General features: G+C 55.8%; 2 protein-coding genes and 1 long non-coding RNA gene across 5 annotated transcripts; 2 read left to right on the plus strand and 1 right to left on the minus strand.

Annotated features, from left to right (window-relative positions):
* Positions 1-47,329: 47,329 nt before the first annotated feature.
* Positions 47,330-76,858, minus strand: CYTH4 (cytohesin 4). 2 transcript variants are annotated; one of them, XM_045083903.1, is made up of 13 exons: positions 76,665-76,857; positions 68,372-68,454; positions 66,882-66,946; positions 65,278-65,344; positions 63,603-63,721; positions 62,258-62,338; positions 60,378-60,490; positions 58,560-58,708; positions 53,032-53,143; positions 51,580-51,656; positions 51,165-51,236; positions 50,494-50,648; positions 47,330-49,289 (listed from the first exon to the last, which is right to left on the minus strand). In XM_045083903.1, exons 1-13 carry the CDS (start codon positions 76,681-76,683, stop codon positions 49,217-49,219), a joined length of 1,185 nt encoding a protein of 394 aa, XP_044939838.1. In that variant the 5' UTR covers positions 76,684-76,857; the 3' UTR covers positions 47,330-49,216. The 2 variants fall into 2 exon arrangements, with proteins under 2 accessions (XP_044939838.1, XP_044939839.1); XM_045083904.1 differs by lacking the exon at positions 62,258-62,338 and having other exon boundaries at positions 76,665-76,858.
* A 7,071-nt stretch (positions 76,859-83,929) lies between these two features.
* On the plus strand, positions 83,930-89,835 carry LOC123393102. The gene is made up of 2 exons (XR_006607837.1): positions 83,930-84,218; positions 89,623-89,835. It is a non-coding gene; the product is annotated as an uncharacterized LOC123393102 (long non-coding RNA).
* A 10,459-nt stretch (positions 89,836-100,294) lies between these two features.
* Positions 100,295-115,937, plus strand: RAC2 (Rac family small GTPase 2). 2 transcript variants are annotated; one of them, XM_004743172.3, is made up of 7 exons: positions 100,297-100,479; positions 102,683-102,754; positions 110,348-110,465; positions 111,088-111,150; positions 111,591-111,750; positions 114,601-114,732; positions 115,207-115,937. In XM_004743172.3, exons 1-6 carry the CDS (start codon positions 100,445-100,447, stop codon positions 114,729-114,731), a joined length of 579 nt encoding a protein of 192 aa, XP_004743229.1. In that variant the 5' UTR covers positions 100,297-100,444; the 3' UTR covers position 114,732; positions 115,207-115,937. The 2 variants fall into 2 exon arrangements, with proteins under 2 accessions (XP_044939840.1, XP_004743229.1); XM_045083905.1 differs by lacking the exon at positions 115,207-115,937 and having other exon boundaries at positions 100,295-100,479; positions 111,591-111,757.
* Positions 115,938-119,285: the final 3,348 nt, after the last annotated feature.

Raw genomic sequence — 119,285 nt, forward strand, 5'->3', positions numbered from 1 at the left:
CAGCGGGAGCAGAAGCCCCCCACCCTTGCCATCCCCCCATCATTCCTGGTTGACGATGGCCTGTTAAAAACTACAGACCATCTTTCTTTGGGGGTCTCTGTCTTAACAGTGAGTGTCTTGCCACTCCAGGAGGTAAACTGACCTTCCTGGGCTAGATCACACCAATCTTGGAGGCAGAATAGAACTGAATAGAATAGAATTGGAGGCCTCTGGCCTCCTGGCCGGGCTGGACCTTCTTCAGCTGCCAGTTGCCCTGATCTGGGAAAGGGGCCAGTGCACTGCAGCCCACCTTGGAGGCTTTCCTGCATCTGTGTCCTGGGTCCTCTTCAGGATCATTCTTCTCCAAGAGAGAGCAAAATACGAAAGACAAATGAGCACCTATGTCACAGAGTCTGGCCAGCTGAGGCCCCGTGTTTGTAACAGCGATGAGCACGGCGGTCGATGAGCACGGCGGTCCCGGGGCAGACGGGGGGTGGGGGTGGGGGGCTGGCAGCCAGGAGAGAAGGGATGTAGGGGGTGATGGAGGAATCGGGGACAAGCTGGCCCGAGGAGATGTGGGCCTACCGGGGGAGGCCTTCTTGCCTTGGGTCCTGCCTGGGCTTTGCTGTCCCTGTCCGAGAATCTCCAGAGGAAAATTCCTGGGTTCCTGTTCGAGTGGCACGGGGCGAGGGGTCCTCCCCTCACCTGGAGGGCCAGCACTGCTAACTGTCGGTTGGAGCTAATGGTTTTCCTTCCTGGAGTGAGATGCAGAGGTCTGGAGGGGAAAAAAGCAAAAACAAAAACAAAAAAACGAACCAAAACAAAACCTTAGTCTGCTGTGGATACCTCCTCAGGAGTCCCAGGGCCCGCCCCTGCCTGCTGGAGTCCGCTCTCCTCCGCACACCTGCTAGGGGACAGTGCTGGAGGCCCGTGGAGGTTGCCCGAGTCCAGGTTGGGGGGAGGTGGGGGTGGGGCTATCTGCGGGGCAGTGGGAGTGGAGAGACCCACTTGGGAAGAAGAGTAAGCCTGTGTAGCCCCAGAGACCGGGGACGTAGGGGAGAGTCTGGGCCTGGCCGAGGGTCTGTTTGAGGTTTTCGATGGGACGTCGCTCACCGCCCGTCCCCACTCCTGAAAATTTGACAGTGCGGAAACAGAAGCTCAGAAAAGGGAAGGAAGGAAGTGTTGTAGGGTCTCGAAACCAGTTAGGGACGTGAGTCCAAGATGGCAGCCAGGCATGGGGGACAAGAGTCACAGGCCCCAGCTTGTAAGGGGCGTCCGTGCAGGGAAGAGTTCCCCAGTGAGGGACACTGTGCAGAGAATGAAAACAAGGTGACAGAGCAGGGAGGTGCTCAGGGCCCCCTGGCAGGGAGAAGGGGGGCGGGGGGGGCGGGGGGGGGCGCGAGCCCGGAGGACTGACCAGGAAGACCAGACCAGAGGGAGAGGGTGACAGGTGGCTGGATGTCCCGAAGAACCTCCTCAGGTGTCCCCACTCTGCGTGCCCACCCCACCCTGCCCCGCCCAGCCCCGCCCCGCCCCGGCCGAGGGAGCCTGCCCTCCGCAGCATCCCACCCCTTTTGTGGCAGAGCAGGGCTCTTTCTGGGTAGAAGCCCTGGGGGGGGGGGGGTGGATCTGGCTCCCGAGGGGCTTACAGGGGCAGGGCTGACGTGTGCCCACCTGAAGGACTGCTCTCTCCTCCCCGGCGAGACTTGTGCACAGCGCCCTCCGCCCTCCGGCCCAGGCGCTGCCGTGCTCCCTGTCCTCCCTGACCCCGTGTCCTCACACCTTTAAGACAGAACCAGTATTTACACGGCTTGCCTCACAGGCCTCATTAAAGGTCCCTCACTGCGGCTGAGCAGAGGGAGAGGAACGGGGTGTTGAATGGGGTGGGCGGGAGGCTCTGGGCCTCCTCTTGCTTCTTTTGCCCTCGCCAAACAAGCACAGGGCTGGACAGGGGCAGGGGTCTCTCCTCGCTGCCTCCCTCCCCTCCTTCCTCCCCCCTTCCCTCCCCAAGGAGCCGCCAGTCCCCGTGGGCCCTGCGGCTTGGCACCTGGTTTGGGGGCTGCAGAGGGGACTCTCGGCCCTGGGCTATGAACCTGTGAACCCTAGCTGTGTGTGGACCTTTCCTTCCTCGGGGGGGGGGGGCCCAGAACCTCTCCTTTTCTTCTTTTAGGGGGGTAACTTCATTTATTTTCTCTTCCCTATATCTGCCTCTCCCTCCTCCCAACATCCTGTTTTAAACCGAATGGCACGAAATTGTTTTCCTCAACTCGGAGATTCCTGTATGGAGAGAATCAATTTCTATATTTGCAATAAATTTCTTATTTAAAACAATGGGGCCAAGGTCTGTGTTGAATGTCAACCCCCTTCCCCCCGCCCCCGCCAAGCGGGAGTCCTAGGACCCCTCTGTTTCCCTTTCTCACCAGAACCCCACACACAGGGCTGAGGAATGAAGCCCCCTCGATGGGCAGTCACCCCCCCCACCCCATCCCGCCCCGGGGTCAAGGAAAAAAGCAGTGTGTCTGTCGGAGGTCAGGGACCAGCAGGAGATGAGAGGGTTCCAGTCCCCCCACACCCCTCAAGCCTGGCGGGCTGGGGCCTTATGGCACCTCTTCCTTAAAAGCCGGGGGGCCCTCGGCCAGCTGCTGTGTTCCCCAGCCAGGGTGCCCTGGCCTCCATCGTCCCTGCTCGCAATCAGACCTGAGGAGACGGACAGGGTGTGGACATTACGAATCTCAGCCGATGTCCAGGGATTATGTCCCTTAGCCAGTGGCCAAGGACCCTGATTTGCCATGGGCCGGCTTTTAATTGCTCTGTGCCCTTCGAGAGGGGTGATGGGGGCCCAGCGGGTGTCCTCCTGGCTACTGTCAGGCTAACTTCCGGACAGCCTGCCGAGTCCCACCAGGTCTCCAGAGAGGTCTGCGGCCTCTTTCTCCACAGCTTCGAACCACCCCTGCTCCTTCTCCAGAATCAAGAGATTGGCAACTTGTCTCTCTGCTCAGGCATGGGGTTCGGGTCTTCTGTCCAGGGAAACCCTTGCTCAGGGGGGCCTGGGGGTCACCTACAGACCCCAGCCTCCTTGTCTGCTCAGGCCGCCCTTGGCTCGGATCCTTGTTCTCCCAACTGCGGCAAAGCCCTTCTCCAGGAAGCCCTTGGCTTCAGCCTGGATGGCCGTGGGGTCCTCCGAGTGGCCTCCCTGGCACCAAGCTGTTCTCCCATGAGTGATGTCACACGGTGCCACTTGGCAGCTCTGACCCCGGGGCCGTCCCTGGGGCCCTGGTGGCTCTTGGCCCATGGGTGTGTTGTGATCCCTTTCACCTCCCTGAGAGCCGGTGCGGACCGGTGGTGGGGTGGGGGACGGCGTCCTTCTGCGAAAGCCCCCGTCTGGGCCCCAGCTGGCATCCCGTCTCCGCTCAGCTGGTCTCAGGCGCCCTCTTTGATGCTGTCTCAAGATGGCCTCAGCCCGGCCCGCGGTCTCCCGGGACCTCTGCTGACTGGCCCTTGCCAGGCAGCCCCTAGCTCACGTCCTGTTTTCTGAGGGGAGGTTCAGGATGAACTTGCACTGTGGGATGGGAAGAGAGAGGGGCATGTCTGTGGGTGGGGTTGGGGGGAGCAGAGCCTGCAGCTGGGGCTGCCCTGGGGTCCCCCAGCCTGGCTGAGGCTCAGGCCACCCTTCCCCACCCCCGCCCTGCCACCTTCCTCTGATACTTTGCTCCGGGGCCTCCATCACCGTGGGCCTTTCCTGTTGAATGGTCCCATGATTTCCAAGGGTAGGAAGCCATGACCAAAGGTGGGCTTGAGCCTTTGGTGGGGGTGGGGAGGGGCGATGGGGGGCATCCAGGCCAGTCCAGCTCCTTCCATTCCTGCTGTCCTGAACTCCCCAGCCCCTCAAGCTCCTTCCCCCAGGGGTTCGAGGGTCATCTGCAGTTCCTGGGAATTTGGAAGTGTCTTCAAGGACAGCTTTGCTTTTGTGTACAGAAAGACTCATTCTGTTATTACTCAGGTACAAATGCAAAAAGACCTTTAGCTTTTCATTTCGGCACAGAGGTTATTCTATTTATAGATCTAGTAAATTTTCACGTTCACACGGAAGGGGATTTGGGTTTAGGCCCTGTTTACAAAATGCAGTTAATCAAATGTCTTTAATGGCCCAAAACTTCATCCAGACATTCATCCTATCTGATTTCCTTTCAAAATACTTCATTTATTTGAAGAACCAGCGACGCCTTACATCCTGACAGATTTCTACTCGCTCCCGGGGTGACTTTGGGTTCTTGTCGTGTACTGATCTTCTTATCACATGAGTGATATTTTCAAGGAAAATCACAATTTGGAATTAATTCCTTTTATAAACAAATCGATCTGAATTTCAGGGACGTGGATGCCTTATAAAGAGCGAACAACACAAAGAAACTGAAACACGAGATACACCCAGATATCTTCATCAGACATTAATTATACAAATGTGACATGTGGGTTTTACACCTAATTCTAATCCTTCCTGGGGTAAGGAGGTGTTCTTCCTGAGACAAGACACATGTCACCCAGGGGGTCTGCCTTGTGGGCACTTTAGGGTAAACTCTTGCTAGCTCTGATATATTGGCGATTTCAGTGGGGGTGGTGATCTGGACCCTACAGACAGAGGCAACCCCACTTTTACGGTTTCCGGGTTATGCCCTCTAATCGGGCTCACTCAGACCAGTATCTGCAGGTGACCCGGTTCTTCTGTCTTCTCCAGGATGTCTACAACCCCATCATGTCGCCCGCTCCTTGAGCTGTCAGCTCAGGATGGTCACTGCCTCTGGATTCCCGAAACTTCCTCCCACATACGCGGGCTCCCACTTTGCAAGGTGCTCCCAGGATAGCTCCCCAGGCTCCTCCAGGGCTTGGTTTGAAGGTGTTCATGGTTTCAAGGTTATTCTATGACCTTCTCAGAGCTGTAGGCCAACGAACTTATTCTTCTATTGAGTTGGGTGGCTCACTTCCCCTCCCCTGGGGCTCCCCCCTTCCCTGACTTAGCAGCAGTAAAATCTCTTCCTCTGGAGATGTCCTCAAGATCAGCCCTTATGCCTGAAGGCCCTGGCCTGGACTGGGTCCTCCTTCCCCTTCCCGGACATCATCCGGTCTCGGCTGGTTCTGAGGCAAATCTCAGAAGGCAAGGCCCTGGGCACCCCGGCCCCTGGTTCATGACCCCCAGGCCTGCCTGCCTCGTGTTTCTGCCTTGGGTAGTTGAGGTGTCTGTGGGACCCAGAGGCGGCCTCCTGCAGGCCACAAACCGGGCAGTGTCACGCCGGGCAGAGCCCTGTCCTGGGCTTCTGCTGGCCTCAAGCCACAGCTGCCCCTTTCTCCACAACTACAAACCACCCCTGCTCCTTCTCTGGAATCAAGAGATTGGCAACTTGTCTCTCTGGTCAGGCATGGAGTTCGGGTCTTCCGCCCAGGGAAACCCTCGCTCAGGTGGGGCCTGGGGGCCACCTACAAGCCTCAGCCTCCTTGTCTGCCCAGGCCACCCTCGGTTTGGATCCTTGGTCTCCAACTTCGGCAAAGGCCTCCTCAGGGAAGGCCCGGGGGAGGCAGCCACTAGCTCACGTCCTGTTTTCTGAGGGAAGGTTCAGGATGAACTTGCACTGCGGAATGGGAAGAGAGAGGGGGATGTCTGTGGGAGGGGTTGGGGAGGGTCAGGGTCTGCAGCTGGGGCTGCCCAACCTGGCCGAGGCTCAGGGACCCCTGCCCAGCTGCCTTCCCCTGCTCCCGGGCAGTAGGGGACTTAAGGTGATTTCATAGTAGCTGGAGGTGTTTTTCTCAAATTTTTAGACACTGGGGTTGGAGAATCCAGTTCTGGGTCTGGACTTTCTCTTGGCCCCAGCTCCCCCCATTTCGTGGATTACAGGTGCCGGTCTCTAGCTTGTCAGCCCCTACATTTGCCATCTTCCACATGGGTGAAAGCTCAGGCCCCGGGAGCCCCCTCCCCAGGGCCTTTTACCTGCAAGAAAGGAGACCTAGTGCCAGATGCAAGGCCGAGGGGAAGGTTCTGGGCTCCCACCTTCACCGTGTCTCCCTTCTCCTCCTGCAGGCCACCCCTGAGGCCTGTTCCTGGCCCTGCGCCAGCCTGGCCTCCAGGAACTCAGCCACGGTGTTGTTCGGTGTGGTTCCTCGGGCCCCCGAGCTCCAGGAACATCCTCTCCTCCTTCATGCTCATCTTGGGTCCCAGGACATCCCAATGTGAGTCCCAGACTCCAGGCTCTATGGCGCTGGAGCCCTGGTCATGGTTGACTCAGGACTTTCTGCCTCCCCTCTCCTCCTCCCTGGAGAGTTCTGCAGCTTGATCTGCAGGGTCCAGACTCCAGGAGAGGTTGGGGCTGCCTCTCTGGCCTGGACTGGGTCCTCCTTCCCCTTCCCTAGGCCTGGGGGGGGGGCCCAGCCTACTATCTGTGGCCCTCTGTCCTCAGCACCAAGTCTGCCCTATCCACTCCTGCCCAGTGCCCCTCCGGGCTGGAAGTCCTGCTCCAAACCTTTCTTGGGCTTGAAGAGTTCTTCCTTGCATCTCTGACAGCCCATTGCCAGTCTTCCTGGTTCTTGCCCAACTAAGCAAGATCATGCCTGCATTTCGTGTGTGTGTGTGTGTGTGTGTGTGTGTGTGTGTGTTGGGGGATGCGGCGGGTTACTCAGTGACAGGTGGGAACAGGGGAAGTTGTAGCCTCTCAAAGTCCCTGACCTCAACACTCTTGCCTACCCCTTCCCTGACCTGCTCTGGCCACCTCCTGGGCCATGCCCTCGTGTAGAGAGCTCCGGGAATCTGGACAGGCCCGAGACCTCCACCCTGCTCTCCGCCCCTTCCTCTTCTTGCTTTGGCCAACGAGGCATCCCGTGTCCGAGGCAAGGGCAGGGAATGTATTGACTCTGGCGTGGGCTCTGCCGCAGGGAGCAGAATTCTCTAGAGTTCATTGAAGCGGGGAAGGAGTCACCAGAGGCCACCTGTCAGGCGTACAAAGAACCCAGACTGGAGCTTGTGCTTTCTGGATGGGCTCTCCCCCAGGCCACCCGCGAGGCGGCTGCTGCCTTTTGGGCCCTTAGGAAGCCCGGGACTGCAGGTACCGGGACCCCAGCAGCTGGATGGGCGTCCGTGGAAGCCAGTGGTGGGCCGAGGGCCCCGGCTCCTCGCTGAAGCGGTGGGGAAGGCACAGAAACAGAAGACTGCCTTCTGCCTCCTGACCTCCTTCCACACCTCTCTGAAGCCCATGTGACCTGTGGGGCCAAACCACCTGTGACCCTCAGCTTCAGCGTGACCTTGGCAGGTGGCCCTTAGCATCAGCCCCGCAGCGCCAGCAGGGGGCTGAGCTGGTCCCTCCCATCTCTCCCGTGGACCACGTTGCCTATAATTCCCATGGCAACCGTGTGAAGTAGGTGCTTCAGCTCTGTTGTACGTTTTGGGGGACAAGATCCAAAAATAGGAATTTCCTTGAGCTGGTACAGCGCATTGAGGTCAGGCTGGGATGGACCCCCCCCCCCAAGCTTGGCTTGTTCCTCTAGGTAGCTTCTTCCAGATGTCTGCTCAGGGCGAGGGTCACAAGCCCAAGGCCAAGGTAGGGGGCACTGCAGGACCTCCCAACCTGTAGGCCAGCAGAGAGTGGAAGGAAGGTCAGCTTTTTTTTTTTTTTTAAAGATTTTATTTATTTATTTGACAGAGAGAGATCACAAGTAGGCAGAGAGGCAGGCAGAGAGAGAGAGAGAGAGAGGAGGAAGCAGGCTCCCCGCTGAGCAGAGAGCCCAATGCGGGACTCGATCCCAGGACCCCGAGATCATGACCTGAGCCGAAGGCAGCGGCTTAACCCACTGAGCCACCCAGGCACCCAGAAGGCCAGCTTTGAAAGAGGCCAGGGCCTGTGACAGTCCCGCATCTTGAATGTCCATGAAGACGTCCCAAGGCCCGCCAGAGCCTGCATTCTGATTCTTGCTGTTAAAATCCTGGTGACTGCTGAGTTCTCTGTTAGGGATCCTTCATTTAAAGATGAGAAAAATGAAGTCCAGAAAAGAGACTTCTCAGGCCCCAGGGAGCATGGCATGACCTTGCTCATGCCATGAGGATGGGGGAAGATGGAGGTCGGATCTTAGAATATTTCGACCCGGCCCCCGAGACGGGAAAGGGAGGAGGCAGTTGGGTCTAGGTTCAAGAGGGGCCCTAGCTCGGGCTATGCACATCAGAGGTCCTGCTCTGGCCCTGTAGCCCCTAGATGAACAAGTCTGCAGGGCCTCTCCACTTCTAGACCCTTCTCCAAATACCTGGGATCCCACCATTGTCTGCCAACTTTGGCCCTAGACCTGCTTCCAGGCTCCATCCTCCCAAGTGCAGACTGTGCCGCCTGCCGCAGGAGAGATGGCCAAGGGTAGCTGTGTGTGTGTGTGTGTGTGTTGTGGTGGGGTGTAGACAGAGTTTGGAGGTGTGGGTTGGGGGATTATAGGCATCCGTATGAGATCACTCAAATTATGGACTAGTGCTGAGGGAGAGAAGGGAAGGGGGTGTGCTCAGGGCCAGGGAAAGGGGGCTCCCTCTCCTGGGCCATCACATTCACAAGTCCAAAAATTTGAAGTTCACATCTGTCATAGGTCATGGGGAAGTCACCTTTGTGTCAAGGCAGGAGGATATCCTCGCAGTTTGTTAGCTTGATTTCTAACTGCCAAATACTTAGACTATGGGATCTGAGCTCCCCTGTGCGCTGTGGCCCAGGCCTTGCCAGCACCAGGGGCGCGCCCAGGCTCCGGGCTCCCAGGGCCCACTGAGGGCAGCCGATGGTGCAGGACGAGCCCGCTGTTTGGAGAAGGCTCTGCAAATGGTGGCAAAGGAGGAAATGGTTTTGCTTTTTGTGTCTGGGTGGGTGCAAGTCGGTCACAGAGGAGGGAGTGCCCCATGCAAGGAGGGGCAGGGTTGGAAGCAAAGATAGCGCAGGCCTGGGAGGGTCTGGATTTCGTCTCCCAGGGAAGAGGGATGATGGGGCTGGCTCCTGAGGGAGGGAGGGGCGGGGAGAAGGGGAGGTCAGAAAGGCAGGTCACATTCACGGTGTTGTCCTAGTGGTGCCTTTTTCAGTGAAGTAAAAAATGGATAATTTATCTTCCCTCTTCCGCCGCTCAGCAGAATCCCCCCAACCCGAGGTCTGCCTAGTTTCTTACTCCGAGGGTGAACCCACCAGCCTCGCTCTGGGTGCCATCGGGGACAGGGGTCCTGGCTGGCATCTGCAGTGTAGACGCATAGAGGAGACACAGCCTTGTCCCTTGGGAGCCAAGAGATGCCAGGGGGAGGACAGTGGCCTTGGGGCAGCACACTGGCAAGGGCCAGGGAGGGGAGGGCTGCCTGGACGGGGCCATCCCTTAACTGCCACTGAAGTTCCCTCCACAGTCTTTAGGTAAGGATTTATGGCAAAAAGTAACCGTAGTACCTGATGGGGCCTCATGTGGCTTGGTCTCCACAGTGACTACCATTCCCCAAAGCCCAGTTCAGCCATCAGATAGCAAGGAAAGAGGATGTCGCTCTTTCCTCGCTCTCTAGAAGGACATCAGGATTGCATTTAGGATTTGTGGCAATCCTTTCTGGAGTCCCCTCTTTAATCTGCTCGTTTGTCTTCTGCCCAGAAACCGCTCCCGCACCGCCTCCCTCCACTTCTCTGGTGTCTCTGCCTACTAGCTCTGGTCCCTGGGTGCCCCCCTTCCCAACCTTTTCTGGCCTAGGGACCATCCTCCTGGCTTTGGACCTGAAGTCACCCCAACAATGTCCCTTTAATAGTTACCAACCCCCACATTAGTGCCTGAGCTGTCACTGTGCCTGGCCTGCCACTGGCAGCTCTGGTGGGGGCGGGTGTGAGAGGTCCATGGCTCCTGTCCCGGAGGACTTCATCTTTGGAACAAAACACCTACTACGTGTTTGCCCACGATGCTCACCATTTAAACCTCCCAACGGTGCCGCGAGACGGACATCACCCAATCATTAGATCTTTGCAGCATGCGAGTGAGGTACAGAGTTGTTCTTTGGCCAGGTGTATTGACCAGGGGATCGAGGCTCAGCAAACACTGATTAGTATAGACCAGGCCAGACTCCCTCAGCTTATGTCACTGCCTCAGGCCTGGCTGCTTCCGATACCCATCAATAGATGATGACTTGTTCCAGGCCAGGCTCTGAGCCAAGGGTGGAAATGACCACCAGGGGCGACCCTGAAAAGAGGAGGAGTATGGTGGCCCGGGCGCTGAGACTCAGGAGGGCTCATGGGAACTCCAGGGCCTCAGTTTCCTCTTCTGCGAAATGGGGCCAGCCACACCGATCTCACTGAGTAAGGGGAGTGCTGGGAAACACTCCCACCGGGCCTGGCCCAGCCAGGCTGTCCAGAAATTTCAGCCAAATACAGAAGGGTGTGATGCAGCGAGGAAAACAATATGCTTTGTCCAAAAGAAACAGGTCTCAGAGGAGGTCTCAGGAGCTGGCGAGGCAGAGAAGCTGGGGGTGGGAGAAAAGAGAAAGGGGAAGCTCTGGGGGCGCGGAGAGGTGGGTGCTGGCGGCTGCCCTGTATGTGCGGGGGCTCCCACCACCCAGCTCCTTCCTCCTTCCCTGCCTGCCTCTGGCTGGATCGTGAGTTCCTACGGATTGTATCTTCGATGTTGCTGGACCCCTTTAATATCTGGAGAAAGGCATGCGTGCGCGGGAAGTGTCCGCACATTGATTCTCCAGGGCACGCGCTCTCCAGGGCCCCAGGGCTTTAGAAGCCGCTGCCGTCCATCTGTTGATGACTCTCAGCTACAGATCCGGCCCAGATCATTCCGTCTCCCCCCCCCCCCCCCGCCAGACCTCCTGCCTTGCCTTAAGTGGCACCACTTAAGCTGTCCCAGTCAACATCACAGGTGGTCTTTTCTGAGCTGTCCCCTCACTGCCACCGGCGGCGGTGCCGCAGACTTTACCTGGAAAGCCCTTCTCCAAGCTAACTATCCCTTCCGTGGACACCACTCCCCCTGGGGGCTTTCCTCTGGAATGATCCCTGCAGTGAGCTGCGGTCCCTCTCCTTGCAGCTGCGGGACGGAGGGACTGTGGGCAGCGTGCATCTGGTTGTGCCTGTGTCTGGGGAAAGAAACCCACTGCCTCCCCCAGGCAGGCTGAGTGGGCTCTTTACTCGGGCACGCTGTTCTCTCTGCTGGGGTTTCCCCGCTGGACCTCCCTTTCTCCCCTCTACCTTCCTGTAAAGAACCCTCTCCTTTCACTCAGGAGATCCCTCCCCACCAACACACAGCACTGGACAGGGTCCCGTCCCCAGCCCAGGGCCAGGCTGGACTGGGCTGAGGCCACCGTGGTGGTGGTCCTACCCCCCTTGCCAGTGATTGGTTTAGGAATGGTCATGTTACCCGGTTCCCACCAGGGAGGGGGGCTTTCGGGGTGGGGTGGGGGTGGGGTCTCCATCCTCCTCTGAAGACCCTGTTGGATCTAACTGGACACAGATACCTGGAACCCTTCCAACCTTGTGGCCACGAGGACCCTCCCTGGGAGCTAAGCCGACACCCAGGGAAGGCCAAGGGGAAGGAGCATGAAGCTTGTGTTTGAAGAAATGGCAGAGCTGAGGGTCCCATGGCACCTGGACCTGCCTGCCCGGCACCCACCCCCACCCCCACCCCCACCTACTTGCAAGACAGCGTCTCTTTGGAGCTTGCTAGTGTCCGGGGTCTGTGTTCCTCGCAGCCACACGCAGAGAGAGGCTGTGAATGTGTTGCTCCTCTTCCTAGATGCGGCAGAGTATGCTCTGTGTCCGCTCACAGGCTGACAGAGACGCTTCTAGGCCTAGGGGCAACCATGGGCCATGTGCACAGAAGCACAGGGTCCAGGCTGGGGGAGGCGAAGCTTCTGTGCTCTTCTGTCCTGCCCGGACCCTACGTGGGGAGACCTACTGCGGTCTGTCTGCAGAAAATGAGCCCATTTGGAAGGGTTTGGGAATCTTCCCCAGGCAAGGGACAGGGGAGAGGACGAGGTTTTGTAGCCTGGCAAAGCGAAGACTCAAGGGAGACCTCATTTGTCTCTGGGAGATGCAAAGATGCATGGGGGCAGGGGACTCCGAATGGGGCGGGGGGAGCCAGCCACAGCCACACATGCGCTGCTCCCAGCGACGAGGAAGTGAATGACGGTATGGAGAATTCGGCTAACAACTTCGGGCAACCTCAAACTTCAGTGGGCGTCCTTCCCGCTGGGGGAACTTGGCAAAAGCACAAAGTTGCAGGCCCTCCTTGCCTTTCGATGAGCCCAGCCTCTGAGTTCTTAGCACTCCAGGAGATTGTGAGACCGTCCAGCATCAAGGAACCCCTGACTTCAAGGAAAGGAAGCCAGCATTTGGTCTGGTGCTAAGTTGCATCCATCTGATTTTGACCTCAATCTTCAGGGCCAAGCATGGTTGTTACAGATTGTTTGGTAAGTAGTGAGTCCCCCATACGAAGGATAACTAAAACTAAGACAAGGGTAACCCATACAATAGGAAAAGGAGAGTACTGGAAAGATAAGTCTTAGGTGGTAAAATGAAAATGGCCAAGAAACTTTCCAATGTGGCAGAGATCACTAGCTGTCCTCCAATATCCACCCTCCTTGCTTCCATAAGAGCAAACTTCTTGATTTTTGGCTGGCCACAGGGTCATCTAGAATAAAAATACTCCCTAGCCTCACATCAAGGTGAGGCCATGTGCCCAAGTTCTGGCCAGAGAGAAGTAGCAGATTCCCGGAACCTTCCTGAAAAGATAGCTGGTAGACGCTCTTGGTCTCCTTTTTCCTTTATCCTTCCTTTCTTTTGCTGGCTGGAAGACAGGACATGATGGTCGGGGCTCTGGCAGCCATACTATACTGTGATATCCTGGGAACAAGAGATCATACAGAGCAAGTAACAAGAAAAGAGGCTGCGTGATGATGCCACTGTGGAGTACAGCTGCCTTGTCAGCCTTAGACGGCCAAGCTCGAGATTTTACTTGAGCAATACATTTCTGGCTTAGGTCTCTGGTCTTTGTCCCCATGCCTAATTCTAACTGATAAAGTGACCAAAGAGAAATGCAAGGTGTGGGCCCCTGGGTGGCTCAGTTGGTTAGGCGACTGCCTTCGGCTCAGGTGATGATCCCAGAGTCCCGGGATTGAGTCCTGCATCGGGTTCCTGGCTCCACGGGGAGTCTGCTTCTCGCTCTGACCTTCTCCCCTCCTCATGCTCTCTCTCTCTCATTCTCTCTCTCAAATAAATAAATAAAATCTTTAAAAAAATGTGAAGTCAGATCATGAACTGTCCTTTTTTGTTCAGGAGATTGGCGAGAAGGAAAAGACTGTTGTAGCACTAGAGACCGTGTGGCACCATGGTTAATAAGCTAGCTACCTGGGCTGGACTCCTGCCGTGGACTTAACCAGCATGCGTGGATCAGATCTGTCCCTTCAGCGCCTTGTGCCTTTTTTGGGTGTTAACTCACCTGAAAAAAAAAAATGATTGAGAAAAACAAAAACCAGCATTCATCTGTAGTCTCGGTGAGCAATAATTCTGAGAACAGTACCCGGTACAGGGCACACACGCAAGTGTCTGCCTTTCCTGTCACCACTGAACTACCATCCCACTCTCATCTGTGGGGGTAGATGGGCTATATGCACACTCGGTCAGAGGGAGCTTGTGGTGTAGACAGCTGGTTCAGAGGGGTCTTGGCCAAATCAAAATATCCAAAAGTCCATATGGGACTCTCTTCAACGTGGCTCCTGGAACCTGGCCATCTGTCCTAGGAACCTGAAACCTTTGGGGCCAGATATGTTCCAGATTTTAGCGATTTGCTGCATTTGCCCCACTCTGGGGTGTTCCCTTGCAGGGTGTGGGGGTGCTTCATGCTGGGGACTCCTTGAGGTCTTCAGCCCTCTCTGATTTCAACCTCTTACAGACAATGGCCCCCCTCAAGGGCAGTTGGGAAGTTCTGGGGAGTGAGTGTCTTCCTTACCTGATAGGGCCCAAGGGCAGCTGGGTGAGTGCTCAGATGTTTCTAGTCCTTTCTACGAGGTCCCAGAGGACCCCTCATAGAGGGGTCAACCGTGCCCCATGGTCTTCTGCAGTGACCCCAACAACGACCCTTGTTTGGGCTTTTCCCAGTTCCCCGAACTCTTCCCAGTCACTGCCTCCTGCTTCCTGGCATCCCCTTCCACATAAACCACCTGTATCCAAGTCCTATCTCTGGCTCTGCTTTTGGGGAGCCCAGGCCAAGATCACCCCCTAACAAAACATGATTTCTTCAGCAAACTGCATCCATATTCACAGTAAGATAAACAAAGACTTTAAATAGTCCAACAATTTGGGTCAGGTTTACTGCCAAATAGGTAAAAGAAAGGGTTTTGGTTTTCTGAGTGTTTGGATTTCATAGCTGTGGGTAGGGGACCAGCCTCTACTCACGTGGTACACAGAGGCACGTCCTCTCCTGCTTGGTTTAGTCGGGGGAGTGGAGAACTTCCCGTTTCCATGGGCTGCTCCCAGCAGGCCCCAAGGACACAGCAGCCCTTTGCCCCAAGGACAAAGAACTTGAGCTCTGGCCCTCAAGGAGCTGACCTTCCAAGCGGGAAGACTGTTGATAAGCCTAGGTCCAGAAGGTGATTTGGCCTCTGGCAACAATGGGAAAGGAGATCCTGAGATGGGGAGATGAGGCTGCATTTGATGGGGTGTTGAGGGGAGGCCGATCACTCTGAGCAGGGACCTGATTGTTGAGAAGGTGCCCTAGACACTGATCTAGGGACAGAGAGCAGCAGAGGCAAGGGCCCTGAGGCCGAGTGGGGTATGGCTTATTTGAGGAAGCGCAAGGAAGCCACAGGGGGGGACACAAGAGCTGGCAGGGTGACGGCAGCAGGCCTGGGTTAGAGCATCTCTAGTGTCTAAGAGCAGAGGCGTGTACTGAAGGGTTGGGGAAGGGGGAGACTGGGGCAGGGGGAGGGGCAGTGGCCCAGGATCTGCTTGATACTCTTGGTGTAGATGGGAGTATTAGCAACAGGGCCAATTCGGAGTGAGCTGAGTGGTGGTCGCTGCCCACATGCTCCCCGCACTGTCCCCTCCAATAGTATCCACGCCTTCCCGGCGACAGGAGTGAGAACCGCCGCCACCACGGGTGCTCCTGATTGGTCTAAGGGGGACCGCAGCCCCTGCCAGTGATAGGCCGGGAGAGTGCACGTGACCAGCCCCAGCCAATGAAACAGCAGCAAGAACCGGCGGGCGTTCCAGGGAGGCCTTGGGACACAGCTGGCTGGGGAAGGGGGGACACCTGTGAGACGATGGCGGAGCCGCAGAAAGACGGAAGAGGCTGCTGCTGCCCCAGGAACCCCAGGCACTCCTGCGCCCTGCCGTGCCGACCCGGGGCTGCGTTGGCGGTGCACGCAAGACGGAGCCCGGTGTCAGCTCCCCGCTGCGGAAACCTCCGGGCCGGCAGCAAGCACAACGTCCATCAGAACGGAGGGTCCCACCAGCCAGGGCCCGTTCTGTGCCACGGAACCAACAGAGCCGTCGCAGAGAATGAGGGGTGACCTCGTGTCCTGAGAGGGACCCAGCCACACGGCAGGTGCCGCGGGTTCTCAACCGGAACGATTCCGTCCCCGCAGTAAGTTGCCAGATGAAGCAAATGAGAACACAGGGCAAGCAGTTAAATTTGAATTTCAGGTAAACCATGCATTATTTTTAAAGTCAGAAAAATCTCAGATGGTGCCTGGTAACTGGATGGCCTGTGTTTTATCTGGCAGCTGTACTCTCCGGGGACTTTGGGCCATGGAGCCACTTCTGATGGTCGGTGCTGGGAGCAACAACCCTGGCAGCTAGAGGCCAGGGCTATAACCCTACAGAACGCCCCCACCCCCCTCAGTGCAGAAGACAGCCCACAACACGGAGTGGTCCTGTCCCAGATGTCGGTAGTGCCAAGGTTGACAGCCTCTATTATAGGAAAAACAACAACCCAATAGGATATGGCAGAACCCCGGTTGTGTGTGCATGCGTGTGTTTTAAATCCAACCGAGCCATACAATGGCGTATAAAAAGGTATGGAAAGTCACACACCAATGTCCTGTGGGGCTAGGGAATGCCTATTACCTCTCCATCGAAATTCTGCTGCAGGGTTTTTTTTTTTTAAGTTAACACATTTGAAGTTACTATATATGTACACACACACACACACACATACAGAGAGAAAGTACACAGATCCAAATGTGAGATATCTCACAAAGTGAGCATGCTCAGGACACAGCCCTCTGGGGAAAGACCTGGTCTGTGACCAGCCTTCCACAAGGCCCCTTATGTCTCCTTCGGGTCTCTGGCTGCCCTGCCAGGATTGCGGCTCTCCTGACTCCTCTAACTCGTGCGAATGTTCGATGAACAGAATCGTGTGGTATGTGGTCGTCTGGGTCTGGCTGCCTTCCCTCAGCAGTGTGTCTGCGAGAGTTGCCGCGTCGAGTGCGCTGTACGTGGCCTGTTGTCCCGGCTGTGAAATATACCACCGTTAATTCAGCCCTTCCCCTCCTGACCCTTATGTGGGTTGTTTCAGAATGGGACCACGAGGAATCAGGTTGCTATGAACGAACTTCCGCAGGTCTTGGGGGTCTATGTGCTCGCTCCTGATGGTTCTTCACCGCGGCAGGAATCATTCAGCCAGAGGGGGCGTGGACGTTCAGCTTTATGATCAGAGAGCTTCCCTGGTCCTTGCCCCAATTTCCACGACCATCCGCCAACCCTTCGCAGAAGTTCTTATTGTGCTGCCTCCTTGCCAGCTCTCCATCCGGTCTGTTTCATTTCATTTCCTCCGGGGGAGGGGCATGCACTGGTAATCCATGCGATCCTGATAATGAAGCTAAGCCCTTGCTCCCATCTCTGGGAACCCTGTGGGCACCCCTTTCGCGCAGCTCATTCAACTTACTGGTGCACTTTGCTCTCAGGTTATCTCCTTCTCTCGCCTTGATTGGTAACTGACTCCTGTTTGCAAATATCTCTTCCCATTGTGTGGCTTGCCTTTTTCCTCGCTTCCAGGGCTCTGTCCTTTTCTGGACCCTGACATGACCCAGACTCGGGTAATAGAACGCAGACTTTTGTGAAGTGACTCAAAGCCAAGGAGGTCACTCTTCAGTCACTCTTAGCATAATAAGGTCCCGGAGACAGAACGGCTGGAGGTCAACCTTTGCGGTGTGAAAAGTCTGGTTGTTTTTTATAAGTGCTGCTGTTGGACTAGACAGCCTCCCGGGGTGGGGGGGGGGTCTCTGCTCCTTGTACCTCCTTCCCTCCAGGACTTGAACACCCCTCTACCTCCCCTCCATTCCCCAGCAGGGCAGTTGCAGAATTGGACAAAGCTGAGAAGCACCTGACTTTCCCTGCTGGAGGCTGGATGTAAGAGGAGGCAGAACTTTAGTAGGAGGAAGAAATTTAAAAGAACCAAGATATAGAGCCGGAGGGAAGCAGGCAGAGGGTTCTGGAAAGTGCTTCCCACTCTCGTGGATAGAACCTCACCCCACGACACTCTATGGCCAGAACCCCTTTGGCTTCCAGTGTCTCTTGCCCGCATCACTGCACATCCCTTATACTGGCCTTCTCTTGTGCTTAAAATCTCCAAGTGCTGCTTTTTTTGCTTAGAATGCATTGTCCATAATTTCTAGGGTCAACCAGGCAAGACGTGGTCTAGCTTGGACTGTGTCTTTTACCACCCTCGGTCCCAGCAGCACTGGCTGCCCATGACTCAGACAACCACGTGTTCAGCCTCAGGGCCTTTGCACATGCTGTTCCCACCATCTAGAATGACAAGCCCCAAACCTTTGCATATTGGCTGCTCATCATTTGGGGTCCTTTTTCAGTGTCCCCTTCCCCTGGGTTTCTGGGTGTCCCCAGAGCTCTCAAATCTGACCCTGCCCAAGTCACTATCTCCTCACTCTTAGGTTTCCTTCCATTATACTCTGAAATGATCTCTTTTCTAATTAGAGGACTTGTCTGTCGGGTTCCTCACTATGTCCCCAGGGTCCCAGCATGTACCTGGCACACAGCTGGTACTTGATAAGGATTCTTCCCTGAAGGCTGCTGGAGTCTGGACTGATGGGAGGTCCCCTGGGGTCCTGCATAGGCCCTACCGGCTGAGGGACCGTGCGTTCTAAGGAGGACACTAAGAGGCGACTCGCTGGGGTTACTTATTACCTGGGTAATTAAACAATCATTATGAAAAGCAACATTAATTACTAAAGAAACCCACTGAGCTGGATGAACCATCGGTGTCCTCCCCCCTTGCCAGGGTCTGACATATCCGGGTCTGAGGAGCCCACACAGGGTTGGGCCTTTGAGACAGGGTTGGGGGTGGTGGTGTTGGCCTCAGATGGGAGCAGGTAGGGGGAGGGGAGTCCGCATCTTCCAGTTCCAGCCAGAGGTACCCTCCTGGGCTGCCTGGGAGGGCGGAAGGAGGGCTGGGGTCACCTGTGTGCCCCTACCCCACCCTGGAGGACTGCCCGCTAAGAGTCAGGGAGCCTAGGGGGCCCAGGAGGTGCCAAACACTGTCTGCTTGGGGGCCAGGTAGGAGGCGGTCCCCAGGACAGAGGGAAGTTCTGTGGAAACCCATTCTTAGTAAAAACAAAACACAATAAATGATGAGGCCAGCCACCAGAGAAGGATCAGAGTGAACTCTCAGCAGCCTCTTGCTTTGGCCAAAAAACTGAAAGGTGTGGAGGCCATGCAGTGGGGCTTTGAGGAGGAATCTCATTTTACAGATGGGCAAAGTGAGGCCCAGAGTGGGATGGGCAGGGAGGGACTACCAGCCCAGTGCTCTCTCCTCCAAGCTTTGGATTCTGCCCATAGCCAGATAGCCAGAACTCAAGGGAGGGGACAGAGGAGCTTGGTGGGGTGCAGGGGAGTGGAGTGGGGCATTGGCCCCCATTCAGGGAAGTGAAAGGTGCCCACAGGTCTTGGGGGAGGCGGAGCAGCAGGGGAGCGGGATCATCCCCAGCCAGCAGCTCAGGGAGAGGGGAGAGGGGAGGAGAGCAGGGCCGGGGGCATTAGGATTCCAGGCAGCCGCCGACACCCAATTTTCCAGCTGGGTGCCCTAGCCTGTTCTCTGAGCACCCTGCCAGAGCCGGTCTAATTGACAGGGAGAGAGGAGACTGCTGGCAGGTGGGAGCAGGGCTGGGAAGGGAAAGGGGAAGGGTGGGCAGGGGAGGGGGACTGGGGGGGGAGGGAGGGGACTGGCGGAGGGGGGGCAGTAAAGGGAGAAGGGAAAGAAGCAATAGGACCCTTAGGGCTGCAGGTGGACACAAGCCCTGTGGGAAGAGGGTTTGCAGGATGAAGCAGCTGGAAGGCGATCAAATCCAGCCCCTGGTTTAAGGGAGGAGGAAACACCCAGAAAGAGGAAGGAACTTCCCTGGCGTCACACAGCCAACAGGAGGCAGAAGCAGTACAGCGAGGGGCAGAGGCAGGTTGAGAACCCTGAGATGAGAGGGAGAGGCTTCTGGGGCAGGTGGGCGGGATGAATTCCCAGGACACGGGGTGAGGGGGTGGCCCTGGGGAAGTGCTTGGGCAGCAGCTGCCTGCCTCCCGCCCCACCTCCCATGGGCCTTGTGCCCGGTGATGGCAGGAGGGCCTCACAGGGATCCCTGGCATTCTGACACAGTGGGCAGATGGGTAGATGCCCGGGGTGGGTGCCAAGGCCGTCCCCTCCGGCTCCCCTGGTGCCGATTGGAGTAATTATCACTAATGACAGGATTAGGGGCTCCTTGGGGCACGCCATCCCCAGAGGGGCTGGCCGGTGGTGAGAAGGGAGAGGAGAGCGGGGGAGGGGAGGGACCGCCCAGCCCCTGCAGCCCCTCGCGTGACCTGGGCTGGCCTCAGGATGATCCCCAGCCCACGCTGGGTGGGGTGTGGGCATTCACTCACTCAGCTGCTGGGCCCAGGGTGTCCACGCTCCCCTCAGCCCCCGCTGAGGTCACCTTCCTGGAAGCAAACTTCTTCAGTCCACGACTTCACATGACGTTTACAGGAACTAAATGTCTTCTTATTTCCTGCCTCCACTCCGTTCCCGCTTTTTCTATGCTTCTGCTGCTTGGTCCCTTCTAGACAAGGGATTGTGCTGGTTTCGCCTGCTCTCCTGGGGTGTGTCTGGGCTGCGGGGCTCTGGCGGGGACAATGGGACAGCAGCCCCTGGCAGGGATGGGGCGGGTGTGCGCTGCCATGCCCTCTGGGTGCTGTGTCCTTCCCCCAGGGGTGTTTTTGACTGCTGGCTGCTGCCCCTGGGGGGCAGAGCTAGGGGAACCCCCAGAGTCCCAGAACCCACAGGGGTGTCCCTCAGGGGCAGGAGCCCATGGCTACTTAACTCTCAACTGCCTGTCCTCCCCCACCCGATCTGGTGTCTCAGGAAGCGCGGGCTTCCTCTGTGCCCACCGACTGGGCGAGCATCTCCTTCCTCTCTGGGCTGCGCGCAGACACACGCTTCAGACTTTTATTTAGAAACTCAAAAGCTGAGCCTTAACTTCTGTGGGCATAATCACACCCTGAAGGTGGTGAGTCTGGAATGTTCTGGGCTGGAGAAAGCCGCTAGCAGAAGTCGGTAGTGGTGAGAGGGGGATGTAAGCCCAGCATGAGTTCACACGTGTTCCCATGCAGAGCCTCACAAGCGTTGGTGACAACCCTTCACCCCCACTCCCGGGCACAAATGCCAGGTAATTCTCTGGTGGATGAGGGAGAGGGGGAGGGGACCAGGGGATCCGATTACCTGGGAGGGAGGAAGGTCCGTGAAGGGGTCTCCCCTGACCGGGCTTACCCTGTGCAAAGCGGGGAGTCAGGCGTGTGGGTCTTGGACCGGGTTGAGGCCGGAGGTGGAGATGGGCAGGGTCCCTAGGGAGCTTCTCCAGAACCTCCCGGTATCCTTGAGCAGAAGTAGGCCGGTCTGCCAAACTGGGGCAGGAGCTGGGAATCTGGGCCGAGGGCCTGGTTGGTCCCCAGGGCTGTGCCTCGTGCATGGGCACCTCTCTGCTGCTCTCCCCTGCTGGGCAGTCCGTGGCAGGGCCGTCCATCCTCCCGCTGGCTGGTCCCCTGCCCGCACGAGGGCGTAGCCCTTCGCTGGCCTTGGTTCTACCCTAAGGATCCAAGTCCCCAGGAAGTATATTAGCCCATGGCCAACTCCAGGACAGCTACGTGGCGGGGCTGGGATCTGGACCCTGGCCTCTGCGATGGTAGGGCTTAGCCTTTTCTAGGCCATCACACTGCTGTGACCTTCAGAGGAGATGGGAGATGGCAGGTAAGCTCTCTAGGCCCAATAACCCCAGGCAAGAATGTCATAAAGGGGCTTCGAATAGTAGAGACGTTGGTTTAGAGCTTTTTCTGGCCCCAGATTCAAGGAATTTGGAGGTTCTCTGCCTTAGAGTATCAGACATCATGCCTTTTCCGAGGAAATCTGTTATCTTCAAAAAGGAATCTTCCAGATGCAAAAGAATGGATGTTGGTAGGTCGGAGGCCTGGTGACTAGCGTGTGTACCTGCATATGTGCATGTGTACGTGCCTGTCTATGGCCACCTACCAGCTGTGCAGCACTGGGTGAGCCCCTCAGCCTCTCTGGACTCTGTGTGTTCCCTGATGACATGGTGGGTGCCGGCCCAGGCTCAGGCCCAGGAGCTGCCTGGTTTGTCGGGGGCCATGGGGGCAGATGGATACCGAGCACAGCTGGGCTCCAGCGGCCGGAGGTGAGGTTGTTGTGTCCATGGTTTGGGTTGTGGTCTTCGTCCAGCCAGGCGATCGGAAGCCCATGAAGGCTGCGGAATGATGCCGAGATCTCTGACGGTGAACGTCTGTACCTTTGCAATAAGTGTGGAAGTCAGCCCCTTCCAGAAACAATGAAGGTGAGATTGGTCCCAGAGCAGCATGCCGGAGGGTTTGGGGTGGGTAGAGGCAGAGAGACCCGGGGGTATAGAGGGAGTGTGACTGTACCCACTGCTGGCCTGCACAGCTGAGGGGGCTGCAGAGAGGTGGCCAAGGCCCCCTGAGGGGTGGGTGCGGGCTGTTCACCGAGTGGGGGCTGTGTGTATGTGGGCAGTGTGCACACACGTGTGCACATGCCTAGCGTGTGCGCATGCCGTGTGCACATGTGGGGCCGTGCCCATGCCTTCCTGGACACACATGTTTTCCACTGTCGCAGGGAGAGCTATCCATGGGCCCTGTGGTCTCGGGCCAAGCGCAGCGGAATTCTTTATTTCCATGGCCTTCCACGGTGATTAAGTCTCCAAACTTTTCCTTAACCATCATTTCTTCCAGATGAAAAATCAAATTGCATCTCCAAGCAGCTTGGAAATCGATTTCTTTCCAAATGAACTTTTGGAGAAGCGATTCCAGAGAGAAATAAGAGGAGGAAGGTGGTAGGTGGAGAGGGGCGGGGACAGAGCAGCTGCCGGGGGCTCTGAGGGCCTGAGGGCACGCCCTGGCCAGGCTGGTGCCCCCCGGCCCCTGCCCCCAATGCAGCCTGGACAGTCTCCCCACTCCCACCCCTGCCAGCCCTCGGTCCTGACCCTGCATGGGGGGCCCAGCGGCCTGGCATGGGAGCCCTGGCAAGTGCCCACCTCACGCACAGGCCTGAGACCTTTCCTGAATAGAAACAGGGTCCCACAGTAACCCCAGGAAGGATGGGCTGTCGTGTTGGCCTGTAGAGGGTTCTAGATGTGAAATGCTCAGCGCTGCACCAGGGGCAGTGCAGGCTCAAGGGGGCAGGTGGGCAGCTCCATGCCACAGGCGAGCCACAGCCAAGTCCAGGAGTCAAGGAGGGACTGGGGGGCCCTTCATGGGGGAAGAGGTGTGTGCCTCAGGGTTTGTCTACGTACCTGCTGTGTGCCGGGGACTTTGGCATTTATTGATCCATTTTCCACATGAGGAACTGAGCTCAGGGAGGTGGAGCAACTTGTCCAAGTTCACACAGTCAGGGAGCAAACCCAGATCATCCTGGGTCCCCAGCCTGCGCACCACCCAGGGCCACCACAAAGAGCATCTCGGGAGGGCTTCCCGGAGGAGGTGGCTAGTGATGGTGATGGAGAGGGAAGAGCAGAGCAGGTTTCCTGGCAACTGCACAGTGACAGGCAAAGAGGGTGCAAAGAGCGGGGATGGCTAGGCTGCGCTTCACAGTCTGGTGGAGCTGGGAGGTGGTGTGGACGGGTAACAGGCCAGTTCAACCCCCGTAAGGGGGCAGGGAGAGGCGCTCCTGGTAGAGGGTACAGTGGGGGAGGGGGCTAGGGGAGGTGATGGTGGCCCTCACCGAGTGCTTACTAGGTGCTAGATGCCGAAGGGTCTAAGGGTCTCACATGAACAAATCCCACAGCCCAGGGAGGCAGGTACCATGATGGTCTCACCTTATAGATGGGAACACAGAGATCCGAGAGGTTGAGTCAGAGCTCAGGAGTGGTAGCGCTGGGACTCCCACTCAGGCTCGCCCCTAAACCCCTGCTGCTCCGCTGGGGAGAAGAAGGGAGCAGGAGGGAGGTGTGGGGGGCCTGCTCTTAGAGCGGCTGGGCTGGGTGAGGCCCCAGGAGCTGGGCAGCAGGGTTCGGCTCAGGAGGCCCCTCGAAGGCCATGCTAAGGAGTTGGGGCCTCCCCTGAATGCGAGGCACCAGCTTGAGGAGCAGGAGAGAAAGGCAGCTGGCTGGGGAAAGGCGGAGGCAGAGTTTACTGGGCTGTGACAGAAGGCACCCTGAGCCAGTCTGTCTGTCTGTCTTCTCCTGACACTGTCCCTCCTGGGTCCTGGAGAGCCAACAGTGCCAGGAGATTCTGTGGCGGCTGTAGCACTCCAGGGGGAGTGATGGACGTGTGCGTGCGAGGGTGTGTAGATTGGCACAAGTGTGCGAAGTGTCTGCTGGGTTTGTGCGGTGTGTCTTGTGGTGGTGGTGGTGGTGGCGGCTGCAGCCAGCCCAGTGCAGGAAGGTGTCTGTCACTCAGTCTAGGAGACAGCCATGGGGCCTGGTGGCTGGGCGGCCATGCAGTGGGGGTGGGAGCTCCGTGTGGTTCTCAGAGCCTGGCCCGTCCCCATGGCAGGTGCTCCCCGTGCTTGCCCCTTCCCCTGCACAGCTCTGCCCACCCTCTGGTTGACTGGCTTGAGGGAGGAGGCGAAGGCCCGAAAGAGCTGGGGGAGGGGGATTGAGGAGATCTGGGGGGGCAGCAGAGGGTGGGGCTTGGAGGTTTGGGGGAGCGGCACAGATTGGGGTTCCCTGGAAGAGAAGCTCCCTCCCTCCCTGGCTGGCAGCTGGAGTTAGCAGGAGCACTGGGGAGAGGGCAGGGTGGCTTAGCAGCAGGGGGACATTGGCCAACGTTGGGGAAGAAGAGGAGGAAAAATCATGGGCCCAGAGCCATGGGGGCTGAGAGATGGACAGAAACCGCAGGCTGGAGGCAGCCTGGCGGGGCTTGGAGGCTCACGTCCTCTGTGCCAGGCCCTGGACAGCGAGTTGTCACAGCAGACCAAAAGGTGGGCAGGTGGGAATCCCGTTCCCCTGAGGAAAACTGAGGCTCAAGTGGTCCCACAAGTATCCAGGGGGTGGGATCCCAGAGCCCCGGGTTTTGTGGGGAGAAAAGGGGAGGGGGAGGTAGGGAGGGGAATGTGTGTTCTAGACCTTTGGGCTGGGCCTCCCTCACGCCCGCCGGAGGATTCCTGGACAGAGGGAGGGGGCTGGCCTGAGGGCGGGAGCCCTGAGATCTAGTCTCACCTTGTGACACCTTGCTGTGTGTCCTTGGCCAGTCACTGCCCCATGGTGCGCCTCGGTCTCTCTGTCTGTGAAGTGGATTATCTGCCGTATTTCTTTCAGCTTCTGCGACTCTAACTCCAAGAAACCCACCTTACTGGCATTCACAGGGAGCTGATGGACCGGGCTGAGTTCTCTGCCCAGGACTGTCCCTTAGCTGCTGTGGGAGTCCTCTCTCCAGCTGTCTGTGCCTCAGTTTCTCCCTGCTCTAATGGGATGGAGGGGCTTGAAATGGATCTGTCTGCCGAGGCCTGGCATGGAGCCACCGGATGAATGCCTCCCCTTGCCCCTCCCCTCCCCACACCTAGCTTCCCCAGCTCTTGAAGCCTCCGCAGGCCGGTTCTGATGAAAGGTTCATTTTCCTTTCATTGTGCAGGTGACAAATTCTGCCGCCAATAATCACTTGTGAAAAATCAACAGTGAAGCCCAGCGGCTCCCTGGGCCCCGGAGAAATTTGAGTGGATTTCCGGAGGAGCAGGGTGGAAAAAACCCAGGGGCAGCTGTGGGACCTGGGGGCCGGGGAGGGGAGGAACAGGGAGGGACAGCCACACTCCGCGGTGTGCTGCCAGGACTGGGCTGCGCTGGCACCACGAAGGGAGGGGCTGCCTTTCTCATCGCATTTGGAACCTCTGCTCAGGGCAACCCTTCCTCTCCCCAGCTCCTACAAGGAGGTGGGCCAGGCTTTTGGGCAGGAGAAACAGCCTGAGTAAGCCAGGGGGTTATGGCGGGCTTGCTCTCAGGAAGTGCAGGGCCGGAGGGGTGAGGTGGGGTGGGGTGGGGAGTGAAGGGGGCGTGGGGGTAGGGAGGCAGGCCCTGCTTGAGGGGAGGACCGAGGAAGATGGGAGAGGAAGATGGATAGAGGGAGGGGTTCTGATCCCAAGGGCCCGAAAGCCCAGGAGAAGTTGAGTTCTCTTGGAGGACATTGGGAGCCATGGAAGGTTTGGGAGCAGGAGATGGAACTGCATCACCTGATCTGCTCTGTGCCACCTGTCAGCCTCCAAGGACCCAAGCCCACATCCTGCACGGCGTGGTAGGGCTGAGGGCAGGAGGCTGGGGGAGGATCCACCTAACACAGATGGAACACCATCTTTGTGACCGATTATCTCAGAGCTCCCATGAAGGCAACGCAAGCTGTAAGTGGTTTTGACCACAGAGCGCCCGCAAGAAGGGGACCCTGTCAGTGATCTGTCTGTGGGGCGAGTTCTCCTAAATGGTCCCATTTGTGCTTCTTCTTCCTCCCCCGTGAGGGGGCGCTGTCCTCACTGACCCATTTTACAGATCAGAAAACCGAGGGTTTCAGAATTGTCAGGGGTGACCGGCCATCAAACAAGCCCATATTCCTGGCTTTCCAGAACCGTGTGTGGGTCCAGAAGGTACTTAATGAATGGCTGGGAGCCAGGATTTGACCCCTCCAGCTCTTTGGACTCCAGAATCAGTGCTCTCCAGATGGTTCCAAAGAGCTTTCTCTGAGCCAGTACTATTGTCAGAGAGCATGACAACCCCAGAAATAGAACCATCTGGGAAATGTTCAACCATCTTGGAAACGTAGCCCAGAGAGGGAAAGTGATTCACCTGAGGCCACACCGTGACAGAGCCAGGACCAAGACCCTGGTCCCTCAGACTTGCTCCCCAACCCTAGGCCCAGCTGGTGGGCACTGTGGACTCAGCCCTGAGCTGGGCAGGAAGTGTGGGAGCTGCCCAACTGTGGCCAGCGCTCCCTGGCTCTGAAGCTGGGCCCGGGATGGGCAGGGAGAGAGGGCGAGGGCCACGGCCACTGGCCACAGTGCCATGTAGTGAGGGGGGAAGAGGCTGAGCCTCCTCCAGCTGCTAGGGGGCCCCCCTGTGGCAGCCAGAACCCTGAGAGGCAGGCTCACTCCTGCCCTCCATCTCTGCCTCCCTTTGGACCCACTCAGCCCCGAACTCCCGTTGCCGTCATGGCCCTGTGGCCACTGGTGAGGACAGTGAGCAGGTCTCCTTCCTCTTCATCCCTCTTGTTCACGCTCTCCCTCCACCTGTCTTGATGTCTCTCAGACGTCAGCTTCAGACAGAATTGGTCTGGGAGGCAGGCATCTCTCAGCTGTGGGACCTTTGTGGATCTGCCTACGTTTGCCCGGGGCCTCACCTTTCTCATCTGTACAATGGGGCTAGTGCCCATGGCCCCGGCCTCCTGAGGGTTGCCGTGTCCACAGAGGCCCCCGAGCACCCAGCAGGTGCTCCCTCTGTGGCAGCCGCCAGACGGTGATGGGGATTTGTGGCAGAAATCATTGGACTCCAAGCGCCTCACCGCCCACTTGCCACCTGACAGCCGCCTTCCGGCTCTCCATCACGGCGGGGGAGGCCGGGAAAGCGCCCCACTCCCTGCTATTTCTCCTCTCCAGCCTCCCAGGAGGTTAATAGCAGCTTCTCACGGGGATAGTTGGCTTTTTCCCGGAGTGTCCTCTGCCTCTTTCTTCGCTGGGAGGATATTCTCGGGTTGGTCTCAGTGGAGAAGGGAAGGAGGGGAGGCGTTTGCCTACAGAGGGGGCCCTGTCTGGACAGGATTCGGCTCCAGGCAGTGCCTGTTTCCAGAACAGTCCCCAGGTGCTGGGCTGGGTTTAAGTGTGGGCAGGAGAGGATCGGGGCGGGTTTCCCTTCCCTAGCCCAGGTTATTGGACTGTAGGGGTGTCTGAGCCTACTGGGGCCCGGAATGGATCTGGTGGTCTACACTGGGGCATCCTAAGGAAAGGAAGAGCTTTCGCGAACTGCAGATAGAGGGGCAGGCCAGGCGACAGGCTGGGCGATGAGGTTGGCCGGAGAGCCCCCAGGGTCCCCCTGGCTCATCTCTGGGGCCTGGGCTCCTCCTGCACCCCACCTTCCCTGGTATGAACCCCAGCTAGCCTTGCTGGGTAGAGCCCGGCCACTTGGTGTGTGTGTGTGTGTGTGTGTGTGTGTGTGTGTGTGTGTAGTTTTTAACTGCGGTAACATAACATGAAATGCACCATCTTTAACCGGTTTTAAGCTCTAAGCACATTCACACTATTGTACAACCATCACCACTGGCCAACTCCAGAACTTTCTCATCTTCCAAAGAGAAACTCTGCCCACTAGACAGCAACTCCCCATTCCCTTCTCCCCCCACCCCAAATCAGCCCCAGGAACTCCCTTCTACTTTCTGTCTCCCTGAATTTGCCAATGCTGGGCATCTCACAAAAGTGGAATTAAAGATTCATCGTTTTGTATTTGGATCACCTCTTTCAACATATGAGTAAACTGAGGCCCAGAGAGACTATGGGGCTTGCCCAAACTGCAGGCCCCAGCCCTCCATCCCTCTGTCTTATCTCTTCTGTTTCCACATATCTGTGAGTGTCCCAGTTTGCCAGGCACACCTCCAGACCCCCATTCCCCTGGAGGAAGAGAGGCAAGAGCTAAGAGGTCCTGGGTTGAAAACTCTAAAGGCGGAGCCCACACCTTTAGGGGGCCATTCAGCTCTGCCTGGGGGGAGGCCTGGCTGTCCCAGGCTTGTTGGGAATGTGCCAGAGAATGCCAGGCCCCTTGGAGGTCCCAGTGTTTCTCTTCTGATGCTGACCTGGTGACCAGACAGACCTTGCAGATCGCCTCTGGCTGTGCTGACATCAGCCCTCCCCAGAGCTCTATGGGTAAGGGAGGGGACAGGCTAGCAGCTAGCAACATGGCCCTAAGGGCTGCCTGAGGCAAAGAAGAGCCTGATCCAGGGCTCTGGCTTTGTGGTGACCCACACTTCCTGACACAGTCCCCATGTCCTTCTCCTAGGCCCTCCAGGTTCAGTGTGTGTCTGTGTGTGTTTGGGGAGGGCCAGAATGGCTGGGAACCTTACAGTTACTGAGAAACATGTTGACTCTGCTCCCAGTGTGTGTGTGTGTATGGTGGGGGGGGAACATAAGCAAGTCAGGTGTCTGGTGAGGGAAAGGAAGGTAGAAAGAGATCCCCCATGCCCTTCTCACCTTCTTAGTCCAACACTTAAAGCCTTATGTGATCTGGCCCAACCCACATGTCCATCTGCAAATTCCATAGATTTGTTCATTCATTCAGCAAGTTTTGACTGAGGATGGCTATGCCCAGGCACGGTGTCCAATGCTGGGGTTCCACAGCCATAGCTGTGCCGGAGACAAACATGTGCTGTTTGCCTGGCATTCCTGAGCTTGTGATCCAACAGCAACACCTGACATGAAATAAACAATCAGATGATTGTGTGCAGGGAGCGCCAGGGCCTCGTGAGGGACCTGCGAGCAAGCTGGACTCAGAATGGGAGCTCAAGGAAGGCTTCCCTAAGAGGCTGTGGGGCGGAGGGACTGATGGACCAGCCAGGCAAAGAGCTTTAGGAAGGGTGTCCCAGGCAGAGGGACCAGCACATGAAATGGCTCAGGGGTGAGCTTGGGGAACATCAAGGAGGCGAAAGCAGCAGGCTTGTTAGTGAGAGGAGGGTAGGGCTGTGAGGCTGGGGCCTGGATTGCATACACAGGGTGATCAGAAGAATTCATAGGAGACAGGGAGGAGAGATCCCCTGAGCCAGGGGGACTGATTCAGGGCAGGGTTGTTATCAGGGTCCAAGGACCGTGGAACCGGTTTGGGAGCTGACTGCAGCCGCAAGGCAGGTGATCTGGAAGCTCAGGAATGGTGGCCTGTGTGATCTTGGACAAGTCTCTTTACCTCTCTGAGCCTCAGTTCTTTCACCTATTAAAGGGACCCATCCCATGGGCCTTGCCAGTCTCTGGTAAAGGCTGGAGGTAAAGGCAAGGGGGCTGTTTCTCAGTTGGGCATTGATGGCACCGAATATGGCCGGGACCCTGCTTGGCCAAAGTTTGGGCAGACCCAGTTGCCCGTCATTCCTCGGATCCAACTGCAGTCACCGTGTCCCTGTGCTCCTGGAGCCTCCGAGCTGGGTCAGACCCCGGCCTCTACGCCCCCAGCTCAGGACAGACCCATGGTTGCAGACTGTACGGGGTTCCTCCCACAGGTGAAGTTGAGCACCATCAGCTTCCCAAATGGGGGTGCGATGGTGGGGTTGTACCTTCTGGAAGACCTCCCCAAGGTAAGAGGCTGTGCCTTGAAGGACAGGGGGCACATCTCAGGCAGAGAAAGCGCATAGCACATTCCAGAAAGCAGAAATAAGCTGGTTGGCATAGGGACCTGATAGACAGTACCGCTGATGATGCAAGGGAGCCCAATGGTGCTGGGTCTGATGGGCCTTGAACCCTAAGTGGAATCGTTTAATTTGATCCTCAAGGCTGTGGGAGTCACCAATGATGTGAGAGAGACAGAGATAAACAGAGACAGGCTGGGGAGCTGTCCACTGGGAAAGAAGATTTAGCCCAGCATCAGGTCCCTTGAGACCTGCACTGTGGGTGGTGGCCTGGAGGGAGTGAGGAGGGTCTTTCTAAGGGGTCCCAAGATCGAGGCCCTGGGTTCCAGGCCAGCCCCACCCCATTGCCCTGGTTTTCTGGGGATGCCAGGGTGATCCCTGTCCTGTGCCCCAGAGCCCTGGGAGATGCTGTTGCCTGGATTCTGGAAAGCCAGCCCCACCCTGTGCCCTGCATTGAGGCCATAATGCCCCATCTGAGACTGGGCTCCAGGATGGATTACTTTTTGCCAGCTTGGTTCATTCTTGCCTAGATCAGGACGGGGAGAGCTGGAAGAAGCCAGGGAGGAGAGGCGGGGAGGAGCCTGTCAATGAGAAGAGGGGGGGCAGTGGGGAGAGTGGGGGTGGGGGGTGGCGCTCTGCAGTGTGCGGTGTGATGGGTCCTCCCAATGTTGTGACAGCCTGTGTATGTAGCTGGGGCTTTATGTCTTGGAAGGGAGTGCACGGGGCATTCTAACAGCCCCCTGCGGGCTATGCCTGCTGTTTTCACTTCCCCCCTCCCACCCTTTCATGAACCATCAAGGTTAAATAGGGACCCCGCCACCGTGCCAAGCTCCAAGAGGGGGCTATCCCTGAAGTCGGGCTGGGCATCCCTAGCCAAGGGGAATCCTGTGGGCAGACCGGCAGCCCAGCGGCCCCTCTTCCTTCCCGGGGCTACACCACAGCCCAGCTCTACCACCACACTTCCTCACCTCCCTCCCTGGAGATGGGCTGGAGTGGGCGGCAAGGTGCTAGTCTCCAGCTCGGGGAGGGGCTGCGGGGAGCAGAAGTGGGGGGAGGGAGACCGAAGAGGCAGGGAGCAGAGAAGAGGCTGGGAGAAGGTGGGGGAGGCAAGGAGGGGGGACAGAGATGGAGAGCCAGCAAGAGAGAGCTAGCAAACCAGCAGTGACAAAATAGGGGCGGTTGCCTGAGTCCTGCGTGTCTGTCTGCTTCACACACATTATCTCATTTAATCCCAACACCTCCAGATTCGGGTATTCCCAAAGTTTAGTTTTGTAAATGTTTGCGTTTTATTTAATCTAGTCACTGGAATTGCTAATGCATTCATATATTTCAATATTTAAAAGACAAACGTGCAATACCAGGTCTCCATCTCCTGGTCTCTTCCTCCGGGGAACGGGCTCTCTTCCGGGAAGGCAGACAGCTTTGCTAGCGACTTCGATTCTCCACGAGGGGATCTGTGCAGAGACATGCAAACACATGCATAGGAAAGCAAATATGTGCAGAGACACCCCCTCCCCATTTTAACCCATTCCATCACCAGGCTCTTCCGATCTTTTTCCCCACTTCCATCTGTTTTATACACGAGGCCAGTACTAAGGCTCAGGGAGGTTAAGGCAGTCGTCTAGGGTAGCACAGCAGGGTTGGAGAGGTGGGCAGCGACCGCCAAAAACTAGTGGGAAAGGGGAGAGGATCGTTTTGGAGTGGGGTGGGGGAGGGGGTAGCTGTCCCGGAGGGGGCAGCCAGCGGAGACGCGACGGGAGCGAGGGGGGACAGCGGAGCACGGAGGCGCCAGCCGGGGCGGGCGCGGGAGGTGGAGGAGGCGCTGGAGCGGGCGAGGCTCCGTCTCCTGCCGCCTCCGCTGCGGGTGGAGCGGGTGGAGCTGGGGGGGAGCGGGGAGAGCGGGGGCGGGGGAGCGGGTGGGCGCGCGGTCCTGGATGTCCTCCTCTGCCCCCTTCCAAATCCTGCGCTAGGGGCCGTCAGGTCCCCGCCCTCCCCTGCTCCCCACCCCTTCCCAGCCTCTGGATTAGTGTTGGGAACCCGGTGGAGAGCACGCAAGCAAGGGAAGACGGGAAGTGGACCAGGTGACGAACTAGCCTTTCCCCCTTGGATGTTCTGGAGCTACTCTCCTTAGGGGCCCCGCCTGTCTCCTATTGGGTGTCCCCTGCCGTCAGTCCCAGTGCACTCGCGCCCCTTCCCCCCATTCCCCAAACTCGGAGGAGAGGTGGTCCATGAACGCTGGGGACCCTGCAGCCCTCCCCCTGCTTCCCAGGGGATCTATGCCTGACGCTGCAGGTCGGTGGGGCAGTGTCCAGGCTGGTGGCCGTGGGCAGCCTCCGCCTCGCAGTGCTTTTGTGAAGCCCCCCCTCCCCACGCCGCCCCGCGGCGCCGGCTGCTGCCTGCTGAGCCGGGGGTGCGCCCCTCCCCCCGGGTCTCCCGTGCACCGCAGGGTCCTGGAGCGTTGCCTCCAGTGCCACACAGTGGAGTTCGAGTCCCCAGCGCCCTATCTCTGCTTGATTGTCCCTGAGCCTCACTTGGCTCCTCTGGAAGCGCTGAGGGTGCGGTGGGGAAGGAGGATAAGATCTTAGGATGTTTGAGAGAGTAGAAAAGAGCAAGCCATGGCGATTGCTTTGCTCAGCGCCTGACTTCGTGAATGCCCAATAAACGTGTGTCAGGATGATGATGGTGATGGCGATGGCGATTCCCCATGACCTGGCTGGAGGATTCTGGAGCCAGAATGGACCATCGAGAGACCGTGTGCAAATCCCCAGCCCCTCTACATTCAGGAATAAAGGAGTAACTTGCTTAAGTCTAAAACCAACACTGCTGAGGGAATGTGGTTCCCAAAGGGAAATTTGAGGGCTCTTGGCCTCCCACGGCTCAGTCACACTTCCTCTTCTGACAGTGGACGCCGCACCTGAGCCTCCTTCCCTCTTTACTTCCTTCCTGGAAATAGTTGAACTGGAAGGGCAGTTGGGTCATCTGGCCTAGCTAGCCCTCTGGCTCACTCTTTGACCTTGAGCTAGATAGTCACCTTCTCTGGGCCCCGCTTTCATACCTGGTAACTGAGGGGGTTGGGCTAGCTAGCAGTTCCCAACCCCCAGTCGTGCCCTAGAGTCATTTAGAGAGCCCTTAATAAACTGTCAGCGGCTAGAACCCCTTTGCAGACCCGGTAAGCCAGCTCCTCCAGGGTCTGAACTGGGGAATCTGCACCTGGCCTAGTCCTGGTCCTGGGAGGCACAGACCAAAGGGTCTTTGAGCTCCTGACTCTGAGCCCTTCTGCAGCTCCCTCTGGGATGGATAAGGACACAGAGACCCAGAAAGGAGAGGCCATCTGTCTCACCTCTCAGTCTCTTCTCCTACTGAGCTCCTACCCAGCCAGCCTCCACACAGTCTCTTGAGCTGAGATGAAGCATGGAGGACCAGACTGACCTAGGGGGGACTTGGGGAGAGGGGAGGAGGGCAGCTGCCACCCTGCCTGTGGCCCACTATCCTTGTGCCCTCTTGGGCCATCCTTGTTCTGACCCCGGGGCCAGGGACCCTGCCTCATTTTTCTGAGCCCACAATTCTAAGAATCTCTTGGGTGTTCCTTGAACACTTTGGGCCCCCCACCCCAGGACCCCCCCCCTCCTTCAGGGGCACCTGGGAAGGATAGACGTGGAGGTGCTGGTGGGTGGTGGCAGGTATGCAGGAAGTAGGCTCATCTGTCTTCCTTCTCCAAGAGCTTGTGTTCTGGTCCTGGCTCCTCTTAGGAGGGACGGTTTCCGAGAGGAACTGATTGAAATGTACTTTTCGTTTCGGGAAATTAAAGTCCTCAATTTGAGAGCATGGCGGCAATTAGTGTTTAATCATGGGAGGGTAGAGCATAGGGAAGCATTCCCAGTGCATGGCTGGGTGGGCTGATTATCAGCCCTGCTTCCTCCTTGGGGGGACTGAGGCTCATCCTGCCCCTTCCCCAGGACAGATTAAAGGTATAATTTGATGAATCAATTTGTTTTCTGGAGGAGGGAAGAGGGAAAAGGGAAGCAGAAATATGATAATAGCCGGAATCAAGTTGCTCCATCCTGTCCTACAGGAATCATTAGGAAGGCGTGCAGGGAAAAGAGACAGATGCCATCAAGGAGGTCCCACGTCCTTCCTTCAGGGAGCACGCTGACATCGTGACCTTTGAAGACTTGAAGATCTGAGTTCAAATCCTGATTCTAGCATTTATCAGGTGGGTGACCTTGAGAAATCTGCTTAACCTCTCTGTGCCTCTATCTCCTTCCTGGTCTCTAAGAGAGACACAATCCAGCAGGGGGGTTGGGCCATTAGTAGATGTGTGTCCTGCCATGTCTGGCACATAGTAGGTGCTCAGTGAAAGTGACAGGAGAGAGAACAATGGGTTTGGGAGGGAGGAAGTGAAACTGAAACAGTGGCCTGGCAGAGCCAAGCCTGGGACGCTGGGCCAGAGGGCTCTCAGCACAGCATCCTTGGACATTAGCAGACAGGGCACAGTAAAGCGGCATTTCTGGCAAAAGGAGAAAACCCCAAACAGTGGGCAGCAAGAGTGACTGTGTGGGGTCAGGACCTCAGCCTGAAGAAGGAAAATAACCTCTTCCTTCCTTCCAGAACCCTCCCCATCATGCTACCAGCTCAGGTGCCCCCTTGCAACTCAACATCTTCTTGTTGCCCCTTGTAGCTCTGCGAGCACCCCTCGCGGCAGGATGTGGGGGCAGGTGCCTTGGGTGCCAGGAATGCAGCCAGCTTTTAAGCCCCGGTGAGCATGGTGGGGAGCTGGGCAACAGTGGCACAGGGTGACGGGCTCTGGTTGCGGCTGGCCTGGCCAGGAGGGTGTGTGTGACCACAGGCAGGACTCAGGTCTGAGTCAGCCAGACCCAGGTTCAAATCCTGCCTCTTCCTCGCTGTATCTGGGGGACACGTGTTTGCCTTCTGCAAATCTCACCTGTAACTTCCATTTGCCTGGGCTGGTTATTAATGATTGTAATATTTGCCTCCTTCCTCTTCTTAGCAAGGGGGCCCCTGGGAAGCCTTAGCTGAGCGTCAAGGGATGGTTTGGGGCACCGAGAGGGGACAACAGGGGTGGAGACAGGGGCCTCTCTCCATTTACTGAGTATGAGTCACACACCACGCCTTGTGCTAAGGTTTCTATGTCCTTGGTTTGGCCCTACCGCAGGGGTAATCATTCCCATTCTCCAAACAGAAACTGAGGCTCAGAGAGCTGACCTGGAATGCTCAGGCTCGCTAGCAACGGGCCGGTTGTTGGCCTTGGGGCTCTCTGACTCAGAGTCTGGGCTCTGTCCAAGCTGGCAGACACCGCAGGAGGAGGTCCTGGGGCTGGAGGCTGCGGCCGGGCGTGGGTGGGCAGGCCCATAGATCCTGGCTAATGGTTCCAGGTGGGCCTGGCACTAATGGACACTGTGTGTGGCAGACGCGGATCTGGTGGGAAAGCCGGCTCTGGCCATAATGGGGCCAAGAGTTCTGCCCACCCCTCTCCTGCTCCCACTCCTCTGGCCTGGAAGGAAGGGGTGGTGGAGATGTGGGGCTCGGGGAGGAGGTGTATGCCCAGCTGCCCTTCAGGGCTTCCCTCGGCTTCCCCTTCTGCCCAGTGGGCTAATGATCCCCGCCAGATCTGGCTAATGATCCCCTGCTCAGAACAGGTCTGTTCTGAGCCTTGAGGGGAGTCAGGTATGGGAGTGAAGCTTGTAAAAATCAGGAGGTCAGCTAGAATGGTCCATCTCCCCACCTCCAAGAAAATGTTCTTTCTTTGGGACCCCAGAATGGTCAGGATGCAGGCAGGTGCCCGCAGATTATGCCAGGTCTCCCCTTATCCCCCACAGAGCAGTCCTAGGTGAGAGACCCGCACAGCCTGGCCTGAATGGGTGGGTGGGTGGCGCTGGCGCGTTTTGGAAGCGCCTGCCTCTGATTGGAGGGCTGGTTTCCATGGTGACGGATTGATTGCCCGACTCGCAGAGACTCAAGGGGAATGAGCAATGGGCCTTTCTCCCAAGCTGGACAGCTCCGGGTTTGGGTTGGGAAGCCCAGGCAGGGTAGATACCTAGGACTCCTCTCAGACCTGAGGGGCCCCGCAGGGAACAGGAGGGCCCCTCAACTCAGCCCCGGGGGGCCATGGTTGGGTCCCTGCTCTGTGTGTGTCCTGAGCTACAATGGGAAGGGGCGGGGGTGGGGGTGGGGGTGGGGGCGGGGCTAGGAAGCACCTACCCTATGAAAAGGAAGCTCCTGGGACTCAAACCTGGTCCAGTAGAGTCCCAAGCTCATGAGCTTAACCACCAGGCTATGACGGGTTCCCGGGGATGTTGGTGAGGACTCAGCTCATGGATGGGGGTAGGCACCCCAGCATGCACCCTTGGACCTTGGACCACCAGAAGGGAACTGGCCGTGTTGAGCCCTGAGGGCAAGGGAGAGAGAGACTGGTTGCTGCTGGGGGAAGTCAGGGCTGGAGTGGTTGAGGGCTTTGAGAGTCCTTGAACATGGACATGCAGGATGAGTTGGGGCTGAGAGGCCTCGGGCTCAGAATGGGGAAATAAAAGCATCCCGGGGTGGGGAGGCTTTGGCCTTCACACAAGGAGGGTGTGGAATGAGCAGGGTATGTGGCTGGGGTCCGATTCTCCTTCCGTGGCAGTGGGCTGTCCGGTTTGTCAGCCCCCAAACCCTGCGCCCCATCTTACCCCTTCCCACTCCCCTCTCTCCTGCGTCCTCTGTGGGTCAGGAGATAGGCTGGTTGGACTCTGACTGCTCCCTTTGCTGGGGTCTGGATGCTTCCTTGGTCTGCACGACCCCCACCCTGTGCCACACTGGTGCCACCTGCCAAAAGGAGGAGGTTGGCACAGGCGGGGCTGTCCCCATGACCCAAGGTCAGTGGCTCCCCTCTTGTACTCCTTCTTCCTCCCCAGCTCCTCCTTAAACTGCCTCCTTCTGTCCCCTGGCCTGGGAGGACCCTTTACTCTCGCACAGAGTCCTCTCCTGCCCCCATAGGTGACTGGAGGTGATTTTGTCCTGATCCCTGCCACAGCCCCGTCTCCATCCTAAACCCAGCCCTCCTGCTCGAGTCAAAGATTCCTGCCCCAGCCTGGCCCCTCCCCAGTGCCTACCCCACACCCTGCGGCAACCCCAGCGCTTCTCCTATCTAGCCGCCTCATCTTCCCCCAGGACTCTCACCCAGCCACTGCCCCTCTCCCGTCTCTGCCTCCATCCTGCCTGCCCTGTCCCTGTCCAGCCCAGACTTCATTGGGAGCCTTGTTCCAGCCTCAGCTTCTCCGATGGGCTTGCTTAGGGCCTCATTGGCATTCTGTCCACAGCCGCACCCGTCGCTGGCTGCAGGCGCTGTCGGGGTGAGGGAGAGAACGAGAAAGACAGAGGTCGGGGCTGCAGGTTGTGGGGAGGTCTAGGTCTGCTCCCTGCACCTCCTCTCTGGGCAGCAGGGCTCCAAGCAGGACTGGACATAGCTGCTTTTTTATCAAACACCTACTGGCGGCTGGAAACCTTAGACAGCAGCGTCTCTAACCTCCCCGGTGGCCCGCTGGGGCGGGTGTTATTCTCCGTTTCACTTGGAGAGGTGAACTGATGTGTCTGTGGCAGACATTGACGGGCTTCATTCACCCCGGACCCAAGTCCTCCTGCCACTGTCTTTCGCTGTGGGGTTGGGCAATGTGAGAGTCATTGGCCCCCTACTTCAGGCGCTCCTGGTCCCCGAGCTCTGTGAGCTCTCCAAGGATGGTCAGGGTTCCCATAGGCACAAAAGGGGGTGAGTGAAGAGGAGGAGGGAAAGGGGAAGGAAATGCACGCGCAAGTGCTTGGAGCCTGGGACACTGTAGTGAGGATAGGCCTGGGGGATGCAGCTTGGGACAAGGCCGGGCAATGGATCAGAGGCACTTTATATAGGTCTTGGGGACTTGGAGACCGGCATGGAGGCCGGGCCTTATAGAGAACTGGAGAGCCACTGGTTGTTGAGCAAGGGACAACGGGCTGGATGCCGTCTGTACCGATGCCTTCCTTCCTTGGTTCATTTATAAAACACGTCCTTAGAGCCTTCTCTGGCTGTGCCTTTGCTGGGACTGGTGATACAGAAATACCAGTCACACTCTCCGTTCTCTGGAGGCTCCAGGGCTCACCAGGAGAATGCATATTCATGATTCACGCTCATGCATATTCGTAATGCATCGCCCTGAAGGCCCACTGGTGCAGGAGAGCTTTGGTGTACTGGGGGCAGTGGAGGTGGGTGAGAGATCCAGAAACGTTTTATAGAGTCAGGGTCAGAACGGGTCTTGGGAGGCTCCAGTAGAGGGTGCCAGAGGCCCCCTGGACTGGAGATAAAAAAGAAAATTCCAGGCAAGAGGGAACAGCATGAGCCCCCGCCTGGAGGGAGGCTTGATCTTGGATTTAGGCGATTGCTAGTGGTTTGGGTTTCCGGTAAGACTGCAAGGAGGAGCATGGCCTGAGCGGAGAGGGTTGTGAGAGGAGCGAGGAGCAGGGGGTGGAGAGGCATGACAGAGGCGGGTCACCCTGTCTGCAGGGTAGGAGATAAAGTGGAGAGAACTCCAGGGGGACAGAGAGACCCGGCAGGTGATGGTGAAGGTCAGAGCGGAGGTGATGGGGGAAAGGAGAAAACTTCGAGATACCCACCCATCCATCCGTCTAGAAAGTGTTTGCTGAGCACCTGCTGTATGCCTGGGACTGTGCTGAGCACCGGACATGGAACCAGCAGGCTCGCTCACTGACTGGCTAGGCAGCTGGGGGCTCAGCTTGGTGAGCGTGGAATGAAGCAAGCGTAGAATTAGGGGCTGGGGAGGGACACTCTGAGCTCAAGGAGCATCGATCCAGGGCACTGTGACTGGGGATGGGGGAGGCAGTAAGGAGCAGGGCTAGGAGAAAATAAAAGCTATTCCCAATGGGGGAGTAGAAAGGACTAATGGCATGCATGGTGCTTTGCTGGTCTTCTCATTTAATTTTCATTTAATATCGTTCCCACTTTTTCGGATGAGGAAACGGAACCTCAGAGACTTTATCACTTGTCCCCTAAGTGTAGAGGTGGGCGAACATTTTCTGGAAGGAGCTAAGTAGGAAATTTTTTCCAGCTTTGGGGGCCATACCTCTCTGTCAACCAGACTCAAGCCTGCCCTTGTGGTAGAAAAGGAAGCTGAATTCAGGAGCAAAAATGAATGAGTATGGCTGTGTTCTAATAAAGCTGTATGAGCGTTGGGATTTGAATTTCATATAACTTTCATGTGTCAGGAAATATTCTTCTTCTTTGATTTTTTAAATATTCAAATGATGAATATTTATTTTGAACATGAATTCGGAATATTTTTGAATATTTATTTATTATAAATATATATTGATATATACATATATTTATTTAATATTCATCTTGGAGACGATTTTAGTAAGCAATTTGTTTAATATTCAAAAATGTAAAAACCATGCTCTGTTCCAGGTGGTCCCAAAACAGTTGTTGGCTTGGGGGCTTAGTTAGGCCACGGTGGTTGGGAGGTGGTAGAGTCCGGTTTTCAATCTGGATCTGCAAGACTGGGGACCTCCGGCTCCATGTGCTGCGACCCCACCTCCGCCTCCCTCCCTCGGGCTCTGCTCAGTCTGTCCCATGGTCCAGCCCTCCAGGATGCACTTCGCTCCCAGGCGTCTAGACTTGGGGGAGGAGGCAGGGCCGGTAGGCCATGAACTCTGGATCAGCCATTCTGGAAGGGGGTCCCTGCCCAGCCCCTCACCAGGTGGGAGGACCTTAAACCACTCCGGGCCTCAGTTTCCCCATCTGTAGAGTAAAATATTCCATTGTTAGGGTCACAGTGAGGCTACCCTGAGAGCAGGCCTGGAAAGGCACCTCCTCCCTTGGCGGCCTCAGTTTCCCTTCTCCACCGGGGTTCTTCGAGCCTGGTCTCCACCGCTCCGCGCCTCTGCCTCTGTGCCTCCCGCATCTTCAGCCCCCCTCCTTCTTCACGCGGGTGTCTCCCAGCTGCCACCAGCGCCAACGGTTTCTCGGTTTCTTGGTTTCTGGAAAGCTTTTAAAAATGAGGCTCCCTCCGGGGCGGCGGGGGTGGTCGGGAGCGTGGGCGCCGCCCGCCCGGGGGAGCTTCCCTGATTGGGGGGTGGCGACAGCAGGGGGGCCTCCAGGCCTTTGGCAGGGAAGATCTGTGGCTGATTATTATGGAAATCAGGCCCCAGCGGCAGGCCGGGTGGCGCGGGAGCCGAGAGCCCCGGTGGCGGTGGCGGTGGCGCGGGAGCCGGGAGCCCGGAGTGAGCGCCTGCTGCTGGCTGGGCGCTGGGGCCCGGTGTGGAGGAGGTAGGCTGGGGTGTCCAGTCCCTCCCGCACTGCTGCCCCAAACGTAAGCGCGCCCTATCCTCGCCAAGTCCGCGAGGAGGGGAAGAGGTTCCAGGGAGCCTGGGCTGCCGGGCCGAGCTGCAGCTGGAGGGTCTGCGCTTTGAGGTGCTGGGGACTGGGGGCCGCGGTGCGGGTTATTTTCAGTCGGAAGGGAGGAAAAGGTTGGGGTCCCACGCCCTGCCTGTGGGAGTAGGACGAGGCATAACCTCACGTTCTTTTATTCAGTGTGCATCTGGCACCCAGCACTCTGCTCAGCGCACTGAGGTTCTTGATCGATTTAAAAATTTCCATTGATGTGGCCCTCATCACTCCCATTTTATGGATGAGAAGATAGAGACCCGCAAAGGCAAAGCCCACAGGGCAAACACCTGAGAAATCTGAACCTGAGGCTACTAACGCCTGGGGCTGGTTCTCACGCCCTTCCTACTCCTGTCTCCGGCTGGGGTGGGGGGCGGGGTGGGGTAGGCCACTTGGACTTCCAGGGACCCCTTCCCATCCTGAACTCCCCATGCCTCTCCAGTGGGGGCCTCTGCGGATGGGGAGACAGACACTCTGCCTGTGTATCTATGGGGCAGGGCTGAGGCTGGGGGGCGGATAGGTAGTGCTGAGACCCCCAGTTCCTGCCTATGCCCTGTGCGGTGAGCAGAGGGTTTAAGGTGAGCTGGAGGACATCCTTCTCCCATCGCTCAAAATCCAATTCCTTTATATGTGTCACATTCTGGAGAAGGGAGACCATCTCGGCTTAAAATTGACCGAGAAATAAAACTAGGAAAGTCAGATGGATTTGTCCACTCTGTTAGCCAGAAAAATGACCCCTGTAGAAAGGCAGGCAGCAGCCCTGGAAAAATCATTGTAGCAAAGAAGAACAGCTATGGCGTCTGCTGTCTCGCTCTGTAATGAGGCGGAGAACCCCACAGGTACACAGGCAAAGGGCAGGAGCAGACAATTCACACCCGAAAGAAACACAGGTGCTTAACCATCGCATGGAAAGAAATCCATTCCCACTCAGAGACATGCAAGGCATGCAAACTTTAATAAGTGCAATTCCATTCAAATTCACCAATATTTTGAAACATGAAGTTATTGAATCCCCCAGCGAATCAAACTCTCTTGAACCGAACTCTAGTGTGGCGCCTTTCAGAGCTCTGCGAACGTTAGCTGAACTCAGTCCCCACAATGGCCCCGTTCACAGAGGAGGAAACGGAGGCTGAGAGCAGTCCATTAGGTAATTTGCCCTGGTTCCACAGCTGCAGAGTAGTTGAGCAAAATCCCCTGTCCCACTGCCAAGCAGGGACATTTAACCCCCAGGCCAGGGGTTCTCAGAGTGCGGTCCCAGGTCAGAGACATTGGTGTTACCTGGGGACTTCGTACAAATGCTGGGCTTCAGGCCTCATGTCAGAGCTACTGACTCAGACTCTGGGGGTGGGGCCCAACTCTTCGCATTTTAACAAGCCCTCTAGGTGATTGTGATGCTGTGATTCAAGAATCAGTGTTCTGGGGCGCCTGGGTGGCTCAGTGGGTTAAGCTTCTGCCTTCGGCTTAGGTCCGGATCTCAGGGTCCTGGGATCAAGCCCTGCATTGGGCTCTCTGTTCATCAGGGAGCCTGCTTCCCCTTCTCTCTCTCTGCCTGCCTTTCTGCCTACTTGTGATCTCTGTCTGTCAAATAAATAACAAAAATCTAAAAAAAAAAAAAAAAAAAAAATTAGTGTTCTGGGCTCCAGGCTCCAGGTGAGCAGCCAGAAGGGGGCCCTAGCTCTTGTTACAGAAGACAAGTTAGACTGACCCCACCCTTTTGAAATACCCACGGACAGCAGGTGTTTCGAGCCTGTAAATGGCCAGTAATTGGACCAGGTTTTATTCCTGATGCTTTTTAGACAACGTAACCATTGCACAGCTGGAAACAATGTAAGTCTCCAACAGTAGGGGATTAGGGGAGAAAAGCTTGGACTCCAGTACTAGATGGTCTATGGTCATTGAGAAGCGAGTTTGTGAAGCCTGGGAGGCGTGGAACAGTGAAGGGAAACGGCGTGTTCTGGTTTCCCAGGACATCCTCAATTTTAGCTGACAGTCCCGTATTCTAGAAAACCCATTGGCCCCAAGGACTTAGGACGGTTGGCCATCCTAGTTGTAGTCGGGACTTGTTCTGCAGTCAAAGAATTTCTGTTCTCTCTTCTCAAAGGGCAGGTAGGAGGATGGTCCTTCTCATCCCCTTTGAAGTTAGGTGGTTATATGACTTGCTTTGGCCCGTGAAATGTGAGCCAAATTGATGTGTCATAACCAGGTGATGCTCCTGGAAGCCTGGGTGGGGATGGGGCTACTTCAGCCTGGTTCCTGTGTGACTGAGAAGCAGAGGTCCCCAGCCACCCCCCTCCGCCCACTGGGCAGACCGTGCAAGCAAGGCGTAAACTCTTGTGTGTGAACCGACTGACATTTTGGGGTTATCTGTTACATGGCATAACCTAGCCTGCCCTGACTGCTACACGTGGGGGAATGTGAAGCCCGTGATGTTAGGAAGACACATGTTACAGACTAGTAATTGCCGCGGCCTTGCACAGATGTAACACACAAACCTTGCAGGTGTGCTGGCAATAATCGGAAGTGTTTAGACTGATCACGGAGAGGAATTATTGAGCTAAGTTATTTTCTTCCTGATCATTGCATTATCCAACTTTTCTATAATGAGTTTGTTTTAGTATTTTTAAAATAGGGGACATTTTATTAAAAAATACTTCCTTGGGGTCAAAGCGGGGTCCTCTCTGGGCTCTTATTCATTAAATGAAAATCCGGAGGAGGAAGAGAAGGGAATTAAGCTTTCGCTTCAGAGGATCAAAGGGACTGTTAAGGTCAAGGAGTTAATCCTCTTGGGCAGCCACAAACTCCCTGCTGGATCACTGGTCCTCTTAGCCTCAATAGCTCAGTGGGAGCAAGTGGAGCAGATGCTACTTTTGGGCCATGTGACTCTGGGCAAGTCAAAACCTCGCTGAGCCTCCACATTCTCATCTGTTGGATGGGAATGACCTTGCCTACCTTGGGGGTTACCGAGAGAAGCAAATGAGAGGAGGCATTCTCAGTACGTGTTGGTACCTTCTGCCTCTGTCTTCCACGTTGGGCACCCCTTGGCCATGTCCCTTAAGCCCCGGGAGCCTCAGTTTCCCCACGAGGAAGGAGAAAGATGGTTTTACAGGCCCAGGCATCCCCTTGACGAGGGTGGAAGTCCCTGGGCAGAAGCTGAAGATGGGGAGGAGGAGAGGGCTTGGGGACCTTGGAATCCTGCAGCAGAACTGAGCTGATACCCTCCTCCCCCACCCACCTTGAGATTTGCAGCCCCAAACCACAAGACTGCATGCCAAAAGCCAAAACTGTGAGCACTTAAGATCAGGACAAAAGCAGGTGCTGGGTCTCCTTCGGAGGCTTGGGACTAGCACACCTGTTTTCTGACATCTCTGGAGTCTTAAGGGGCTGGGGTGGTCAGGGAGGACTTCCTGTAGGAGGAGAGCTTTAGCTGGTCTTGCAAGGAGGGCATGGGCAGCTCCTGGCACCTGTAAGGGTACCCTTGCTCTCAGCTTTGTAAGGAAGCCCCCACCAAGAATCCAAGAGTGGCAGCTAACATCTGTGGAGGGGACATGTTGGACTGGACTCACTGTCCTTGTGATCAGCCCGCACACTACCACTTGGGGAAACTCATCAGGAGTTTCCGGACTTGGGGAAACTGATCAGGACTGCCCCCTCCCCACCTGTCTAGCAGGTGTAGGGAGGAACACCTATGGGCCCTTCTCCCCTGTTCCTCCCTGCAGCTCCCAGTGTTTTGCCCCTCAGGGAGGTCATTTGTCCCTCCTCTCTCTTCCTGGCCTCTGGCCTCAGCCTCTGACGCATCCATGTTTCTCCCAGAGCCCAGGGCTGGCCTGGAACCAGGTACTGGAAGAGCATGTTCTCCCCCAAGGAGCCTCTGTGGAATCTGGCTCTTCTCTTGGAGGGAAGTTGGATTTTAGGAAGAGGAGGCCGTGCGCACAGCTGCCTAGAAGAAGCTGGATGGGGCGGTACTGACAGTGCCAGACGGGGTGAGGGGGAAGGGCTGTTGCTGGGGATTGGTCTTCTCCGGTCACTGTGTGTCCCAGAGAGGGTCGGCCTCTTGTCCAAGATCACACAGAAATTTGGGGCAAGGCCGGGACTTTGACCTAGATGTGTCTTACTTCTTCAGCCATCCCGGGGAGGTCTGACAGGGTGGGGGGAGCATGCAGGCTGGGTGGAACGTGAGGTGTCTGCTGCCCCTCGGAGGCCAGGCCCTCAGGGCATTGGGGTGGGGGGTGGGCCTTTCATGGAGGGGAAGCAGGGGCTCAAAGCTGGCAGCCAGGGTGGGAGGAGGCCTCTCTGTGATTCTTTGATGCTCACACTTTGCGGACCCCTGGGGAATGCCTGAGTCATCGCTGAGCCAGCAAACATATTTAGCTTCTCTGGTTGTCCCTAATAAATCAATTTCTCCAGCCCTCACACCTGCCGCTGCACTCCTGGCTACCCCCCCCCCCCATCTCCTGCCTGCTGGCATCCGGGCCTAGGCCCCCAGGGCCAGTTCCGGGCTACCAGGCCAGAAGGGCTCCCACTCCCCAGGCACAGGGCAGCCCCCCCCACCCCCCGCTTGCTTCCCAGAGCCCCCTTGCTCTTTCCCACTGCATCCCAGGGCGTCCTGTGCCAAGCTTCTCCTCCCTTGCTCAGGGATGGCCTCTGTTTTGCAGCCACGTCTCCGGATCCCCAGTCAGAGCTTCATGACGAGAGGCACTATGGTCTCAGAGACTCGAGAGAGTCTTGTGTCTGCTCCTCGGCCCCTGCTAGGGCCCAGCCTCCCTCAGACTTGTATCTTCTTGGCCCGCCGGGGCTTGTGTTTGGGGCCCACGGGAATCCCAGAAGTACCTGGCCTTGTCACACCTTGTCCTAGCTCCTCCTGGCCTCCACTTAGCTTATCTTTCTTGGGTGCCTCTTCCGAGAAGGCTTCCCAGCTCTTCAACTCTCTTGCCCCCATGAATCTTTCCTGTTCCAATGGCCCCGGCCTGTTTTGTACCATGAAAGCACGTGCATGGTAAGGGTTGTATGGAAATGTTGAACCACTATATTGTACACCTGAAACTAATATAACACTGTATATTAATTAATGGGAATTAAAATAAAAACTTAAAAAAAAAAAGGCACGTGCATGGTTTGCTTTGTAATAATGATAACACTTAACTCCGAGTAGGCACCCAACACTCTTCTAAGTGTTTTGAACATATTGAATTATTCCCATTTTATAGATGGGAAACTGAGACTCGGATCGCTTAGGAACTTGCTTAAGGCACTGGGTAGAGTTAAGCCTTGAACCTGGGCCCTCTGGGTGGCTCTCACTACTGCCCCCCTGTGGCTCTTCAGTGAGTGGCTTTTCCGGGTACCTTCTCATCCACTCCCCGCCCCCCCCCCACTCCTCCCAAACTGTCCCAATTTACCCCAAGGACCAGGGCTGCGTTGTGCCTATGTCTGAGACCCCCTTGTGTAGGGACGTCCTTATTAAAGGTCTGTGTCATGGAACTCACGTGGCTCAACCCTTCAAGGAGGAAGATGGCATCTAGATGGGCAAGGCCAGTGGTGTAGGGTCCCAGAGCCAGAGCGGGAGAGAGCCAAGGTGTCTGACTCCTGGGCTCAGCAGGAGCCCCTGGGTCCCGCAGCAGGGGAGAGTGCAGGCCCGTGCTCATCGGTGCCTCTGAGGGCTCGAACCTGCAGATCCACCCGCTTCCCCTTTCGGGATGCCCAGACCCAAGTTCTACTCAGGGCAGCTTCCCCTCGGGCAAAGGGCAGCTCTGGTCTCCCATTGCCCCGAAGCTGCACAGCAAAACCTCTCATTCCTGTGTGGCGGGAGCCCCCTGCTGCCCACATCGAGAAGTGGCGGGCGGGCAGGGAAGTGAGCAGAGACCACTTGGGGGAAGCTCAAGGGGCCTGGGTCAGCAAGTCCCAGCCCACTGGTCCTTCCCCATTGTGATGTGGCCCTCCCCTGCCTGTCCACCTCTCTGGACAAACCCCCCACCCACAGCAGCGCCAGCTTTCTCCCAGTTCCCTATGTCTCTACACACCTGCACTTGTCAAGGCTGAGGTCCAGAGGGCCTTTGGAGACGGTTTCATTCTAAGCAGAAATTATCGTGCACCTGCTGTGTGCCTGGCACCGAGCAGGGACAGTCTGGCCTGGGAGGAGTTCACAGTCAGGTGTGTGTATGTTGGGGGGGGTGGTGTGCAGCAGACACAAAGTGAGCTTACTGCAAGGTCAGATGTGTGTCTTTCCCCCAACCCAGTTGGCAACGAACACTCACGCACAGCTCCTCTGAGAAGCCTCTCTGCCTAGCCCAGCCCTCCACTGGCCCCTGTGTCCCCGGCCATAGCAGCACGGGTTGTCTAGGTTGTCTCTGCCCCTCCACACTGGGTTCCCCCCCAGCAGCACCCAGCTTCTTTTGAGGGCCATGGCTTTATCTCCATCATCTTTGGATGCCTGGTTGCAGGCATGGACCCTGGTACATGGTAGGTGCTGGGGGCGGAGCAAAGAACGTAGGGAGAAATTGACCAGTTCAGCCCCTTCCCTCTTCAAGGAGCAACTCGATGGTGGAATCTCAGGCAGGGGGCGGGTGCGAAGGGCATGGGAGACACTTCAGTGCCCAACACATCCAGAGGGGCTGCCTAGAACCCTGGAATTCAGGATCACCCGATTGTAAACCCCGTGTGGGCTTGCCCCCAGCCCCCCGTGCCTGGAACACTGACGCTACTTAAACATTATGGAAAGTACCGATAAGTGAAGGTTACTGAATTCCAGCTCAGGAACCCCCCTCCCTCTGCAGTGACTGCTGGTGTCTCCCTGTGCTGAGGCAGGCTGGACATCTGCTTCCTGATGCCATCGCCCACTCTCTCTTTGGCCAGCACTGCCTGTTGGGAAGTTCTTTTGCTTTTTCCTGGCCTTGGCGGGGCCACTGCACCCCTGCCCTGCTCTGAGGGGACCTCTGTCACAAATCCAGCCTCTGGGGACATCTGTGTGGGTGGCAGCCGTGCTGCCCTGAGGACGAGGGTCTAGGGCCCTCTGAGGGCCGACTTTTCCCTGTCTGGCCCTCCTGCCTTCAGCTGGGAAAGGAACGAGGGGCATCAAGGTCGGCAGGTGTGGTCACAGAGAGGACGGACCCCCTCCCCAGACGGATCACGAGCTTTATTCTGTCTTCGGAATGAGTCCCAGGACAGCCACTCATGCCTGGGAAATCACGGCTTCAGCCCTCTCAATGATGACAGAGGCAGGTGAAGACCAGAGAGGGAAGGGGGTCGTGGCAGAGGCCACACAGCCAGCGTGTGCCAGTGGCGGGTGAGGACCTCGGAGCCCGCGCTCCTCACAGCCCAGTCCTCCTTCCCTGACCTCTCACTGCCCTTTCAGGGGTCAAAGGAGGTGGCAGCTTTGCCATCCAGTTCCCAGGCTGCCATGGGGTCTGTGGAAGTCCTCAGATGTCCGCCAAGGCCCCCCTGCAGATGCCCAACTCAGACCCTCTTCAGCACCATATCATTACCAGGCACTCGCACACCTCCAGAGATGGGGATCTCACTACTCAAAAGACAGCTCCTCCTGACTCCACGAAAGGTGTGTGCGTGTCAGTGGGGGCGGAGGGGAAGAGAGACTGTCTTCCCTCCCCTGGGGAATGCGCCTTGCTCAGGCTGGCGGTGGGGCAGAGGCGATGGCATCTCCTGCTTTCCTGCCAGGGAACTTCCCTCCAGAGACTCCCCTGGGACCCGTGCAAGGGGGTGAAAAGAGCTTCTCAGAAGGAGCCTGTTCACGGAATCCTCCTCCAGACTGGGCCTCCCTGGAGGCGGAGCTGCCTGCCTATGTGCGGGGAAGTCAGCTCCACTCTTGGCGGCGCTACCGTGGGTCTCAGATGCCAGGACCCCGCTGGGGCAGCCCCTCACAGGATCCCTGCTCAGGGCTGGGACTCTGCCCCGAGCTTCTATGTCCCTCAGTGGCGTGGGCACTGCCTTCAGGCAGCCCTCCTGGTAACCACAGTTCACAAGGCTCTCTCTTCTTAGCTTCTTGGCTGTACCATCAGCCCTGTTTGAAGACATCTGTCTGGGATGCTCTCTGCCATTTTCTTGAGGAGTCCCACTTGTCCCTCCTCCAAAATGGACATCTTTGTGATTGGAGCCCCCTCTGCTCTTGGCTTGCCAGCAGCCTTCGGTCAGAGTCTCTCCAGCTCAGGCGACAAGAACAGCCATCTCCAGCCAGATCGTTGGGAGGATCCACTATAATCTTGTCCTTCTACCTGAAGGAAGTGGTCCCTGAGGAGGAAGGTGGCAGCTGGGGCACTGCTGGGACCTGCCCCACGGCTGTTACCATCGCTGGGGTGGGGGTGGGGTACAGACACAGAAGGGGCTGAGAAGTTTCTATCCAAACCCCCAGTGTCTTGAGAACCAGAGGACTGTGACTTGGCAGAGGACACACGGCAAGCCGGAGATGTTGCTGGGACAGAGACTGCGGGTGCTGGGTCCAGTGTTCCTGGTCCAGTGCTCCTGGCAACTCCCGGCGGTCCTGTCTGTCTATGGGTCTGAGCTCTGTGTGTGTCCCTCAGGCAGGGATGGCCAAGCCCCAGCTGAAGACAGGGGAGGGGCTGGTTGAGAACCCCCTTGAGCAAAAGAAGAAGGCATTGCCATGGCCAAGGGCAGGAAGCCCTCAGGATGCCCACGGCTCCTCCTCCCTCGAGGGCCGACAGCATTTCAGAGTACAGGAGATGTTTCACAGAAGAGGAAATTGAGGCCCAAAGGGAAGACAGGGTGCCGGGTTCTGGGGCAGGTGCCTCGTTAGCTGCTGTCCTTGCTCCTTGTTGCAGTGACGTGGGGCAGGGGGGTGGTGGCCTTCCGGGGCTTCCCACCCATCCTCCTGAGCCTTGCCCCCTACCCTGTTCCTGGTAGCTCAAAGTCATGGGGGCGGGGGTGAAGTCTGTGGGCCAGGAAAGGGTGCCCTGTGGAGGGACGTATGTCTCCAGGAACCACAGGTCACGGGGTTCCCGCGATGCCTGCTCCCCTGCACCACCTCCTAGGTCGCTCAGTGCTTGCTGGCAATCTTCTTCTTCCGAGCAGAGACCAGGTCATAGAAGGGCACTCGGGTGATGCTGGCTCTGAAATGAGAGCAAGTGAGGGAACGGCAGGGCTGAGCTGGCTGCCGGCGGGCTCTCAGCGCCCCAGGCTTGTAGAAGGGGGTGGGTCTCCTGGGGACAGGATGGCCTGCCCTGCTGCGGGAGAAGGGCCTGATGGCCCCACCAAGGACCAGGCCCTAGTGAGTCAGCCCTGCCCGGAGTCCCACGGGCAAGGCGGGAGAGGGTCAGGCTGAGAATGGACAGCCTCGGGAATTCTGCCCCCCAAGTTCTTTGGACCCCATTTCAGACTCCCAGAGGAGGTGGAAGGAGCCCAAGTGGGACCAGCAGACCTGTTGCCCACCCACTGGCTGTGTGGCAGAGCAGGTCCCTCCCCTGTGGGGGCTGGGGGAGGTGGTCAGGGCCTCATCTGTGAAATGGAGGTCCAAGTGGGTCCTGCTGGGCTGCTTCACAGGACTTTAGCATGGCTCGAGGGCATAGACCCCACAAGTCCCCGGGACACAGCCCCCGGCCCAGCGACCACTCTGGTGTCTTCCTCTGGCCGAGGGGACCCACCGTCTCCCACGTCTCCCCATTGGCCCCTACCCCTCACCTGCCTCCCTTCCACCTGTCCCTCCACTGTCCATCTTGGAACCTCGAAATCAGCCCCTACACCATGCCTTCTTCACCTGGCCACACCCCTTCTCTGTGTCCGGTGCCCCCAGGAGAAACCCACACGAGTTGCCATGGCAACCAAGGTCTTGCTATTCCACGCAGCCTGGCCTCCCACTGCCCGGTCCCCGCAGAGCCACGTGCCCCATCCCCCATACTGCCCGGCACCAGCACCCCCAGGACTCCGGGCTGCTGTCCAGGAGGCCACCCATTGACCTGCCCCCTGTCTTCACCAGCACTGGTCCTTTCCCCTACAGAGCCTTTCCCTCCATCTCCACCAGGTCTTTCCAGGCTCCCTCCGGATCCTGGAGCTAACGAGAGCACCATTCGAGAGCACTGACCACATGCCAGGCACCCGGCAAAGAGATTTTCGTGCAACATCTTGTGGGATCGTCCCCCTACTCCATGACCTCCCTCCCCTGTGTCCCTGGGGCCTGGCTGCGGAAGCTGGGTGGAAGATCTTGTATGCCAGAGACAGGAGGGAGATTCTGGATTAGGCCCTTTTACAGACAAGGAGACAAAGCCCAGAGAGAAGCAGGGGCCCCCGGAAGGGACAGAAAGCCCAGACAGCCCTTACCGGATGGCCTCGATCCACTGGTCACGCTCCTCTGCGCTGGAGGCCGAGATTCGATACGACTCGTGCTTGCCCTCCACCACCTTGCCCTCGCCGTCCGTCTTACACGCCTTGATCTTCTGGCCCCGGCAGCTGGGGTTGTAGAGCTCCAGGCAGAACTGCAGGGAGGTGGCTGGGTGAGGGCCAGGCAGGGCTGGGAGGAGGGGGCGGTTGGGCCAGGCTTTCCCGGGCGTTCAGCGAGGACCATCCACTTGGGGCTTGGACAGACAGCGGGATACACCCCACCCGGGGCTGGCTTCCCGTGCCAGGCCAGGGGGCCAGAGATGCTCCCTCTCACGTTGAGAACTTGCTATGTGCCAGGCTCGACCCAAGTCCACCATTTCCCCTAAAACCCCCAGCTCAGTGCCTGGGAAACTGAGGCTCAGGAAGGAGCAGAGACTCACTCGAGGATATCAGCTAGTGTCAGAAGCAGGCTCCGAGAGAAAATGAAACCATCCCTTTTTGATGCCATAGACCTGCCCCCAGGATCCATGGCCTCGGGAGGGAACCTGAGGCAACCCCAAACCCCACCGGGGGCCTCCTGGAGGGCTCAGGCCAGCCGCCCTCCCCTCCCACCTGGGGTTCAGAAAATCCCCCAGCGGCTGGGGCTCTCAGGACCCCGCTGCGCCACCTACTGGCTTCTTGGGGTCGTCCACCTTCTGCACGGAGAGGTTCTCCAGAGGTATGATTCCCCGGGGCTCCTTGTCCTGCAGGAGGGGCGGGGGAAGGCCAGGATCAGCAAATGCAGCCTTGACACCCAGGGCAGGGAGTGAACTTGCGGGGCTCCCCAAACTCATAGAGGAGCACACGCATCTTCCCAGATTCTGTCCCGCCCTGGGGTGGGGGTGGGGGGAGCAACGCATGGAGAGCCTGGGCTGAGAGTTAGGAGGCTGGACTGTAAGCTTGGTCTGGCCTTGGCTCAGTTTCCCCCTCTGAAATGGGTGCAGAGAGGGGTGAATGATCTCAAAGGGGTCCCATGCTCTGTGAGTGGACCGCTTAGTGGGAGTTTGGGAGGAGGGGGAGGGGCAGGCTCAGGAGACCCCTGCTCACTGTGGTGAACTCAAAGTAGTAGAGACAGTTGTCCGTCAGGATGAACCAGCGCCGTTTCCACGTCTTCACGCGGCCTCCTGCAAGAAGCCAATGGCGCAGTCAGCCGGACTTCCTCTCCCTGTTTTCTTCCACGGACACGTCCTTCCATGGGAGCGGGGCCTGGAGAGCTTTCCTCTGTCCCCTCCCCTCAAACCTCCCAAACCCCAGCTCACCACACTTTCCCCAGACCCATTGCTTTGTTTTTCAAATACCCCAGTGGCACTCATCACTCCAGGCTAGCCCTGGCCACTTGACTTGGCATTCAAGGCTCCTCCATGATCAGGCCCCAGGACCAGTGGCTGCCCTTCCCCCTCATTCATCCCTTGGCCTACTCCCTGACTGGCACCGGGCTTAAGCATTTCATCTTTCGCTTGCCAGACAATGTCTTAGATGTTTTTAGAAATATTTGCTTATTAATCCCTAGAACCAGCTATCAGGAGGACCTGTAATTAAGCCCATTTTACAGATGAAGAGGCCAAGGCACAGGGAGGCTCAATCGTGGGCTCAAAGTCCTGCAGCAGAGCTCAGATTTAAGCCCAGTGTCCTAGCTCCAGAGTCCAAGTGCTTGGCCATTTTGCCACACATTGACTATGATTCCCATTTCACAGTGGTGGAAACCGAGGCTGAGGAACCTGACCACTGGCACATGCGTGGAGGAGCTGGGATCTGTGACTCAGTGTCTCCCTAGGGCTGGGAGGGGTCCGCGGGGCAAGAAAAGATTCCCTGTGGTCTGCAGAAGGGCTGGAATCCGGGTATGGGGACATGGAGGGCTTAGGCAGGCATCCCCCAGCCCAGGTCTCTGCTCCAACACGAGGGGTCTGTCCTTACCTGCCTCCAAACACCACTGTCCCTGGCTGGGCTGTCTCTGCTGGGGACGCACCCGGGAGTGTGCCTGGGGCCAGGGGCTGGGCCCTACCAGGTTCGGCAGCCTGTCTGGGCTGCAGCAGCCGCCCCCTCAACCCTCACCTACGGCTCCTCTCTGTGGGTTAGAGGTCCTTCCAGCCTCCTCGTCATGCTGAAGGGAAGCTCCCCTGAGCCACATCCTGTCCCACTTCCTCCCCCATCCTTCAGGGACACCCAACCCTCTGCGCACCCACTTGTTGGCTGTGTGGCCTCAGACAGGTCTCCTAACCTCTCTGGGCGTGGCTTCCTCAGAAGCCCTCCAGGAAGAGAGACCAGCGTGTAGTTGAAGTGTCTAGGGGTCTGCTGGCCTCTCACCTCCTCTTCCTGCTCGTCCTCCCCCACCCCCCACAGTCCCAGGACAGACAGATGGAGGGAGGGGGCAGGTGGATGGCTGGGGGGCTGGGTTCCCTGACTACACCGCGGAGGCTTCATGTCAATGTGTGCATGCGTCTGGTGTGTGCCTGAGTGTGCCTGCCGAGTGTGCCCTAGTGTGCCGAGTGTGCGCCTCACCCAGTTTGAGCAGCCAGCCCTCACGGTCGGGGTTGAAGAAGGTATGAGTGAGGTCATTGCCGTCATCCTCAGGGATGGAGAAGGGTTCGCTCTTGATGCTGTCGAAGAGGTTCTGTCCTCAGAGAAGGGAGGCAAAGAGCAGGCTGTGATGTCCATCCCAGTCCGGAGCCTGGACCCTGCCGGGCCCCTGTGGCCTGGAAATTCTACCCGCTTCCCCCAGGTGGCTGGGGCCCCCAAACGCCATTGCCTGCCAGGTCTCCCCACCCGGGGCTCTGGGGCCAGAGCAGCAAGCGTGGAGGCTGCTCCTTAGAGAGATCGGGCCCAGCTGCCTCGCCCGTGCCTGTCTGCTTGCCGGGCTGGGTCTTTCCCACTGGGTGGGCTGCTCCCGCAGGGCACACCGGGGTGTCACAACCCCCAGGACTTCCCCAGGGCCTGGCCTCAAGCCAAATGGCCACTCTTTACCAACCAGGCGGTTAATGGTCCCCTCCCCCCACTCCCCCAGCATCCCCACCCTGGCCCCCATTGCAGACAAGGACACTCAGCTGGGACCTGCAGACCCCCACATGTTCACCTGTGCATGCACACATATAAATGCTCAGACACACTCGCATACAACTGAGGGGACAGCAGCCAGGGGCAGGGCCTCCTTAGGTAACATCCATGAGGGCAGAGGGCCCCCTTTTTTCCTAGCTGCTATAGCGGAGACTTCCAGGTGTACCTTGGTTAGAGGGACACAGAAGAGCAACCAAAGGGTTGGAGTTCGACTGCCCCTGTCGGGAGGCTCGGCCCAAGGACACACTTAAGGTGGGATGCCCAACTTGGCTCTCAAGGGCAGGGACTTGGTGGGAGTTCCCCGAAAACAGATTTCAGTTCTCCATGCAGGACCTTCTAGCAGCTAGAGCTGCTGGAATATGGATGGAGCAACCTGGTAGGATAATGAGTTCCTCGTCACTAGAAGTATGCAAGCTAGGGCTGAGACCTCCCCATGGGGGAGTTGTGGAAGTCTGCAGTGGATCTTCTCAGTGTGTTTTGAACTTGTGTTCTATGATCAACCTGCCCTATTTCCAAATGTTTGGAAAAACATTCTCGACTATTTCTGTTTATTAAAACCAGACACAGTGCTGGATCTCCATCTCGAAGATAATTAAATCACTTCCTTCTGTTGCCTTTGTGTATGCTGCTGTTCTGATGGTTTCCTTGAGATTTTAAATGAAAAATTTGATAAGTACTGTCTGATTCCCCTAAAGTTTTAGAAATGGTGTTTTCTGGTTTTTAAAATGTCTTTGCTGACCCGATAGTTCTGAGGTTATAATCCTGCCAGAAACCGCTTTTTCTAGGCTTGATGGAGGTGGCTCTGGACTGTCCCCAGAGTCCTTGGCTCAGCCTGGCTGTGCTGGTGGGCGTAGGGAGGAGCAGGGACCATCTGCCCTTTTTTGGAACCTCCGCACCCTTAGAGCAGCTGGGCAGCCCTGTCGCCCCTCCTGCCCAGGCCCAGGCCTGGGAATTTGAGCGGTGCTGGCTGATCGAACAAAGGCCAGTGGCAGAAAAGGCCTTTTCAGCAAAGCTGTCAGCACAAACATTTGGGAGGCCCAGGACCAAGCAGGGGGCCAGACAGAGGGGCCTCATCCTCCGTGTGTGATACCCACAAGGGGCCCCTGGCAGCTTCTGCAGGTGGCCTGTCAGCTTGCACATTCTGCCCCCGCAGAGGAAACGGCTCGGTTTATCTGCTGTTCCAGCACCTTGTAAACACCAGCCCTCCCCCATACGTAAACACCCCTGCGCGGCGGGGGCGGCCACCAGACCTGGCTGGATAGACCTGATTACTGCCACCTTCCAGAGGCTCTGCTGGCTTGTCTCTTCTCTCTCTGCCCCTGGCTTTCCTCTGGAGCCTCCCCTGCCCAGACACACTCTGTCCAGGTTGTTGAGGCGGGTTGATACCCTTCTCCCACCCCAGGCTCCAGGAAGGAGGGACTGACTCTGATCTGGCCACGGTGACTGGTTTTTTAGGGATGACATGTGATCCAAGCCAGCCAATAACCCTTAATTCTGGGACTTTAGTTTTAACTGCTAAGCCAGAACGAACACTGAAGCTGCCTGGGCCCTCTCTGCCAATTCTGCCGCAACTTGAAGAGAGGCTGTTTAGGAGGGAATCTAGCATAGAGGAGAAGGCTGCCGAGAGATGGGGAGACCAGACTGAGTCCTAACCTCACTGAGCACCTGGATCTAGCCGAGCCTGAAGCTGACAGATCTGAAGCCAAATCGATCCCCGATCTTTTCCATTACATGAATTGAGATTCCTTTAGCCGGGAAGCAACTGGTAGCTGGGTAGCACAGCCAAGTCCTTCATGCCCAAATCCTGCCTTCTGGTCTCTGCAGAAGGAAGGGCCCTGGAGTCAGAGAGACATGGGTTCGAATTTGATGTCCTCACAAACGATGAGAACCCTGGCCAGCTACCACTCTTGGAGGTCGGTTTTCTTTGCTGTAAACTGGGAAGGGTGCCCACTGCTTAAAGGTGTCAGGAGAAGTTAATGAGAACATAGATGGACCAGAACTAGGCTTGGTATATGGTCCGTTCTAATGGGGATGGAGATGTTTGGACAAGGACCCAGGAGATCCAGGGCTGCCCACAGCAGAAGATGCCCTGAACCGGGAGATTGTTCCCCTGCCTGAGCCTCAGTTTCTCCACCTGTAACACCAGAGGCTGGAGAGCCTTCCCTCTTGGCCTCTCTCCTTCTCCCCTTCTCCCACCTAAGCTCCCTCTCTGGGCAGCTCTCTCAGGGGAGTGGCCCCCTTCTTGGCATTTCCTGGGTACCTGCTGTGGGCCAGGAGCTTGAAGTGTATTAACCCTGCTTCTCAGGAGAGCCACGAGAGGGCACCACCATCTGCCCACTTTGCGGACGAAGAAACTGAGGCTTACACTCAAGGTCACATCGCCATAAAGGGCAGAGCTGGCATTGGATCTCCTATCCTCTGAGTCCACACCCTGAGTCTCTTAGGCATTCTGCTTCAGCCTATCAGGATAGCCAGGGCAAGACGTGCTACTGTCGCCTGTCCCCCGCCTCCCATAGCGCACCCCTCTGAAGCCTTGCCCAGCTTAAAAGCATTCTGTGTCTTCAGCAGGGCGCAAGCTTCTGGACCATGATGGGGTACTCCTTCCACAAAGTGGCAAACTTTGACTATTTGACGGTGATCAAAAGGTGAGTTCTTGCTTTTATACATAGGGAAGATGAGGCGCAGAGAGAAGGCAGGCAGATGCCCCCAAACCACACAGCACCCGGGCTTCCCACCACCCCCTCCACCCTGGAATTTTGCAGTAAAAACCCCTGAACAGCAAGGACCAGGCTTTTGTGGTTCCCTTTGCGTGGCTCCCTTTGTGTGGATTCCCTTGTGTGGTTTCCCTTTTTTAATCCAGGGAAGCCTCTGGATTCATTAGCGACTGGAACGACTCAAGCCCTTGGGCTAAATACCTTACATTTCTACACAAATCCCACGAGCTGGGAGCTCAGAGAGGTCAAGCCACTTACCAAATGTCACACAACCAGAGAGTAGGGGAGCAGGGGCCTGGATGAGGCTGTGACTCCAACGCTGCTCTTTCTCTTCCTCCCCCCTCCCCTCTGTGCTTGCTTCTCTTGGCTGCCGAGGAGGATAATAAACCCTTCCAGACCTCCCAGGCAGAGTGTGAAGCTAAATTGAGGTACTAGACCCTTAAGCCCTAGGAGGAGAAACTTACAAGCTCTGTACAGATGTAGCGCATTGTTATTAACAAAAGGCTTGAATTGGGAAAAATGCCAAAGGAGGTGCTCAAGAAGGCTCTAGGGGGGCGGTTGGGGGGCTGAGGCAATAATGCTGGCATGTCATTAACTCATTATCTGCCAGACCAGGTGCGCCCAACCTCCTGCCAGTGGTACCACAATGAGATGACTTACCGATTCCCAAATGCCTTTGAGATTTCAGGCATTTTACTAAGCGCTGGGGTTTTAAAGTTATTATTAATTCTTCTTCATCGTGACCTAAGCCACCATTTAGAACCTATGCTCTGTACCTGGCAGGGGCTCTGGCCTTTACATCTTTACAAATTGCTACTCCCAGTAGCTGGGTGACGCAGGCATCATTATCCTGGTTGAAAGAATGGTGGCTTGGAGGGGGGCGGTGGTGAGTCATTCCCCAAGGTCATGGGGGAGACGGGATTTGACTTGAGCTCAATCCAGCTCTCAAGGACTCATCCTGGTTGGGGTCCCCACCCACCCCTGCCCTCATGATAAACTTTCCCCTTTGAGGACCGAGGAGGGTGGTGGGCTAAGGGCATGGTAGTTCTTAAACAGGGAGGGGCACCCAAGTCCTTCCAAACCCAGGCTTCGCCCCAGACTTGGCAGGGTGCCAAGCTGGGAGAGAGGATTGCACCTTCTCCTCACCTCCTGCCAGGCTGTCACCAGGAGGCGACGGGAACTTTATTGAGCTCTGGGGCATCCTTGGTCCTGGAAATTAGCTGTCAGTTCATTTTTGCTGCAGCAGGCTCTGAAGCTCACTTCTGTGTTTACGGCATGGTTGTTTCCTGCACCGTGTTGCCCATAGTTCCCTGGCAAACCCCTGAGGCTGTCATTTGAAGCCTCCTTCTGAGGGGCTCCGGCCCCACCTTGCCACCTGTCCCTGTGCATTCACACCCACAACCCCAGCCAGCCCCTCTGGACCCTTCTCCCGTTCCTAGCCAGGTGAGGCCTGGGTTCTGGCAGTTTCCCCTTTCTGGACTGTTCTTTCTCTGTTTCCCTCTGTGAAAACTCCCATTCAACCTTCAAGGCCCAGTTCAAAAGTCACCTCCTCTGTGAAGTCTTCCAGGATGACCCCCTTCCTCTGCCCCCAGGAGAGGGACAGTAGTGTCCTCTGTGTCTCTGTAGCTATGTTCCTGTAGTTAGTACACATGAATAATAATTCACAGGGCTATAATTCATATATGCATCATCTTCCCATCAGACCCTGAACTTGGCCTAGGCTTGGTCTGTGGCTGATTCATCCCTGGGTGCCCTGCGCTGGGCACAGGGCCTGGTGCAGTGTGGCTGGGGTGGGGTCTGTTTGAGGAAGAGACAGGAGGCCCGCATTCTGCTTGGCTTGCAAGCTGCCTTATGGAAGACCTCAGTTTCCCCCTCTCTGGAGGAGGGAAGGCTTTGAGCAGAGACAGAATTTTCAGCTCTGACATGCTGAGAGTCTAAGAATCTGGGATTCCAAGCACTATAGCTGCGTTTTATGAAGCACCCTTTCTAGAAGGTGTGAATGAATGATGGGTGCCCAGGGTCCCCCAAAGGATGGAGTCTGGGAGGACCTCCTAGGTGGTCTATAGCAGACATCCTCCTTAAGATGGGGGCCCCTTGGACGTGCCCATCTCAGGACTGACCCCTTTCGTGGTGGCCCATCTCAAGACAGACACCAAGCTGGGGGGGTCCATCTCAGAGGAGCCCCCTCTTGGGCTATCCATCCAAGCGTGGGCCCTTCTGGGGTCCCTGGGGACCAGGTGAGGTGGGCCACGCCCCTCTTACCCGCAGCTGCTCCTCAGGCAAGTCACCGCCGTCATTGATGCCGCGGTTCATGGACACAAAGCGCTCGAAGGGTGGCCTGTCCCGGACGTTGGGGTTGTGGAGGCTGGTGTTGAGCATGATGATGGAGAAGGACAGGACATAGCAGGTATCTGCGAGATGGGACAGTGGTCACAGTCCTGGCCCCGATCACTCTCCCCTCCTCTGCCCTGACCACTTTGAGGGGCCAAGCATCACCCACCTCAACGCCCCAAGGCCCACGCTGTCCCAGCTTGGCATTCGAGGCCCGGTCTCCTCCCCACTCCTGTGGGCCTCCCGGCTCCTAACAAACTTCAGCGGCTGAGTCCCTCCCACCCCTTCCCACCCCTGCCCCTGGGCTCCTGCAGGGTGGGGGGGTGGGGGCCCTGCCGGGCATGCCCTCCCCTTCCCTTCGCTACCCATTCCAACCCTCCCCGTTCAGATCCAGCTCCAGCCTCTCCCAGAGCCCTTCCAGCCTCCTGCCCACTCTGTTCTCTGCCTCCTCAGAACTCGGAGAACACTTATTGTTGTCTACACTGTTCAAAGCTTAGTCATGTGCTCTTTGGCCGGCTTGCCGGCACGGCGGGGCTCCTGGAGCCCTAGCTGCTGTTCCATTCTTCAGACTTTCAGGGGCGAAGCATTTGGGAGGGAGGTGTTTGCTCCTCTGGGGTGTTTTGAAGCCCTAGGTCCTGAGCCAGGGCAGTCCAGCTGCGTCCCCAGCATCCTGGTGGACCTTAGGGATATGCCTGACCTCCTCCGCATCTCCATCTGTGACATCGGGAGGTTTAAACCGAAGAGTCTTCATGCTCCGGAACACTGAGGATTTCACCTCTGAAAACAGCCACACCCAGTAGAACCACCTAGTGGCTGCCCGTCCCCATGACAGCCCTGTGAGGCACGTACTCTTACTAACCCCACTGCACAGAGCAGGAAACTGAGGCACAAGGGGGGCCTGTTACATGCACCATCACAAAATGAAGCGGTTAGACTGTTAGATTCAAGTCTGGGGCTTTAAAATTCCATCCTTTCTGTAAGTATGTAGTGTGCACCCACCAGTGCTGTGGACCGGGGATTCGCTGGTGAATAAATCTGACATGACCCCCGCCTCGTGGGATATTTAGACTGGTGGAGGTGACAGAGGACAGACTGTATCTGTATTTGATGTAGAGAGGAGAACGCTGCTGACCTCAGAGAGCAGACGCCAGGATCACCTGATATTGCCCAGATAAGGCTTAAAAAATGGAACTTCTTGTTGTTGGGGGAACTTCAGGTACAGAGAAGAAACCAGGACAAGCCTGCCGCGGAGACTTCTTGTCCGCCCTGCTAGGGGCGGGATGGTCGGCTGCAGTACTGATCTTCGCTGAGATCTTTCTAGACCCCCGCACCCCTGGCCTCCTGCCCAGTGTGTTTCTTGCCACCGGCCTTTGCTCTGATGAAAACTGCCTGAAAAGTCCTTTTTCCACCTTGACCTCCTAGAGAACGCTTACTCATCCTTTAAAGCCCTTTTCAGACCTCACTGCCTCTGGGAAGCCGTCCTAGAGAGGCTGACTCTGCCATTGCTGCCCTCAGCCAGGGGAACTGTGCATGATTTCCTGCATCCTCTCCCAAGGACTGGGCCCCGAGGCAGCTCTGGCTGACAAGCGCCCAGCAGAGGGCCTGGCCCAGAGTTGGCACTCAGCGAGGAAGTCTGGGCTCCCAGGGCCCCGATGCTCTGGGGGTGGGGGGAGCCCAGGGGGTGGGGCGGCCATGCGCCTGCGGTCATGGAGGGTTCCCACAGCCCCAGGTCCCCTCCCACGCGGGCACCTGTGGACTGGAAGACGCCTGGGTTGCAGAGACAGTATCGGGTGGCAAACGTCTCCATCATCCTGTCGATCTTCTGGGCCTCGCCTGGCAGCCGGAAGCTCCATAGGAACTGTCTGGGGGAGGAATCGGGCTGTGGGTGGGTGGGTGGGGGGGTGGCCGGAGAAGCTGCTCTGCCTGTCTTGCCTGAGTCTTTATCCTGTAAATGGGACTGTCTGCCCCCGTCCTTTAGGCTCAGGGGGAGGCGGCTTTTCTCTCAAAGTACAGGAGCAGAATTTGTGCTCCCCTCTGCCCTTCTGGTCTCAGAACACTTTGTGGCCTCCTGCACCTCAGCCTGGGGTGGGGGGGCTCTGTCTGCCCTGGGATCGGACAGGGGACCCCTGGGCAGGTGCATTCTCTTGGCTGGGTTTTCCTTTTCTTTGAACATAAGTCCTTCCAGAGCTTCAAAGTTAGTTCCCCAAGGTCAAGGGTTGTCTGTGCAGCTCCTCTCACACCTGCCCCTGGGCCTCACCTTGGCCTGAGCGCCCAGGGACTGCTCAGTAATGAATAAAAGAAGGAAGGAATGAATATTGAGACTCCCAACCACCTACCCCTCCCCCTTAAAAGAGCATGGGAATCGAAGGGAAGGCCACATTGCTTGGATGTTAGCGGCTTCTTCCTTTTCTGCCTCGCAAACTCCTCCTCATCCTTCAAAGTCCAGATCAAATGCCCCCATTCAGGAGCTGATTTTCCCAGCATTCCCCATAGCAGCAAGGCTTACTAAGCCAATTCTAAGTACTTTCTGTTTAGTTGTCACAGCCCTATGAATTTGGTATTATTATTATATTTACTTATTTATTTATTTATTTTAAAGATTTTATTTATTTATTTGACAGAGAGAGAGAAAGAGGGAGAGAGAGATCACAAATAGGCAGAGAGGCAGAGAGATGGGGAAGCAGGCTCCCTGCTGAGCAAAGAGCCCGGTGTGGGGCTCGATCCCAGGACCCTGGGATCATGACCTGAGCTGAAGACAGAGGCCTTAACCCACTCAGCCACCCTTATATTTATTTATTTTTAATTAATTAATTAATGAATGAATTAATTTGAGAGAGAGCAAGAAAGAGAGTGAGAGAGAGCACAAGCAGGAGGGGGTGGGCAGAGACAGAGGGAGAAGCAGACTCCCTGCTGCGCCGGGAGCCAGACACAGGTCCTGATTCCAGGACGCTGGGATCATGAACTTAGCTGAAGGCAGACCCTTAACGGACTGAGCCACCTAGATGCCCCTATTATTATCATTTTTCTAAAGATTTATTTGTTTATTTGACAGAGGGAGCGAGTGGGTGGTGGAACAGAGAAAGGGAGGGAAAAAGTCTTAAGCCAGTTTCCTGCTGAGCCCCGAACCTGATGTGGGGCTCCATCCCAGGACCCCGAGATCATGACCTGAGTTGACACCAAGGGTTGGATGCCCAACCCACGGCGCCACCCAGGCACCCCTAATGGGTACTATTATTATTCCCATTTTGTAGACAAAGAAACTGAGGCACAGAGACTTGCCCTGGGGGTGAGTGACAGAGCTGGGATATGAACTGGGCAGTCTGGCTCCAGAGTTTCACATGAAAGAGGGAATACCTACTATGCTGTATTAATAAAACAAATGAAACACTAATCTCAAAGGTAGCGGCGATGGCGGAAGTAACGGTAACAGTCATCATGATATTGCAATACGGCTGTAAAAATGGAATGTGCGAGCATGACGAGTCGTGGAGGCACAGGAAGGTGATCAGAGGCATCAGAGACCAAGGGTGAGGCTGTGTTTGTGCCATTAGTGTGGCTCCTGGACCCCCTCCCCGCCCCCCAGGCTGGGCCACCCCCGGGGGCTGAGCCCCCCCTCCCGGTCCACTCACCTGAGGGCCTGCACGAGGTTGAGGTTGGCAAACTCGTGGCAGTCCACAAAGGCCTGGAGGACCTGCAGGTTGAAGGGATCCCTGGAGAGGGCAGGAAGGAGGGCACAGGCACTTGGGAACTTGTGGGCACCCACCTCCCGGAGGGGCTTGAGGTGGGGGAGGGAGAGGAGGGGAGCCGCGTCCTCCTTCCGGATCCAGCCGCCTTCTGCTCTGCTCACCTCTGTCTAAGCCCACATGACCCCCCCCCCCCCCGACACACACCCTCACCGGGTGTTCACCTGGGAGGGGAGCTCTGGCTTCAGAACAGCCTGCTCTGGGTCAAGTGCTTCCTCTGCCACTTCCTGCCTGGATGACCCTACTTAAGCCATTGGGCTTCCCAAGTCCCCATGTCCCCATCTGTAAAATAGAGAGAACCATGCCTACTCCTATTTCTTCCCTCTTCCCAGGTCAAAACTGAAAGCTCTGCCCTTTTTGCCATCTGCATCCTCTGCTCTCTTAGGAGAAGGAACGTGTTCACCGGGGAACCTGGGAGAAGCGTTGCTGGTCTAGCTCCCCCCTTGTCACTTACAGCACACCTGCCACTCCCAACAGCCAGAGGGGTCCTTTCTCACCACTCCTCTGCCCTGAACCCTCCCACGGAGCTCCGCCTTGTCACCTCCTACTTCTTTTCTCCCTTGGTCTCTTCTAATGTCACCAGCCTGCTGTTCCTTGAACATGCTTCTGCCCCAGGACCTTGGCATGTGCTCTTCCCTTTGTCTGGAATGCTCCTCCCCCAGAGGTCTTCACTGCTCACTCCCTTTAAGTGTCAAGCATCAATTTCTCCATGAGACACTTTCTTCACAAGACTCTTGCCGTATCTGACAGCAAGATATCCACAGTATCTGACGGCAAGATATCCACAGTATCTGACGTCACAGCCCTTGACCTGTGGTTCTCAGTGGTTCTTATCTCCCTTCCCTGCTTTATTTGCATTCCAAAGAACTTACAATTTTCTAACATATTTACGTATTTTGGGATCTGTCTTTTGCGCCAGAATGTATCTCCCTAAGGAAAGGATTTTTGTTTGTCTTGTTCACTAGGCTAAATCCAGCAATTTGACACTGCCTGGCACATGGTAAATACTAAAAAATATTAATTATTGAACAAATGAGTGAATGAAGGAAGGAAGGAAGCCAGGCTTGGGTTCAGAAGTTGGAGAGAAGTGATCAGTTAGCCCTTTCAAGCCCAAGAGTTATGACTTCCCTAACATAATTCACTCGCTCATTTACCTGCCCACATACGCACACACCTACGCACACCTGCACACCCACATTCCCTATCTCCCTAAGTCCACACCCCACCTTACCTCTCCCCCAGGTAGGTGCCAATGGCCGTTTTGTTGAGGCCCTCGCCTTTGTATAGGAACTGGGCGATGTCCTGGACGTTGGGCGTCAGCAATTTGTGCTCAGTGAGATACTGGATGCCCTGTAGGGGGTGACGGAACCCAAGATCAGCCCCGACACAGTCGCCAGTGGGAGAGGAGGAAGAGAAGGGGGCGGCCTGTGGCCAGACCGCAAGATAGATGGTGGGGCATGGGGACCTGGCATTCTGATACAGACTGTCCTGGGAAGTTCTGTCCCTCCTTAAGAGAAGCGGCCTTTATCAGGTGGTGAGTCCATTGTCACTGGAGGCATACAAAGAGAGAGAGCATTCCTGCAATGAACCAGGTTCACGCCAGGGGCTCCTCAGATTCCCTTCAGTCTGAACTCTTGGATTATAGTCTTCAATGATTCTATGAATTTATAACTTTAAGATTCCATGATTCAGACTTTCCTTTTGTCCTCTTAAAACCCATTTATTTAAAAATAGTGTTTCATTTTTTTTCCTCACAAGTAATTTATGTTCATTGTATAAAAATTAGAAAAAAAAACAGCTAAATCAAAAGAAGAGGAAATTGCCAAGTCCCACCACTCAGAGGGAGACAGTGTCCATTGTGGTGCCTTTCCTTCCCTTTCTACACGAAATGCTTTTTCGGATCTGACGATGTCACACGCACCTCTTTCCCCACCCCCCAGCGCTCAGAATCTGTCCTTCTAATTTGGGGAGTTTGAAGGGTCCGTCTTTGGTTTTCCAGGAGGGCCTCCTCCATGTCCCTGTTCCTGTTGGGGAAGAGTTTGCTGGAAGATGGTGGGGGCAGTTTGCAGGGAGGCTCTCACTGACCGGCAGAGGGTCATGGGGCTCCCTCGGGGGCCCCTCTCTGTGCTCTGGTGGGAGGATGAGTTAGTGCGCTTGTGTGTGCGCGTGTACACGTGTGTGTGTGAGTGTGTGTTCCATGTGGACGGGGCTGGGGTCCGATTCCTGTGGCTGCAGAAGGCACACGGGTATGTGACACTGTGAGCCTGTGTGTGCCTGTGATGGGGAAGAGGCAGCCGCCTCAGGGCGAGCAGGAAATTTCCAGGGACGCCTGGGCTGCCCTGACCCCACCTCCGCCTGTCAGTCTGTGGTTTCCTCCCGCCTTTGTTCAGGCAGGAAGGGAACCCTCTGCCACCTAGCTGGGTGAGAGGTGGGGCTGGGGTTGCTTGGAGGTTGGGCAGCGGAGCGCGGGGAATGGGCAGGGGCTGGGGGGGAAGGGGAGAGAACGCGGCTGGTTCCTGAGCCCTGGGTTTCTCCGTGCCAGTGCCCCCAGACTGAGAGGCTAGAAGACACTTCTAGAAACTGAGCCCCGAGATCTAAGGGCCCCACTGTCCAAAGCCCGTCTCACAAAGGAGGAAGCAGCAGAGTTCAGGTCCGTGGACCTCACACAAGGTCCCCACATCCTCCGCCATGGCTCCCCCCTCATGCTATGCTGTAGGGTGACAGACCCCTTCAGCCTTGATGGGCCGTGGGATGCTGGGCAAGGTACTGAGCTCTGCTGGGCCTCAGTTTCCTCCTCTGTACGGTGGGTAATTGTCAGTTGAGGGGAACAAGAGGATGTTGCGAAGGTGTCTGGCGTACAGCTCCCCCAGCCCCGTGACCACCGGAACCCCCCCACAAATGCCTACCTTCACCGGGTCCATGTTGAACTTCTTACGCCCGATGCATAGCTCCTTCTCTTTCTGGGCCAACCGGCTGTAGACACAATGTCAGTAGACACGATGTCAGTCGGGACCACCCTGGGCCCCCAGGGCCGCCCTTCCGAGCCCCAAGGATGCTTTGCTCACTAGAGCCAATATTTCCCAAGAGCCTCCAGTGGGGTTCTCACACCCTGCCTGGAGTCACCGGGGAGAGCGAGAGAAACGGAGGGTCTGGGCCCCTTCCAGAGCTGCTAAAGGAGATTCTTCCGATGGGTCCAGCATCGGCATTTTAACCAGCTCTGGAGCCATGGCCTTGGGAGCCCAGAGTTGCTCTAGGGAGAGCGTTGGCAGGGGTGTGTGTGGGGGGGGGGGCTGTGCTCAGAGTGGGGGCAGGACAGCAGGGAGGCTGGAGGTGAGGGCATAGGCTGGAGCCAGACTCCTGGTGCAAATCCCACCACTGTTTTGTTGGCTGAGCCACAGAAGCTGAATCACTTGATCTCTCTGGGACTCAGTTTTCTCATCTGTAAAATGGGGATGACACCATCACCTGCCTCCCAGCACTGTGGAGAGGGGGAATGTTCAAAATAGCTCAGTGGCAGGTGCTCTACGAATGGGATGCTATTGTTGGAGCTGGAACAGGAAGCCTGGAGACCCAGGGCAGCCGCGTGTGTGCCCATGCTTGTCCGTGTGACTTGTGTGTGGGTCTAGAATGGTGACTAGAGGCATCAGAGACCGAGGGGTGGTGGGGGCAGGGTGAGAATTTCCTGGGACTCAGATGTCGGAGTCCCTGCCTGAGGCCTTAGGGGATTATATAGGACCAACACTCTCAATCTCTCTCTCTCTCAAAGAGAGAGAGAGAGAGAGAGAGCATGAACAGTGGGGGTGGGGGCAGAATGGGCAGAGGGAGATGCAAACTCCCCACTGAGCAGGGAGCCCCAAACTGGGGCTCGATCCCTGGATTCTGGGATCATGTCCTGGGCTGAAGGCAGACGCTTAACAGAGTGAGCCACCCAGGCGCCCTGGAACCAAGATTCTTATTCGCCATAAGTGGTGAAACTGAGGCCCAGGAAGGGGCAGGGACCAGCCCCAGGTCACAGAGCCCTGGGTGGGGGGCGGCAGTCTTCCCATAGGAGGTACAGGTGGATGACACCCTGCGGGAGGGGTGCCGTGGGCCAGCCTTGGCCTCGCCCTGGCCGGGCTCTGGTACTTGTGAGGTCCTTGGTTCCTGGTCCTCCTCCTTGGGGCTGAACTCTCCTTCCCCTGGCCCATCCCATGATGCTCCTGGCCAGCGACAGATCAGGGGCTGGGTCAGGGTAGGTTGGGGAGACTTTGGGTGGAGGGGTTGAGGGTAGGGGTGTCTCTCAAGAGAGGTCTGTTAGAAGTTAGGACCAGACCACGCCACACGGTGGAGTCTAGGGTCCTCCCTGTTCCTATCTCACCTCCACTGTCTCTTCCTCCATGCAGACGCCCTGATTTCACAAGGACCCCAGACCCAGGCATGGCCCCTGCTCCCTCATGCTCATTCCTGGGGTGTGACATCCTTGGGAAGCCACCCCGGCAGCTTCTCGGTGTCCCCTGGCCCGGCCGCTCACCTCTCCTCCGCGGTCTCGAAGCAGTCAATCTGGGCAAACACATCTGCGATCTCATCTTTCAGCTTCTGTGGGGTGGCAGGGGGTGTGACAGGGAGCAAAGTCAGGGACGGAGGCTGGGCTGGAAAAAGATTCCTGAACCCCCTCTTCCCACAACCACTTTCGCCCCTGGGTGTGACCCCCGACTCCCCTGAGCCACCACTGAGGGTCCCTACCCTTGACCAGATCCCTTTCCCAGATGCTTCTTCTCCTCACAATCCCAAGCCAACCTATTGCCTGTTGATGCCCAATTCCCCAAGGGCTCCTGTCTTGGGGGAGGCAGTCCCCAAGTTCCCACCCTTCACCCCGTTCTATTTCCAGCCTTTCCATCTCCCCTCTGCAGCTGTGGCATCTCCTGCCTTTTAGCCAAGCCTGCCCAACAAGCCCTCCTCCACCCCGCTGCCAGCTTCCTGAAGGACAACTTGGCACCTCCCTTCCCCAACACCTGTTGTGGCTCCCTACTGCCTCCCAGCCACGAAGCGTGAATTCCCACCCTAGGACCAGGCCCCGAGTCCTCTCTGGCTTCCATCACCCGTCCGTTGACTTTGTCATTCGGCCTTGACTCTGTGCCTGCTATGGGCCAGGAGTTATGGGTACACCAGGGTACCAGAAAGTGCAGGCCCTCTTCTCAAGGACCTAGTAATCCTAGTGGAATTTACAGAAGAGGACACTGAGGTGCAGAGAGGTGATATGACATGTCTAAGTCCTGATTCCGAGTCTGTGCTTTCCCCACTCCCCTCTGGCCTTTTTCATCTCGATCCTGCAGGAGGAACCTGGGGGTAGAGGACCCCCCCCCCTAATTAATGAAATGAGAAGGAGGTGCCACGAGGAGAGCTTGGGAGAGTCCCAGGCTGCGAGTGCAAAGGCCCAGGGGCAGGACGGAGCGTGGTACATTCCAGGAGCAGAACCAGGGCCTGCCTCAGATGTAGCCTAAAATCAGACAAGTGAACGGCTGAGCAACTGGTTCATTGGTGAGTGCCGGGCACACACTGGTGTTACCTTGATGAGATGATTTAAGTTTTAGGGGGGCTGAAATTGAGGCTCAGCGTGGAGATGAGGCCTGATGGGTGCCACATGGATGGGAGTAGAGCCTTTGGTCCCATGAAGTGTAGGAGAGCACTGGTTGGGGCACGGCACACAGTAAGTGCTTAGCTGACTGTCTTCTCTTCCCTCTCCTATGCTCCTGGCTCCCTCTGGGTACAGGCATCTGGGGACTGGCAGTGGGAAGTCCCTCTGGGATTCTGGTCGCCCCCCTCCTGGGGGCCAGGGTGGAGGCCACGCGTGGGCTGGAGTCCAGCCCCACCATCTGATCAGGCTGAGGTTAGGAGTGAGTGGGGAGGTGTGTGAGTGTGTGCGAGGGTTTGCTCGTGGGCAAGTGGGCTTGGAGGGTGTGTCAGCACGAGCGTGTGTGTGGACGTGTGCATGCACGTGTGTGAGTGTGAATGTGCACACACCTGGATGTCTTCCAGAAGCTGCTTTCGGTGCCACTTGATCTGCTGCAGCTCCTGGGTCTCCCCGCTGCTCAGCTCTGCTGGGTCTGGACAGAGAAGAACCAGCGGTCACTGGCCCATTCACCACAACACCCTCCGTCACTCCGCTCAGCCACACAGGCTAACTCTTGCTTCCCCAGGGCCCTCTTTCTTCCAGGAACCCTTGGCTTGCTTGCCTTTGTCACTCAGGGCTTTAGCCCTGATGTCACCTCCTCCAGGAGGCCTTCCCTGACTACACACTCTTAAAGCAGTGACTACACACTCCTCCTTCCCTTCCGACCCAGCTTTGTATCCTCTTGGTACAGACTCCCTGAAGTCATTTTGTTGATTTGCATGTTTTCTGTTCTGCTCATACTCCCAGCACCGGGAGAGTAGACACGTCAAGAATTTTGCTCATTGTTGCATCCTCAGCCCCTAGAAAGAGCTCGAAACATAGCAGGTACTCAGAACACTTGCCGAATACCTTTGTCCTTCCTCAGAACTTTCACTTACTCCTTTCCCGTATCCCTGGTTTATCACTCAACCCCTTACCTATTTGTGCAACCAGGAAGTGGTTTCCTTTTGCCTCACATGCTATTGGCCAGAAGCAGTCACATGACCACACCTAGTCACAAGGGAAGCTGGGAAATGAGTCTTTAGTGTGGTGGTCCTGATGCCCTTGCTATGTAAGATGGGGCTACTGGGTTTTGGGGGACAATTCACAGTCCTTGCTCTAGACATCGAGGCTCAGAGAGATGAGGTGACCTGGCCACAATTCCATGGGGACAAGCCGCTGAGCCAGAGTGGGACTTGGATTGGGCTGGCTACAAAGCCTGAGTTCCTTCCCCCTCACCTGGAAATGAATGAAGGGAGACGCATGTGTGCTGGTGTTCTGTGCCAGGTGCCACAGCGGTGTCAGCACCCCCCCCCCCAACACGTTGTGTGTCCTGTTCCATCCATAGCACTTGCCTTGTCAAAATCTCCACAGTCTCCTCATTACTCAGAGAGGAAAGTTCTCATCCTGGTCCTGGCGTCTCCCGCCAGCCTTATTCCCCACTATTCTCGGTAAGAGTCTGGCAGTCCCGCCTGCCAGCTCCTCACTGTCCCCAACCTGTCTCTCAGTCTTACTTCCCCACTTTTGCCCATGAAGCTCCTCCACCCTGGGTTGCTATTTCCTGTCCTCCTGCCCATAAGCTCCCGGACTCTTTTAGGGAAACTGGTCACTTTTTTTTCTTTCCTTTTCTTTTTTTTTCTTTCTTTCCTTTTTGGGGGGGTCACCTTTCTTTAAGGTTTTGCAAGGATAGTCATTAGATCTCCCAAATGAAAGCAGAGAGAGTATTTTTAAATTTTTTAAAAATTCAATGAACATATTGTGTATGATTGGTTTCAGAGGTAGAGCTCAGTGATTCATCAGTTGCATAGAACACCCAGCGCTCATTACATCACGTGCCCTTCTTGATGCCCGTCACCCAGTTACCCCATCTCCCAAACCCCTCCCCTCCAGCAACCTTCAGCCTGTTTCCTATGGTTCAGAGTTTCTTATGGTTTATCTCCCTTTCTAGTTTCACCTTGTTCTATTTTTCCCTCCCTTCCTCTGTGCTCTTCTGTTTTGTTTCTTAAATTCCACATACGAGTGAAATCATGAGAATCGTCTTTTTCTGATGGACTTATTTTGCCTAGCATAACACCCTCTAGTTCTGTCCACATCATTGCAAATGGCAAGATTTCATTTTTTTAATGGCTGAGTAATATTCCATTGTATATATATCCCACATCTTTATCCATTCATCTATCAAAGGACATCTGGGCTCTTTCCATAGTTTGGCAAGCAGAGAGAATATTAAGGGCTCCCTTTCCTTATCTCTCCCTCCCATTGACTGAGCAGCCATCTTGAACTTTGAGATGGCAACTGGGTACTGGGATGGGGAGGCACCAAGCAAGTAGTCAATATAGGGCAAGTGTCTAACACATGTATAATGGGTGCTACATTGTGCCATCTGCTCCCCCCTGCAGGACTAAGGCACCCATTTTCTCTGTGGCCGGGGGTGGGGTGGGGGCATATCCTGTTGCTGTCCCAGCTGAGTTCCTCCCTAGGAGCCCAACTCAGCCGAATGGAGATGCCCCTCCCAAGGGACAGTCACTGCATAAAAAGCCAAGACCTTTTGCCTAGTTTCTGGACCTGAACCAGTATTCAGACTTAGACTCTGCTGACTGAGGAGAAGGTTCCAGGAAGGAAGGGTCCTACAATGCTGGGTCAATTACATATGATAATAATACATTGATAATGACTGCCCTTCATAAGTGGTTCCTTCAGTGAACAGAGGGCTCCAGTAAGTTCCATGGACAGGTCACCCAGGTCCCCGTGTCACCCACTGTGGTTGCACCAGGTCCCTCAGCTCACACTATGTCTGCTTGGGTGGGTCCCTTGTGATCTTTCTGGCAATGGAGCAAAACACCTGAACTTGGTTCCAGAATGGGTGGCTTAGTGTTTGGGAACACACAAAAACTAGATAGCTCTTGAACTATATAGCCCTGCTCAAAGGTGTTCCGGAGAGACAGTGTGAGAAGTCCTCCCAGTGGGCAGAACTGTAGAAGGGCTCCTGGTCATCGGTTTCATGGGCAAAGAGCAGGGGCACGAAGCAGGAATACACATGCATATAGGGTGTGCAAATTCCCAAGAGGAAATCTAGACTAGAGTCAGGAGGCCAGAGGGGGAGCTCTCACTCCCTCCTCAATTGCAGACCCCACTGGAGGAGACACACCTTGCAACTGGGAAAGATTTTAGCTCCTCCTTTACTCTCCCAGCAGGAGGAAGGAGGCTCTTCTTTTCCCTTAGCAACAGCCCAGTGGATGAGAAAGTTACAACTCAGTGATGAAAAGCCACCTTCTCTTGAGCTCCCAGGTAACTGGGGATTAATTTTCCAACTCCCCTCTCCTCTATAAAAGAGCCTCCTGTCCTTTGTTCTGCAGACTCACCCAGGGTTTGGCCCTAGCTCGCTTGTCCTGGATTGTAGTTCTATATTATTCTGGAATAAACCCATCTTTGCTGGTTAAGTAACTGGCAGTTTTATTTTTTAAGGTTAACAATGACCAGGAGAGGATGGCTTGGTCTGAGGCTGGAAAGAGGGAAGATTGGAAGACTGGGAACAGAGAGGTCTGAGGAAGAGAACTGGATGGTCCCCTAGGACTGGACACGGAGGGTGAGGATTTTTTTTTAAAGATTTTATTTATTTATTTGAGAGATAGAGAGATTGAGAGAGAGAGTGCAAGTAGGGGATGGAAGGGCAGAGAGAGGGAGATGGAACATCAAGTAGACTCCCCACAGAGTATGAGCCTAATGTGGGACTTGATCCCGCAACCCTGAGATCATGACCTGAGCCACTGGACTGAGCCACCCAGGCTCCCCGAGGGTGAGGACTTTTGTGAGACACACTAATGCTCCCTGGCAACCATCCAGCACAGGAGAAAGCCTGCACCACCAAGCAGACAGCATGATCGGCCAGTGACGTCAGCTCGTCTCTGACAGGCCAACCCCACGCTGGTACAACAGTCCGTGGGTGACGCTGCCATGGGGCCCGGGCAGAGGCTGCGTCTAGAGCCACGGACCCAGGCTTCCCCAGCTCCTGCCACTGCTGCATGTCCCGATGGTTTCCCGGGAAGGCCAACCAGCAACTTGACGACAGGTTGATAACGTCAGATCCCTTCTACTCTCAAAGGCCAGCGGTCTGTCTTGACCGAAAGCCACACATGCCCTGGTCACGCAGTGGCCCTTCCTTCCCACGGATGCTCTGTCCTGGCCCCTTTCTGGAGGCTTCCAGACTGCTTAATCAGCCTACTCATTCCGAGTACCACCCAACATCACACTGGACCAAGGGACGCTCTTTACAGTGAAGCAGGTGTGGGAGGTGCGTGTGGCCCGGGGCCTGCTGGTCCTCTCCACACTTCGCCACCAGCAGCTGCCGGCCAGATGGAGCAGTGGCGCGGCTTCTCGAAGGTGCAGCTGAGGTGTCAGCTCGGAGCCGACATTCTGCTCCGATGGGCACTTTCCCCCTGGATGCACCGTTAGAAGGTGCTCTGTCCCCAACAGGTCACTGACACGGATCCAGGCCCAAGGAGGAGGAGTGACTCCATGTACCCTCCTCTTGGTGACCCCCACGGGGAGTCTTCCTTTCCATCCTTGCAACTCTGAGCTCCACAGGACTAGAGACCCCAGTTTCCAGAGAGGAGGGGGGAGGTGGCCCTTATACCGGGGGACAAAGCAAGCGTCCCATTAAACGTCAGTTCAAAACACCTACTGTAGGCCAGCAGCTCTGTATAAATTATGCCTTTAAATCCTTAGAGCCCCTGGAAGAGGCCAGGACCCCAGGAGGAACGCTGACACACAGCTCCTTCTCTGGCCCTCAAGTCTCCCCACCCCCACGCCCTGTGCATCTCCTTTGTTCCCACGGCCCCACCCCACCCCACACAGACCATAGGCTCCGCCCTGGATAACGGCAGGACTTCCTTGTGTCTCCCTGCCTCCGCTCTGCACCTCCAATCCAGTTTCCTACAGCATCCCCGTGTCCTGGAGAGAAGACCCGGAATCTGGCCCCGGCCCACCAGTCCCGCACACATGCCCCCATCCCCAGCTCACACTGCGCTGGCCCTGACCTGGATGTCCTTGGCTTGCTTCCATGTGCGCCTTCCCCACGAACCTGTGTTCCCACTCATCCTCTCCCCTCTCAGGTGCCCTCCTGTGTGGTGTCTGTTCCTCCTGTCCCCACAGCAGTTCCGGGATCTGTGTGGACCGCTCTGAGGTCTTGCTCAATAAGCAAGGGGAGCCGTCTGTTGGGGGGCGGCATGCTGCGGGGGCACCTACTATGTGCCAGGCCCTGTGGGCTCCGGGCTCTCAGCATCCTCTATCCCACTGGGTCCCCATGACAGCTCTGGAGGAAGGTCTGTCTGCTCTCACTGTATAGATGAGGCACCTGGGGCTCAGAGAGGTCCAGTGACCCGCTCGAGGAGACACAGCTGGAAGATGGTCACACCCAGGCCTGGCAGGGACTCTGAGGCCAACGCCTTGATTTGGGTCCTCTGACGCCAGATATTTTCATGCAAATCATCAAAACCCCAGCCGACCCCAGCCCGGGCAGTTCCGACTTGGAAATGCTGACCATGACGACTTGTTCGAGAATGAAGGCCAGATGCTCAGAGATGCCCACACTTTGTTCCTCTTTCCCCTTCTGGGAGGGCTGAGACAGAAGACCAGCCAACTTCCTGGAGCTGGGGAAACTGAGGCACAGGTGTGGGTGGAAAGTTCTCGGGATGGTGGGATGGCCTGAGGTGGGGGGCGGGGGGTGTTTTGCATTTTTTCCTCACGGAGCCTCTTCTGTGGTTTGACAGGCAAACTCCTGGATTCTCTCCGTCCCCTGTTCCCTCCTGGCAGGATTCTGACCCTGTGCTGTCAGAATCAACAGGACTCTGATGCCTGTGCTGTCCCAACAGCCACGGGAAGCACCTGACCTTCCAACCCTTCAGCTCTGTGTTTCAAAGCGGGGACTTCTCTGCATTTCAGAGCTGAGGGCACAGATATTTCAGGGAGGGTGACAAGGGCACAGAGCGAGAGCCCTGATGCTGGCGTTTCAAACACTGGAGCCGCTCACGGGAGGTGCAATCTGCTAACAGTAGTAATAAAGCAAACCATAGCCATCACCTGACCTCTGTTGGCTCCTCCCTTGGCTCTGAGTTTCATAGCTCTCAAGGGCTGCCGGTGAATGATGGGCCCCACCCATGCTGCAGACTGGGGCCGCCCTCTGTGCCCGCACCTAGGCCGGCTGGGGATGCCCCGGTGCCCACCCCGACCCGCTCCCCAGCTCCTCCCGACTTCCCCTTTGTCCTTCCTCTTTCCCATCATATTTTTAGAGATCGTTCTGCTTGCAGACTCGCTTCCAGGACAGCTGGCCTTGCTTCCCCTTTCCAGGGCACGAGGAGGGTGCGATCCTGGGGCCCCCGAGGGCAGAGGCTTCTCAGAATCTCGGCGTGAGGGGCACCGGGGCAGAAGGGGGTGTCCGGTGGCGCTGCTCCCCGGCCCGGCCCCCGAGGCTTTGTGGGTGTCATGTGGTTTCCTCCCCACCCCCACCCCCCCCCCCCTGAGCCAAGCTGTGTCTATTTTTAATTGCACCGGGCCTCTTTGCACTGGCCCAAAGATGCTGTCTTTGGTCACGTAGAGGTTTGGGCCGCCTGGACCTCTCACCTTCCCAGCAGGTCCTGCAGGAGGGGGACTGATCTGCTTCTGGGCAGAACACAGGGCAGCGGGGGAAGCTGTCCTGGGGGACCTTGGCCACCATGCTGTCAATGGTGCAGACAGGGAACTGGAGCCCACAGAAGGAAAAGGCCATCACAACCGCCGGCAAGTGGGTGCAGAGCTGGGACCCAAGCTGGGTGGGGCTGACCCCCCAATCCCTACGTATTCACTTTCCCAGCTCAGGCCGGGGTGGGGACGGTGTCCACTGACAGATGATGAATCTGAGCTCGGCGAGGGGAAGTCATCCGGCTGTGGAGGGGCATTGATTAAAGCCCACTCTGGGTAAGGGGGGATGACCTTCCTTCCCTCCCTCTGACTCCTCCAGGAAGTTTTCCCAGATCTACCCCCTCCCAGGTGGAAGGAGTCGCTTCCTCATCTGCCCTGGGTCATTGAACTGCAGGATCTGTCCCCCACGTCCCCCACATCCTGGATCAGCAGCTTCCCCACGGCCGGTCACTGTCTCTAGCACTGCCCAGCACAGGCCCTGCACACGGGAGGGCAGCTGATGGTGTCAATGAGTGAATGAACGAACAGTCCACGGAGATCTCACACCCATCAGCCTGCCACCTGCACTGACTTGACTCAATCCACTCCCCACCCAGGGCCAGCCTCAAGAGAGCAGCTTCTGGCCTCCCGCCTCTCACAGCCCAGGCTAAATGGTGGCTCTGTCTCCTCTCAGGGTCCTGTCCCCACTCTGGCCGCCTGACTTTGAGCAAGTCAGCCCTCCCCTCCAGTTCATGTCCCGGAGCCTCCGTTTCCCCTTAGAGAGACAGCCGTCCCCGTTCTGAAGGATCTCAGTCTGTGAAGCCCCCAAAGAACAAAGTGCTAATGGTGGGAGGACAGGCCATGTGTGCGGGCGTGACCCCCCTGCCTCTGATGGCTCCTATCTGCTGAGTGACCTGGAGCCCCACGCCTCCTCCCTGTGTCCCCGCTTATCTTCTAGGCGCAACCTAAGACATATGCCCAGGAGCCTGTCCAGTCTGTGAGCCACATGCCACCCAAAGCCCAAGGACTGTTGAAAGGGATGTGTGGTTCTCTCACTGTGTTCCCCAGAGCCCGTGGGAGGCCCAGTGGGCGGGGTCAGGCCCTGCTCTGTTAGGTTTTGTTTGAAGAAAAATGGTTCTGTTGCTCACAGGGTAGATGTCCTCTGAACCCGCGGACTGGGCAGCTCCTGGCAGCCCTCGTCCTCCAGACTTCCAGGCGGTGCTGGGGTACCAGGCACGGACGCTTTGTCCCGTTCCTTCTCCCTGCCTTGCAGAAACCCAGCACCACTTGTCGTCTCCCCGACTGACTGTGCAGACTGTGCCTCTCCTCCTCCCCCCCGACGCACGGTCCTGCTCACTGGCGAGGGTCTCAGCCAGGGTTCTCTGCGGCTCCTCCCCAGGCCCCCTTCAGCGGCGCTCTACATGGTGGTCTCAGCCTCCCCAAAGGCTGTCCTTACCCCCAATCCCTAAAGGCCAAACAGGAGCTTCAAGGCCCTTGTGCTGCCCAGAAAGCCATTGTCACCAACGCCATCATCTGCAACTTGAGCAATCTTTCTTGCAGTGACGGTTCCTTCCCCCTGGAATATTCCTTCCCCAGAAACCCATATGGGTCACTCCTTCCTTCCTCCATGTCTCTGCCCAAATGCTATGTCCTCCTGTCCTTCTCGACCACCTTCTCCCATTGTCCTTCCCCTACTTGGCTCTTCCTTCTCTTGCTTGTCACCTCCTGACATATTCCATAAATACCTTTACTGTCTGTCTGCCCCCTACAGCGTGAGCTCAGGGGGGCAGGGACCTGACCCGCTTTGTTCACCCGATCCCCAGGTCCTGGAGCACAGCTAGGCAGCCAGCCTGAGCTCATAAACATTTGTGGCTTGCTTCTGAATTTCCCACCTGTCTTAGATCTGTTTCTATATCGATTCCTTCCAGGATCCTGTGAAAGCAGGCACGATTGTCCCCGTCTTACAGAAGAGGAAACTGAGGCCCAGAGAGGTTGGCCCCAGGTGCTTACCTGGATGGCACAGGTCCATTCTGAGGCCCTGGGGAGGGATGGCCCGTGCTGCCGATGCCTGCTGACCCAGCTGCCGTTGGAGCTGGCCGGGCAGAGATGTGTCACCTCGGCTACCAGCAGGCCCCTTCCGGGAGGCCCCGCCCAGCGCCGCGTGGGGAGGAAGTCAGTCCTGTCTGCTAGGATCTGGTCTGTAGGCTCTTGACGCAGCAGCACTTCCTAAAACCAGCTGAGTTTCGTGTTGCTGGGACTCTTTGCATTTTTGGGTGTGGGCAAGGGAGATTTAGAGACAGCAGAGACAAACAAAGGGAGGGGTTGGGGGATAAAAAGAGAAAGTGAGAAAGACAGACAGTAACACACACACACACACATACACACGTGCGCACACATGCGCACATCGTGGCTGCTGACTGATGGGGGACACAGTCTTCTCCAGGGGAACAATGGGCTGTTTACTTAGCAACCTCCCCAGATAGAAGCTGAAGGGTCACCTTTGGACAGCTGGGCCCCCCAAATTCTATTCTACAAGCTCTCTTTTGTCTCCTCTCCCTTGAGAAAAGGAAAATGGATTCAGAGCTAGGAAGGGCTTTGCTTCCCTTCAAGGACACATCTGGCTTTTTCCTGTCTAGTGACCAGCTGACTGTAGGTTTACTTTCCCTCTTCCCTCAGGCTGATAGGAAACTCAAAGTCAAATCTGAGGCTCCTTTGCAGCTGTTCGACTGTAGCATATGGACTTTGGGGCCAGACTCAGCTGTGTGACTCTCAGCTTGGCCACTTGGGACCAGTGAGGACTTGGGCAAGGTTACTTATCTGTCATGAGCCTCAGTTTACTTCCCTGTAAAGGGGGAATAAAAATCCTCACCTCGGGGTTATAGAAAAGATGGTGGGAGAGACTGTGCATAAGACACTTGGGACAGAGTGGGTACTCCATGAGCATGGTCTCCTTTCCTTTTTGGTTTCCTTTTCCTTTCTGGTTAAAATTCCCAACTTTATATCTTGTGCCTTTTCTGGCAGGTTGATCCAATTTCTTGATGGAACAAAGTTTGTGTGAAGAAATTTTCTAGAAAATAAATGCTCACATGGTGTAACTTTGTGGCACCCATAGATTCATTCATCTGTTTCCCTATGAGGCTGGAGGTCCCATGAGGACAAGGTCACCTCCATGTCTCTGTGTCTGGTAAGAGCAATGAATGAACAGATGAATGAATGAATGAAAAAGAACATAGGGGAGACAGTGTGGTTGATGCCGAAGTTGGCCACCCTTTCTATCCTTCCCTGTGTGCACCCCCCTCTGCATGGCTACTTCGCATGTGACACTCTTCTGGTCACGGGGTGGGATCTGTTTCTCTTTCCCTTGAATCTGGGCTGGGTCTCTCTCTGGCCACCTGCCTGCCTGGCTGCCATGGGAACCAGCCTGGGCTAGCTCCTGGAGGATGGGAGGCCAGGTGGAGAATGGCCCAGCTGTCCTGACTGCAGCCTCATGAGTGAGCCTGGCCAACACTGGGAGAAGGACTGCTAAGTGGAGCCCAGCCCTCAGGGTTGTGCTGTAGCACTGTGAGAAATAACAATCGTTTGCTGTTCTGAGCTGCCAACTCTTGGGGTGGTTTGTTACGCAGCAAAAGCTCACTGATACACGTAAGATCTAACGCCTTCATTTCATTGAGGTGGAAACCGAGGCTCATTTTTGGATATGCTTGACCAAGTTGGAACTTGAATTAGTGGCCTGCTCAGGACCAGACCCGCCAGTCCTGTGCTCTCAGGACTGTTGGAACCAATCCCCCTACTGCCCTTGGGCTCATGCCTAACTCAAGGTCATTCTTAAAGAAACTTGTTGAAACGGTCTCCATAGGAAACTTTATTTTTCTTTCCATGTCTGGGTCCTAGACATGAAAACCCATTTCCTGGGTCACTTCAAAAACAGAAATGGGAAAACAACAACAACAACAACAACAAAAACAGAAATGGGAAGGAAGGTGTCATTCCCCATGTAGAAGAGTTAACACAGCAGGACCAGGACTGTGATCCATTACAAGGCCCACTTGCAAGTTTGGCCTTTGGCTGCTGTCTGGGAACTTGGGTTTCTGGAGGGTTCCTGCTGTTCCCTGAGGAGAGAGGCTCGCTGAACCTAAACTGTGCAAACACTGTGGGTTATGGCAAACACCTGCTTTCCTTCTGGGAGTCTGCAAGTTGGATGTATGTTGGGCAGAGGGTGCCTACATGACCAGCCCCCAGTAAACACCTGGGAGGCTGAGTTTCTTCTGAGCCTCCTGGGTTGACAGCACCCCCCATGCATTTGCATGCTTTGCTACTGGAGATTTAGTGTCTCCTGTGTGACTCCATTGGAAGAGGTTTCTTGGATCCTCACGCTAGCTTCCTGCGGACCTCACCCCAGGCACTTTTGCTGGGTTTGCTTTCTACCCTTTTGGTGTCATAGATCATAGTTATAGGTAAGACTTTGTGTGGAGTTTTGTGAGTCCTCCAGGTGAATCACTGAAACTGAGGGTGGTCTTGGAGACCCCTGAAATGTGTCCTAATGCTGCACCAGCCCCAGTGGATGTACCTTGCCTTGGGACACAGGCTGGCATCTGGGGCTTCCCTTTCTGTCTGAAGGGCTGGTCAAATGGTTCAGTTATTATGACTAACTCATTCTCTAAGACTCGACTCAAACACTACTTTCTCTGTGAATTCTTCTGTGATTGCATCTCTCCATTCTCTGCCCCTCCAACCCTGTTCATGTTAACAGCTGTGTACAAGTAGTCTGGGAAGGAAGGACCCTCTCATTGTGGGTGGCAATGGGTTTGGTAGATTTAATAGAAGAGGAACCATGAGGCCCTGGATTCAAATCCCAAGTCAGCCCTGGCTAACTCTGTGAATTTCTCCCACCTGAGCCTGTTTTTGTTTTTTGTTTGTTTGTTTGTTTGTTTGTTTTTGGTCATCTGCAAAATGGGGGCAGATAAAATTGTATTTCTTTATATGAAAGAGAAAACCCAAATAGTGGTTTAAAGAAATTAGAGGTATATTTATCTCTTATGAGAAGGAAGCCTGGGGCAGGTAATATAGGACTGTTTTCATAGAACTCTGGGAATCAGGGATCCAGGATCCCTCTAACTTTTTGCTTTTATCCTCAAGGTCTCCCTATGGCCCAAAGTGGCTGCCTGATCTACAGCCATTGTGCCTGAATTTTGGGTAGGAAGAAGGATGAAGATGGGAAGAGCTTCTTCTTCTTCTTCTTCTTCTACTTCCACTTCTTCTTCTTTTTCTTTTTTAAAGATTTTATTTATTTATTTGACAGGCAGAGATCACAAGTAGGCGGAGAGGCAGGCAGAGAGAGAGGAGGAAGCAGGCTCCCTGCTAAGCAGAGAGCCGGATGTAGGGCTTGATCCCAGGACCCTGGGATCATGACCTGAGCCAAAGGCAGAGGCGTTAACCCACTGAGCCACACAGGCGCCCTGGGAAGAGCTTCTTTAAAAGCCTTCTGCCTGAGGCTCTTTCTGGCCTGAGGTCAGCCGTTTTCCCTGAAACTGATCTCTGCTTCTTCCATGTGAACTATGTGGCGTCCATAGTTGGTTATGGGACAACACACAGCAGTCTCCAGATACGGTATCTAGGAGGTCTTTAGACAACCTCCACCACCAGCATTTAATGGAGAGCTCATTACATGCCAGGCACTGTGCTAAGTGCTTGCACATCCTTTCATTGAACCTTTTCCATAGCCCCATGAAGTGTATTACTATCCCTGTTTTACATATGTGGAAGCTGAGTTCAGAGGGGTTAAGTTACTTGCTCAAGATCACACAGCCAGGAAGAGGCAAGCTCAGATTCTGCATCGTCTGACTTCATTCTCACTCTAAACTTAGGCAAGCATCATTTCAAACATTTGGAAAGAAGTTTAATGACTTGCCCACCCTTCGGGCAAAAAGTAGGAAAGGTCCAGGACTTGGATCCAACTGTAGTAAAACCATGTAGGTGTTGCTTTCTGTGGCCCCAAAGCTCAGAATTCCTCACCTGTTGGAGATAGCTAACTTGAGAACAAGAGAGCTGGAAAGAGCTTAGGGATGGTCTAAATCAATGACCTCCTTTACATGTGGGTTAAGAGATCTGCAGAGAGAGGGTCTTAACAGAGTAAGGGACAGAACCTGCCCTTGAACCCACAACTGGCTGCACAGTTGCAGTAAACCTTCCATTGATTCCATCATCCATCCATCAATTCAGTAGATATATATACATCCACTATATACCACATGCTGTTCTTGGCATTGGCATAAGACAGACAAAAATCTTGGGCCACATGGGGCACATGGTTGAGTTATCTGGGCTGGATGGGACATTGCAGGTAGAGGGTAGGGTGTGTGTCTGGGATGAATCATCTCTCAAGTCCCTCCCTTTCTTAATTTTCTCTGATTTCTCATTCTTTCTCATGACTTGGAACTAGAGGGAGCCTCTGCCTGGCAGATGGACACCCCTGAATCTTGGGACTATTGAAGATCTGGGCTGTGAGACCCCAGCTGCACATGGGGCTTTGGAGGGAGCTTTCCAAACATGCCTGATATCCCTCTGACCTGTCATTCCTTGCAGGTTTGGCCGCAAGACTTACTGGGAGCCTGTAGCACAGAGGGACAGGAGGAAGCTGAATCTGGGGAATGGTCCATGGCTCAGTATGTCAAAGGCAGGGGTTGAGGTCAAGGGCAGCCGAATACACTTTGATGTCCAAGATCATGTCTGGAAGTTTCCTCTAGTGAGATAATTGCACACATATGGAAGAGGATGAGCCCATGAAGCCTTTTCCCAGCAACCCATTGGTGACAGGGGAATTTGGGAAGAGTCAAACATTCATCAGGGACTGAATAGTTAATAAATTGTGCTGAGTCCTGATGATGGGCCTGTGTGAGTCATTGGAGAGAATAATGAGGATGTAGAATTCAAGCATCTTTTGGTTTTCAGTAAATGTAACTCAGTCTAGCTTAAACTGGGATTTACTGGCTCAGTTCCTGGAGAGTCAGGGATGTGGATGACCTTGCAGATATAGACATCAGAGACTTAAGATGTCTCTCTCTCTCTCTCTCATTCTCTTGCGCCCCTCTCTCTCTCTCATTCTCAGCTCTGTCTGAGCTATTTCCTTCTAAGATGGGTTTTGTCCATAGGACAGCCAGCCCAGCCACAAACAGTGCCAGGTTCACATCAGATCACCTTTGACTTTGGAAAGACATCTTACAAAAAAAAAAAAAAATCCCAGGAAAGTCTCTGATTGGCTAGACCCAGGTCACATGCCCATCTCTGGACCAATCCCTATAATATCATAGGAGGAATGCCATGATTGGTCAGGACTGGGTCACATGCTCAGCCTCCTGGTAAGGAGGGAGGTGAGAGGGGGGATAGTCCCACCAGAACTGCCAGAAGAAGGGCAGTTCCTTGAAGGAAGAAAAACTGGATAGAAAAGGCAGCAAATGTCCACGCTTGCTATTTTCTGGGGTAAGTCTTGACTTTTTAGTTTCTCTTGTTTTTATGATACAGATGATCCTAGACTATACGAATTGCTATGGAACAACCTAGGGCTGAGTGTGGGAGTGTTTACAGATAGAACGGGGGTCAGCGGCAGACTCTGGGGCCAGGCTGCCTGGCTCTCACTGTGGTCTTGGGCAATTAATCCAGTTGCCTTATCTGCAAAATGGGCATAATAATAATGCCTACTTCATATCATTACTTTGAGAATGAAAGAAGTTAACCCATGTCAAGTGCGTTTGAGAGGTGGGTTGGCCTGTTGTAGGTTTTTGATAAATGTTAGCTCTTGTAGATGCCTAGAGAGAGGTTGTCAGCCTGACATGGGGCAGGATGGTAAGCGAAATGAGGGCACAACAGGAAATGGTGGGGCTTGTGGCAAAATGGAGAGGTTTGTCCCATATGAAGTGGGCAGCTGGTCCTTAGGACGAGCCAACTGTTGCCTTGAAAACATAAGAGTCTGGGATAACCAGATCTCTGTTTTTCAAGGATCACTGGATTTATAAATTTGAGTGTGATATTAATAAACAATTAGTTTAAAAAAAATAATTTACAAGGGGCACCTGGGTGGCTCAGTGGGTTAAAGCCTCTGCCTTCGGCTCAGGTCATGATCCCAGGGTCCTGGGATAGAGCCCCGCATTGGACTCTCTGCTCAGCAGGGAGCCTGCTTCTCCCTCCCTCTCTGCCTGCCTCTCTGCCTACTTGTGATCTCTGTCTGTCAAGTAAATAAATAAAAAATCTTTAAAAAAAATTTACAAAATGCTGAGCTGGAGAGCAAGGTAGACAACCCAACGGGTGTCTCTGACTCATGGCTTACCTGTTTGATGCCTTGGCTGCCAACACGTGATGGAGATATTCACCAAAACGTTAACAGATAGATTGCCCCTCGGTTGTGGGCTTTAAGGTGGTTTGAATTTTCTATATTCGTCTGAGGCTTGAACTCAGATCCCAGCTCTAGCAAGGTGGCCCGGGGCACGTGACCTGACCCTGCGAGTCGGCTTCCTTACAGTCGAAGGGAAGATAAGAACATCTCCTCCTTCTGGGCAGAGGAGGAGATTGCAAAAGCAAAACGTGTAAGGGTCGTGGGGCAGGATTCAGAGTACAGGTGTATTTGGGATAAAGCACCAGCCTGTATCAAGCGGTGCCCCCCAGCTCAGCTGTCTGAGAACGTGGAACCTCCCCAAATGTTTGAGTCTGAGCATGGGATCGCGGGGTGGAATTTCGAGGGGAGGGGAGATGTTAGGTAAGAGTCATCCTTGCACACTGAGTAGGCGGCCAGGATTTCCTGAGTGTGACCCTGAGCGCTGGGTGTTGGGGACGGAAAACTCAACAGCCACCGCCAAACCTCAGTGACAAAGCTGGAGCTGCAGGGGCTTCATTCAGACCCATTCAGTGAGGCCTCCCGGAGCAGGGATGCCCGTCCAGAGTCTTGGATATCTGTTAAAGAAAGGAAAAAATCCTATGGAAGGTCAAGCCAGAGCGTGTTCTCCAGGGGAGGTGGGAGGTGGGAAGGGTTCCAGGTTGAAGGAACAGCATGAACAAAGGCTCAGAGGCTTGGGATGGGAAGAAGGGTGGGATTGGGAGGAATCCGGATACCAGGCCCTAGTTCTGCCTCAGGTCTCCCCCTCCCCCGACTCTACCCTCCACTTAGGGGCTCCCTGACTCCCACTTCCCCTTTCCAACACAGGCGGCAGGGGTTTGGGGCTGGGACTGTAGTTTCTGCTGGGGACAGGAATAGGCATTTGCACATCAAGCATATGTACACGTGCGTGTCACGTGCACACAGGAGGTGGCCCCGGGCTCTACCTCCTCGAAAGCTCACTGGAGTGGGGCCTGGAAGAAGCAGAAGCCTCCAGGGCACCTCGGGGTCCGTGCTGTGGGATGGGATGGGGCCACGGTCTGGGGCAAGCAGGGGGCAGCGTCTCCGCTTCCCTCCCGGTTGCCAGATGGCAACACCCACCAGGGCTCTGCTGCTTGTCCCCTTTGGCCCAGGCAGGTCCCCGCTATCACCTGGAGGCCAGGGATCCTGGGGAACGGAGCATCTGGCATTTGCAGCTGCAGGTGGGAAGCAGGTTTCCCCAGCCAGGGAGGCGGGATGGAGGGGGCGGCTGGTGGTAACCAAGGTGTTAGCCTACGGGGGTCCTGGAGGGAAATGCTACTGCAGGGACAGGGTGCGGGGTGGGGGTGGGGAGGAGGGAGCAGGGGGAGGCCTGGGAGGAAACCAAGCAGGTCTGAGACCCCGAGGTGAGGGCCTTTGAAGAAGTGGTCAGCCGTGCCTCCGGTGGGTGTTGGGGAAGTGAAGGTCTCTGGGCGTCGGGTGCGTTAGCAGCTCGGGGTGGGAGGTGGTGAGGCAGGGGGAGCTGAGGAAGTGGAGGCAGAGAGCTGTGGTGTTGAGAACAGATCAAAAGGTAGGGTGCCCAGGAGCGGGGGCGGCGGTGGGCAGAGTGTTTTTAAGAAGGAGCAACTCTACTGGAGTCAAGGGCCGCTGGCAGGAGGGGCGGAGGGCCTGGGGCGGGAGGTGGTCAGCCCAACAGGAAAGGCCAGAAGATTCTCCTGGCCCAAGGGCACCTCCAGTATCTAATTTATAGACTTAGACACAGAAGGTCAGAGGGGCTGTGCCAACACGCAGCTGTGCCAACCGGCCCAGCTTTGGTTCTGACTTGTGTTCTTGTGGTTACAGCTGAGTCATATTTCTGGGACAGCAATTCGAGTTATTTAGGAAGCCACTTCTCTAGAGTTTTTGTCAGTCCTTCAAAGATTGGAATCTGATACTTGAGGATTTAAACTTACGGCATGTTCAGTCTACCTCAGAGGCTCTTTTTTTTTTTGCTCGAAAGTGTGATTATAGACTTTAACAAAATGATCTGTTGACACTTCCTGCCACTTTGGTGTCATCTCTGGGTAGTGCTGGAGCTGCCTGGGACAACCTGCTTTGAAAGCCAACTGGTCACATTATTTTTCTGCTTAAAGACCATCAGGGGTTTCCTGCCACCCTCCGGATGGCATTGAGACTCCACAACACGACTGGCAAGACCCTCTGGAAGTCGATTGCTGCCCGCTGGCCTGTGCTGCAGCACTAGGGACCATCCTCCTTTGTCTTGATCAGCCCATGTTCTCATGCCCCAGGACCTTTGTATATGCTACTCCGTCCACCTGACTTACTCTTTCTCCTCCCCATCTCTGGCCAACTGCTACCTATGCTTTAGGTTTTGGCTTAAACTGTGCTTTCTCTGGGCATTGTGTCCTAACCCAAATGCACATGGCTCCTGTGTACTCTGCCAGAATCCTAGAACCCAGCACCTTAACTGCTTGCTCAAAATTGGTTTTCATCACTGGAGCATGAACGCCCTGAAGGATGAGACTGGGTCTGTCTGATTGGCCTGTGGTGGCATTGTTGAATGAATAATAGCAGGGGTGGGGGGGGGCCAGGGATATCTCACATCAGCTCTAAGGGCCTGTGGATCCCTGACTGACAAAGGCCAGCGGCAGTCAAGTGACGTCTAACTAAGGCAGCCAGCTGCCCAGCAGGCTGGGGTCAGAGTGTCTTCCCCACTGTTGACCCGTGTCAGGTGGTAATGCTCCCTCCCAGCGCAGCTCTGGGAAAAAGTGAGAGCGAAGTCTATCAGCAGTTTCCAGCCGTTTCCAGCAGTTTCCAGCGTTGAGCTGGGACCCTCACCTTTGCTCTGAGGTCGGCCCTCCCCATATGGGCAGGGCAACTCTGTTCATCGGAACTGTTAGTTATCCAGAAGCTGGGTGAAATAGCCCAGCTTGTGAGCTCGTGACCCTCAAGTCCCCGAACATTTTGCTGGAAGGTCGTCAGGGGTGTCTGAGGTCTCTCCCCCAATGAAGAGAAAACCGTGGCAGGGGGCGGGAGGCTGGGAGCCCGAGCACTCTGAGGGTTGTTTTCATTCTTTTTTCCTACTGCCTTTCTATTCCCTCAGCGGCTCCTCAGGCTCCGTGTGCTGGGGAGGAGGCCACGTCTGGTTTCTCCGTGTGGCCCCAAGTCTATGGGGGTCCTGAGACAGGCCTGGCACAGACAGGGGACGCACCTTACCCAATGTCAGCACCTGGAGGGAGGGGAGAGAAAGAACTCCTGACTCCCACTTGCTAGAGCCTTCTATTTGGACCTGAGTTTTGAGGCCAAGACTTGGGGCCTCGCAGGTGGGGGTCCCAGTGGGGGGCATGAGGGCACAGAAAGAACACGGGGCTTGCTCTCAGACAAAGCCAGCCTTCCCTCACTGGCTCTGTCCCGCCTGGCCACGTGATGGGAGCTGGGTCACTTGGTCATGCTCAGCCTTGATCTCCAACTTTGCAAGATGGGACTTTTGCTCCCTTAGCCCTTAGACATGCTCGAATGCTTGTTCTCTCCTTCTCTGGGCTTCGGTTTCTTTTTCCACAAAACTGGAGGAAATGACATTTCCTATGGGGATGGGTGTGAGGGGTTTCATGGAAGAATACACTAAAGATAGCTGGCATTGGGCCAGCCGTGGGGCACTGGGAGTCAGCTGGGGGGTGTGGTAGGGGGCCCAGGGTGGCATGATAGGTGTCCCTTTGGTCGCCCCCTTCCTCGGAAACCCAGAGACCAAAGGCAGCTCGCGGGCTCCTCCCTGTGGTGGCTTCAAGGATGACACCCAGAGAAGCCACAGCCTGGGCCTTGGGGGTTGGGAGCGGGGGGGTGGATGGTGGGGGTGGGGGTGTCTTTGGGCAGTGACTGTGGCCAGGACTGGAGGCTGAGCAGAGCCCAGCAACCCTGACCCTGTCTTCCCTTTCTCTCTCCAATCTGTCCCTCATGACCCTCCATTGCTGGCCTCAGGTCAGCCGCGGAGGTGAAGTGGTGGGGCGGTGGCGGGGGGGGGGGGTGTTGGTAGGTGGGGCCCTGACCAAGGGGAGGTGGGTGAGGTCACACAAAGGCTGGTTTAGATCCTATCTTTATTTAAGTGGTGGGTATTTTGTCCACCATGATTTATTGTTTTGACTGATTAATACAAATATCACAAAATACTATTTAACTTGTTTTGAGTTCCCCTTTGATTGTGTGCCTGAGGTGATGGGGTTCCACACCTCACCCTCGCTCAGGTGTGTTGGGGGGAGGGGGCAGGTGGGGTGTGGCTGGGTTGTAGCTGGAGTTCCAGAAGGCTCTCATGGAATCCCCCTGACTATTCCTTTGTTCCCCCTCCCAGCCTCCCTCCATCATCCACCATCCATCCCTTCGTCACCTGTCCATCTGTCTATCTGTCCGTAGTTAAGAACTTGCATTCTGCATTCACATGGCCTGAGTTTGCATCCTGGCTGCCCATCCTGGGGAGCTCTGAAAATTAAAAATTTTCTGCATCAAAACCCAGCACCAGGGGTGCCTGGGTAGCTCATCAGGTTAAAGCCTCTGCCTTTGGCTCAGGTCATGATTCCAGGGTCCTGAGATCGAGCCCCACGTTGGGCTCTCTGCTCGGCAGGGAGCCTGCTTCCCTTCTTCTCTCTCTGCCTGCCTTTCTGCCTACTTGTGATTTCTGTCTGTCAAATAAATAAATAAATTTAAAAATAAAAAAAAAACCAGCATCAACAGAGTAAAAGGACAGCCCACATGTGAGAAAATATTTATAAATTTTATATCTGATAAGATATTAACACCCAGAACACACAGAGAACCCCCAAAACTTCTAAAATTAAAAAAACAAACAAACAGGGGCACCTGGGTAGCTTAGTTGGTTAAGTGTCTGACTCTTGATCTCAGTTCAGATCTTTTTTTTTTTTTAAAGATTTTATTTATTTATTTGACAGACAGAGATCACAAGTAGGCAGAGAGGCAGGCAGAGAGAGAGAGAGGAGGAAGCAGGCTCCCTGCTGAGCAGAGAGCCCGATGCGGGACTCGATCCCAGCACCCTGAGATCATGACCTGAGCTGAAGGCAGCGGCCCAACCCACTGAGCCACCCAGGCACCCTCAGTTCAGATCTCGATCTCAAGGCTGATCTTAGGGTCGTGAGTTCATTCCCCATGTTGGGCTCCCAGCACAGCGCCTACTCAAACAAAACAAAACAAACAAAAACCCAGCCTGATTAAAAAATGGGCAAAGGACTTGAATAGAGGTTTCTCCAGAGAAGACCTACAAATGGCCAATGAGGACGTGCAGAAATGCTCAACATCGCTCAAATCTGGGAGAGGCCGATCCAAACTCCAATGAGATACCACCTCACACCCATTAGGATGACTTTTATTAAACAAACCAAAAACAAGTGCTGGCAAGGATGTGGAGAAATTGCAACCTGTGGGCACTGTTGGCAGGAAGGTAAAATGGTGGAGCTGCTGTGGGAAACAGTATGGCGGCTCCTCCAGTAATGGAAAATAGAATCACCAGATGGTTTGGCAACTCCATTTCTGGGGCTCCACCCCAAAGAATGGAAAGCGGGGTCTTGGAGAGATAACTGTACACCCATGTTCACCACAGCAATATCCAAGGTAGTTAAAATGCGCCAACCACCCCCATGCCCCTGAGAGATGAATGAATGGATAAGCAAATGTGCAGCCTCCTCACGCCGGAATATTATTCAGGCTTAAAAAGGAAGGAGATCCTGCCATACGCTACAACATGGATGGACCTTGAGTTCTTGGTGCTCAGTGAAGGAAGCCACAAAACGACCAACACCGTATGATTCTACTTACATGACGTATTTAGACTAGTCAAAATCACAGAGGCAGAAAATAGGAAGGTGGGTGCCAGGGACTGGGGAAAGAGGGAGTGAGAAGTTAGTGTGTCACGACAGAGTTCCAGTCTGACAAGATGGCAAGGGCTTTGGGGACGAAGGGTGGTGCCGGTTGCATGACATTATGACTCTATCGAATATCGCAGAACTGTCCATGTAACATGGGTAGGACGGGAACTTTGATGTCATGTGATTTTATGGCTGCAGCAAATAGTAAAAATTAGCTCCTTCAGCAGATCTGGAGCTCCATGGCAAGATCTAGGTTGGGGAAATGTATCTGGGGGTCATAAACATGAGGATGACCGTGAGGTCACAGGACTGCAAGTGCCTGTTCATGGAAGCTTTGGATGGTCAAGTTCAGATCCCCACAGAAACCAGCCTTGTGGGGTCCAAGCTGCGAGAAGGACCCAGAACTGAAGATGAGGTCGGAGAGGTAGAAGGATAGGACGAGACTAGTCGGGGAAGGCAAGGGTGGGAGCTCGAGGTCTTGGTCATTGATGCTTATGGGGGCATCTGCTCTACCTTATTCAGAGGTAGGTCTTTTGGAACCGCCGCCCCTCCGCTTCCAGTCCACAGGATATATGAGGTTGACTCCATCCCTAGATCCAGGAACTGGATGGGGAAGGCAAGACGGATGTCCAGCTCGTAACATTCCATCTTCTGACTGTGGTGATTGGTTCAAGAGGGGACCAGTGACCAAGGTAGGGCCAATGTGATTCAACCGTGCGGTTTTTGCTGGAACAACTAGTAAAATGAGATTCCTTTTCAGTTGCGACTTCCAGGGGGGAGGATGATGCAAACCTGGGGCTCCTGGTGCCACCAGAGGGATCCTGACAGGACGTGAATGGGCAGATGGCGAGCAGAAGATGGAGTCTGGATGAGCTTCTGGATGCACCAAGACCTGAAGCCTGGACACCTTGACTACATAAACCAATGAAATCCTTTTATGGTTGTGACAAATATTAAAGATTGACTCCCTCAAGTCTCCCAATTTCCTTTCTCTGTGATAGAGTCTGGAAAACCACATCATTTCCCAGTGTCCTTTGTGGCCAAGGTGGCCATGTGATTCTGGCTAAGGAGGAATCCCTGGGGAGAGCATCCCTTCTTGAACAGAAGGGAATTCTCTCAGGAGAAGGCCATTTGGGCCCCCTTCCCCTCCCCTTTCTTGCCACTTGGCACGTGGCTGGGAGGCCGGGAGGCGCAGCCGCCACCTTGCAGCGACGACAGCAAGCGTGAGAGGCAGGACAAACGCTAGGAATGCTGGGGCCAAAACCCAGGATGAGCCTGGGCTCCTGATGGCATCACAGGGCTGCGGCTCCAAGCCTGGGCTGCCTGCTCCTGACATTTTGCTGAACGAGACAATAACCCAGTGCGTATTCAAGCCTCTGCTGCCAGGATTCTGCCGTGAGAGAGAGTCAGCGGATACCCAGAGCCGGGCAAAGGGACCCAAAGCAATGCAAGATGAGCATTTGGAAAGTACTTGAAAGGGGGTCTGTAGCCCCCAGGCGGGCGATGCCGAGAATCTGGGAGAATGGGGCCTGAGATGAAGCTGTGGGTCGGCTCACTTTGCCTTCTGCTCTTCCCCCTGTGTTGTGCTACCTTGAACCATAGAGCCTAGAAAGCTCAGAACGCCATTTCTCTCAGGTCCCTTCCAGCTGTGGTTGTGGCTGTGCCTTTGACTCTGCGGACAGAGGTCGGGAAGGTCTACCTGCCGCTCTTGGCAGCTGCACATTGAGGAGTGGTTGTAGCAGAGGCGGCCATGAACACGCAGGTGCCTCCAGTGGGAGATGGAAAGCGCAGGGGGACAAGGGCTGTCTCAGGATGGGTTTGGTGGGTGGAAGCTGAGCTCATCCAAAGGAGAGGTTGGTGGTTCCAGAATGTGGTCAGGGGAGGCGTGTGTGTGTAGGAAAGCACTCGGGGTTCAGCAAAAGGATGGTTGAGCTCACGGGATCTTGCTGAGCCTGAAGTGGTGTCCACAGGGGTAGATGGGGTGGGTCAGGAGGTCTAGGCTACTGGGTGGGGACCAGCCATGCATGTGGTAGGAGAGACAAAGAAGGAAGACATTAAGGGTCTTGTGCAGGGCGAGAGATCTAAGAATGGGCTGCTGGCTGGGAGTGCAGGGGGATGGGGGTCTGGGCAAGTGGCCCAAGAGAGGACAGGGCAGCTGGCGAGGAGGGGCTGAGGGCGGGCACGGGAGACCTGGACACAGATATGCCCCAGACGGGCATGTGTGGTAGAAGGGATTTTCCTGCCTCCTACCCCCTCCCAGTTCCTCTGTCGGGTATGGGGGAGGCTGGCAATGGAAGGGAGCTTCTGGTCACGCAGGTGGTCCTGCCTGTTTTGAGCGGGACTTCTCCCCTGGGAGACCTCCTGCAGCTTCGAGTATCTCTTCATGGGGACAACTCCAAGCTCATGGCTACCCTGGATCTTTCCCCTTGCTCCAGACTCATCAGGCAACGCACTCGACCTGCCTTTGTCTGACAGGCTTCTCGACTGAAATATCCAGAATAGAAGCCTTGAGTGCTGACCCTGCAAACCCTCTCCTCCCAATTACTGCTTTCTGGTTGAAGGGCACGTCCATCTTCGCAATGAAACTGGTGCCATCCTGCTGACTGCATCAGCAAATCCTATAGACCCCACAGAATACATCCTGGGTTCTGCCACTTCTCCTGTCCTCCGCCATCAGCTCCCTGGTTCTGGCCTTTGGCCCTCTTGCCTGGGCATCTAGGTGAGGGCAAACTCCCCAGCTTCTGCCCTTGTCCCGCTAGGGACTCTTCCTCACTTGGCCGCCAGGGGCGCCTTTGCAATGCGGATCCGTTTCCTGTTCATGGAAGGAAGGCGAGGTGGTCACTGGTGCTTCCAGACCCTTCCATCCCTCCCTCTGTGTGTGCCCTTCTTTGAGCTCCTTCTTGCCGCCTTCTTGCCACCTCTGAAAACACTTCGAACTCCTTCCCGTCTTTCCCCTCAGCGGGTCCTTCTGCCCGCTGTACCCTTTCCCCATCTTTGCAGAGCTCAGTCTGGCTTCTAATCACGTTGACTTTTCCCCTTCTCTTTCTCTTCTTCCTCGTCTCCCTTGTAAGCTTTTCGTGGCACTTTTCGCCACTTGTATTCTCATGATATGTACTAACTTGTGTATTGTCTGTGTCCCTAGCAGCCCCTGAGCTCCCTGGAGCAGGCACTTGGCTTTGACCACAGGGGCCTCGCACCCAGGACTGGCTTGTTACATATGTGTGGTGTGATCCGGCCCAGGGGACTTGCCGGCAGGAGGCCGTCCTCTCCTCACCCCCTCCGCAGGATTGAAAGTGTCTTCCCCTCCCCACTCAGCATCAGAGTCCCCTGGGCCGCCCAGCAGTGAAGCTGGCAGAAAGGCAGGAGTGAAGGGGTCAAATGGCCTGGCTCCAAGGAGGAGGAAGGGGACTTTGAGAGTCAAAACCCAAGACCCACCCACCCATTGGATAAGATGGGGAGGATACCATGCATGGAGTGGAGAAGCGCTCCCAAGACTCCTTGCCTCGCTCTGTCTAGAGCAGCGGTGCGTCCTTGGCTTGTTCTGTGCCATTGGTGTGCGTGCCTGAAGGCTGCCAGACATGCTGGGGTTGGGGTCTCTGTTCCTATGCTCCCATGAGAAGGCTAAGGAATGGGGAGGTAAGCAGAGGGTGCTGGGGCCCGGTGGGGGGTGGAGCAGGCACCCAATGCTGAGTCTTGGGGGAGAAATAAGATCCAGTCAGGCAGATGGGGAGGACAGGGATTTGGGGCGGAGGGAACGGCAGGTGCACGGCCAGGCTGAGTGTGGCTCTGAAGCTTCCAGGGGTCTGCCCAGGGCGTGATAGACAGACAGAGGTGTGGGGTTGGGGACCAGGATGGGGACCCTCCCTCCCTGAACCAGAGTGAGCCTCACACCGAGGATGAACAGGATCCCATTCACAGTTGGGAAAGCTCCCAGCCCCCCTCCCACAGCCCCCAGCACCAACACTCCCCTGCCTGCCTTCTTAGCTAAAGCTGTGGGCTGGAAGTGGGAGCTTAAGTGGACAAATAATAGGAGGGAGGGACCATGGGGGCCTCCAGGGGGGCCTGGGGCTGGAGACTGAGCGGAGGAACAAGGACCCATCCAGGAATAGTCAAACGGGTGAATGAATGTGTAGAAGCTAAAGGCAGCTTTTCAGGGAGCCAGAAGAAAATACACTGTCAAGATAAATGGCGCTGGTCACCGGGCAGCCACCTGGAAAACAAATTGCATCTGCTCTGTGCGGTGTAACCCAAATGTAAAAAGTTAAACCTTAACACTGCAAGCAGGTACGCTGTGGGAGAGCACTTTTAAAATGTGATTTCAGAGTGGCAGAGGCCTTTCTGAGAATCGCCAATGAACTGAACAATATCGATATGAAAATGTCTTCACGGCTCCAACCGCCATGAGGCCATGAGCGAAAACAGCGACGGAACGGGGGAAACACGACTCATGGGACGGACGGACAGCTCTTTTACCTAATATGGAAATCAATGAAAAGCCAGGACACCAAGCCAGAAAATGAGCAAAGGGTATAAAAACCCAGTTCACAGAAAAGGGAAATTGAAAGTTGCTTTTATCCCCCTGGTAAAGACGCTCACTCGTACTAAAAGGAATGCAAATCGACATTGGACTATCACTGCCTCCAGGAGCATCAGGAATAAGACAGTCTTCTGGAAGACTATTGGTGAGAACGAGGGAGATGAGCTTTCAGGCACTGCTAGGGCGAGAATGAATAGGTACTACCCCCCGCCCCACCACCAAGGTATTTGGCCCGAAGGACACCCCTGTCACCCAGCAGCCCTCCCAAGGGGGCGGGGCCTTCGGATACTCACACCTGGTGGAACTGCGCAGGCGCACTGTGGTACTGGGGCCTCACTGTGGGAGAAGTCAAAGGCGGGTAGGCTGGGAACCTACCTGCCCTTTCGTGGGAGCTAATCAGAGGCATCTGGCACGCCTCAGCAATGGCATTCAGCTGCAGAAATGAAGAAGGAAGCTCTACCTGAACGAACACGGAACAAACTTCAAGGTAAACAGTAAAGGAAAAGCAGCAAAGTGCAGGACACTGGGCAGCATGGGCTTCTTTTTGGGGTCAGAGAAAGGAAGTGAAGAATGCTTTTTTTTTTTTTTTCCTGCTGTTAGATCCCTGGAAGGACATACAAGAAACTGGCAATGGAGGTGGCCTCCTTAGGAAGGATTGGGTGGCTTGGTGGTGGGTCAGAAGGCTGACTTATCATGATAAGCTCTTTTGCATGGGACCAGGTGAATGTATTACTCGTTCAAGGGTAATGTGAAAATATTAAAATAGAACTACAAAACTTAAAAAAAAAATGTTTGCTGTCTAGGTCCCAGGTTAGGGGGTGCGGGATGGTTGTGTTGTACTGGGAGGGGAGGAAAGAGGGGATGTTGAGTTGGATGGTCCGATGGATGTCTGGGGTCAGGTGAGGGAATCTTCGGCAGGTCTGGGGATGGCGGTGGGAACCCTGGAGTGGCTGGGATGGTCCCGAGGGTGTGAAGAGAAAAGCCAGGACAGCGTCCCGAGGGTGTGAAGACAAAAGCCAGGACAGTGTCCTAGGAGCGGGTAAATGCAGTGGAGCAGCGGGGTACCTCTGCGCAGGAACCAGAAGGGGCTGCTCTGTCCACCCGTCAATTGTTACTAAAAAGAAGAAAGAAGAAGCAGACAGTGGCTAATGAGGGACGTTCAGCAGCATTCTCCAGAGGGGCTAAGTTGGGTTTATGCAAGAATGCACGGGTAGTTGAACACCAACAAAATGGATTAGTGTTATTCACATCTCCATAGACACAGAAAAAAAGCATTCGATAAAATTAAACACTTGTGATAAAAACAGAACAGAATTGTCATTACTAACAATAACAAGGAAACTTCTTTAACGGATAAGAATACCTGCCAAGAGCCTACATCATCTTTAATGGTGAAACCCTCGAAGCACTCTTCCAAAAATCAGAAATAAAACAGAGAGGATCACGGATTCTGTTCAACACCATGGTAAAGGCTCCAAACAACCCAAGACATTAATATTATAAAACTTGGGAAGGAAGAAGTAAAACTGTCATTTTCCACCAATAAGGGCTATCTACGAAGACAGTCTTAGACTTGTTAGTAACAAAATCTCTAGATAAATTATAACAAGAATTTCATCCGTATGGCATATAAGTATAATATAAGTCCAATATGCAAAATTTGACATTTTTCCGGCATAGAAGCAACAAACAGAAAATGCAATTTCAAAAGGTGTTCGTTATGATGACAGTGAAAGTAATAAGTTATCAAGGAATAAATCTGGTGGGAATGTGCATGACCTTTCTGGGGGGAAGTTATAAAACTTTATTGAAAGATATAAAGAGGAAATATAACATGTAAATGGGTAGGAAGCCTGAATATCACAAAGATGTCAATTCTGCCCAAGTTCCTCTATAAATTGAACCAGATTCTAATTAGAATCCTGACATGGTTCTTCTTGGAACATGACAAGCTTATTCTCAAATTCCTATGAAAGAGCAAATGGTCAGTGATAACCATTTTGAAGGAGTTCAAGAGAAGAGAATTTTTACCCTGCCAGATACAGAGACCTGGCAGAGGATTTCAGTAATTAAAGCAATGTTGTGTCGGCTTCAGGGAAGATGAGTAGACTCACAGGCAGAGGAGCTCGGGGTGGACTCACACCCGGGAAGACACCTGCTAGGGGACAGGTGGGCGGGCTGCGGCTCACTGGGGAAAGGCAGGCAGGACGCCTCAGTGAATCGTGCCAGAGCAGTTGATGGAAAAGACAAAATTAACTCCGTATCTCACCATATCCTAAAATCCACCCCAAGTGTGTAAAGCCTTAACATGAAAAGCAAAACTTTAAAAGCTTTATATTTTTTCGAGATTTCATTTATTTGGGGAAGCCTGGTGGCTCAGGTGTTAAGCATCTGCCTTTGGCTCAGGTCATGATCCCAGCATCCTGGGATCGAGACCCGCATCAAGCTCTGCATCGAGCCCCGTGCATCAGGCTCCCAGCTCTGTGGGAAGCTTGCTTTCCCTTTCCTAGTCTCCCTGCTTGTGTTCTCTCTCTTGCTGTGTCTTTCTCTGTCAAATAAATAAATAAAATCTTTTAAAATTTGAGAATGAGAGAGAGAGAGCATGATAGGAGAGGGGCAGAGGGAAGTGGAGGCTCCCCGCTGAGCAGAGAGCTTGGCGTGGGGCTCAATCCCAGGACCCTGAGATCATGACCTGAGCCAAAGGCAGATACCTAATGACTGAGCCACCCAGGTGCCCCAAAACTTTAAAAGCTTTAGAAAACATAAGAGAACATCTTTATGAAACGGGGGGTGTAGGGTAGGATTTCTTATGACTCAGTCCAAAAACAACATCACCAGGGAAGAAGTTTACATGAGGCTACATTCAAATAAAAACTATTAAAAGCCACAACTGATGAGATGACACCCCAAACACTGGAAAAAAGACATGTAATGCATATAGCAATGTAAATTTGGAAATCAGAGTATACAAAGAACTTCCCCAAATAAATATAAAATAATGGACCAAAAAAATATGAAGAGGCAATTTAGGGAACAGGAAACACACACAGCCAATAAACACTTGCAAAAATGCTAATGGGACCAGAAGTAAGTGAATATAAATTAAAACCACAATGAGAGGGGCGCCTGGGTGGCTCAGTTGGTTAAGCATCTGCCTTCAGCTCAGGTCGTGATCCCAGGGTCCTGGGATGGAGTCCTGCATCGGGCTCTCTGCTCAGTAAGGAGTCTGCGTCTCTTCCTCCCTCTGCCTGCTGCTGTCCCTGCTTGTGCTCTCTCTCTATCTCTCTCTGGGTCAAATAAATAAATAAAAGAAATATTAAAAATTAATTAAATAAATAAATCTACCCCCCCCCCCAAAAAAAACCCACAATGAGATGGTGGTTCACATCCATGAGGTTGACCAAAATGTAAAGCCTACAAGGCCAAGTGTGGCCGAGAATGTGGACCCCGAGCGCTCCTGAAGCATGACTCCTCACTCTATTGAAAGAAAAGATGTATAGGGCCTCTAGCTCTGGGGCTCTGTTTTAGAGAAACCTCACCCACCACCCCCAGGGGTCTGCATGTATCATAGCAGAGCTGTTTGTAAAGCAAGTTTTGCAAACCTCACTCCTATCCATCCACAGGAGATGGGATAAGTACATTCTGATACATTCACACCATGCAAGGTTACATCCCAGCAAAAATAACCCAACTAGAAGTAGAGGTTTAAACATTTACCAACACAAATCCTCAGGCTTGTGATAAGGAGGAGGGAGTGCCCAGATCTGAGTGGCCTGAGTTAGGGGACCTCTGGGAGGACCGTCTAGGAGGTGGATTGAGGCTGAAATGAACAAGGGTTTTGTAACAGTCCCAGGTGCCCAAGGATGGAAGAGACTGTCTCCTCAGGAAATGAGCTCCCCATCACTGGAGGTATGTGAGCAGGGCCAGGACGGCTGCTCTGTGGAACCAAGCGCTGGATACCAGTGGTGCAAGGGCGGGGTTGGGTAAACATGGCCTTGGTGATCTCTGCACGCATGCCCAGAGGCCCCGCGGTTCTGTGATTCAGTGTGGTTAAAAGAGGACAGGACTGAATGAGTAACCACACGGTGACACATTCCCGTTCGGGAGCCAGTCCGCTGGGGAGAGGGGATGGGCCCGGCTCAGGCAGCAACACGGCTGCATCTCCAAAACATGCTGGATGGAAGCAGCCTTCTGCAGAGGGTCCGTACTGCGCGATTCCATTTCTGTGAAATTCTAGAAAATGCCAAGTCATGTAGAACGACAGAAAACACATCAGAGCTTCTGTGTGTGGTGAGGGGAGGGAAGGAGCTTCTCACAGTGATCTAAGTGTCCGTGATGTTTTGTATCTTGATCATGGCGAAGGGTTCATGGGTGTATAGATCCATCAAAATGAATGGAACTGTACACTTTAAATGGATCTGTTTATTGAATATAAATTACATCTCAAGATGGACCCTTCAAAAAGAAGAAAAAAGATAAAGTGGGGAGGATTGGCACGGAGACCGGGACTGCGGCATCATTGTCCTGGTCACAAGGACTGGGCCTCAGTTTCCCTATCTGTGAAAGGAGGGAGAACCTATATAAGGAGAACTTATTCACCTCCATTGTAGTGGCCACAAGTGTGTCCTCCTGGGCAAGTCAGGGAGCCTCTCTGTGTCTTGGTTTCCTCATCTATAAAGTGGGGGAACAGCGCCCCCTCCAGTCATGTACTCAGAGCTGCGAATCTCATGCTGGAGGCACACCGCTGTGGCCACTGTCCTTCCAGTCCTACAGCCACCCGGATGCTGCCGTCCAGGCTGCTCACTTCCCATCTTGTTCCTCTGCCAATCCTGGCCTGTCCACACAGCCTGCGGGCTGCCTGCAGATGGGGACATTCCAAGAGAGCGGTTTCAGGGCACCTGGGGCACTCACAGTGAAGCGCGAGTTCTTCGGGGCCAGCTTTCTAATCTGTGGTTTTGTTCTCTGAAGTAGCAAGCCCAGTGCTAGGTATTCAAGCGGTGTATCATCGGAGGCATGCAGAATGAAGGAGGGAGTCTGATGGCCTTAAGTCAGGGAGGATTTTGCTTGGGTTGTCTGGAGAAGTGGCTTGCTCAGCTTGGAGGACCACTAGGGCCCTGTATGGTCGGGCAGACTGTTCACTGCAAAAGGAAGTCCCGCCCTACAGGGGAGAACAGGGGATAAAACCCACACATGTTACCCTTCCCAAGTCATACCATGTCTCCCCAAAGAGGTGCATTCTTCTTTTTTTTCTTTTCTTTTCTTTTTAAATAAATAAACGTTTTGTTCTGGAACAATTTTAGATGTACAGAAAAGACAAAAAGATAGTAAGAGAATTCACCTCTAACCGTCACCCAGTTTCCCCTTACATCAACCTCACTTACGTAACCACCGTACCTTTGTCAAAACTAAGAAATGAACATTGGGACAATACTGTCAACTCAATATCAGACTTTATTTGGATTTTCCCACTTTTCCCACTAACGTTCTTTTTCTGTTGCAGGATCCAAGCCAGGATATCACATCGCATTTAGGTTTTGCTGTCATTGTTTAGGTCAATGGGGGTTGCTCTAGGGACGAGCAGTGGATGGGACAGAGAAGGTCGGAACAGCGGGACACCCAGAAGAAAGTCCTTAGGGGGTTTGTGAGGGAGGAAGCCCAGGGTGGGTCCTGGAGGGGGGTGGGGCCACTGCCCTTCCTGACCCGGTCTAAGCACCGTGAAGTGTTTCCCACCATCTGAGCTCAGTTTATGCAAAGGAGAGGGGACAGACACCCAAGTTTGTTGGCTGGGTTTGATCACTGACTGGCCACCTATTGGAGCTGGCCACTGTCCTGGGGTTTCCTGGTTCGTCCTAAGTGACAGTCCAACCTGGCTGACCACTGGCTCTGCTTCTTTCTTCGTCTGGGTGTGGGAGCAGTGGCAAAAGGAACAGTAGGAACCAGGTGAACTCAGAGGCCACGGGGAGAGGCTGTGCTGCTCAGATCCCAAGTTGACTCATGGCTAAGGGCGGAGGCGGGGGCACTCACCCTCCCATGAGCTGCAGAACCGAGGCTTTGTCCCTTCGGCAGGTGAGGTGCCAGAAGAACTTGGAGTCACCTGGCCCTGGGGTTGAGTTCAGGCCGGTGGTCCTAGCGAGTGCGCTGCCTTCTTGGACCCTCCATTTGTCCATCGTTAAGATGCGTGGGGCCTCAGCCCCAGGCGCCTGGTCCCCCCAGGCCGCCTCCAGCACAGGACTGGCTCATGCGGAGCACTGCCCGTCACTTCCCTTTTATTTCCCCTTCTCCCTCTGCAGGCCCCTGCCCCCCACCTGCCCCCCACCTGCCGCCCACCTGCCCCCCACCTCCTGCCTCTCTCATGCTTCCACACTCTGGGATCCCCATCCTTGCACCTGCTTGGGGGGAGCCTGGTGTCTTGCTCATGCAATCCCCTCACCTGGAGTGCCCTCTCTCTGGCACCAGCTTTTGGGTGCTAGCTCAAATGCTCATGGGCTCCAGTTCTCCCTCTGTGTAGCTCTGAGGTTCCCTTCCAGGAGATCCCCCGTGACCCCATCGCTTCCTGCCTTGTTTTATGGACACACGTGTCAGCTGGCATCTTCCCAGGGATCAGCTGTACCTTTTGCAAGGCTGAACTCACCAGCGCCTGATACTATGCCCAGCATACAGTAGGCACTCATTAAATGCTTAACACTTAGAATTTCGATCCATTGAATTCCTGGAAGCCTGAAGTCTTTGGAGAACAGCTCTGGCCTGGCCCCAGGGGCAAGAAGTGACACCCCAGCCTGGAGGATACCCAGGTCTCCCACGGGTGCCCCAGCTTAGCACCTGAGGGGCCCCGAGCTGTTCTGCCAGACCGCACGCTCCGCCTTCTGCAAACGGTTGTTGGGGCAGCAGCTTGGGTAAGTTCCACTTCCGCTTCCTCCTGCCTCCTGTCCTGCTGTGGCTGCTCCTCTGCCGGGGCGCCTTGCCAGGCTCTCCCAACCCCTGGAGCCCGCAGAAACCCTCTGTGCCCTGAGCTGTCACCAGCGCTGCCTCCCAGGTCCCGGACACGATGCAAGCCATCAAGTGTGTGGTGGTGGGAGATGGGTAGGTACCTGGCTGAACTTCCTCACCTGGCTGAGGCTCTTGACGGGGGTACCCTGAGATCCGCCTGTCCTGCCCAAATAGGAGTCCCTGGGAGGCAGCCGGGAGGAGCTGCTCCCCTCTTGTCCTGGGACCCAGAGAGAGCCCCTGAGGTGGGCTGAGGACAACTTCACCCTCTTTGCCTGCTTCACTCCGGAAGCTGCTTGGGTGGAGGTGGCTGGAGGGCACAGGACGGAGGGTGGAGGTGCCTGGGGCCCCTCCTCTGCACCCCGAGACCTGGAGCACGTCTCTTAGGGGACTGGTCTTCAACTCTGCGGATGCAGGTGCAGGAGTGGAGAGCCAAGATTCTGGCCTTTGTCCTCAGGCTGATCTGGGCTCTAGTATCTGGCTTGCATGGCTGGGTGTCTTTGGGCAAGCCACAGAGCCTCTCTGAACCTCTGTTCATCCATCTGGGAAGAGACCACGCCCCTGGGATTGATGTGGGGTCACCTGACCTATTTTGAGTGGCTGTGCTGGGCATAGTGTGCTCAATAACTATGAACCTCCTCCCCTCCTCCCTGCCTGGCTCTCCCCTCCCCCTCCCTGCAGCCTGCCTGGCTGGGGAGGATGTGTGGGGGATGTGGGTGAGAAGCAGGAGGGGGAGGGGGCATAAAGAGAAAGTGGAGGAAAGAAGCGATGTGAGGGTGATTGGGAGGGCTGGTGCGGGCTAGGCTGGGCTGAGGGGTCTTCTGGGCTGTGGGAGCACAGTGACCTTGGGTTGTCATGTCCCCGTGGGCCTCTTTCTAACAAGGTCTAAGAGGCCGGATCTGCCAGTCTCCGGTGCTAGCCTTCCACAGTGTCTCAGGCCCCAGCCCACAAGGTGCCTCCTGGGGTTTCCTGGGAGTCCAATCCAGCAAACCCCAGCATCTCAAGCTGGCAGACCTTCATTCCAATGCCCCGTTCTACAGAGGGGCAGCTTGAGGCTTGAAGAGACTCAGATCTTTCCTGGCCTGGGTTAAGCAGCCCTACATGACAGACGAACTTGGGCTCTGACAGGTTTCCTGAGAGCGGGTCCTTTATCAGCCCTCAGCTGATTCCGATGCACCGGCCTGGCCTTATCTGCCCACAGGCTGGGCTCTGTTCACTTCCGCTTTGTATCTGATCCGAGGAGAGGAGGGCAAAAGCCAACGTCCCAGTCATTCAAAGTCACCTTGGTGACAAGCTCTGGGCAGGGCAGTGGCGGGGAGAAGGTGGCCGGCCTCCTCAGAACAGGAAGTGACCAACACAGGAGCAGGGCTGGAAGGCCCAGGGCTGCCCCTTTGGTTGCTAGACTTGCCCTGCACTCCCGGTGCCCCCTCCCAGCCCCAGCGACCTGCAGACCCCGGGGAAGCCAGCGCGCAGTCCCTAGCACTTACTATGCGTCAGGTACTGGACTCAGTCATACCCCCTCTATCTGGTTTTCCCACCAACCTAATATGAGGCCCATTTTCCAGGTGGGAAAACCGAGGCTCCGAGAAGTTAAGTAATTTGCCCAAGACCTCATGGAACGTGAGGCCAAGTCTCTCTGACTTCAAAACTCCATGCTCTTAACCCCTGCTCTCTCTGGGGAGGTGGGAGGGAAAGAGGAGGGAGCGACAGGCTTTCCCTGATGTCGACCGGCTGTTACTCTCTGCGAGACATGGTGCTGGCTTCTTCCGTGGGCTTCACCTGATTTACGAATCAGCACACTCCTAGGAGGAGAAATGCCTCGTATCCCGATGTTCAAGATGGGGAAACTGAGGCCTAGGAAGATTAAGTGCCTTGCCCAAGGCCGTGTCCCTGGGAGGTGGTGGAGCTGGGATCTGGAACCCAGGCGTGTGACAGCAGAGGGCTGGTCAGGCACCGATTGTCCGGTTCAGTGGGCTCCCAGGTACCCCCAGTTCTTAACTGTGCCAGGTCGGCGTCACCTGGGAAAGCTTGTTAAAAATACAGATTCCCAGTCCTGTCTCGCACCATGGCTCAGAATCTCTGAGACAGGACCCTGAAGCCCACCCTTTAACACATAGCCTGGATGACCCTTGTGACTCAGGCTTGGGACCGCTGAACTTGGCATTCACAGGTGGGGAGACTGAGGCCTGGAGAGGTGGGGCTGGGTCTTCCCTGAGGGCTGGGCTGGGGGACCTGGAAACCTCCCAGCGTCCTGGGCAGGGGCCATGACCGCCGTCTCCTCGAACCTCCTGTCTTTCAGAGCCGTGGGCAAGACCTGCCTTCTCATCAGCTACACCACCAACGCTTTCCCCGGAGAGTACATCCCCACCGTGTGAGTCTGCAGGGGGCGGGAGCCAGGACACGCATCACCAAGCCCACCCCCTTGTCAGGCGCTTCCTGTGGGCTGGGCCTTGGGTGGGGCCTAGGAGGGGTGTCCCCACCTGGCAGAGCTGCCTGACGACCCGTCGGAAGCAGTGTGCAATGTTGAGGGGGGCAGTGCGGACCAGTGCCACCAGTGCTGAGGCCATCAGAGCGGGAGAGATGGGGCTGGTGAGGTGGGATGGGCGGCCCCCCGGCTGGGTGTGGTGTGGGCAAAGGGGGTCACGCAGGGCTGAGAAGTGGAGGGGAGCGTGGGCTGGTGGAGGAGGAGGAGGCTGTCCCTGGCCAAGGAGCAGGCAGCGGGACTTACGGGAGAGGGCTGTGCCATCTGGAGGCCAGTGGAAGGCCCTGCCCTCTTGTCGAGGGTGGAGGCAAGGCTGCTATTGGATGCCATGTGGGTGGGTGGCAGCCTCGGGAGGGAAGTACGTGGGGAAGCACCGGCCCTCGGCAGCCCCCTTGCTCACAGGACAGCGTCCCCACCCCCAGTGGGACACCGGCTTCTCCCAACCTTCCCTTCCAGCATCACTGCCCCCACGCTGCCTCACGTTCTGTCTGCTTGTCCCCGCCACACTCTCATTGGGCATTTCCACCTCAGGGCCTTTGCTCAAGCGGTTTGCTCTGCCTGGAGTGTCTTTCCTTCAAACTCGTCTCAGACCTCCAGGCCAGCTGCAGGGCCCCTCCCCCGGAGACTTTGTCACCCAGCCCCACAGCCCTCTCACTCCCCAGAAGACTTGATCTGATCTTTCTCGTGACCAGGAGTCTCTGTGGGTGGGAAGGCTCAGCCAGTTCCCTTGGGTCACCCCATCAGCTCAGTTTGGTGTCTCAGGCACGCCGTGATCTACGCGCTGTCTTACACACACTGGATGTGTTTTGAGTTGACTCGAATTCATGGAGAGGCCCTGAGACGGTCCATCGGAGCTAGCCTCCAGCCACTGAGGGCCGGCCGTGTGCTGGCCCCTGCAGGGAACATCACGCGTCTGCTTTTATTTGAGCCCCATAAGAGGTGGCATTCCACCTGGGCCGCCCATGGGGAAACTGAGGGTCACTGCAAAGGGGCCTCCTGACCCCCAGGACCCTGACTGGCATCCCGGCCTGGGCCAGAGGAAGGCAGGCAGCCAGGACAGGGCAAAGACACCCGCAAAGGGAGCCTGGAAAACCGATTTCTGCCCCAGGTCCCCAGACGGTCTGGTGATGGCACCTGTCCCACTCCGTGCCTGCTGTATTTGCCCCTGGGCCGTCAGTCACCTCCTAATGCTGACAGAGGGCTGACTCTAGGCCAGAGGAAAGGCAGCTTCTGCACAAGGTCACCATCATCGACCCTGCACTGGCTGCCTGCTGTCCTGCCTCTGCCTGTCCCAGCTGGCTGGGGGCGCATTTGCTGAAGGGCCTTAGACAAGTCACTTCCCCTATTAGAGGCTCAGTTTCTCTTTTTATAGGGACAAGACTGGACTGGGCAACCCCAGGCTCACTGCCGGGGTGCCTCCCCTGGGCAGGGAGATGAAGGGCGTGTTCTCTGGTGCAAGACAGGGAGAGGAGCAGAGGCCAGGCTGGACCCAGTTGTTCCTAATGTCTTGGAGAGCCCTGGCCCTTGGTGGTCCCTGGTGGTCTCAGGACACCACCCTTGCAGGCCAGACAGAATGAACCAGGCAAGCTCTGCCTTTCAGGACTCTGGGGAGTAGGGTCAGACACTTAGGGCCGTCTTGAAATTCTTGGCCTTTGCAGAGGGATCTTGCATTTTCGTTTTGCCTCTGCTCCTGCAAAGATGTGTCAGTCCTGCTTGTCCCCTTCCTGTGTGGTCCCGGACAGAGTTGTTTGGCTCTGGACGAGCCCTCCAAGGGGTTCCCGCTATAGTGCCTGTACCCCTGGTACAGGGAAGCGGAGATAAGTCACGCAGAACTCTTGACATTGGGAGGTGGGGCCGCTGGTGAGAGCGGAGTTGGGGAAAACAGGGGATCTCTGGCACAGAGATAAGATGGGGAGAGCTGCTGGGGTTCGGGGCCTGGAGGGTTTTCTGGGGAGGGTTTGCTGGGGCTCGGGGGGTTTTCTGGGGCTGGAGGGGTTTGCTGGGGCCGGGAGGGTCTGCTGGAGCCCAAAGAGTTTGCTGGGCCTGCAGGCACGTAGGCCAGCTCACAATCAGATAAGCAGGTGAGCTGCGCTCAGCTCCTTGCCAGGGGTAGGGGGTTAACAGCTCAGGGTCAAACCCTCATGCCACAGAGGGGGAGACAGTCTTGTGGAGGGTACTGGGGATACCAGAACATGGCAGGAGGACCCTGCGCTTGCCTGCCTGTGACACAGGGGCTCTCCCCCACCCACGTCTCCCCCTTACAACCATTCTCAAAAGGAAGCCCAGATGAGTTTTCAAAAGCGAAAATTAGATGCAGCTGTGCCCAGACCTAAGCCCCCTCCCACGGCCCCCCTTCACATTTGATACCGTCTCCTCTCCTGTCGTGTGAGTCCCGGAATGGCACCTGCCCCCCACCCCTAGCCTCATCTCCTACCATAGGCCCCCACCCTTACCCCCTCACTCCAGACCCTTGGGCTTCCCTGTGGATCCCATCAGCCTCCCCACACCCCTGTCCTCCTCCTGGCCATCACTCAGTTCCCTGCTCAGGGATCAGCTTCCGGACCCCTGCCTCAAGGGGTCCCTCCCTTTCACCCAGGCCCCGCCCCCCGCCCCCCTGCTTGATATTCTTTTTTTTTTTTTTAAAGATTTTTATTTATTTATTTAACAGAGAGGCAGGCAGGGAGAGAGAGGAGGAAGCAGGCTCCCCACGGAGCAGAGAGCTGATGCGGGGCTCGATCCCAGGACTCTGAGATCATGACCTGAGCTGAAGGCAGAGGCTTTAACCCACTGAGCCACCCAGGCGCCCCATGCTTGATGTTCTCTATGGCCCTTCCTGATCCGACTTCCCCTGCTGGCTCCGGGAGGACAGGGCCCTGGTCTGTCCGGTTCATGGCTATCCTACCAGCTTCTAGAACAGAGCGAGCATGTCCCTGGCACTCTGGAGTGACTGGGAGCTCTGGTCTGCTTTGAGAAGGTGCCAGAACTCAGCCACCCGCGGATAGCTCGGCTGGTGGGAAGGAAAACCACACAGTTAATTTAGGTCCCATTGGCCGGTACTTGAATTTCACCTTCATTTCACCTCCTGACAAGTCAAGCCTGGACTTCCATGGATGCGGACACCCAGGGTCTTCTGCTGGGCGTTCACTGCCCCTCGCCCGGCCTCCTGCCACCACGGGCAGCCCCTTGTGCCCCGCCTGGGACACCCTCCACCTCCCCCAGCCACCCTCCTCTCTCCTCTCTCACTGCCGGCTCCACAAGCCTCCCACTGGCCGCCCAGCTTCCCCCCTGACCCTCCTTCCGGGCTTCTACACCCAGTGGCCAAGAGGAGCCTCTTATTTTTTTTTAAAGCTTTTATTTTAGATTTTATTTATTTATTTGAGAGAGAGAGACAGACAGAGTGAAAGAGCATGAAAGGGGAGGTCAGAGGGAGAAGCAGACTCCCCATGGAGCTGGGAGCCTGATGTGGGACTCGATCCCAGGACTCTGGGATCATGACCTGAGCCAAAGGCAGTTGCTTAGCCAACTGAGCCACCCAGGCAGCCCAAGAGGAGCCTTTTCTAAATGCAGATGTGATCACACATCACCCACCCCTGCAGCCCCGCCTGGCCAAGCCTCTCCGCCGTGGCCTGTTGGCCTGAGGACCGAGACTTGAGTCCCAAGAGGGGTCCACGCCCCGCCTGACCTGGTCACTCCTCTCTTGTCCCCATGTCACGAGCCATGCATGCCCTCTGATCTCTGGGTTCCTTGAGTACACCTTCTTCCTTTCTGGGGGTGGGCTTGGGGCGGGGGTCCGGCGATGCTGTGTGCTGAGCTCCCTTCTCCCACGTCCCCAGTCCTCTGCTCCACTCCATTCCAGGGTCAGGGCTGGGCCTGCAGCCCTGAGAATACAGAAGGAGGCCGCACGGACTCGGGGTGAACACACGCCATCTGTGTCACCTCGGGCAGGTCTCTTCCTATTCCTGAGTCTGTGCCCTCATGGGTAGCATGGGAATAAGGGTGGTAACTGCTCCCTGGGCCCACTGAGGTGGTCTAAGTAGGAAGGGCCTGGAACTGTCATTGACACCCCTGGGTGTTCAGCAAATGTGAGTTCTCTGTCTTCCCACAGCTCAGGGAAGCCTCACACCCAGGCTCAAACCCCCGCCTCTCCAGCCACAAAATAGCCCCCATGTTTACCCTGTGGGATTTTCTGAATTGGGGAACAGGACTTACTTAGTCCTGGCCACCGCCAACTGACTGTGAGATCTTGGGCAAGTGCCTTCCTGTCTGTGGGCCTGTTTCCTCATCTGGAAAAAGCGGTGGGGGCCGGCCAGAGCGGTGGTGTAAGGTCCCTCTGGTCCTGGCCGCCCCTGAGTCTCAAATAAGGGGGACCCTGGAGGGCCATGGGTCCCTGCTGCGTGCCTGCAGCGATCCCCTGGACCCTGGCAGCCAGGCCTCTGGGGAGGGACAAGCGGGTATGTGTGAGGACATTGGAAATGTGATCTCAGCAGCTTAGCATCTTCCCTCGGGGTGACCTGACTGTCCTCTGTCTCTTCAGATCCTCCTAATGGTCCTAAGAGAAAGGACTTTTTTTTTTTCACATTGAAGAAAGTGAGGCTCAGGGAAGGTAGGTGACTCACCCAGGGTCACACAGCCAGAACAAGGCTTCACAAGGAACTCTGGTCCTTCCTAGTTCTGGGTGGCTGTCCCTGGGGAAATCACCGTCCTCCCCCCCCCCCCAGCCCCGGGCCCTTGCTCACTAACAGAGGTCACAGAAGGAGCAAGGCTCGAATCCCAGCTCCTATGCTTATGAGATGGTTGGCTTTGGAAAAGTTACTTGACATCTTGAGGCCTCAGTTTCCCCATCTGTCTGATGGGAGTAACTTGAGGTTCTTTTGTCTTAGGTTACCTGAGACTTCAAGACCTAACATAGAAAGGTCCCTAGCTTTCTGCCAGGCCCCAGATCTGGTACTTGGTGCTGCTCCAAGGTCCCAGGACCCCACTCTTTCCCCACTGCCACGGCCCCTGAGACCGTGGGGATGGCTCCGAGAGGACACAGGCCTTTGGCTCAAAGAATCTTAGGCGGATTTTGGGCACCAGAATTTCAGGCTGGACATTAGAGAGAAGAGTGTCCCAACCCTGTAAGTGTGTCCCAAAGGGATGTTCCTGACCGAAGCGAAGGCCCTTCTTTTCCCATTATGCCCTGCGGTGTCTTTCTGGACAGCGGCTTCTTCCTGACATCCCCCGGCAGTGTGGGTGGCATCCAGAGCTGGTACACAGAGCACCTACTGTGTGCCTTATACTGTGCTGGCCTCAGGGTGCTGTGAGGAGCAAGCCAGGCATGGCGCCTGCTTTGGCACAAAGATTGCTGGCTTGGCTGGACTGGCTGGGGGCCAGGAAAAGCTTTCTGGAGGAGGTGACCTGGAGATGGGGCTAGAGGCGGGTGAGTAAGAGTCAGCCGGGCACGGTGAGGAGGAGTGAGGGAGGAAGAAGAGTGGGAAGTCAGAGGAGGAGTGTCTGTAAGAATTTCCAGGCAGCGGAGAACGGGTCATCTGTGGAACTGAGAGGTGACTGGAATGCTCCACAGATGAATAAGCATGGTGTGTTAAAATGCCAGGCTGCTCACTTCTGGGTGCGTGTGTATGTGTGTCTTTCTCAGAACAGGTGTCTTTGGAGTCACTCTGAAACATTAGGGCTTCTTCAGCCTGTCACTGAGCGACATTCCGGGAGGGCTTCCTGGAGGAGGTGGCATTCCAAGGGCTTCATTCAGTTCACTTTAATTTCGATCCACTCACTAAGTGCTAGGCCTGAGACTAGAGAGGAAGAAGGCACAGGCCCTGCCCTCCTGGAGCCCAGGGCCCCAGGCAAGACAGAGACACCCTCACAGCCTCTTTCAGTCAAGATAAAGAGGGAGGGAACAATGGGCTCTTTCCAGGTGAGGGATAGAGAAGGAAGTGGCCTGGAGCTTTCCCCAGAAAGGAGGAGCTGCCCGGGCAGGATTTTGAAGCACGAATAGGAAACAGGGGTGAAAGGGTATAAAAGTATATTCTAGACAGAGGCACAGATGGGAGAAAAATCCTGGAGAGTGGGTAGGACTGTGTGGTCAGGATAAGTGGGAACATTTGGACAAAGAGAGGTGGGGAAGGGCATTCTGGGCAGGAGCAAGTCCAGGGAGGTAGGCAGTGTAAGCTTTGCCCAAGAAACAGCTTGGCTGATGTATGAGGGGAAGAGAAGGCAGAGGAGCCTGAGGTCTCAGTGGACCACGTCCAGGGATGCAGAGCAGGGCCTGCATGGGTAGCCTCAGTGAGGAGAGACAAAATGATGATCCTTGGCCCTCACAGGCAGGAGGTGAGGGCATCTCCGGAAAGCACAGGGCAGTGAATGCTAGAATCACACCCAACTGATTTCCCACTTAGTTTGGTCACTCACTGGCTGTGTGGCCTTGGGGAGGTCACTGTACCTCTCTGATCCCAGTCTTCTTTCCCACAGGCTGAGAAACCAGCACCTTCCTCTAGTGAGAAATACTGTTGGGTTGAATAAAAAGAAAATCTAGAAGCTTGTTTGACTGCCCAGGTGGTCTCGCTGGTGCTGGCAGGGGATTTTGGCTGTTCCTGTCAGTACCCTGCCCCACCATCCCTTTGGCGCATGTCTTATCTGTGTGTGTTGGTGGCATTTCTTGAAATTGTCTGTGACTGATGGCTTTCGGTGTGCACTTGGGGGTGGGCTGGAAGACCAGGGATTTAGCCCTAGGACGTCCTTCTGCCAATGAAAGATAGAGGGCTGGATAGAGACCCCAAGTCATGCCCCTTAGAGGCACCCCGTCTCCAGCGGCCCCAACAGTAACAGCTCACTGGCTGGCCCTTCCTTGTCTCTTCCCCACTCCCCTCCCAAGGCTGCCACTGTGTCGCCTCCTCGTCTCAGGGTTTGCTTTGAGGGGGACCCCTCCTGCCATGGGGGGTGACCAACCTCAGGCCAGCATAGTAGGTTGGGAAAGTCGGATCAAGCCTTAGAGGAAATGGCGTATGGCCTAAAAAAAATCACCTCTCAAAGGATAGGCAGGGGCAGAAAGGTGATTGGAGACAATATTTTCCTCTCGATGCTTACCTGTATTAAGAATTTTTTAAATGTAGGGGCACCTGGGTGGCTCAGTGGGTAAAAGCTTCTGCCTTCGGCTCGGGTTGTGATCCCAGGGTCCTGGGATAGAGCCCTGAATTGGGCTCTCTGCTCAGCGGGGAGCCTGCTTCCCCCCATTCTCTCTCTGCCTGCCTCTCTGCCTACTTGTGGTCTCTGTCTGTCACATAAATAAATAAAATCTTAAAAAATATATTTTTTAATGTAATGAATCAGTAAGGAAAAAAAAGGAAAGAAAAGCCAAGTGCCCAGCGCTGTGTGACTGCCTATGACCACCCCTACCTGGGTCTTGGCCTCCGCACGGAGCGATTCGAGGCTGACCGCAGGCCTGCGCTCCGGGCGTGGAGACTGACTCTTCTGGACGTCCCCCCACAGGTTCGACAACTATTCAGCCAACGTGATGGTGGATAGCAAGCCCGTGAACCTGGGGCTGTGGGACACGGCCGGGCAGGAGGACTACGATCGCCTCCGGCCACTCTCCTACCCACAGACGGTGAGCTGCCCTGAGCTCAGCCTGCTCCGGCTGGGGACGATGCCCTGGGGCCAGTGGCTGGGGACCCCTGCCCATCGCAGCGGTGCCCTCCTGGGCGGAGCTGGAGCTTCCTCCCCGTGCCTCTCCCTGCCCTCCTGCAGTACCCCTGCTCTCACTGTGCCTGTCTCTCCAGCCCCTCTGCCTCTATGGGCTCTGGCACTTCCTGGCTCCCCAGGCAGACCCTGGATGGGGCCTCCATAGGGAGCCCAGGACTCTGAGTCCCAGGGGCTCTGGGGAGGGGAGGAGAGATGGGGGCAAGCTTGCAGGTGGCTCTGTGGCTCCTAGGCCCTGGCACCCTTGGTGTTCCTTCCAGGCTGGCGATCAGCTGACAGGTAGTGAGCACCTGGTGAGGAGTACGGGTTCTGGAGGCAAGCCCTTGATCTCACTTTCCCCATCTGTAGAATGGGGCCATAGCCATACTGCCTGTAGAGGGTCCCCTGATGATTCACCACTTGGGACAGGCTTTTCCGAAGGGTTGGATAAACAGCTCAGGGGATGCCCGGCGGGGGGTGGGGGGGGAAGGGGCGGGCTGGGATGCCTCCAGGCCTCCTCTCTGGGTGACTGTTGCCTGCTCTGTCTCCAGGACGTCTTCCTCATCTGCTTCTCCCTCGTTAGCCCTGCCTCCTATGAGAACGTCCGGGCCAAGGTGAGCAGCACAGAGCGGGACCTTGGGGGCTTGGGGCAGGTGACCCTGAGGGAGGGAGGAGATGCAGGGGGCGCGGAGGGAGGGGCTGCAGGGGACGTGGGCAGAGAGCGTTCCCAGGGCCAACCAGGGCTGGGTGGTGGCTCTGGGGACTCCGGGGGTGAGACTCAGAGGGGGTTCAGAGGGGGCTGGGGTCATTAGCTTTCCTCCCCACACTCTGTGACCATGTCCCCGCTCTCCTCTGCACACAACCTCTGCCTGCCTTTTATCTCTCGTGAATCTTGCTTCTTCTTTTCCTGTAACCACATCCCCCCCACCCTGGACCACCTCATGCCTCCTCCCCTCACGCCCTCGTGCCCCCTCATCTCTTCTCACACTTGGCGCCCCTCTTGTCCCCATGCCCATGCCCCCTCGGCCTCCCCCCCACCCCCCCGCCGGCCCAGTGGTTCCCCGAGGTGCGACACCATTGCCCCAGCACACCCATCATCCTGGTGGGCACCAAGCTGGATCTGCGGGACGACAAGGACACCATTGAGAGGCTGAAGGAGAAGAAACTGGCGCCCATCACCTACCCGCAGGGTCTGGCCCTGGCCAAGGAGATCGGTACGGGGCTCGGGCTCAGAGAGGGGAGCTGGCTGGCTGGGAGAAGTGCCTTGGAGCGGACAGAAGCAGGCACAGAGTGACATGTGTGGTGCCTGCTCTGAGCACAAGCAGCCAAGTCAAGCTTGGGTTATCCAGGAAGGCTTCCTGGAGGACGTGCCTCTGCCTTAGGTTTGAAGGATGACTTCCCTGCTGCCTCCTTCTCACCTCCCTTTTCCCCAGCCTCCCTCCTCAGACCAGCTGCTCTTTGCCTCCTGATCCCTGGGCCAGAGAAGTAAAGTGACTTCTCCAGGTCACACAGCCAGGGGGTGGCAGAACTGGAATTTGAACACAAGATAGCAAATTGCTGGTCTGGGGGCTTCCTCGTGGGGACTCGGAGCTGCCTGCCCCAGGGAGGCTGTAACTGGGGGGTCTGGCCTCTCTCCCGGCGCCTGCGCCTGCTGTCCCAGGTCCAGTTGTGACCTGCCTGTAGCCTGGGGATGGCACATCTGCCCTAGAACCTGGTGTCCCCAGCCGGGTTTGACCCCCATGAGCAGTGACACCCCCTGCCCCGGCCTGGGGCACTCTGCCTCGCCACAGGGTCCTGCAGGTCCAGGGTTTGGCCCCTGAGTAGGTAGGGTCTCCCCGCCCCAGCCCTGCCTCAGCCCCACCGCTCTTCCTTCCGCCGGAAGTGGGAGGGCTCTGGGGACTCACATCTCTACAGGAAGAGAAACCGCAGCTGTCACCTCCCCCTTCCTGTGACTAGTCCTGCGACATGGCCATCTCCCTCAAGGGGTCCTGGGCTGCCTCTTAAGCCTTGGGTCCTGAGCCCCACTCTGGGGTCCTTGGCTCCTCAGCCCTGCGGGGGTTGTACCCTTGCCTTCTCTTGTTCTCTGACTAACTCATCCCCCAACTCCTTTTGCCCCGTGGCTCTAACTCTTTAGCCTGCATGTGACCCATCCCCTTCTAAAGCATGTGCTTTGGGGCAAGGAGAAGGGGCCTGGAAGCCTGGATGTTGGTCCTGGTTCTAGCACTGATAGTGTGTGTGACCTCGGGAAAGTGGGACCCCCTCTCTGGGCCTCAGTTTCTCCATTCGTACCGGCTGGCCTGCATGATCCCTGAAGGTGCTTTCTCCTCTGTAAGGAGGTGGCTCGAGGTCCTGCCTTGGTCCCTGGATGATCCCTCCTGGAGCTGATCCCAAGTGTGGGTGGGGCAGGGGCAGTGACTTTGAACTTGACTGGGACCAGTCTGGGCCCAAGGGGAGGTCCAGGAGAGCTGCAGGTCTGATGGGGGGTGGGAGAGAGACAGCAGCTGCCTCCTAACCTGCCCCCCACCATGTCCTCTGCAGCTGCTTGGCCCTGCCTGCCTCAGCTTGACAGGTGTCCTGGGTCACCATGTCTTAGACAGAAGGGAGGCTCAGGCACAAACAGACTGACGGGAGTCGTCGGGTGGTCAGAGGCAGAGCCAATGAGAGCCCAGCACCCCCACTCAGGACCCTTGTTCTGGATGCCACTGGGCCAAGAAGAGCAAGAGGGTGTCTGGTTCTGGGGAGGAGGCATTTGGTAGGTGTGGAAGAAGTGGACACAGGCTCTGGTCCCTTGCAGGGAGACAGCCGGATGCCCAGGGACACCCTTCTAGGCACAGAATGTTATAAGGTGATAAGGCTCCCAGACCGAAGCAAGGGCACTCTGTCCCCGCCAGCCAGGCCCTGGGACCACTGCCCATGCTCCCTGGTGGGAGAGTGCTCCCGAGTAGAGGGGAGACATCCAACACGTGACTTTGTGCAAGGGACATGCTCTCTGAACCTCAGCTTCTTTGACCCTGCCCCACTTTTGCTTTCTTCCCAACCCCAGGTCCTCCATGGGCTTCCTTCTTCCAGGGGCTGCCCTCTCCAGAAGTCCTGGCTCCCCTCTCCCCAGCTGCATGTCTCTGGGACCCAGGCTTCCCCTCTCTTGGCCTGTTTGTTGATCTGTAAGCGGGGAAGTATTTCTTCACATGGTTTTTTGGAAGCACCCAGGCCAGTGCTTGGCAGGGAACAGGTGCCCATCAGAGCCTGTCTGCTTCCTTCCCCAGAGAAGAGCAGACCCCAGCATGGGGGCAAAGTTCCCCTTCCTGCCCCTCTCTTTCCTCTTGTTCCTGAAATATGCCCCCAGCCCTTTCGAAGAAGGGTTTTTGTGGTTCCTTACTTTGGGGAAACTGTGTCGTAGTGCTTATGGGAACTCACAGAGGTTCCTTCCAGAAGGTCAGGGAATGCTGCCACTGGAGTGGGGGCTCAGCCTGCCTTTCTGGCTGTCTGGGCCCACAGCTCCTGCCCTGAGCTGTCACCTGGGAGAAGCCTGGTCCCCTCAGGTGGGGGAGGAAAAGCACTCTCATCCCGGTCCCTCACGGACAGCCCCCAGCCACCCCTCAGGGGAGGAGAAACATTCAGCATGAAACTTTGGACAGACGACTCCCCACCTATGACCCTCAGTGTCCTCGTCTGTAAAATGAGGTGACGCTAAGGAATGGTCAGATGACATTTGGAAGGTCCTGGCGAGCACCTCAGGCCTCCTGGGGAAGTTTCTAGAAGAAACGGAGGCAGAGAGAGATTCAGTCACTGTCACTTGAGCTCCCTTTCCCCCCAGGAATGTATCCAAACTGCTGCCTGCCTTCCACAAATTAAGGGCTGCCGTGTCTAAGAAAACTTCAGACCTGCCCCTGTGGGTCTTGGCCTCTCTTTTTGAGGTCCAGCTTCCTATTCCAGGCATGAGGAAGCGGAGGCGCGGGCGGTGGTCCCCTGACCCCACGGCCTGGCTCGGGAGAGGTTTCTGCCCAGGGCCCTCCCTGACCTTGGCTTCTGCCTTTTTGATGTTCCCCCCACCGCCCCCCCCCCAGACTCTGTAAAATACCTGGAGTGCTCGGCCCTCACCCAGCGAGGCCTGAAGACCGTCTTTGACGAGGCGATCCGGGCCGTCCTGTGCCCCCAGCCCGTGCGGCCACAGAAGCGTCCCTGCAGCATCCTGTAGGGTAAGAGAGCCTCCTTCCTTGCTCCGTGACCGTCCCCACCCGAACACAGCACGTTCCCGCCAGGAAGGGGCGTCCTGCCATGACTCTGTGGCCTTCCGTTTCGCAGGGGATGGCATTTAGGCCAAGACAGAAGGGGGAGTATCAAAGCGGCCTCAGTTTCCCTATTTGCCTGAGCTCCCTCGGCAGGGAGCCCGGGTCTCAGAAGGAAGGCGTGTCAGAAAAAAAGCCAGAGCCACGGCAGGGGTGCCATGAGGCTTCCACTCTGCCAGCCCTGCCGGAGGGAAGAGGGATGGATAGATGCCTTTGGCCCCTGCCCCCAGGAGAGCCCAAGTGGGTCCAGGGTCTCCCTAATACCCACCCATAAGGGTGGAGGCAGGGCAGACGGAGCTGAGGCTCTTGGGGCGGAGGAGGGACGCGGGGGCACGCAATTCTGCTTGTCCCCAGGTCCTTACCCCCTGCATGTCTCCTTTCCAGGTGGCGCCCAGCCCTCCCAGCCAGATGGCTGTGACCTCCGGGGTCCTCACCCAAAGCCCAGCGGTACCCCGGCTGGCCCTGTTGTCCCCTCCCTGTGGTGTTTCTTAGCAGATGGCTGCAGATTGGTTGCTCATCTTCTCCGGGCTGGAAGCCCCCGGGGGCTGGAAGGCTGTGAACTTGCAGGCTTCGCTCCTGATTCCTTACTCCCGCCTTCGCAGGGGCCAGAAGGGAGCCATTAGTGTGGTCAGCACCCGCTGCCGCACGTGGCAGCATCTACCCCTTGACCCCAGTCCCACCCAATGCCCGAATCCCCTCTGGAAATTTCGGACAGGATGATGGCCAGCCACCACTCGCATACCTTCAGGGATGGGTCTCTCACTCCCTCCTGAGGTGGCTACTCCAGTATTGATGGTCTTGCTTGTCTGAACGTTCTCCTACTGAGCTAAAATGGGTATCTCAGAAGTTTGCTCCTGCGGCCTTAGCCCTCCTTTCCCGGACAACATCAAATCAAATTCTTTGCATGTCAGTGGGTCCCTGCAACAGCCAGTCAAAAACCGGGATCCCACTGACTCCTCCGGTTGCTCAAGTCTTTCTCCGTCATTCACAGAGCTACATTTGCCTGTAGGAGTCTTGAAACTTTCAGTCCCTGCCAGTCAGGACTTTTGCTACTGCAAATGGAAAACCTAATACAACCTGCTTAAGCAGAAAATAAACCTATTGATCCTATGAAATTTGGAAATATCATGACTTCAGGTGCAGCTCGATCAAGGGGGCTCAAAGCACATCATCAGGGCTTGCTTTCCTATACCTCTTTGCTCTGCCTTGTGCTGTCTGGTTCATTCTCTGGCAGGTGACACTCAGAGCATCCTTGCAGGTTCAAAGTTAGCTTAAAAAAAAAAAAAGGCAAGTTTCGGTCCCAGGTGAAGTTCTAATTAGGGTTTACTCTGATTGGGCCAGCCCACATCTTGGACCCCACCTCAACCAATCATATTTGTCGGGGGGGGGGGCTGCTGAACTGTGATTGGCCAGGCCTGGACTTCTCACCCTGCTAGAGCAAGGAGTGGAGGCAATGCGGCATAAACCTTGCGTTTTAGGATGGAGGGGTTTGTTCCTAAATGAAGAGTGCGACTTTGCTGGAATATGGGGCTGTGGGTGTCAGGCAGTCAGAACTCCCCAGTCTCTACTGAAGTGTCCCCATGGTGCAAGGAAGCAATGCCTGTCGGGCAGGCACTAAGCCAAGGCGAGTTTCTTTACGAGAGAAGGAGGGACTGTTGAAAGGAATTAAGTTCATCCGTCAAGTCCAACAGCACCTGGTGTGGAGCAGGTCCCACCGTAGTGTTTGCTCCTTTACAAGTGCTGGCCTTTTGCGCCGGGGGATGATTACTCCTCCTTACCCCAGCGGTACCCGTGCGTACAATGCACATTTATTGAGCACCTTCTCACTCTGTTCTAGGTGCGGGGTCCAGCCGTGCGCACGAATCCCTGCCCTTGTGGGCTGACCCTCTAGAGAGGCTGCAAGGAAGGAATAAAAAGAGAAATCTAAGCCCCCACCCCTGACAGCACAGAAGTCCCCCAACTCCCAGCTAGCGAGATGCTTTGGGTTTCTACCTTCTGCTTCCCCAGGGCTGCCCGCTATGTCCTGAGGTTCGGGAGGGGGCCTGCCAGTTCACTGGCCTCCTGGAAGGGCCTGGGTTGCGGGGGTGGGGGGACCCCGTGGCGCTTCTCAGTTTCAGCTCAGACAAGGCCTTTATGTTTTTAAGGTTACTTCTCCTTGGAAACCAACCACCCCCGTGAAAAACCCACACGCGCATGACGCACAGACCCCACACCGACTATGTTTGTTGTTTAGAAGTCCTGGGACGCCCCCTCCAGTCGGCCAAAGTTGGAGGAGAGCCTTTTTTGCTCTCAGCCCTCCTGGGCCCTCCAGATAAATCTGGGCCCCTGTCTGGTGGGCCCCGGGGGCGGGTCACGCTCCCCTCTCTCTCTCCTCCCCTCCACCCTGGGACTGAACTCTCATTTCCTCAAAGCCACTTTGAGACCTCTTTCATCCACGCCCTTCCACACCCTGATCTGGTCCTCTTTTCCTCGAATGATTTCCTCTGCTCCTCGAACTTCCTGCATGTCGAAGGCAAGCAGAGGGTGCGGGGAGGGGAGGGGCCGGGGGCTCTGCCCTACATCTCTTCCCGGGAGCCCACCCCAGTGGGCACAGTCCTTGCTTTATGCCAGTAACGTCGGTAAATAAATTCTCTTGCCTCTGTGTGTTCTCACCTAGCACAAATTATCTCATTTAATCCCTAGGAGCCTTCCAATAGAGGTTCTAGCCACTGGGTTTTGCTGAGGCCCAGGAGGGAACGGGAGCCAGAGCTAGAGCTCAATTCACCTGGGCAGACACTCTACTCTCCCACCTTCTTCCACTACCCCCATCCTTCTTGCTAACAGACACATAGTTCCGTGCAGAACAGTATGGTGTCCAGCCCCAGACTAAAACTCTTGTTTTCCTAGCCTGCTTTGCAGCTGGGGTCCCAAGGGTACACAGTGCTGGCCCAAAAGGCAAGGGTAAGTCAGCTGGAGAGGTGACTTCTGTAACAGTGTTTGTTCTCTACCACCAAAAAATGGACACTGCCCTTTGTCCCATCCCCTTCCCTGATGAATACTGATGTGATGTCTGGAGCTGCAGCAGCCATCGTACTCACCTGAAACCACAAACATGAAGATACACGCTAACATGTTCAGAATGGAGGAGCAGAAAAATGAAAAGAGCCTGGATCCTTGACACCTTTGGTCGGCAGCTGAGCCAATGTCAAAATCTGCCTTGTTATGGGAACAAAAGGAAAATGAAACCACGGATGGTATACGACATGGTGGGTCAGGCCTCCGTTACTGTTAGCTGACAGCATTGTAATTGATGTTTTAGGTTTTTTAACCTGGGGCTCTTTCCACTGTATCATTGTGTCCAACGGTCACTGGACATTGGGGTGAGTCACTCACTTCTGTTCTGCGAAGTGGCTGAGCACCAGAGGCCCTTTTGGTAGGAAAGAGAAACCTCCAGGGGAGTAGGTGAGGAGCTGGTTTTGAAACAGGAAGAGCTGCTGGTTGCGCGCGGAAGCTGACAACTTGGTGATTCTTCACTCCAAAGGCAGCCATCCCTGAACACCCACCTAGCAGCGCCAGGCCCGTGCTAGGCATCAGGGCATCAGACTGGGAGCCTTGCCATGATGTCATTTCCTGGTGGGTGTGGAAAGCACCTGCTGGATGAGCAACTTCATTTGGGGCTTCCGGTCTCAGAGCCTGGCTGCTCCTTGCTCCTTCCTCCAAAGCAAAGGCCTGGGGGTCCCCCTGGCTCCCCTAATTCCCTCGCCCAGCATCCAATGGCCACCAGAACTGGAAAATCTGGCGTCTCGTTGTATGTTAACCCCACCCCTTTATCTGGCCCCGCTTCTGCTCCCTGTTCTGGGCTTTTTGCATCTCTTCTCTGGACGGTAGCCGTGACCACCTCACGGGCCTCCCAGCATCCGCTGTCCCCGCCAGGCGAAGCTCAGGGGTTCTTTTTCATTTACAAACAGTTGTGCCTCTCAGATGCCACAGTGTGTGCTTCTTGCCTTAAAAAATGCTTGTATGACCATGGTTTCATTCAGTCATCTACTCATTTAACGAATCATTATGGGGACTGTGCAGCAAACACAGGGTTTGAGGGTGGGTCAAGCATGGGCTTGTTCCTAGGAGCTCGCAGCCCAGGGAGGGGAGCCCTTCAGAGCCAACAGAGAGCCCTGAGAAATGACCCTTCTGCTTGGATGGCTCACCAGGGCCCTAGCAAGTAGCTGACACCTCGTAGATGCTGGATAAGTGCATGTTGTTTATGTAAATGAATAAGCAGATGGAAGAATAGACTTTAATGGAGAGAGAGACCCAGCCCGTCCAGTGACCCAGCTGAGCCCAGCCTTCAGCCGTCCATGCCAAGGGACCTGTCACGCTCATCAGAAATCTTAGATGTACAGCCCAGTCAAGTCCCCGGATGATGATGGTACCAGCCAAAATCACATGAGGCAGAAGAACATCCAACTGATTTCAGCGGACTTATA

Source organism: Mustela putorius, unplaced genomic scaffold (assembly GCF_011764305.1).
Source record: "Mustela putorius furo isolate JIRA1106 unplaced genomic scaffold, ASM1176430v1.1 tig00000738_pilon_pilon_pilon, whole genome shotgun sequence".
NCBI lineage: Eukaryota > Metazoa > Chordata > Mammalia > Carnivora > Mustelidae > Mustela > Mustela putorius.

Coding starts and splice junctions, on each gene's coding strand:
- RAC2 (XM_004743172.3), top strand. CDS start 100,445: ATGCAAGCCATCAAGTGTGTGGTGGTGGGAGATGG. Junction 100,480..102,682: donor TGTGTGGTGGTGGGAGATGG/GTAGGTACCTGG, acceptor CCTGTCTTTCAG/AGCCGTGGGCAAGACCTGCC. Junction 111,151..111,590: donor ATGAGAACGTCCGGGCCAAG/GTGAGCAGCACA, acceptor CCGCCGGCCCAG/TGGTTCCCCGAGGTGCGACA.
- CYTH4 (XM_045083903.1), bottom strand. Junction 65,345..66,881: donor TTCGAGACCGCGGAGGAGAG/GTGAGCGGCCGG, acceptor TTGTGTCTACAG/CCGGTTGGCCCAGAAAGAGA. Junction 63,722..65,277: donor TCAACATGGACCCGGTGAAG/GTAGGCATTTGT, acceptor CACCCCCTACAG/GGCATCCAGTATCTCACTGA.